The 121,896-nt window shown below is 41.8% G+C and overlaps 1 protein-coding gene across 7 annotated transcripts; it reads left to right on the top strand.

The window, feature by feature from the left end:
- Nucleotides 1–280: 280 nt before the first annotated feature.
- Nucleotides 281–65,027, top strand: SPAG9 (sperm associated antigen 9). 7 transcript variants are annotated; one of them, XM_074922327.1, is made up of 31 exons: nucleotides 281–689; nucleotides 7,056–7,176; nucleotides 18,558–18,628; nucleotides 27,183–27,277; nucleotides 32,007–32,160; nucleotides 36,171–36,381; nucleotides 36,885–36,984; nucleotides 38,057–38,178; nucleotides 40,818–40,832; nucleotides 41,322–41,379; nucleotides 41,927–42,079; nucleotides 42,164–42,215; nucleotides 42,636–42,766; nucleotides 44,011–44,067; nucleotides 44,918–45,091; nucleotides 45,765–45,894; nucleotides 46,147–46,239; nucleotides 46,515–46,682; nucleotides 47,501–47,672; nucleotides 48,767–48,994; nucleotides 49,688–49,883; nucleotides 50,704–50,826; nucleotides 51,358–51,438; nucleotides 51,947–52,014; nucleotides 53,216–53,364; nucleotides 54,515–54,686; nucleotides 55,652–55,765; nucleotides 57,472–57,510; nucleotides 58,378–58,554; nucleotides 59,352–59,489; nucleotides 61,334–65,027. In XM_074922327.1, exons 1-31 carry the CDS (start codon nucleotides 384–386, stop codon nucleotides 61,447–61,449), a joined length of 3,984 nt encoding a protein of 1,327 aa, XP_074778428.1. In that variant the 5' UTR covers nucleotides 281–383; the 3' UTR covers nucleotides 61,450–65,027. The 7 variants fall into 7 exon arrangements, with proteins under 7 accessions (XP_074778428.1, XP_074778429.1, XP_074778431.1 ...); XM_074922328.1 differs by lacking the exon at nucleotides 40,818–40,832; XM_074922330.1 differs by lacking the exons at nucleotides 40,818–40,832; nucleotides 57,472–57,510 and adding an exon at nucleotides 44,202–44,213.
- The last annotated feature ends 56,869 nt before the right edge of the window (nucleotides 65,028–121,896 follow it).

Genomic DNA, 121,896 nt, shown 5'->3' with positions numbered 1-121,896 from the left:
AATGCTGCAATCCCTCGGGGTCGTGGCTCCCCCCGGGTGCCCGGCTCCCCCCGGGGCTCGGCCCGCGGCCCCCGGCTCCCCTTCCGCAGCCCAGCCCGGCCCAGCCCCCCCTCCGCCCCGCCGGGCCCCGCACCCGCCCCCCGCGGCCGCCGCCATCGCGGCCAGGCCCCGCCCCCGCGCCCCGCCCCGCCCGCGTGACGGCGGCCCCGCCCCGGCGCGGCGGGTGAGGTCAGAGCCGTGCGCCAGGGCCGCTCCGCCCGCCCCCCGCCGCCCGCTCGCCCGGCTGCAGGCGAGGCCCCGCCGCAGAGGGAGGAGGCGCCGGGAGCGCCCGGAGCCGCCGCCGCCCCGCCGGGCCCCGAGAGGGAAGGCGCTCGCCGGCAGCCATGGAGCTGGCGGACGGCGTGGTGTACCAGGAGGACCCCGGCGGCCCCGGCCCCGCCATGATGTCGGAGCGGGTGTCGGGGCTGGCGGGCTCCATCTACCGCGAGTTCGAGCGGCTCATCGGGCGCTACGACGAGGAGGTGGTGGCCGAGCTGATGCCGCTGGTGGTGGCCGTCCTGGAGAACCTGGACTCGGTGTGCGCCCACAGCCAGGAGACCAGCGTGGAGCTGGAGCTGCTGCGGGACGACAACGAGCAGCTCCTCACGCAGTACGAGCGGGAGAAGGCGCTGCGCAAGCAGGCCGAGGAGGTGAGGGCGGGCGCCGGGCCCAGGGGCTGAGGCGGGAGCCGAGCCGGTGGAGGGCGGGGGCCCGTTCCCAAGGCGGGCGGCGGCTCCGGGCTTCCTCCGTGGAAGCGGGGTGGGGGGCGCTTCCTGCCCCCGGCGGCGGGGGGCTTGCGGCACCCGGGCCCGGGGTGTCCCGCGGCCCGGCGGTGGCTCCTGCCGGCTCCCACGCAGGGAGGCCGCGGGGCGGGGGGGCTCTTGTCTGCGGGGCCGGGAGCCGCCGGCTGACGAGTTCAGGTCGCGACGTGTTTCGGGGCGGAGGGAAGGCGGGGAGCGCCCCGTCGCTGCCTGCTCCGCTGGTTTGGCCTCCAGCGCCTCGGAGGAGCGGGGACGTGCCGCTCTGGGCAGCGTCGTGTGGTCGCTGGACGCGGCTGATGGCAGAGAGATGTCGCGGGTGTCCGCGAGTCCCGCTCGGCGCGGCGCTGCCTGGAGGCTATTAAATAACTCTGAGAGCGCTCGGGAGCGCTGGTCCTGCAGTCACCAGGTCCTTAGAAGAAAAGCAGCACTGCTCTGCAGAGCAAACATGGAACCATGTACTGACTGCTTTGCTCTTTCACTTTCCCTCTGGGTTTTCTCCGTGGCCGGAGGTGGATTGTCCGTTTCGGATCAGTTGTAGCGGGTATATACCAAAAATAGGAAGAATGCATTGCGAAAAATGTGGAAATACGTGCTGTCTAGACTGAAGTTCTTGAGACTTGGTACATAAAAGCTGCCGTCAGCAACAGGTGGTGCACTGTTCAATGACATAAACTCTGACTTGGGATGTTACTCCAAAAATTTAAATAAAAATATCTAAGAATTACTTCAGTATAAATGAGCTTGTGAAGCACAATTTTCTGCGAGATTGTAAAACAATACAGTAGAAGGCAGCTGTGCAGGAGAACTTCCTCCAGCTCATTGTCTTGCCAAACTCCTGTAGGAAATTGGATTGACAGCATTATCTGTTATAGAGCAAGCCATCTTACAAGCCTATTTCCAGACTTCATGTCCTGTGCTTACCTTCTAAATTTTCCAGAAATTAGAAGCATAACAATACTGAAGGGGAAGACAATATTGACAATGATAACTTGCTTTGAAAAACATTAGACCGTACAAATATTTGTATACATCGTGGTTATACGTGAGTGCGAAATGTTGGCTGCAAATTGTCACAGGACTTTGTTAGTTTGTTACGAAGTAAGGTGGTGTGAATGATGTGCCCCCAACTCTTTGATGAATAGACCATTCATCTTTCTTGCCAAACATGTAGTTGTTTTTACGATGCCTTATGGACTTCAGTCTGGGGACTGTTCTGTAAAGACTTCATCACTAGTTCTGGCACAAGCTGCATGTAAAAGGCTTTTTTAGAAAAGATTTTATTTTTATTAAGAGAGTAAGAGAAGGGGCTGATAAATATTTTCTGAACTAATTCATGAGAAAAATCCATCAGGCTTGAAACACAGGCAGCATTTGCCAGACTGAAAAAAGCAGGCCTTGGGCAGCAGAACAGAAACCATGACAATATGATGAAACAGAATACGTTGTTAATTGTGTTGTTGTGGGGAGCTGTACATATTTCTGTTGGTAGTGTACTTCACTGCCATCTCCATTTCTTTGTGTCATGATAAATTAACTTGAGGAGGCAAGCATTATTCAGTCTAAAAACTAGTACTAGTGCTGTAAGACATCTTACTGATGCTTGCCAAAGTGCAGTTAGACCAAATTTTCAGTTCTAAGCAAAGGTCATATTTTTGTGAAGTGCTGAGGCGAGTTATGCTGTACATATGTGAAATAGTCTGTCATAGATAGATAAAGCATGGTATGTTCCTGTCATGTGTTTTATCCAGACTTGATTGTTGCAACTATTTTTTTTTGAATGCTGAGGCAATCTGATGGGTGCAGTGTGGTTGAAAAGAAAGGAGGGAGCATGATTGTAGCACTATTTTTCATGGACAAGTTACTCCTTTAGTGTGTTTCTTTCATTTAATTGTGGAGGTTGTTTGTGTAATCTGATAGCAAAATGAAGACTTTTGAGCTGCTAAGTTTGATATTCTGTATCATCTGTTCTGACCATCCTGAAGAATTAAGATATCTTCTTTTACTTTCTACTTGTTGTCGTAGGAATTTTTATTTGCAGTAGTATCTTGGTGATTAATAATAGCTTACAGATCTCCTTACACCATTGTCCTAATTTGCCTCCTTTATTTCCTGAACTTAAAAAGTGTTGCTGAAGAAACATCTTGAAAGTTGTTGCCTGTGGATTTCTGTTAAGGGGACTTTAAAAAAACCCCAAGAAATTCTGGATCTACTTCTGAGTCCTCTAGGTAACAGTCATGATCTTTTTAGTTGCTGTGAAGTCACTTGTCTGACTTTTACCATGGTACGTTTTGTGATTATAGCTAAAGAAATAGAGGAACCAGTTATTCTGCTGTTCTGCTTACAGTTCTGCATAATTTATCTTCCCACTTAGTGAATGAATGTTAGGCAGCGTGCCCTGCCACAAAGAAAAGGGAGAGGAAGAAGAATTTGGGGTTCTGCTATTTTATACCCTAATAAGTTTTACTTCTGTAGAAGTATATTGCTCCGTACCTGGGTGTGTGTGGCTAGCAGGTGTTTTGTGTGGGCTTGAAAGCAGGATAAAATCTACTCCTTTTTGCCATGTCAAGATGTCTCATGTATCTTTTAGCTTTAATGTTGTTGTTGGGATTAAGCTGTTCTTGAAATCTGAAGTTCAGTACACTTACTACTTTTGCAACCATGAAAAAGGATTTACCACCATGAAAATTAGTTTAAGTAGTAGTGTGAACTTGATGACTATCTTTTCTTTCTTTTCCCAAAGTTAACTTTATTTCTTAGGATTGTGTGTTAAGTAAACCCTCTGCAGTAAGAGTTTGAAGTATTTTTAATCAGAAAGATCAAAACTGAGATCCATTATACAGAAAGCTTGCTAAAATAGTAGAAGTTACTAAGTTGTTTTCAGTTACATATATTTTTCTCCTTCCTGAATCCAGCTAAGCTGGCTTTGTAGTTAATTTACTCTACCTGCTCCAGGAAGAACATGCCATTGGCTGAAAAACTGGCATCATTGCAATAAAAGTTACTGAAGGACACATCATAGGATGATAAAGACTGCCAAGTAGGTGGAACCCTGACATCAGATATGCTTAGTATTGCACCTGGATCGTGTGATGAGAAAACAAGCTAAAATATAAAGAAACAGAAGATGACATAAATATAGGAAAAAATGTTTCAATCAGCTAGTACTGTGTTACAAAGTGATTAAATGGTTATATGTATGAGAGAGGGCTCCAAATGTGTATGCTGTTCCATTGTGTAGTCTGAGTTCATGTTTATTGCAATGATTACTGCTGTAAACTTTTAGGTAGATTTAAAATTGATTACCTAAAAACTTCTGTATCTTATTTGTGAAGGACTTTTCTATACTTTTTATTTGGAGGCCTTTAAGAACAGGTTAGACCAATGCCTGTCTGAAATGACATAGTTGATACTGCCTGGAAAACACTGGAAGGATTAAATGGGAGTTGCCAAGCATAGTTTATGAAGGTATCACAGGCTTGGATTTCAGCAGTAGGCACATGCAGAAGGAGGCGTGCATCATATCCTGTGCTTACACCTCATTATATCCTAATCAAAATTAGGATCCAGAGACACTAGCACTGAGGATCAGAGCCTTGAATCAAGTTGGCCTTTTAAGGACTGTTCTAACTGTATCTTCTGGTATCTTGTGATATTTGCTTGTTTTAAAGATGTATTGGTGTCCTTCAGCTTGTTCTTTAAAAAAAAAAAGACAAAAAAAAATCTTAGTTCTTGTTGGAGTTGTAAGATAGGGCTTTGTGGCCTAGACAGGCTGTCACTTAAAATGAGGAAAGCTGGATTTTTGTCTGCCTTGGCGTTCTGCGCAACCAATATCTCAGGTTGAAATAAGAGCATGTCTAGTATCCATATATTGAGTGGCTAACATGTTCCTCTGTATGCTGCTGCATTTACATTAAACAATGCAGTAGATGTGCAATATTTGAGTGTATCGTGAATGTAAATTTAAAAAAAGTCATTTAATATGGGTGCTCAGCCTATCCTTGGCTGTTGTGGGGGTTTATCCTTCCAGCAGTCATACAGGCTTAGTCAGGATGAGGTGGTCAATCTCCTGGGGCTTTGCCTGTGTTAATACTGTCACTGGAAGGAGAGATGAAACTAAGAGCATCCAAAGTCTAAAGTACTCAGTTGTTGATTTGATCAGGTATAGTTTTCAGCAGAGGAAAGAAAATCCAGCTCTGATGATAAAAATGCTTTGAAGAGAGATAAATTAAATTTTAACTTTAACAAAATGAAGGTAAACTAGTGGAAGGTAACAAACATTTGATATGAAAGCAGTTTTAATACTTGCAGTTGAAGAACTTGAGAGGAAGTACAAAATTATATCTATCTTTAATTTCATGAATAACAATGACATTGATGGCTTTGAACGGCTGTTTATTCAAAAGTGTAATTGTCACTGGCCTCATGCAAGTTGAGACACATCTGACTTTGGGAAATCATCAGAGAAGCAAGTAAACAAAGATGTTATAGTTTTATAATTCTTCTTTCATGTTTTCCCATGTTTAATGTAACAAACCATGTTGGGTTTTAGCCCCAGTGCCAAATTTGTTGTCAAACTTTGAAGTGCTTTTTTAAAAAAATGAGTCTGCTAAGAATAAGCCAGACATGACTTGAATCTTTAATACAAAAGGGCAAAACTCTTGTGTCATTTACGACAAAGGAGACATGAAACATGTTTTTCAGTATTACATTGAGAAATTAATATTCCCAAACTTTATGTTGGGGGGGGGGGGGGGGTAGAAAGACATCTGTCTTTATGAAGCTGGAGAACTCATTTTAAGTTGCAGAACCCAAAGCAGTGCTACCTGGGCTACTGTCAGCTGTTTCTCAATTGTTTCATGATTTAGCTTGAAGCACAGTCATATGAACACCATGCCTAGTCCTGTGATAGCTGTGGAGAGTTTGTCTGAAAGGATCACTTGTTCCACTTCATAGATTTTGATGCATTTCTACATCTGAAGTAATTCTTAAGCAAAACTTCTTCTGATGACCCTGCTAAACTGAAGCTCTTTTCATAGGGTTATGAGTTTCTCCTTTTATAAAAGCTATAAAGCACATTGGCTAAGACTTAGTAGTAGCTTATTAAAAGTTGGTGTATTTGAAGTATTTTTCCCACTAAGTTTTCCTAGCAATACATATGAAAAAATTATATTCAAATCACCTATAACATTACTGTTTTTAACTTGCTGCCTCCTTTGTGTCTTTGCTTCCATGTGGTCCCCAGCTGCAGCTTGCTTTCTGACCCTTTAACTGTCCTGGATGTTTGGGGTTTTTCTTCTGCAAAAGCTTCTGGTACACTTTTCCTTTCTGTACTTCTGTGTAACTCGTGTCTGTGGCTTTGTCTTCTCTTTGCAATGCAGAATAGAGTGTACTACATGACCCGAGATGTCTTTGGCTGTTAGAAGTATTCTTTGTGCTACCAGTACGTGCTGCATTTCTTAAGTTTTTAGCTAAGAGAAATAGCAAGAGGTAGTTTTTTAAAACCGCTGTAGTGTTGAATTGGCAGCTTTAATGTTATAAAATGTAAACACTGATATATATATATCAGTGAACTCCAGAATATTGTGAGTCATGAAGTTGTAGAAGGTGATGGTAATCAGCACAGTTCCAGAGTGCCTGTAAATAGTTGTCTATGCAGTTCACAGATTGCAGGAGATGTTTAAGTATTTGATGAAGAATGAGCATTTTATAACCTATCACATGGTAGCAGAAATTGGGTAGGAATGAAAAAATACCATGTAATTTTGGTTGGCACTGTTGCTGGCCTGCCCCTACTGCAGTGTCTGTACCTTCATGGCTCACCGTTGGCTTCACCAATGTTTAATCAGATCTAAGGATACCAAGACACTGCTCACATGCAGTATTGGCAGGCAAGCATCTGAAGTTAGGAAAGAATGAAATAATTCATGTTTGTTAGTCCCAAGAGGCTTCTCTGAAGTAGTTGGTATTTCGTTGATGGTGATTACACAGAGCAACCTAGATGGACTGGACTAAAATAGTGTTTAAATGTGGAGTGTAGATCTGTTCTGTTGTTTTGAAAGCCTGCTTGCACCCTTCCTTGCTGTGAAGGGCTGCTGTGTTGTTTCCTACATGCTGCTTGAAGTGAAAGTCTTTTTAAAAACAAATCTAGGAATGACTCGACATCTGCTCTTTCTCTTTGGAGAAAGAACTTTGCTCAGGCTTTTTTTTAAAAAAAATCTGTAATTGTTGAGTGTAACTTTACTTTTATTTGTTTAGAAATTCATCGAGTTTGAAGATTCTCAAGAACAAGAGAAAAAGGACTTACAGACCAGAGTGGAAGCATTAGAATCACAAACTCGTCAGCTTGAACTCAAAGCAAAAAACTATGCTGATCAAAGTAAGTAAAATATATTGCACTCCCTTTAACTGATATTAGTGCATTTTAAATTTCATTCTGTAAAAGGATAATAACTATGCTAAATATCTGTGTTATCCGATCCCTGTATTTTGACAGATAACTAGGTTTAACTCTTGGTGCAAGTTTGTTTTTCTTAGAATTAACATAATCAAATTAGGTATATGCTTGTGACTTGTAATCCAATTCTTCTGGTATCCTTGTTCCATTTTCCTTTTATTCTCATGTTTCCATGCTATTCTTATGTTTAGCAACTTTTTCAGGAGATATTTCAAACTTATTCCCTTGTTAGTGTTGATAAAATAAACTTAATTTTCTTCCCATAAAACTGTTGTTTGTTCTGAAAATAATTGTAATCTTTGAGTTTGGAACTGCTTCTGGGATGAGAATACTATTGATGCTGATTCTCATTAGCTTTTATATAATTTTTCCTGATTTATTTCTATGAGGCATTTAGTTTTTGCAGGAAGAGAGTTAAGGAAGAACACTTCCACTTTTAGAGATGTTCTGTGTAACTTAATGAAAACTGTAAATTCTGGAAAAGGAGAACAGCCATCAGTTTTTGTGAAATACTGAAATGTGAAATAATTTCCATGTGAATATATTGTAGCTTAGACTGCTTCTTATCCAGGTACATAGTCACTGAGTGAAACCCAATCATCAGTTTTTCTGCTTCTAGCTGAGTAAAAAGTAGAGGAAAAGAATACTCAAACCCAGAGAAACCTTCTCTTGTCATTTTTATCTCTCCCACCCTTCAGGCTAAATTGAAAATGAAAGACCTATGCTTCCAATGATGGATTTTAAAAATTTTTTCTTTTGCTGTGAGTCTGTTAAACATGGAATGAAGGGTGTGAGTTTTACTTTCATTTAAGCTTTTTAGCACAGTGTAGAAATAACGATCAATATGAATTAATGTAAGCATTTTGTCAATCTTCTAAGCTAACTTGTATTGACATAAGACTAGCATGTCTCTCAATTACTATACAGCTTTTATTGCTGGACCATGCAGAAATGGAAGGTTAGACTGTATCAAGCCTGATAAGGTTGAGATAAGATCAGTCTCTAAAATCAGAGTGCCAGCTGTAGCCCCTCTTCTCTATTCTTTCTTCCTTTATTTCTACTCAGCCACCTTTCCTGGCCATAATGCAATAAGTTATAGTTCTCTTTTTCAATATAAGGTGTAATAATCTTCCTGTAAAGCTTAATTTTCAGTGGCATGAGTGAGTCTATGGCAGGGTTGAAGTATTATTGTACTAGCGTTAATCTTAATGTAGATGGCATGCAGAGCTGAATCTTTCTGAAATTTAAATGGTTTAGAATGCTGTTGGTAAATCTTAGAGGCATGTTGTACTTCTTCAGGCCCATTGCAGTTAAAATATTCTCTGATTCTGTACAGACAGTGAAAACCAGGGATGGTTGATTTCCAGGAGTGTATCTTTGTGGATCAGGTCAAACTAAAATGGATAACTGTAAAGCATATTGTAGAGACTTGTATCAGAAATGCTATGATTCTTGTGAATGGAAATGTGTGTGTGTGTTTAAAAGCAGCAGAAGAGGGGAAAAGAAAACATTGGAACAAGAGTTGAGTGGTCTGTTTTGGTAACAAAGGACACTGTTTCCAGAACACCCATGCTCTAAGCCCACAGCCCAAACAACTTGTTAATGGGAGACCCTGTACTCTGACAACAGGATTATGGCATCAAGATTGCATCGTGTCATATATGCCATTACTTTTTATGTTAATAAAATAAAAAATACAAATTAGTTGCACAAAAAAGTAATTTTGATTCCTGGCAGTATGTGTGCCAGCATATCTGGAGTTCCTCTCATAGAAGCTGCACTTACCCCATATACTGATGTATATAACACTGTTATATATTATTCTGTGAATCTGTTCATGTAAATTTTTTTTGCCTTGAATATCAAGCCTTCAAATATATGTATGTTTTTAAACTCTTAATTGCATTGTGTGTATATATGTGTGCGTCTTGGTTTTGGTATAGATTGTAATAATGAAAATATTTGCATGAGAAACTCAGCTGTTTCAGTAAAACCACTCAGTGTTGGCTAGAACTACTTTTTATAAGAAACAGTGTTGTTGAAAATAGTTATCATAAAGTTCTGGTGTTAGAGTGTTGACTTTTAAAGAGTTCCAAAAGCTTTTTATTGGAGAAAACCCTTTTGTGATGGCAAAAATGTAGCTTTGGAGGAACAGTAGGGCTGTGATGAACATTGAGTTTTGCTTATGATTTGGGCTGAGAAGTTGTCTGGGAAAACATGAAAGACTGTTAAAAAGAGATGACATGCTGCTGATGCAGAGCAAGATCAAAGGGAACCTAAGCACAATTGTTGAACACCTAATGAATATTATACAAGTGAACTGTTTTTTTTTCTTAGTGCTCTAAATTTCTAGGTTATGAAAAGTATACTAGTGTACATATTCTTGAAGTAATCTAAACTCTACTGCATTACCTTCTTTTCTGTTTTATAGGCAAGGCCATTTTTATGTCCTGCAATACCAACAATACCCAATGTATTGCTTTAATTCACTGGATACAGCTACAAGTCTTCTAGCTATATTTCTTTTTCTCTTCTACTTCCTATACTACTGCCTGTGCATCTAAATTAGTCTGTGGTATTGCCAACTGTTACCACATCAACATTCAAAATAGTGGTAGTGTTATCATTGATAATGGGAATTGCAAATGCCTGGCACAGAGCAAGTAAGCAAATAAAACCTGACTTTGCTTTTTTGTGTCAGAGTACAGAGTCTGAGATAGTTATGTCAGTTTATGACACAATTAGTAGTTTAGAATAGAAAACAGGTAAGACATGTGGTCCTGTGTAGTACTTTAACTACAAGACCTTTTGCTTTTTGTGGACTGCTTATTGTGCTGTATGTTTATCCTTAAATAAGCAAGGCCTATGAGAACATGTTTAGTCCATTAAAAGTTTTGACTTGTTCTCTTGAACGCTGTCCATTCGGAGCATTTGATGAAGACTGATATTCTAAAAGTTAGCCTGGAGAGAGGGCAGCCCTTAAATTACACTGTACGGTTCAGTCTGGTGCGTGCTTAAACGTGCATGCCAATTGAAATTGCTCAAGAAGCCATAGTTTTGTTATGTTCTGAATTGTAAGTGCTTGTTTTCTTAGTGATCGTCACACTAAAGAAAAAAGGAAATATTTCTTTGCACTTAAATTTATTACGTGGGATTAAGCTCATAGCCACATATTCAGCTAGCTAGGTTGGATTAAATCTGCTGTTTGAAATTGAAGAAGTGAAGCAAGAAGCTTATTTTGTGTCAACCAGTTACAAAGTTTCTGTGGTTCACTGACTTTTTTTTTTTTCCTGCATTACAAGTTTAAACAGTTACTGTCAGCTACCTCTTATATGAGTGAACTACCCTACTCTGCTATTTCGTAGGAGGAAATGGCAAGAGGGAGATGTGACAGTGTGACCTGGTGGCACTGCTGGGAGGATTGTGAGCCACAGAACATGATGAAATCCCAAATGGTGGGGGCAGATGCACATGGAGTTACCATTCTTGCATGATGTAGAGCACTCGGTCCATGGTATTTTGTGGGTTGTGGCAGTTGCCTAAGTCAAGTTTGCTACCAAAAAAGTGTGACTTGTTGCATACTGGGATATTTTGGTAAACCTTACAACTGCTTAAAGGAAAGCAGAGGCGTAAGGATTTGCAACTTCTATTTCAGTGCAGGAATGTGCTGCAGTGGTGTGGCTCTTTCTCCTGTGATCTACCTCCTTGTCTCATTTTGCAGTCTTCGCTGCTGCTCTCCCCTGTAACTTTCCCTGGTGTGCCTCTGCCCTCGTGTTGGTGTGTGTCGGCTGTCAGCATCACCTGTGCAGGGAATGGAGGAAAGACAGTGCCTGTGCTTTCAAGGGCCTGTGGCTTGTGGAAGTTAAAACAAGTTAAATATCACAAAGTTCCTGGAGATTTGTCTAGGGAAAATGTTCTTACAGGCAGTTTTTAGAAGCTCTTGTTGTTGGTCTTTAGCAAACTTGTACTGAGTGTGAGCAAATATCTTTTTTTTGGTTTTATTACTTGACTAGACTTTCATGGATTATTTTTTTTCTCAACAGCAGAGGGCACCTCTGAATATTGTGGAGGTGCACTAAGCATGCAAGGGCCAGGTTTAAAAAAAAAAAAAGCCCAAACCAAACCCCAAGTTTAACATTTAAAGTCTTCTCCTTCCTTTCCACTTCCATGATGTGTCTGAGGCAGACACCAGCCTCTGATATAATCTTAAACATTTTTTACAAGAGCTTCAATATATGACTTTCACATTATTTCAAGTCTTTGCTGTGGTGAGACCCCTGGTGCTCTGCTTGTAGTTTGCAGCATTAGAATGTTTCAAATTTCAGCCTTGCATCTGGAAAACTAAGCAGTTAGAACTGTTAAAAACTTGTAATAGTGATATCCAGCTCCCTTGTCCAGCAGTGCTCCATGGGGGCACATGATATTGTTTTGGACACTGTTTGGTCTCCAGTTACCAGAGGGGATAAATGCCTTTCAGTGCTCATGTGATGTGCCACTGACTTCTGTGGGGGCTACAGAGGTTTAATTAATTTCCCTTCCTTGCCTTCCTTTTTGAGAACATCAGTTCTTTTTATGTATTACAGGCTGTAAGTTAAATTATTTGGAGTAAAATATGACTGTAGTGTATTTTGACTTACTACAGGAATGGAACAGCTTTGGAGTATGCTTTCTGGAGGAATCATTCTTAGAGTAACTTATTTACAAGAGAATCTGAAAAACACGATGTCTGCATGGTTGAAGTACTTCCTGATGGAGGTGGTAGGCTGTGGGAGTTGAAAGAGTTGGTTCCTTTTCTGGATCTGCCTAGTGCTAAAGTACAACCAAGGTAACATACTGCATTTGACAGGATAAACAAGACACAGATATGTTCCCATACCTCAGTTTATCAAACCTTAGCTTTGTAATTTATGCTTGTTAGCTTATATTTGAGGAAAACTTTATGTCAAAAAACCCCAACCAACCCAAACAAAAAAAACCCCAAACACAAACAAAAAACCCACCAAAAACCAAACCAAGACACAGCTCTTGGTCTTCAGAGCTGCAAATGTTGTGATGTAACTGTTGGGCTGATTGTATTTCCCACATCAGGTGACACAGTGCAGCAGTTGCTACTGCCTGATGTAGGTTTTATTTGGGATATGAGACAAATGTTTTGGCAGCTGACCTAAAAACATTGAGATTTGATTTCCTCAGAAGCTAAACAGAACTATTGCTCTCACTGGCTTAAAGAGAAAATGCAAGACCAGGTTCTGTTGTGAATCTTGTGCAGATGTGAAGTTATTTGGTATTTTATTTTCATCAGAGCTCTCCAGATACCAGCATTACTGTAATGTGCATCCAGGTAGACAACCTCTTGATGTGTAATCTGAAGGCATCCACTACCCTGTGATATACCTGCACAGAACTGCAGCAGCAGTTTTACACAGACCTGTCTAGTTGACTGTGAGACTCTTAATATGAACTCTGCTGCGAAGCTTGGTTTTGAGTTGAGTTGCATATCTACACGTGATGATGTGAATAATTAAACTGGTATAAAATACATCTGTCAGTAATGTTATTTCTAGGTATGGCTCAAGTGTAGTGTTTAGGGAATACAAGAAAGTTTTTCAATAAATCCTTGAAAGAAGTCGCCAAGTTTTGTTCAGTGGGGGTTTGGATTTTTCCTACATACTTTTCAAAGGCTGAAAATAGCAGAACTCATCTGACTTCCAACAAAGAAGGAACAGAACAGCTTGACTTCTAGTATTTCTTGATTTAACAAATTAGGAGCTTATTGTTTGATGCTTTTCTCAGTGCAGCTGTTTCTCACCTACAGTGGTTTGTTTACAAGGCAGATTCCCCCACTATGCCTCAGGTGTCATTTACTAAACTTGAAGAATCTTTCAATACGAAGAAGTATCAGCATCGAAGTGTAGCAGAAGGGAAGGCTTTGCTTCTGACTAAAACATTTCTCCGTTACTTATCTGGCTGTCTTAAACTGTGAAGTTACAAGAGTTCCTGCTGGTTTTGGTCGGTGGTATGGGAATCCACAGTCCACTAGATGGAGCAGAGGGTGCAGTCAGCTCCCGAGACTGCACCGAGTCCTGCTGCAAGGCTGGAGGCTTAAAAGAAAATGGAGTAGGAAATTAGAGCAGCGATTGGCCTGCTTTAAACTCCTCTATTAATATTCCTGAACAGAAGTGGTGAGAGGAGGCTGAAAACCACTGGCATATAATTAACTACTCGTGTACTTTTTCAAACTAAGGGAGTATTGTGCTAGTGGTTTAGGTGCTGGAGTTTGATTGTTACAATAATTGCTGTAAATGTTGCAGTAATGAAGATGATGTCTTTAAATGTCTTATAGAATTTTACATTCCTGAGTTGTCACCGAGTTGTCGTCTGTCTTTAAAAGCAAATCCAGTTTGCTCTAGCTTCTGTGTTCATGCTGGCTTCATGTTGCATTTTCCCGAGGTTACTCAATAGTCAAATACATAAATGAAGTATCCCACTGTTTTCAAAACAGTCAATCAGTCAAAACTTTTCTCAGTGAAAGGCTATTTTGGCTAGAGACTAGGTGAACAGTTGATACTGGGTAAAATTATTTTTTTTTAAACTTGATTTTGGGTAGAAGTTGACTTGTATATCTCCATTCATTTGAATTTCAACCTTTGTGAGGGATCTCCTGGCGTATGGTTGTCTTCATATTAAATGGTTGTAGCAGAATGTCTAAGGAGACTTTTTTTATGTCAGGTTTTTGGTGATAAATTACTGTGATTATTGTGGGTTTCAGACATAGTAGATACTTGAACAATCCAGAAGTGTCAGGGGTAAGAGCATGCAGTTGTATGTGTGGATATTTACTATCAACAGCATTCTTGACAGCTACATTGTCTTCATAATTGAAAGTGCCCTACTTTTAAAACTGAGAACTAGGCCTGTAGTTCTTGGTGGTAAGAGCTGTTTGAAGATGTTGGTCTTGCCAAGGAGTCAAATTTATCACTTGTTTTACAAATCAGTTTTCTGTGCTGCTTATTTCCAGGTCTTAACACTTTCAAGTTAAATACTTGTTTGATAGCTTCAGTCCCTGTTTCAATCTATGGTTGATGTGTGTGAGGAACTACTTAATAGGTCATAAGGTCCTACTGGATCATGGGATTGATTATGCTTGATCTCTAGCTTAACTTTGGTATGGGAGCTGCTTCTGAGAACAGAACTGGATGGAAGCTGTCCAAGGAGTTTTCAGATAGTCTTAGTGCTAGGAAAGGCTAGCTAGTGAGCTGGATCTCTGACCTGGCTTGTGTAGCAGGAACTTGTAATTCCTCTTGAAGGAATCATACTGGTTGGATTTGGCGTTCTAGCAGGTCTGTTTCTCTTTCTCCCCCTCAGGCTTATCAGCAGTTTGAGGCAGAGGACAACATACAGATGGAGGGTGTTCCAAACTTGGTAAAAGCCATCAGACTTGGGAGGTAAGCTCTGATTTTTGAATAGGAAGGGTGGGCAGCTTTGCTGCCTAATTCTTCATAATGGTGTCAGGAGGCAGAAACTGCAGAGGCTTCTCTCCATTTTGTTGTAATATTTAATCTTCCAGTTTTAGGCTTGGTTGGTTTGATTTGAGAGAACTTTGGTTAGGATTGGTACTTCAGGTCATTGAACGTGTTTGGATATTGACAGTGCTGGAGAAGGTTGCAGGTAGACCTTGAGCATGAGTTTTTGTGGTGGTGTTCTTGTGGGATGCTTTCTCATCAGCTTAAAAATACTAGAATATTTGCATTTTATTCTCATACTTATGATTCTGGAAGATCTTTAAAATTTTTCCATGTGGACTTGCAACCATGGACAGCAAAACTTTTTTGTATATTATATTTTGCACATGTAATGTCTTGCACTGCAATATCTTCAATCATGTAAGTAGGATATAATGGCTTATAAAGATATTACAACAGAGACAATGAATGTTTTGCTTTTAGGATGTACATCATCATCTGCCCATGAAGAATCTGACATGGTGTGTCTTCTTAGTGGAAGAAAAAGTCTCAGACTGAAATACCAGAGGAACTTTTGGTATTGTTACTTAAAAGTCAAGTTGATGGGAACTGTGGTTGCCATTTTGCAGACCCAGTGTGTGTCAGGCAGTGCCAGCGCCCAGCTCTGTTCCTCTTGGGGCGATGTTATCAGGGTGGTGCCAGACTTCCACTCTTTTGTGTGCTGCTGGAGTCAAATGGAACTGGTAACAACTTAGTTTTAAATGTACTTCTGGGTGCCAGCAGGAGACATTTTTTTTCTGCCTCCTTATTTCATTGCTGTTACTTTCCTGTTACTTCTGCTGGGAATGTACCTTTAATAGTGACTTAAGTTTCTCCAAGGTTTTTAGGCCAGAACCTGGTGGTCTTCCTCAGAATCCTTCTGGCTGTTCTTCAGTAAGTTCAGGTACCTTCTGTGTTCCAGTCCATGGTGATCTCTGATAATTGGGGAATATCTGATCTCTTCCACAGTGTTTAATTGGAAAACGTGTTATGTTGGTTGTTTTGTCAAGACTTTTATCTGCGATGGAGGCGTGGTTTGGGTACAGTAGATTTCTAGTGTTGTGTATTGTCCTGCTGGTGTTGGAAAAGTCTGTGCTGAGGACTGTTAATGTGGTGTCTGAGGGTCTGTAAACTTGGTGTATGTTCGCTTATGACTGAAACTTCCAGCTGTAGGACTGTAAGGTGTTACGCAGCTGGAAGTGACTTCCAGAAATGCTGAATGTCATTTACATCATCTTCTAGGGCCTTCACATTTTTAACCTTGGTATGTAATAAAAATATCAGGTTTAGTGGAGATAACCCTCCTTGACTATGCAGTACCTGTATCTATGTACATATGTCTTCTATGACTTGATTTAAGGAACTACTTAAAATTAGGCCATAGAAGGAGAAGATGGTGTGCTTTGTTATGGAACCTTGTTGTGAAAGTGTGTATTATATCCAGAACAGTGGAAACACTTTTGTGAATTTCATGAAGTTTAGCTATGGACAGCTATGAAGAATGATGTTTGTAACACCTAATGTAGTGTTAATCTTCATTAAATGCACCGTCAAGTACTTTTCCCAGAATTCACTGGATAAAATTAATCTCTAGGAGCACATGTTGGCTGCACTGTCCAGACACAAGCATACCGAGCAAGGCTGGGGTGTGTCACCGTGGTTTCTGTGCAGGTTCCTGGTGAGGCCGTATTGAACGATTGGACGACTTCATCCAGCGTGAAGCAGCAGCATTTTGTGAGGAGGCAGGGTGGCTGCGGAGCTGCAGCAGGGCTGCTGGCCTCTCCCCGGGTGCTTGGACACTGTTTCTAGGGGAGGGAGCGAGCTTCACAAAACATGAAGCCAATTAGTCATGCAGTTTGCACTTTCTGATTTCCAGGGTATTTGCCTGTCCTAAAGCAGGTCTAGCACAGAGGAAAGGTGACCAGGCCCTCGGTCTGTGGGGAAGGGAGAGATGCTGGGAACTGGAACTCAAACCTGGAGACGGTGGATTCGCAAGTGAGCACAGCCCTGGCTGGACAGGGTGTCAGCAGCTGAAGCTGCTCAGCTCTACTTAGTAGCTACTGACAGGTTACTGCTAGGATGTCTCTGATGGGCAGCTGTTGTAAAATGTAATTATTCTGACTAGAATATGCATCAGCCTAAGATAGGGGATAAAATTTGGTTTGTCATGTCACACTTCTTTAGCTATAAATTCTGACACGTTTCTGTGAGAGACTTCCATATAACCTCCCTTTAAATGTATGAGGAGGCTTAAAACATCTGTTGCCTAAAATAAAAATAATAAATTCTTCATTAGATACCATTTTTGTCCTGCGTTGCCTTTCAAAAATACCTATTTATATATGTATTGTGCTGTAAAATATATTCTTATATGTTGTTAACACTTGTACACCACTTATTGCTATTTGACCTAAAGAACTCTTGTTCAGCCTGCTAACAGTGTAGAAGAAACGAAAGTGTTCAACCTTGTGTTAGTATAAATATAATTTGATTTAATACTTTGGTCAGATATTTATAGGTGGAGTGCAAAGTGTTGTGTCAAGGAACTTAATGGTCTTTGTAAGAGCCAGACTAGATTAAGAGCTAAGAATGTTTATACAGATTTGAGTGGACAGTTATGTGTTTTGGTTCCAGCATTTGTCTCTGGAAAAGAGTACTTATGATGAAGTACCATGCCAAAATACAGATATATAGAGCAAAAAGAAATGGTATCTTGAGAATTAATTTTCAGAAACCTAGTTGGCAATATGAAAATGTGTAAATGGCAGAGAAGATGCTGGTGTTTGTCTTCAGATAATGTGTGTCTGACAATGAGTCTCTGGAGATGGCTAACTATAAATTTAGTTTCCCAGGGATATTTAAACATGGCAAGTGGAACTGGAAGAGAAGGTTGGTTACAGAACTTGAAACGCATGATTATATCACATAAATATCATGTCCACAAATACCTAAAGGAAAAGATGGAATTCATATTTAAGCAGCAAAAAAAATGTTTTCTGTTTGAATTGAAAGAATTAGTTGTGTAAAGGAAGTTCTGAGTTCTGTTAGTTTTTCTGCAAATTAATTGCATAGGGATACCACAGTTTGTTCCAGCTCATCTCCTCCTAATATGAACTTACTGTCTAAAACTCTACTAAATCTGCTAGACATATTTTCAGTTTCTTGGAATGCCTACAGAAATAATCAAATGTTTTCTTTCCCTGAATCTATTATCTTAATACTCAACGGAATCTGGAGTGAATGCCAGCAGAAGTTTTAATTTCTCTACCACAACATATGACTTGAAGCTATTTTAAAAATACCTTGTTTGTTTGTCCTAGTTGAACATCTCGAGAGATTGTGTGGTTGGTTATGTTACGGGAAACCTATGTAGAGCCTTAACTGGAGCTCACAGCTCTCATCCGAGACTGAGTCTAGCTATGTGACGTGGCTTCTGCCTCTTCCTACGATTTCCATGTGCATGTGTGAAACAATCTGAATTGGTGCAAGCAGTAACTGCTGTCTTTGAACATAAAAATTGCCTCTCATTTGGGCTAGCAATCAGCTAGGGAAAATATTACTTGGGCTTTTTGCAAGGACTGCAGATTGTAAGATTGTAATGCTGTTGGTGTACTTGGGAAGCTCAAGTGATGAGAGTTTTAAAAACACAGGAACTGACACACATTTTATCCTGCTCTTTGCTATTCACAATGAAGAGTACTCTCATCTCTGATCTGGTTGCCTAGTCCTAGGAAAGTCAGTCTCATTTACTAGAACTCTGAATTTAATTTTAATTATTTTTAAAAATTTTTGTTCTTCCAGTTAGCAGACTTGAAGAGAGGGAGGCAGAACTCAAGAAAGAATACAATGCACTTCATTCAAGACATACAGAGGTAGGTCGTTATGCCAAGGTGGATTCACGGTATCTGTAAAAATGTAGATCTGTGGAAGACTTTGTGTTGTGAGCAGTTGGGAAAATTATTGGATGCTTTGGGTTATTCACTGCTGCTTGGGTGTTTGTATTGCTAATATCAGTTGTAACCAGGCTTCATTTGGCTGTGTAGTTTTTCGCATTCACATCTAAGTGTGTATTTGTTCATCTTAGTTTGATTATATGTTTGTGATTTTGTAGCTTTTTCAGATATTCAGAAGTTTTAAAACCCAGGTATTTGCTTTTTCATATTTCAAAGCCTATTTTTCAAAGCACACTAACAAACTTAAACAGAAATGAAATTGCAAACTTGGTACTCTTTCCAGCAGTTTTCTGTACTGGTTTTACTTGTACTGTTGAAGGAACAAATACCTTCAAAAACTGGCTGCCTACTGAGATTTGTGGTTAAGAGTCCCTGCCATACTTACTGATAGCTATAGAAAACAGTATTTGCTAATGAAGATGGGACAAGTTTGACTTTAAGTTAAATAAGAGCCACAGTTTTTAAGTTGGTTTTAGAGTATAAAGGGACTTGTAGTGCTTTGATTTTTACTTGTAGGTCATCTTTCCCATGCAGGGATGCTTACTGCCTAACTAGTATATTTATTTTAGTGAGGAAATCACTAGGTTCCGTGAATAATTCTGATTAATCAGAAGTCCCACTATTGAGCACAGTTCTCCTTTTTACTCTGATTGCTTTGCGTTTGAAAGGTCAGATAGCTGTTTTTAGATCATCACTAACAAAGAGGGGAATGCAATGCAAAGCTAGGCAGTTCCTAGTTTCAAAGATGACACATGTGGGGAAAGGGAAACCAAATTTGGTTACCTTCAATTCTTTAGCAATCTTAAGAAGAGTGTACTATACTGACAGTAACTGAAGGTGTCTTGGAACCCCAACCGGCATGTAGCTCTCAAGTATTGCATGATAAATGAGACTTCTGCAGCTCTTAAATAAAAATATTCATATATTTACTGAAATACTAATTATTTAAGATCACATTTGTTGCTAAATAGTTGCTTTAGAATGCTGCATCTCTTGAGAACTGGAAATTTAGACAAGTAATAAAGCTTAATGCTGCCCACTTAAGCTCTACATCTGTCTGAACTGAAAGTGCTTCAGAGTACTGTGTGCTTGTAAAGTTTTGGTTTATTTTAGTTAGAACCTGTGGGTACTATTACAATAGAAATGGTATGGGTTTTTATTGAATCCTGTTCTGCAGAGTTCAAGATAATTAAATGTATTGGGCATCATTAGTTCAATGAAATGCTAATGAAATGTTCTGAATATCTTTTTACATAGGTTTTGCTCCAAAATGGACAACAGCCTCTGCTGGTTTGATTCCAATTTATTAAATGCCTTTACATCTTAAATTCACTTTCTTTGGTGTAGGGAGAGGTGTTTCCTTGGGCTTTATTATTACTGAGGTGACTATGTCCTTTCTCCGTTAAAAAAAAAAGCTAGTGCAATGTGGTATATTCTTACCTCTGTGCTCTTAAAATCAGGTCTCGTGTTTCCTGTGCCCCTTCCTTTCAGCATGTTTACTTCCTTCCTTCTTTGTTTCCCAGTCTCAGCATTGTTTTTTTCCTTTTGAATGTTTCCCTGTGCTCACTTTGTAACATGGCTTCTAAACCCAAAACCATTTACCTTAAGTTATTTCTAGTTTTGTCTATGAAGGTTTTGGTCTCTGTCTGAGTGACAAGTGTGTGTATGCATACTAGAGGTACCCAGAACTCTCAGACCACCAGCTGGCAGCTGCTGAAATACAAAAGTATATTCAAGATAGGATATGGAGAGTTGATGGGTCATGGGTTTGTGGGTTGAAAAGGCTCAGCTCTTGGCTGAGATGAAGGGCAAAGAATAGTTAACAGGAGTGTGATTGTTTATAAAAGGTTGGGAGCCCTTTTAATAACTGTGTGACAAACATCAGGAAGTTAACTCGATACTCCTTATCTTCACATGCAAAGACATTTGTGAGCACAATTAGAGAAACCATTGTGAATCTTGCAAAGTACAAACTTCCTGATGTACCTCCTTTAGTCCTCTGGAGGTGAGCATTTTAATGCTAGTATCTGGTGTGTCTTTAAGACTCAGAGACTGAAATCCCTGGGGACTGGAAAGGACTGTCTTCCTCCATCCCCTTTGTGTGAAAGGGAAGCAGAAAATCACAAATTACAGTGTTTTAGGTCTGTGTAGTAACTTTTGAAGCAAGGTATTTTGGCAAATATCCAAACTAATTTAAGCATTTAGTTATCAAGTTTATTGGCTTAAATACTTCTATCACAACACTTGTTTCTGAAACCTTTCTTACGGTCATGTTTTTCTATAGGAAGGAATACTTTCTTCCTTCTGGATCAACTTCTCCATTGTCTTTGCAAGTGGTCCATCGTTGGTACTTACTGAAATGGCAATTGTTTTTCTTTCAATTGACCAAATAATGAACAGAGCACTAGAAAGGAAGATTTTTTTTTTCAGCTCTAAGATGTTGTCAGTGATCACTTTGACAGATGTCACATTAAAGATGCAGCTTGACTGCATTTTCCGCAATCTTAATTCTAACAATTTTTCTCTATTCTGCCTGTCTTTGGTATTTGCTTCCCTCTATTCCCCCTCCCCCTTATTCTTGAACTCACAGCTTAGTATTTCAGGCTTGGATGTCTTTCTTTTCCAACTCTTGACTTCACTGAGGCTCTGTAACCGTGTCCTCTTTCAGCACTAACCCTACCTGCCTGTTGCTGCCTTGTTGCTGGAGATCACTGCCCAGCAAGCTCACTGGCTCAGCAGCTCATGGGAATTTCACCTAAACAGTTACAGTCGAAATGGACCAAGACCTACTGAAACTAAGTCATGGGAAGTTACACCAGTGATGTGAACCAGAGAACTGAATCCCTCACCCGCAGTGTGGCTTGTGATGAGTGCTGGGAATGCTCCTTGGAGCTGAGCCTGCCAGAGACGGGGCTCTGCATTGCAGTGTCAGGGCACCTGCCTGCCCTAGCAACAAGGTGTCTTTGCAGCTGCAGAGCCAGCAGGGCTGCCTTGACTTGTTAAAGCTCTGGGAAGAGGCTTTAGCCTTCTTCACCCTTCTGTTAAACTAGCATCTATCTATCTTGTTGCTCTCTGTAGAGTGGGAGATGAGCTAATGGGTGTGAGTGGGATATATTCCCTTAAGCTTCATCCCCTGGTAAGTCTGTGCTTGAGCTAACTGGCTTGATTTTAAATGGATTAGGGTATGATAACCTGAGCAGTTGAGTTGGCAGAGTGGAAGGTGGATTGTAGCTGGGCATTCATTTGTAGCAGGTAGTGAAGAGGATAAACTGTTTAGTCAGAACAGAATGTGTGAATGCAGCCTGAACATGTTCTTACATCCATGTCGTGATCCCTGGTTAGTTAATGTGCTCTGGTCCCTGGTCTTTCCTCTGCTTCTAGCCTGTTTTGACCTTGATCTTCCTCTGCTCCAATGCTCAGAGCAGATGAGCAATAAAGCAGTATGCTGGAGTTCCTGAACTTGAACTTCTGAAATCTAACTATGCAAAGGCTTGTTTCCATCTTTCTCTGGCTATGAAGGACCACATGCGGGAACTAATCATACAGCCCCGAGGGCAGTATGCTAGAAAGTTGAAGGATTGACAGTGGCCTAATCCAAAAATCTGTGGACCTTTGCTCTGTAGACTTGGAAAGGAATTTTTTACTCAGTTATAGCTTTTATCTGTTTAATAGAAAATCAACATGTTATATTGTCTGTATAAAAGTCCTGTTTTCTATGTATACCTGTTGGTGCTTTTTTGCCTTTGTTGCAAAGAGATGATGCACAGCTGCTAGTGACTCTTTAAGAGCAAAGCCCCTGAGTAGGAAGTAAAGGATCTTACTTGCTTTTTCTGCATAGTTAAAGGGGCACACTTTGTAACTGTGACACTGGCTTTTTAAAGGCTTGGCTGAAGGCTTTTTTACATTTATTCAGCTGGGAAACTGAGGGAAAGCAATATACTTCAGCATCTACTTGAGAGTTGACTAACACCTGTGGCACTTACCTGCACAGGTTTCCAAAATACAACTTTTTATTCTATTTAAGGGATTCTTTTTATTGTTTGGGAAACACAAGGTGAAGATGGTTCGATATCTCTTTCCCTGACACACAGAATATGGGCTTAGTTTAATGAAGCATAATTGGGCCATGGAAATTTCTCAGTGTTCTGCACTGATACAATGTGACAGAACAGTAAGCCTGTCGCTGGCATTGGGAATGTACTTTGTCAGGTTCATTTGGATAAACAGATATCCCCAACAAGCCCCTGTATAGGGGAAACAGGAAGAGAAGGCTAAGTGGAGATGTCTAGTCACAATTATGGCTAAGCATGGGTACCAGTCATAGTGGTGTTGAGATTAGATTTTAGATTATCTGTTCAAGCAAATAGTTTTTCTAAAGCCTTATGCTAAGCGTTAACAGCTTGATGTATAAAGCCTGGATTTAATACCTTTACATACTGTTGTACCTGCCAGCAGTATCATCTTATATATAGATAAAGATGCATCGAGCTCATCAGTGGGAATGATGCTTTTACTTTGGTGACAAGCTCACCATGAATCCTTAAAGGTAATTACATGAAAGTACTTTTAGGACTTCTGTACTGAATCAAGGAGATTCTAGAAATGTCTATTAACTTATTAAATCTAGATTATGTGGGACACTAAGATCTATATATACACAGTTGGTGGCACATTCCCAAAGGGAGGAGCTGCTTGTGCCAATCCTGATTGGATCTGCAGGATGAACAGTGAGGGCTGTAGCACTGAGCCTGGTCTGACAGTGAAAGAATTACTAAAACCTGTCCTGGGGGAGTTAAAGCATTGACACAAAAAGGAAGGAGGAGTGAAAGAAAGAGGAAGTTATAAAGGAGATGTTCTCAACCTGGTTAAGGAAAAGGTGCAGGTAACAATAACCACAACATGGTATATACACATTTGTTTGTGACAGTGTCAGGTGTGTGTACATTGGGAGTGGTCATATTTGTAAGGGTAGGAATAAAAACTAGTGACAGAGTATTAAATGTCTTTCACTGAATGCTGAAGTTTAAGATACAGAAAAACCTGTAACGCTTTCTACAGTAGTAGAACTTGTCACATGCCACATGAGGAAACCAATCAGGGTATTTTTTTGAGACGGAAAGCCACTGCATGCTTGTCACTAGCATTTGAAGGGAATGACTTTGATATTCATGCTGTAATGTCTTCAAAAGCTCATTGTAGTCAGTTTGTACATGTTGTGACCTAAAATTTGCTAACAAACAAACAGTGAAATGCTGTTAACATTTAAGGTAATTCTTTCAAGTTCTGAGTTTATCTTTAATCCCCTCAGATAATGGTAATTGAGCAGTGTATTTAATTGGAACAATTGGTCATATTCAAAATACTTGTGGACTTCAGGGGCAGAAGGGTGATCTGTTGGTGGTAAAAGGTTATGGATGATTAAATATTGACTGTCACTTGTATGGAAGAGAAGGGTAGGAGATATATGGTAAAAACTGGGCTGAGTAGAGAGCAATTAAATCCATTAAGTATTTCTAAATTGTCAGTAATATTAAAATTTTCTTCTTTGAATAGCTGAGTAATCTCAAAACACAGCAAAACTTCTGATCAGACTTTAAGCACTGATTAATTCATTAGACTTTTTGTTTTCGATCAGGGTGGCACTTGAAGGATATGCTGTGACTTGGAGTAATTCAGATTGAAGAGATCTCTGGAGGTCATCTGGTTCAAATCCCAGTGGTTTTGGAGGGAGTCTTCAAAATTTTGTTGTAGATGAGCAGTTACAGTGAGCTAACCTCCCAGTAAGCTACAGTAGTTAATTTATTAGTTCAACCTTTTGATTAACTGATTTCTAGAAAAAGTTTTGTGCTATGTCTCATGACTGTACAGCACCAGCTGTGTAGTCCCCGTGTCCCCTGGGTAGGGAGGGAGGGTGAGGAACTGTGCTCCTTGTGGACAGTGTTCCAGTATTGTCAACTTTTATCCTTGGGACCCTGGATTGAGGCAGTGTGTGGAATTTACATGGTGGCACCACTGTTTTTCTGATTTTTGGGATGCCACAGGCATGTAAGGTCTGGATCTGTGGAGAAATTGCCATGCTGCACTGCACGTGCATAAGATGCATGTATTTGGCTTTTCATCTTATTTTTGAGTTCCTATAGCTTATGTGCATCATGCTGAATGTGACCTACAGACTTGCTTATTTTACCATCAACATCATTTTCATCTGCAGAGCAATACTAAACTAAATAGTCCTTTAAACTGACCTGCCCTCTAGCCTCTGTATGTGGGTAATAAATATGATGAGACATTTCATTAAACAAAATTGACTGAGAGGAAGGAAGAAAGTAGGTTAAACCATGTACTTTACAAAACATGAAAGCTGTGTGGGTTTCACTGACCCTACTCTTTTTTTTTTCCCCCCATGTGTTAATTGTTACTAGTACTAGGTACTAGTTACTCAGCTTCTGTTCACTAGCTAAAAATCACAGATGTTCTGTTTAAAATTTTACTTTGAGAAACCAATTGGCATGCTGCAAATTGAAGCGTCTGCAGGTAGGTCAGCTTCTGTTCACTAATATCTCCCTCCCATGATGAGGGACTACATGAACAGGATACAGAATGGTGTCATGTGCATTTCAAAATTATGCACCATTTTTTTCCTGGAATTTCTAAATTAATTTGGATTATAGTAAACTTGTTGTGTAAAACTATGCACAGGAGCCATTGGAACACCTGATTTTGGTTGCTTGGTGGAAACAGAAAAACCAAGAAATGTGGATAGTTGAAGGTGGAGCTTTCAGTTCTTTTGATTGCTTCTTTATATGAGTAAACATGAAAATAATTCAGAAAGCAAATAAGATGGTCCTATTAAAATGCTGTGTTTATGTAATTTTGTTGGAGGATAACTTTTGGAAGCATTTGACAGCAGTTAAAGTATATTATATAATGTTTCTCTAAAAATAACAAGGTTTGGGGTTTTTTTTGTCTGAATTATATTAATTAGTTCAGGTGAATGCTGGGAAAACCAGGATCTGTACGTAACCAGTACTTACCATATAAGTTACTGATTTACAGAACATCCGTCAATCAGGATATCTTAAGCCAGTTCACTCTACCAGAAAAATCTGAGACTAAGAACATATATTCACGTATAGCTAGTGCTGGCAAGCGGTGTTTTTGGAGAAGCTTATACTACTTGAGGTTAGTAGCATCCAAAGGTCAAGCTTACTGGCCTTGGACACATCAACCCTGACTTGAAAGTAACACATAGCTGTACATTTCTGGGTCGTGCTGAATTCAGTCCCAATGTATGCAACTGCCCACAAAATAAAAGGTTATGTAATATTGATTGTACAGATGCCTGCTTATAACATTATTCTAGAAGTGTGTGTATAACCTTTCTAGAAGAGCAGCAGAAATTACAGTTTTACAGAACAGTTTTGTTGTGGGTTTTTTTTCTAGAGGAAGCCTTTGAGATATGACCTGAATATGCCTCAGGAAAAAAGTACACTAAATTATTCTGCAGTACACCTATGACTTCTTTCTTTCTTCTCTTTTTGTTCCAAGAGCCCTATTCATCTGTGAATGTGAGCACAGAAATGCTAAAAATATCAAATGTCATGTAGGCTTCTCTTCAGGCTTTCCCAGTTTTCATTTCAAAGACATTATGTTCAAATTAACCTCTGGGAGTGGTGCAGCGATACCTGTTACTTCTCCCCGTGCTTGTCCCAGATCAGTTACATGCTGAGCAGCATCATCTTTTGGCTGATTAGAATCGGGGTTCATTAAATAAGTTATGACTGCAGGTGTCACCATGTTGGCCTGTGGTTGTCTCTCTTAAAAGAAATAAGCAGAAAGCAAAGTTTCTCTTGAGTGCTAAAAATCCACAGACACATGGTCCTTTTTATGAGATGTCAGTCTAGAAAATTTAAAACCAAACTTCACATCTAGAAAATACAGAAAGCTTAAATTTATTTGAATGTTAGAAGAAAAAAAAGAGATGCTGACTTCATATTTCTGCCTACAGAAATAATCTGATTTTTAGTTTGTGGATTCATTATGTTTAATATTTCAGGTGCCTATTGCCTGACCTTTGCAATTAAACTATAGTGAAATGCATTGTCACATAATAACTTTTAATATCTGCTGGACATGGAGGTCTTAAACAGCCTCCAAAATGAATTTGAGCATGGTATTTCTGTTCAAAATTCTTGTTTGTAGTATCACATGCACTTTGTGTGCCCTTAGGATGTTTCCTGTGCATGGATGCACAAGTAAGGTCTCCAATTTTTATTTATTATGGGCTTCTCTTATGGTTTGTGGTTTTACACACTGTATAATTTTACTTCTTTCTTTATTTCTTTAATGTTTCTGAATGTTTTTGGTATTTTTAGAATTACAGGGGAAGATTATATTGTATTGGCCAAGAATTATGTGGTTGTAGTAAAATATTATTAAATATTTCTTGCTGTTTCTCTGTCATTTTAAACAGATGATTCACAATTATATGGAGCACTTGGAAAGAACCAAACTTCATCAGCTAACAGGGGGTGATCAGCTAGAATCCACAACACACAGTAGAATTAGGTAAGCTATTTATTATGCTCTCACCCTGAAATGAAAGAAAAAAAATCCATTCATTTGTGTTTGCAAGACTTTGTTCTTTAATCCTACAACAACGGTTTGGCTGAATCGGAAAGATTTGTTGTATGATTGGAATGCAGTAAGAGAATAGTGTAGAAATCAGTAGAAAGAGGCTTTTGCTGTTGTACTGCCAAATGTTGAGATATACTTTGTATGTTAGCCTTAAACAGTTTCAGCTTTTTTGAGTGTTTGCATTCAGGTAGGCAGGAAAAATGTCAGCAGCTGTCCCAAAATACTTGATATTTTGCCATGGCTTTGTGTACAGGTTGATGAAGGTGCGTACCGTGGTACCCATTTGTTCTAAGGGCTTGATGTGAATATATTATGCAGATTTTGAAGCTTTCTAGCCTATGAACTCTGTGTAGAAGGAGGGGAGAATAATTCCAGGGCTGGCTGTGTCTCTGCGTTGCTGCATAGATGCTGCGAGGAGCCCGGCGGCTCCCGGCGCGAGGGGGAGGAGAGCGGTGATGTCATTGCTCTGGAGCTGCTGCAGAAGAGTGGAAAGCTGCTGCTGATGGCATTGTTTTTGTGGCAGCGGCTGAATGACAGACTTTGCCTACAAAGATACACCCTCAGCCCCTGTGTAGCCTTCTTGGTTCCGGCGTTTCACCATGCCAGCACAGCGCCATGAATCCTGGATGCATGCTGCTATTTGTGTTTGGCTTCGTTGGCGGGGCGGTGGTCATTAATTCGGCTATCTTGGTATCTCTCTCTGTTTTGCTGCTAGTGCACTTTTCTATTTCTACTGGTGTGCCAGCTCTGACGCAGAACCTACCAAGGATACTCAGGTACTCTGACCTACTGAACCTTGGCTTCGTGTGCTCTTTCTTTTCTGCTTTCCTTTTTCCTTTCACACAGAAAGAGCAAGGATAAATTAGAGATGTAAATCGTACCTAAATTTCAAATTCTTTTGTAAACATAATATTTATGGACTCGGATATGGCAATATATGTTTTTAATACACTCAAATTTCACTGCTTTTTAAGCAAGTACAAGGTCAGTTTATCATCTCTTATTTTAAAGAAAGCTATTACATTGGTTTATTGTAACCTGCAAAAAAAGCTGTGATGATAATGTCATGGATAAAGCTCATGTTCAGTTATCATCAGGTACTTGGCTGATCTTCTGTAGCCATAAATGTATGCAGTCTGAGGCCTTGTACTATCGAATTTCAATTTTTTTAATCAGAAGAATTAGATAAGATCAGGTAATTGGTGATCTCAAACACAGTAATTAGTTGATCACATTATTTAAAAAAAATCTGATTATTGGTTGGTGGGAAAAAAAATCTTTCATTATTTAAGCATTAGAGCTCTTAAAGCCTATTCACCATTGTTCAGCCAAATGTTATCCTCTCCTCCTTTTCTGTACTTGTATGGCAAGCTGCCAGCTCGGTCTGTTCCCCCCTCAAGTTATGTTCTGTTTGTCCTAGTTGCCTGGACCAGTAGCAGAGATCTGTTAGAATATTGTGACCAAAGTAAGCTTGGCAAGTTTTAGTACTACAAATACAAATTGAAAACAGCTGGAAAAGTTCTAAAATGTAGCTTTCTGACCTGAAAACTTGACATACTTCAACTGTGCTTGTTAATTTAATAGTAAACTTTATTTTAAAAGAGAAGAATGCTAGAAAATAGTGTTTTCTGAAAGAGCTGTGTGACTTTTTCTCCTTAATACATGGTGCATGTAGACTTTCTGTGGTAGTATGCTTTTAACTTGGGTCTCTGAGAACAGAAGGGTTGTTCCAAAGCTTTAAAGCCAATCAATAGATTAAAGCAATGCCAGTTATTAATAACGGATGAAAAATGTACATGAATATTTAAATACAAAGAAATAAAATGAATTTTAAGTGTAACTCTCCAGACTGATCTGGTTAGTAAAGCTGTACTTGTTTGAAAGGGGAGGGGGGAGCCAAACACAAAACAAATAACCTCCAACTCTACAAAAAATAAAATAAAAACAAACAAAAAACCCCAAAAGCAAAATACTAACTTCATGATCAGTAACTTCTGAGAGGTATTTTACACTTAAGCAGTCAGATGGTTTAAGAAATAGGTTTTTTGTAATGTGCTTTTTCTCCCCTGGAGAATATTTAATGGATTTGAGGTGTTTGAGGAGGCTATGCTTTTTCCCGCCCCTAGTAATTTGTTCTAGGAGTTACAGGATCTGGAACTCAGTTCCTTAGTCTTTTATTAATTTAAAAGAGATAAAAATATAGGATGAAGGGCTTTAATGGTAGAATTGTTTCTATTTTTTTAACAATAGTCGGATTTTAAAACCAGAGCATCTGGTTGCTTATCCTAAAGGATCCGGTAAATGCTTCAATACATCACTTCAGAATATTAGTTCGGGCTTTTAAAAAATGTGCCTGCCTTCTGCTCACTCATATTTTCAGATATTTCTTGGACATTGGGGGAGTAGAAGGTGTTTATTGCTTTCCGGTCAACAACCTTTGAAATAAGTTGAAATTGCTTCAGTCTAATCAGATAATTTCTTTCAATGCAGATATGCACAAAATAAGCCCCCTTTTCAAACTTGATTTGCTGTGTAGTCTTGCAATGCACCTGAACTGTGTTTTAGCCCCTCAAAATATGTTCATTATAGAATTTATTTAAAACTGTTCTGCAGAAAAGCAGATGTCAGTTGTGAACTTTTTTTTTGGTACCCATTTTGTTTAAATTCTTTCTTCTGACGACTGCAAAGATGATAAGCTTTGTGGCATATCCTGCAAGTAAGCAAATCTGTCTTTCTGCGGGAGGCGTTTTCCAAAGCAAAGGGCCCTTCACAATGCATGCTTTATCGCTGGCTTTCTTTTCCACTGAAGGGCTGCTTTTTTCCTTTTTTTGTTGCTGCACTTCTTAACCAATGAAATGGTTTCATTCTGTCTTTTGACATAATCTAAGCTTATGTGGTGTGTCTTTTGTTCCTCACACACATTAGAGTTGTGGGAAATCTAAAGAAAGGCAGAACCTGTTACAATAGAGGGAATCGTTGGGATCAAATTCTGTTTAGTTCTGTGGCTATTTTTCGTGAAGACTTTTCAGCACAGTTAGTTTGAAGATGCTGGAACAGTATCTGATGCTTTTTATTTAGTAACCCTGTCTCATTTGCTTTACTTTGCTGCCTACTTTGCTCTGTTAAACTACTGAATTAACAACCTGATTTGAAATAATATTTATGAAAGGCCAGGATACATACAATGTGAGAATTCATTGCAAAGATTTTGGTGACAAGAAGCATCTTTGTACAAGCGTACTGGAAAGGTTCATGCCAGTTAAAATTGCTATTTGAACGTTGTTTTTTGTTGATGTAAAATTTACCAAAAGGAGTTTACTGCTTAATTGCTAATCCTTTCTTGACTATCTTTTTTCTCTGTAAACAAAAAAAAAAGTGAAAATGCATGGATTTTGCTTTTAAACATTCCTTTTCATATAAGTTATACGCTGTTACTAATTTTGTAGAGAATTCTGCTTAGGTTATATTTAACCTCTGAAAAGCCTTGCAAAAGAAAGTGTGGTTGTATCTGACTTTTTATAATGCTAAAATGTGAGATCTCTTTTAATATTTTGTCTGGATTATCTCTGCAGGGGTACTTACAGACAGTGCTTTCTCTCGAGAAGCATAATTTTCTGCCATCACTTGTGTATACTTTTACCTTCTGTCTTCAGTATACTTAAACCTGTGATTCTGTCCTTTTTTTCTGTATTTCATTGTTCTGACTGAACAAATACTTTGTTTTATCTCCATTCTATGCCTGGCTGATATTTTTCCTTTTCAGGGCTGGCTGTAGAATCCTATGAATTGCATTCTACACAATGTTTTTGTCTCTTGCTAGCAGGAAGAATTAATCTTTTTGTTCGCTGATCACACTACTGACAGCAAGATTGACTTGGGGATTTTTTTATTGGAGGGTCACTATACGAAGCTTTGGAATGTCCCAACGTTGTTTGCTATAGGGAAGTGATAAAGATAGCAGAGATGGTAAAGAATTAGGATGAAGTAATTTGCCTTACTGGCACAAGCTTTTGTGCAGCTTTAGGGTGAAGTAGGGTGTCGAGCTCATCCTAGTTAGAACTGCACAATTTTTGGCTGGGCTAGTTTTAACATCAGTAATTCCTTAACCCAGTTTTTTTTCAATTACACAAATCCATGTAATTCCTGTGATCTTCAGAAGAAAAATACCATACATTTTGAAAGGTTGGGACTTTAAGCTGATTGTTTACAGCTTTTGCAAATTCTTCAGTTAATGGTTTAGCTGTTGGCTGTTGAAGTTATGTGGTGCTGTATCTTGGGGAAAAAAAAATGTTGCAAACCAGTATTTTTAAGAGTGGCTGTTGAAAACTAATTTAGTCTGAAATAAGGAAACATTTTCATTCTACACCCCTGTTTGTGTTCTATTTCTGTAAAACTCTTGTTTACTATAGATTAGCTGCAGTGCAATCAATAACTGCTGTCTAAAGCTGTGGAATAGACTATTTGCAATCAAATAATGTGAAATGAGGAATTATTAGGTGCTGTTAATACAAACTGTGTATGCTACATTGTATATTTAATAGACCATAGTGTATGGATGTTTGAACCTATAATTTTACCACTTCCCTGCTGATTTCAGAGGTGTATAGGAAAATGTGTCACAGCTAAAATGACTGATGAAACCTCCATCTCTTTCAAACAGAAAGGAGCGTCCGATATCCCTGGGCATCTTCCCATTACCTCCAGGAGATGCACTACTTACACCTGAAGCTCAGAGAGAAGCGGGGGAGACGCCTGGGTCAGAGCACTGGAAATTCCATGAGCTGAGCCAGCCACGGTCCCACACAAGTCTGAAGGTGAGCACTCGGTTTGGCTGCCTTGTGTGTTAGGAGAAACTCATAAACAGATTATAGATCCTTGGTGGGGAGAAAAAGCAAGTTGAAGGGGAGGAGGGAAAACCTTTAATTATCTTTGTGTAAGCCAAGTATGTTGCTTACTCAAATGAGCTTTAGATGAACTTACTGGAAAAAATAGAGTTTAGGTTGCTTTTTCCAAGTGAGCAGTAATACTGGCTAGGTCTTGTCTTACCGGAGTGAGGGTTTTTTTCTTTCTGACTAAGGACCCTTTCCAAAGGTCAGTCACTTGTTCTTTACACAAGATACGTAACTACATAGTGTAAATGGGTCTATTGGTTTCATATTGTTTTAGAAGGAAAGCTTTGATTACTGCACAGGCAATACTCTTAACGCAGCCTCTGCCTACTATGAGGCGTATAGTGTAGGTATACTGCAGAGTTGAGAATGAGCTAACTTTCCTAAATTAGCCTGTTATTTCCCTTACGTGTAGCTTGGCTGTAATTCCTGCAATTGTTCTGTGTTCCAACAGTGAGAGGGTGGCATAGAACAAGCTGCAGAAATGGTAAAATGGGGGAGTGGTGTTGGAGTGTGATGAATCTGGCAGTTGGGACTAGGGTGACCAACAACACAGCAGGAGGGACCTGCAGGGTGAAGAGCTCTGGAATGTGTAAAGCCTCTCTGTGTTTAGGTTCATGAGGTTTTTTGGAAGACTGTGGATGTACTGCTATTTTTGAAAAAGCATATAGCTTAAGGGGAATTTCCTCCTAAGTGAACTTAATACCTAGCAGGGAAGAATTAAGAAGCTGTCCAGAAATAATTGGAACCCAGACTGGTTTGGTTTTTTTGCCTAGAGGTCATATGGAGATAATGGGAAGTGTAAGTAATGGTTAATTATAAACATATCAAAGTGACAACAGGAGTTTGGATCTAAAAATTTGTCACTTAACAAACTCTTGGCTATGACCATTTTTGGTCCTAAATTTGTCCTATTCCCATTGTCCTATGCCATTTAATACCAATAAATTGACAGACTTTAGGGGAGCTGACTGAAATAAAACTTACTTATAACTAAGTGTAGGTGGAGATGAGGTGTGAAGGGAAGTCTCTGATCCCATCCAGTCCCCTCAGAAAATTACAGTGGTTACTGTATATTGTAAAATAGGCTTCTAACTGCTAAAAGAGAATTTACGCAACAGTACAGACGGTAATTTTTCAAACCTAGTCAGAATAAGTGCCTTGGGTCCAAAGCAGCATATTTGGTTCTTAGCTGTGAATGTAAAGTACTTCTGAAGTGAACCTGTTGAATAACAATGTATTGACGTCATGACCAGCATTTGAAACTTTTTTTCTCTTAATACTTTTATTTCCTCTGAATACTTTTAACATCAAGTACAAGGCACAAGCAAGACTTGGCTGCTTTCAGGCATCTGTTTTCCACTCATGCATGAGCATTTCATTAACAGTCAGTGTTTCCTCTAAAAGTATCACAAAGAGTAGGTGTCAGGGAGAAACCCAGACTGAAAAGGCTGGGTATCCTGTAGCTTGTACAGTAGTGACATTGCTGGGGTATCACTGTAAGACAACGTAAAATTATGTACCATTCACTGTCTTCTGCTTTTTTTCTGCAGAGCATTGCAGATGAGCTACTGCTTCAGATTTAATTATCCAGTTTTTTTAACTAATTTTTTTTTTTCCAGGAAGTGTCTTTTGGCAACAGTGCCAAAAAGGTCAATGCAGCATTCACTTTCAAATGCTTAGGCTTTGATATTTTGATTAATTCATTGTCACTTAATGGAATTGCATTTAATTTTCGTTTAGTTCTAGAACAAACATCCATGACAGCTTAATGAGTATAGTTTCCAAAAGTTAGCTAAAAAAATACAGTAGATAATAAAATCAGAAATGTAAAATAGATGGGATTATTTGAAATTCCTTTAAGAAAAGCACTGTTCACTGTTCTCTCTTGCACTGTCAAGCTGTTTTTCTTGAGCTTTGTGTGTGAAAGTCAGTGATCAGTCTGTGCTGCATCAGTTAGGGGATGCTTTCGGAATACAAAGATGTAGAAATATTTGAACAGAGCCAATGGCTCTGAGGTTTTATTCCCTGTTTGTGTGAACTCCAGATTCCCTTGGTAAGGGTTACCATTTCCTCCCTTCTGTATCTGCTTGCTGAAGTATGAATCATTGTCCAGCAGCTGAACTTCACCCACTGAAAAAGCAATTGGGTAAACTGTGTAGCCTTTTCTTTTATGTTTTTTTTTTTAAAGAATGTACACAATGTACATCATAAAACACCTTAATATGTCGTGTTTGTTGAATCCTATTACTACGGGTAAGTGTACATATTTTTCTCCTCTAGAGGTATCGTTAGTTGACTGTATTTCTGAATAGTTTTGTTGTAATATCACATACTAATAATTAGTCATTTTGGAATTTACTACAAAAAGGTTGAAAACTGGAAGTAACTGATAGGCAGGTCTTGAAAGTGCTGAATTTTGTTTTTAAGGCTTGCAAATTCTGTGTGGGGATGTAGCTGTGAGATGCAAAATTTTAATTTATGCTGATAGAGAGAGTAGAATAGAGTAGAATGTGTGTTTTCCTCCCTGACCCCACACATTAGTATCTTATCTTGTCAGGAAGTTCCAGAAGTAAAAATTGAGAAATTACAATTCTTAGTGTTACACTAAGTACAAGTGAGAGGGTCTGTGTCTATATGCAGGTCTGTTTTGTTTTTTAAATAACCTTAAATTTCAGTTTCACTTCCTTCTCAGAAAGGGTTGCTAGCATTACAATGAACTGATAATTCACAACATCTAAACTTGCTTTATTCTTGACAAGTTTTGGTTTCCTGAGCTAAAAGACGTGTTCCCTTTAAATGTCAGAGACTGATCTAGGACACTTACTTTTACCTCTGATTCCCAAACAAAAGCCTAAAAGAATATTTTTTAAAATCAAAATTCACCATCCTGCCTTTATTTTACACATACCAGCTTCAATGTTTTATCTTGATTTTTTTTTTTCCCAACACTGTCTACTAGAAAATATTGGCTTACACAGACCAATTTGTTTTCAAATCTGAGAGATCTTGTTCACTGTTATGTTGCTGTTTAAGTCAGTTAAGACGTCTAGATGCTGGTATGACTCTGGTAATGAATGAGGAGTGAAATGGGATTGCAGGGAGATAAAGTCTAGGAAAGGGCTGATAGTATTATCAGGTAGTAGCCTCTAGTTATATCAAATACAGTCTAGCCTGCACTTGAATACAGAGCCTGATGCAGCCTTGTCTGAGTAATGAGTGTAATCTTGAGTCCAGCAGCTGGATTAATAGCTGTACTTGAGGCTCTTGATAGAGTGTTGCTGTAATGTAAACTGTTGCTAGGAATCAGCCTCACTTACTGATGTTCTGTAGTTGATCTGAAATCTAAGCAGACAAGCAGTCACTGCAGTTCAGTGTCTCATTCCTAAGGTCTTCCAGGGTTTTGCAGTTGAGACTGGAAAGTGCGTAGAAACAGTTTGAGTGAAGTGCTTGCAAATACTGTTGTTTTCACCAGTTAAATCCATGTTTTGCATCAGTGCTTCAATGTCTACTTTTTAAGAGGGTTTTTTAAAGATAATCATGCAATTTTGAACAATTAAAAATTTTCAAAGAGCTTTGGAAAGACTGAATTCTTTGTGCAGTTAGAAGGATTACTTATGTGGGAGTACTGCCTATTGTTTTGAAGACTTAACAGAGAAGCATCTTAAAGGTGTGACTGTATCAACTGAAATGAAATATTAGTATTAAAAATAAGAGGATATTTTATCTAGCTTCTAACCTCAACAGAATTGAAACCATAGCTATAGTCTAAAGATTAATTTGGCAGTACTGGCCTAAATGTATTCCTTCTGTTCCTGCTGATGTGCGTACTCTTCAGTAAAATACAGTGGTTTTGGTGCTTGTCCTTTAGTTTATATGCCTAACTCTTGTAATAATACTTTAATTTGTGATTGAATGGTAATGTTAAATTTTAGGATGAGCTCTCTGATGTTAGCCAAGCAGGCTCAAAATCTACTACGCCAGCATCCACAGCTGCTTCAGATGTACCTGTACTGCCTGCTGAAACTCCTCAAAAGGAAGATGTTGAAGGGCTTGCAAAGGACACAGATATGCCAAATGAGAAGCTGGACGTAAGCAAGAATATTGAAGTACAGGTAGCTCAAGAGACAAGAAATGTGTCTACTGGTGAGCTGCTTTAACTTTTTAGTAATGCTTAGGTATGACCTCATCCCTAATGTTATGAAATTCCTTTAATCGTTGTGCCACAAACGAGAAATGCTTTTGACTCATTTTTAGGAATACAGCATAGTGGTAAGAGATACAAGCCTGTTGCTTCTAAGTGGTTTTAGTCCTTATTTTTCTAGAATCAGAATGAATTACAACATGTCATTGTAAACAGACGTGGGACTTGTCTAGACACAGAGTCACAAGATGAGGTAGACCATCTACTTGGAGAAGTAGAAGCAGTGGGCAGTAACTACTGTTGGATCACTTAAATTCAGGAGAGACTTATAAATTCGGGTGTCTGCACTCGAGTATCAAAATCCATAAATCTTCTCATTGAATTGCCTTGATAAATCTTTGAACAGAAGTCTACTAAGTTGATTGATTAGTAACAACCATGTGTAGGAAGTGTCATATATCACAATGATTTTGTTTATGGAGATGGACTGCTTGCTTTTCCCTAGGTGGAAATGAAAATGAAGAAAAATCTGAAGTTCAGGCAATCATTGAGTCAACTCCAGAGTTGGATATGGATAAAGATCTCAGTGGATATAAGGGTTCCAGGTAAGTTGTGTGTTGTGATTTGACTAGGAGGACCAATTTAGAAGGTACCAGACTTCAGTTTTGAGCTCACAACTTGTTTAGAAACTTTACCAGACTGAGGTCATGCAGTATATAATAAATCTCCTACTTTTGTGACCTTAATTCCCCAAATTCCTCAGCAGGTTGAATTTTCAGGGTACTTCATGTTACAGCAGACTTAATACTTAAATAATATTTGCACACTTCAAGCAAAAGAGCTGTACCGAGAGTCCTTTTCTCCCTAGATCTGAGTTTCAAGGTACTATCATTTTCCAAGCTAGACTTTTGTGTTTTTACTTAAATCTTTAAAATCTGGATTTATGAGTGACTTTGCAAGTGTTACATCATTTATTTATCAGAATCTGATGGTGAAATCCCAGTCTTGGCAGAATGCTTTTGCCTGAGCCTGCTTCCTTGGAGGCTTTTGTTTGTGGAGGATAACATTTCTTTCAAAAGCTCTAAAGCCCCATTAAAAAAAAAAAAAAAAAAAGTGTTTTAGTAGCAGGGGGAGTGCCTGCCCTGAACAATTCAGGGTCTAGCCATAAGTCCTTCAAGTATGTTATGTGTCTGTGTGTTTGTTTCTTATGATGAGATGGAAAAAATTACCTTGTATAATGAATGTTAATGGCACAAGATCTTTGTGTGAAAGGAGCCCCTTTTCTGGCCAGAGGACTATTTTGATCTCTGACCATTGGGTTCTCTTGTGTTCTTGTTATATTAAATGGCTTACAGTTTGGCTGACCTGTCTGTTCTTTAGGCATTTGGGCTGACTAAGTCCTGACAGAGCTGAATTTTTATATGCCAAAATTTGATATGCTTTATTTTATTAAATTCATGACCAGCTCAGTATCATCAGCTACCTCAAGTCTGGGATCTTGATGCCAGAGTAGTATTTGAAAATAGAATCTAGGACTGTAAGCCAACTGAAAGCTGCTGAAAATTTTACTGGTTTTTTGGGGGGTAACGAACTACTGGTAAAAACATGGAGAACACTTTCTTCAATGTGGGAATGTTTTCTTTCTGCTTTTTTGTCTTGTTTTAATTCTTTGAATAGCACTCCTACCAAAGGCATAGAGAACAAAGCATTTGACCGTAATACAGAGTCACTCTTTGAAGAACTGTCATCTGCGGGTTCTGGCCTAATTGGAGATGTGGATGAAGGTGCAGATTTACTGGGTAAGAAAGGTTATTTAAAGAGGAATTTTGCTCGTTAGTGGAGTGCTTAATTATCCTTGCTGGATTTACTGTTAGGATTCATTTGCATTAAAAGCTTTTGAGTGTCATCCTAAGGTGGTTATTGGAATGCAAAAACCAGGAGAAGGTGTTTGTTTTTTCTTTCACTATAACGATATCAGCCTTAATCTTTTGGGGCACTTTTTACACTATTCTCTATTTCAGTTTTCCCTGTATGTTCTCTGACAGAAGGTTTTTTATCTTGAGGAAAGATTTTTATCTTGAGCTAGTTTTAGGCAGTTTAATTCAGATGGTGCCCAATCTGTAATGGCCTGGCTTTATCACCTCTCTGTGGAATTTAAGATGTAAGTGAGAATTGCAGCAGAATGCAATGCTGGTAATTTGAGAATCAAACCATTAATTGAAAGGGGAGGGGGAACCCACATTTCTCCCTAAGCAGCCTGCTGCTGCTTGTGTGCTGACTGAACAAAATGTAGGTTTGGGGAATATGAGTTGATCAGGAGCAAAAAGGTCATTAAAAGAAGTATCTTTTTAAACAAGTGTCTTGTCCAAAAATAGCTTGTTACAATACATATCCAGTGTTCAGGCCTCATTTTGAAATAATGAAAGCTGGTACTATGGAATGCATAAAATGCAGATGCAACTCCTGTGTGTTTTAGGAATGTGTTGTATATAGAAAATCATCAGTTTGTTTCCTTCTTTCATCTGACCTGGCAGAAATACAGGTTGTTAATGGTATTATTTAGAACTGTTGTGCAATCTGGATTTCTTGTTGTTCGGTGTTCCATCAGAAGCTCATTTTATATCAAGTAGATAATATTTTTGCAAAGTATTACTCACTGGGAGTAATGGGCCTATCTCCAGTCTGAGGGATGGCTTTTCTCTGTTGTCACTCTCTGCTGTTTTGAGTCCTGAGCAGTGAGGAGTGCCACATCCTTGCTGGAACATACTTCATCCAAAACTCAGGCACTCAGTTTTCACAGGGACCACTAACGACACATTCTGCATGCAAAAATACAGATACTGGAGAAGAAATATTAACATATAGCAGCTTCCATCCCGTAGCGAATTGATAAATTGTTTAAAGAAATCAAATTACTGTCAGGACTTCCTGATAATAAATTTGTTTTCCGTGGGCAAAAAGAATATATTTTTTAATATAACGTGAAAAGTTTCTCACTGACTTCATTACCATTTACCATAAAACTACGGCTAGAAACACTGGTGTGTACAAAATGAACACGGTGTTATAACTGCATTTGTTATGCAGAATGTGTTGGTCTAAAAGTTTTACTATATATTCATCATTTCACTTTGAGCACAACCATAGTCCAGATTACTCTGTGTTATTTTGAAGTCACATCTACATCCAGGATAGTCAGTGTGTTTCAAGCATTTGGATCTGTTCTAAGTGAGCATTAAACTTTAGTTTGAAGTTCTGTAAAAGTAGTTAATTGGGATTCTCTAATCTGTTTTCTCTTGGGCTGCATACCCAGGGGAATATTCTGGTGTGTATGCTTCTTTTTTAAAAAAAATTCTTTGAAATCTGTTGCTTCTACAGTTAGGCGTTCTTGGCTGCTGTTCTCATAAAATACATTCTCTGCATTTTTTCCCTGCTTGGTAACTTTTTTTTGTCTTTGCACTCTGGCTTTCTAGTTTTTGTTCTTGCATTATAAAGGATCCTGAAACCTGTTGGAAGTGTGATCCTAGGTACTTTTATCTGTGAATACTGAAAATATTTAAAAATCAATAGCCACTTGAATAAAACCTCATGATGGCTGTAGCATAGGGGATTTCCCCAGATATTAATAAAGTAACAATAGCTGATCTAAGTTCCTTCACTATTAAATGTCATTTATTTTGATCCAAAACCCAGAAAGAGAAATTCCAAAAGAGGGAACTTCGACTTACATGTCTATTTTTAGATACCTTTTTTAATTGTTCAAATATCTCTCAAGTCTTCTGTTACCAAAGTTGCTTAGAAGACTGTGTTCACAGAGTATTTTAAAAGGCCTCCTCCATTAAGATACCTTTTTAATTTGTTGTGCTAATCTTTAATTAGCATAATTTCTGCTATTATCAGTGTGGTAATTATTTTGCTGTGCAAGATGTAAAATAATTATTTTCTGCCTGAAAGTTTATCTCTTTAAAATCCTGCAAATTGTTATTTTAGGCATGCCAGCAGTAGGGTGAGAAATTAATTTCCAGAAATTTAAATAATAATGTAGCAGTTTCATGAGGATTTAAGTTCACTTTTTTCCAGACTAGCTATAGTAACTTGAAACTTTTACTGAATGGCTTAGCATTTCTTCCAAGTACTGGCTTCTAAATTATTTCACAGAAAATTGAGATAGACTCTTATTAAGTCACTGATCTTTATAAGAGGTCTAACCAATAAAAATGGTTGTGACAAACATTACTTTTTTATAACATCTGTCTTACGTATAAATCCTGCTTCTAATCACATCACATTCCACTTCAAACTTTTGGTGGTGGCTTTGTTTTAATACACTCTTACTTCGTAAGTCTAAATCTTTTATTGCTCTTCGCTCATACTACACCTTACATGAAATGTTTCTTGTTCTTGTTTTTGCTTTACATGGAATGCATGGGCTTTAAAGACCATAATTTCTTTGGTAAGGTATCATCTGCTCTGGGGAAATCTGCAGGGCTTTCACAATCTGAGTTTAATAATTCAGCATGTCTTATGTCTATAACTGATATACTTTTGTATCTAACATGGTATAAAAGACAGTTGAGCATTTTATACGTAACTTTTTGTGGACTAATACTTCTCCAGGAAGGCTATATTTGTTTTTGACTTAGTAGTACTGTAATCTCTTCAAAATATCCAGAGTAGGTGGAGGTAGCACTAGCCACTAGTCTATGGTTAGCCAGGGTTGCCTTTAAGCTTTAATTGAAGTCAGGACTGGGAAGAAGGTGGAGGGGAGAGCTAATTGTAGAAGGTAGGTCAGTCTTGAAACTTCAGATAGCTCACAGTTTTTTCTGACAAGTTTGTCATATTTAAAATTCTAAAAGCTGGTTGTAGACAATGGCAAAACATAGGTTTTATAAAAAACATCAATTTTATCTGCTGATTTAATGTGTGTGTTTCCTTTGGAAAGGAATGGGTCGCGAGGTTGAAAACCTTATTTTGGAAAACACTCAGCTGTTGGAGACAAAGTAAGTGAAAATGTGTATGTAAAAAATACTGACCTTCTCTGTTTTGTTATATTCTCTATATCTTCACATACAGAAAGCTGAAATTATACAGATATGCTTTCGGTTCTAAGAGTAGTGGTGGTATAAGTATTTTGAATTTGTAGATATATTTGGCTAAATATATAGCATAGTTGGTATTCTTCTAGAAATTAAGGAGCTAAGAAGCAAAAGCTGCTTCTAGCCTTGTAAGGCTACAAGAAATGGAGGGCTATGTTCTAATGAGATCAGCTCCCTGCTGTTAGAGCACAGCTGTAACTGCACTGGAGCACTGTTGAGGAGTTCAACCTCTAAACCAAACTGTTTGGAGTTATCAATACTTTTTTCTAATACAGAGGTGTGAATGTGTTTGAGGATTTGAGATTTGGGGGAAGAGGGTTTGACCTGTTTTAGAAAGTTGTATTTTCTTGCAGCATCTCTGCATAAGAAATTTGTAGGTCTTCAAATTCAAGAATGAAATCAGAGAGACCATAGTCATCCTTGTAATGGTGTATTTTAAATGTTTGTGTAGAAATGCACTGAATGTAGTGAAGAATGATTTGATAGCAAAGGTGGATGAATTGACCTGTGAGAAGGATGTACTACAAGGTGAATTGGAGGCTGTAAAACAAGCAAAACAAAAGCTTGAAGAGAAGAATAAGGAACTGGAGGAAGAGCTGAAAAAGTAAGTTTAATTCCATGGTTGTGAAAAAGAAGGAAAAAACGCCGCTGTGGTATCTAATGTGGCTGGTTTTTATTTTGTATCTAGAGCTCGTGCAGAAGCAGAGGAAGCAAGACAGAAAGCTAAAGAGGATGATGACGTAGGTGTATATGTGTTTTTGTATGTATAATTCACAATGGCACCTGAGTTCGTGTGTGTTTAGTGAGTGCTACTAAACTTCACTGCTTAATAAGTAGTGGTAAACTTCCTCTGTATAGAAATGATCAGAGATCTAAAGAGCACAAGTAACCTTAAACTGACCATGTCTAGTTTTCTTTTTCCTCTCTGCCCATTATTGTGTGTCACGTTGTTTTTGAAGAACTGTTTTTTATTCGGATTATACTGTGTATAAAGGATAGGAGGAGAGGAAGGTAAAATTGAGTTAGTTTTACAAAGCCTCAGATGATTTGGAATCTGGAGTTGTGCCGTAAACTGACCCTTACCGGAAGGCAAAGGCTGACTCTGCAAGGCCCTACTGTGCTCCTTTGTTCGTCCTATGTTTGCTTTTTTGTCTGTTCAGAGTGATGTCCCCACCGCTCAGCGGAAGCGTTTTACTCGTGTTGAAATGGCCCGTGTTCTGATGGAAAGAAATCAGTATAAAGAGAGGTTGATGGAGCTTCAGGAAGCTGTCCGATGGACTGAGATGATAAGGTAAAAGGCTCTTAAAATCTCTGATAGAGCTCCTTGGATTTTACAAGCTTGATTTTTAGCTGCAGCGTGATCTGGTCAATAGGTCAGGGTATGAAGCTTTAACTGTCCTTCTGCTTGTCTTGCTACATGCCCACGAATAACTTCGTTTTTAAATTCTGGACACAAGTTATCTTATCAAAATGGGTTCTCAGTGAGACCTCAGTAGAGATGTGTTACTTTATATGACGCAGAATAAGCATCCCTTGAAACAATGTGTGTGTTCTGGAACAGTTACAAAGCTTGGTGATTGTAAATAACATTCATTTGGTGGGCAGGAAAAATTCCTGTGGGTATGTGCACACATACCTTAAAGCAGTGGGCCCAGTTGTCAGCTGAGATGTCAAAACAAGAATAACACTGTCTTCAGATTGCATGCAGGCCATGTGTAAGGATTTGAGTTGTTCAGGGGAAAGCAGTTTTAAAACTGCAAGGTTTGTTACATATAAGCAATAAAGATGGAGATCTGGTCTAATTTGCATCCTGAATATTGAGTTGTCTGGAAGATATGATTTTAAAAACAAGTCTTCTGCCTCGGACCTTAGTCCTGCTCGTTGTCACATCCCCTGAGCCGTGGCATGTCCAGAGGTAACAGCATCATTTGGTGCCGCCTGCTGGTCAGGTATAACAGTGGCGTTTAATTTTTTTTCTGTTGTCCTCAGTCCCTGTGAGCCATTGCAACCCTGAGCCTGTGAGAGGAGGAATACATGCTGCCAGGCAGACATGGCTTGCTTTCCTATAGCTATTGTCTCCTACAGCAATCCTCTCCTATCTCTGTTAATGCATTTATGGCTTCAAGAAAAATCACTTCATCATTTATTTACTGATGTGTTGAAGAATAACATGTTTTAAAATAAAAATAAATGGTTAAAATATTAAAAAAATAGGAGGCAGAAGAATTTAAAATAGTTTGCTGCTTTGTTCTAGCTGTTTTCATTGCAAAGTGTTATACAGATTTGTCTCTTCTGTCTGAAAAGCACTCACCAGTTGTGTTTGTGATGCAAATAAATGTGGATGATGTTTATTATGTAACTTCAGCTCATCTAGTGAGAATGTCAATACTGTGCTCTGATCAGAAAAGTGGCAACGCAAAGAAACAGGCTTTGATACTTTCGATATGTTATCCTGTTTTTTTAAATAAGAGTTACACACTGTTCCGTTGGTTTTCTTAATGCTTACTCAGTAAACTTGGAACTCATTTCTTGTAGAGCATCAAGAGAAAATCCAGCCATGCAAGAAAAGAAGAGATCAAGCATTTGGCAGTTGTAAGTATTGAAACACGACTCACTGGCACAAATAAATAAAAGACCCTAACCAATTAGCTGGCACATTTTTGTATGTTAGCTAATTATCTTTTGGCAGATGAAGATGTCTTAACTGTTCTCCTCTTGTTACCTAGCATGCCAGCTCGGTAAGACTGTTCTTGAAGACAAAATGTATCGTAAGCTGCATCACGTAGTGAATGGCTGTGCACTTTGTGAAGTTAAATGCCAAAGTGCTGTAATTTTTTTCTAGCTGAATATGCACTAGGACTTTTGTTCTGAACATTTTTCTGGATTCTTTTTTATGATGAAAAATAAAAACCCAAATAGCTCGTGTGGATTGCTTTTATTTCAGCTTCCTTTTCCTGTATGAAGTACAGCTTACTGATTGTTAAATTTTCCTTTCTAACTTCAAGCTCTTTAAATCTAAAACAGTGTTATTCACAACAAGATATTTGTCAGATAATCCTTTTGAAATTGTGGCTTGCTGATAACTGTATCTTCTAGCCTAAAAAGTGGTGAGGGTTTTAAAGTGCTCTGTGCATGAACTAATATGCCTCAAAGCTGTCTTCCAGGTGTGATGTTCACATCGTAATTTTTTGGTTCTCTGTAGATGTTCATTCAAGATAAAGATCCCATTACATTTGATAAATGGGATAATCCTTTGAGAATTTTTCTTACTGACATGAGTTTCTGTGCTTTGGGAGTGTTGCTGAGTGTGGTGGCTGCTGTTGGGCTCCAGTTTCTTAGTCTAACTAGCTTGAGCAGACTAGCATATGCAGTGTTTTGCCTGCATATTCAAATTTGGATGTATCTTACAGATCTTAACTCTCATCTTTTTTTTTTCTTCTAGTTTTAGCAGGCTCTTCAGTTCATCTAGCAATACAGCGAAGAAACCAGAACCTCCTGTCAATGTTAAATATAATGCTCCAACCTCGCATATTACTCCATCAGTCAAGAAAAGAAGCAGCACCTTATCTCAATTACCAAGTGACAAATCTAAAGCCTTTGAATTCCTCAGTGAAGAGTAAGACATTTTGGATTTATAATACTAGATATGCTCTATCAAGTATTTACTCTTTTAATCCTCTGGGATAAATAGCATGCTGCTAAGTGAAGTATAATGTTCTCCTGAAGTGAATGTTGATACATAAAGAAAATCAGCACAATGCAGACTGAAATTCACAGCAGTGGATGAGTACTCTGGGTACCTGGCAGTAGTATTGTATTTGGTAAATTTCCCTGCCTTTCATAAAATCTAGGCACAGGAGGCAGCACTTGGTACGTTTTTATTTGCAAGTGTTGTAGCTAAGCAGTAACTGTACAGATACTTTCACTTTTAAGTTCACTGGAAAAATAGAACCACATGAGTCAGGCTAACAAATATCTGTAATTATGTATTTTATTCTCTTGTGCTCCTTTCTGGCAATATATCCTTTTTGTTTACAACTTTTAAAGCTTCTGTCAGAGGTACGTAGAACCCAACTTAATCTTCTTTAATGGTACTGACAACAGACTTCCTGATTTTACCTGTTTTTTGCAGGTCCCTTAGAAATAGCCAACAGGAAACCTGTTGTGATACGTGAAAAACTAGTGATCTTCACAGAGATCTTGTCTATTGAGTTTAATAGCAATTCCCATTACACAAATAATTCTAAAGAGCATAAATAACAGGTTCTTTAATAATGACTCTTCCCTAGAACTGAAGCCAGTTTAGCCTCACGCAGAGAGCAGAAGAGGGAGCAGTATCGCCAAGTGAAAGCACATGTTCAGAAAGAGGATGGTAGAGTGCAAGCATTTGGCTGGAGTCTACCTCAGAAGTACAAACAGGTATTACGCATATGTTTTCAAATGTAGTGGTAACAATTTCGTGTTTTGTGGAATTTGAACACAGTATAATTTCCTAGCTTGTGTTTGAGTGATTCCAGCTTTACTTTTGTTGAACTTTAGCAGTTAAGAGTCTTTCTAAGGAAAAATACCAAACTCTTAGTCATGTTTAACAAAGTCTGATCAACTGATTTCAAAGACTGTAAACCTCTCTTACAGGAGAAAGCTTTTCTGTTGTTTTTTATTTTTGCCTAGGTGGCAAATGGTGGCCAGGGTGAGAATAAGATGAAGAACTTACCTGTACCTGTTTACCTGAGACCTTTAGATGAGAAGGATACCTCTATGAAGGTAGGATATTTACAGTGATGATAGAAACTTGGACAACCTATAGCTCAAATATTTTTATTTTAGACTCAATTATTTTCTTTTTGAAATAAAGTTGTTTCTTTTTAAAGCATTGGTGAATCAGAATTTAAACTTCAGCAGAAATGTACATGACTTAATCTTAATTCTTTAAAATGTACTGCAGATACATAATTTTGATATTACTTAGCATATTTAACAACAGGCGTGTCTTTTGTTTTAGTTTAACATTTAAGTGAAGTATTTATTTTTCTTTCAAGCTGTGGTGTGCTGTAGGGGTAAACCTATCAGGAGGGAAAACACGAGATGGTGGGTCTGTGGTTGGTGCTAGTGTATTCTACAATGATGTCACTGGTGTGGACGCAGATGGCAACAAGCAGCAAACAGGATCTCAAAGTAGCTTAGATAGACTAGACCAAGAGCTCAAGGTAAGGTCACTGTAAGGCATGTTGAGTAGTTCATAAAGTTAAACACTTTTACCGTATATCTGTAGATTAATAAATTGGTTTGTACTCAGGTTTATTGGTAATGAATAGATTTTTTTTTTTTTTTTTCCTTGGGTAGTCATCAACCCACGATATTTGGGTTATTGAATCTAACTACAAAAACATTGTGGTTCTTGCCTGTGTGCCAGCTTGTTGGCAAATCTGAGGAGCAAATCAATTTTACATCAAGATGATGCACTGCTTATACCAGTGCTGCCTGCTTTAAAAAACATTTGTGACAGAATTCTTCATGTTCTGACTGCCATTTAGAAAAAGGAGTTTTAGGTGTCTGTGCCATTATTTAAATATGTGTTTTTCCTCATGTTTTCATGAAGAAGAAATGAATGGAATTCATAATAAAGGCATAAAAACAAAGGCTTATTTTTGAAGTGCTTTGGGACATCAAATCAATCTGTGGCAATACTGATTATGGCAGCTGGCATGTAAATAGTGTTCTTATGTAGCTTTATACTTGTTTAACTGTGTATAGTATATAACTATATATACTAACTGTTCAGCATAATTATTTTCTATAATTTTGTACACAAGTATGGAATACAAGGCAGTTTTACATTCCAAATACGTAGAGAACAAGTAACTAAATGTAATTTTATAATGGCATTAAAGATATTTAGCTTACTACATTTACATACATTTCTGTAGCTGACAGTATGAGAAGATACAAGATAAAAGGTAACAGTTCTATTCTTGTTCCCCTTCCTGTTGTTGTTGACTTCTGTTCTGCCTTTATTCTCCTTCAGGACCAGCAGAAGGAGCTGAAACATCAGGAAGAATTATCCAGTCTAGTCTGGATCTGTACTAGCACACATTCTGCCACGAAAGTTATCATTATTGACGCTAATCAACCAGGAAATATTCTGGACAGTTTCATTGTTTGCAATTCTCATGTGCTTTGTATCGCTAGTGTACCAGGTAAGGACTTGCAATGTTTTAGCTCCTGCTTTTTAACCGTATCTTACTCAGATCCCCTGATGCAATGAAAAAACAAAGATTTGTTAATTAGTGTGATAAAATGTTACTGTAATACAGCCAAAAAGTGTTGTAGGGAAAACTACTGTTTTTCTACTCTTTCACTCTTCAGTTGGCTCCTGCCCTCAGTTAACTCAAAGGTAGAGAGATGTCAGAAATCAAGACTAAGGTTTTTTTGTCTGCTGTATTATAAATTGTGCAATAGTGCCAATGTTTTATGGAACTATGAATATCACAGAATAAAAATGTTGGCTTTTTAGACATCTTCGGCTTCTTGGAGATAAGTAGCAAGTCTTGGAGCTTCCTGTAGGGGGAATCCTTGTTACTTTGAAGTGTATGGGGATAGTGTACTGAGGGAGGTTCAATATGAGGGTATTACGATTTTTGGAGCAAAACTAATTGTGCTTTTGGATTTCTTGTTTCTTGGCTTACACTTCTAGAAGTCTGCAGTACTAGTTCCAGTGAAGCAGTTTTGTTTAATAAGCTCAGAAGAAATCTCTTTCCAGTGAAGTTTGAGGTTTTGCTCCATTGAAACTGTGTAACTTGTAAAATCAAAACATCAGAAAATATAGTAAAATATGATAAAAATTTTATGAAGCCAAGAAAAATATTTTAAGTCTTAAAACTATTTGAGAAGGTTATACAAGAGAAACCCAGCTTTTCTTCCAGAACAAAGGATCTGTTGCCATTAAATTCTTCATAAAGATGTAGATAGGTATCCCTGCATATATGCACTGTTACGAATTTTAATGGAAAATTTATATGAAATAGAAATAAGCTAGTTGGAAAAATCTGCAGATTGAAATATGGCATATGACATGCAGATGTGCAGCATGTGTCAATACTTCTGCTTTTTGAGCTCTGTGACAGCATCTTTAATGTCTGCTGATCGTGTTAAAATAAGCATGTTGAATCTCAGTTAGCAAGATGCTTTGGCTTACATCTCAAGAATACTTTCAGTTTGAAGCTTAGTTACCAGATGGAAAAGTGACTCACCTTTATCCACACAAGAAACATGTGAGTTTAATTGCTTTCAGGGGCAAGGGAAACAGACTATCCTGCAGGAGAAGAAGGGTCTCAAGAAGCAGACCCCAGTCAAGTGGACAAGTCCTCTCTGTGTGGAAGCATGACTAGCAACAGCTCCGCAGAAACAGACAGCTTGCTAGGAGGAATAACAGTGGTTGGCTGCACTGCGGAGGGTATCACAGGGGCACCCGTAGCTCATGATGCAAACGGTGGCTCACCCATGACAGATAAACAGTCAGGTAGGAAAATCTTACAAGTATGCCAGGGATGGCCAAACACCATGAGGTGTAGCTGAGAAATGAATGTGTTCAATGCAATAGCTTGTCTGTGGGAAGTGGCCTGTAAGTCTGACATATTTGCACTGTATAATCGTAGCTGAAAACTTTGTGGAGCTGATATTAAATGGGTATAGACAATTGCTTCTTTCAAGTACTTTTAAGAGAACACTATCTTGTGCGTGATCTGAAGAGAGCTTTTAAGTTATTCAGTACTTGAAATGTAGATCTTGCCAATGAATGGAGAGAATGTGGATATATGCCTCAAATCTTGTGAAGTCTTACTAGAGGTTTAAGTGAAGCTACTTACTTTATAGGCATACTTAATATTTTCTGTCATCTGCCCTTCAGAGCTGTTTGATATGATTGTTAATGGATGTGTGGTGGTTGGACTTGTTCACTGCTACTCTGGTTAATCACTTAAAGGGCAATCAGTGCCCTCAGTCACTGACTTGATACTTGAAATGCATTTGACACTTGTTGATACAGTGCAGCCTACTAAAATTTGGGTGTTTCTGATCTGATTTTGGTTTTAGATTATAAAATCTGGATTGTGAGTGGTTATTATAGCTGTTCACTTAAGTATCAACCTCTGGCTGTTTTAAGTAATTGAGAATTCTCTTGCGGTTAAGTTTTTTCAAATTTTTTGTTTCATAGATATTGCAACTGAAAGTAATTCAGTAGATGAGAACATTCCAACAGCAGAGGAGGCAACAGAAGCTACAGAAGTCAATGCAGGGACAGGAGAAGACACTGCTGATATTGCACAAACTGGAGTCTACACAGAGCACGTCTTTACAGATCCTCTGGGAGTGCAGAATACAACAGAGGCATCTCCAGTGTACCAGCCTAGGTACAGAGTCTCAATCCTCATACCTCTTAAAATGTATTTAAAAAGAAAATACAATGTGTGGGAACACAACTTGGGGAAGAAACAACTAATTTTTTCCTGTTAAGTGTGTTGAGGTTTATATAAGTAGTCTTAGTACAAGACACTCTGTGCTTTGCTTGCATTAAAGGGTCACCTGTGTACAAAGTCCTTTGTCCATGCACTGGTATCACTTGAGTACAGACACCTCCTGAATGGGAGTAGTGAGTGTCTATCAGTTTGTCACTAAGTCTTCTCCCAGACTCATGTGAATGGTGCTGATCTAGAGGCCTGTTTAAATTCCCTGTTTTGATGACAAAATAAGTAAGAATTACATTCCTTTCTTCCAGTCAACTGGTTGTTCAAATGTATGTTTCTTTTCTCAGAATAGTCACTCTGTGAGTAGTTACATGAGTGGAGAAGAAGCTTGAAAGTAATCAGTATTTCATATCTTCAGGAATCTTCATTCTCCACACACAAGTGCAAAAGTATCATACAGGTTTTTTAAAAGTGTTTCTTTTAACACATGCCCCTAATGTTGTGACTCTCTTCTGCCATTCCCCAGAGATATCAGCAGTACTTCCAGGCTTGAATGGAACCTAAATTTCCTTCTATAAGTAAATGTCCACTTGCAAAAATTGTGATTGTGGTTTTCATATGTATCATTGTAATTTCATGCACTATTACTGTTTTTTTAATACCTTATATACTTTAAAAGCCAGTGTAGAAACTAGGAGCAATGGTAAATATCTAGGCTATAATCTGTGTGCTTTATTCAATGTATTTTAACTGTTTTTTTCTTTAGTACTGAGTCAGAGTTATATAAAGATGTTGCAGTTTTGCCAAATGAGCAAGATCTAGTGAGAGAAGAAGCACAGAAAATGAGTAGCCTTTTACCGACAATGTGGCTTGGAGCACAGAATGGATGGTAAGAAAATGATGATCTTGTTAAATTTATTTGGAAAAATTATTTTAAATTTGTTTCTTGTGCCTACAGGCCTGGCAACTGTCTCAAGCCAAGACTAAGTGCAAGAAGACCTCAAGAGAGCCTGAACTTTGTATGCTTTCTACATTTAGGTGTTAGAAAACTCAAAGTATTGTAGGCGATTAGCAAGCTCTTTTAGGTGGATAATGCTTTTATCTGTGGATTTGGTTGGGCTTTTTTGTAGTGAAAGAAGTTGTTATGGTCTAATTCCATACCTTTCAATAGTTTATGCTAGAAAAATATATTGCCCTTTTTACTGCAGATGTATCTGCAAAGGAGTTGGTAGTGTTAGGCCTCTGAAAAACCATTCTGCTGCTCATGTAGTTCTTACAGTCTATATGTAGTTTTCAGTGGAAGATGAAAACTTTTTTCCCCTTTGGTTATGAATTTCAGTTATAGGGGTTTTGCTTGGTTTTTTTCCTGTCTGGTAGACCTTTCCCAGTGCTTTTAATCCCTCCTGATTTGTCTTTGCAGCCTGTATGTTCATTCGTCAGTGGCCCAGTGGAGGAAATGTGTTCATGCCATTAAACTTAAAGATTCTATTCTCAGTATTGTGTAAGTCCTGAAAGAATATCATGTAAATCATAATGAACTTTTGTTAAAATACTTGCAAAGTAGTTTTATATTTCCTCCTCAGATATTGGGAATATCAGTTGCCATAAATGCATGCATATTCTTTGAGGGGCAGTGGAAAACATTTGGGGAGTAAGGAAAATAAAAAGAATCTTGTATGCGTAGGAAATACTGTAGCTCAAATGATGAGCTGGAGCTGTATACTTGGTATTCTTGGGAGCTGTATGCACGAAACAGTTATAGCTTGTTATCCTTGATGTTTTCTTCAGGCATTGTAGCTAGATATATTTTAAGCTTTCTGAACTGGATTTTGATGCCTTGTTACTGTCCCTTCTCTTGAGCTACGTTGTAGAAATCAAAAGAGTAGGGCTACTGTGAATATCAAAAGTATGCTGAGATATAAAACGTTTATACCTTATTTTAAACTTGCAGTTTGAGAAGGACAGTCTAATTGTGTGTGTTCTTCTGCTTCCTTTTTTTTCCCCCCCAGACATGTAAAAGGAATAGTATTAGTTGCACTAGCTGATGGAACACTAGCAATATTTCACCGAGGAGTTGGTAAGCATTCTATTAAATCTTGAAACCAATGAAGTTGCAACAGTATTTAGGAAAGAAATAAATAGTGCTTTGAAAATGTGTTCCCCAGTGGCTTTTTTACAGGTTGTCTGGAGAAATCTTTCTAGGATTTCAGCTGCAGTTTCAAGTACCCTTTTTACACTGTCATGGTGTGTTACTGGAATTTTTTCTTACTCTGAGGAGGAGGAGGATGGGCTATATCTGAGCTAAATAGCAAAAAAACAGTTGATAAAGTCTGCTTTGATCATAATCTCTTCTGCTTTTTCAGCATGCTCAATAGCCATGTCTTCTTTTGTTTTATTAGTGTTAATAATTGTATGTGACCAAGTCCTTCAGTGAGAGTTTTGTAAACATCCCTTCAGATTTTCTGCCCAAACCACTTCTGGACAAGGTCCATTCTTCAGTCTCCAGAATAAAGAACTGGAGAGGAAGGTCTTACTATGAGTAACTGGAACTTCTCTGTTGGCTTGTTTTCATGGACTCCCTGTTAATTTTTTCTTTTCCTAGTGGAATTTAAACGCTTGTGCTCAGAATTTAGAAGAATTGCAAGGCAGTAATGCAAATATTGGGAAAGATGCATCGGAGATGAAGTTATGTTTTTAGTGTTTTGGTGGTTTTTTTAAATTCAAACTCTACTGGCTTACAATCCTTAAGGATCTCAAATATCAGTGATCTGTGGCTTAGCTCAGTCTATGGAAGAATTTTACTTGCTGTTGAATGACCAAATTTAGTATGCTTTTAGTAGATTTCAGGTGCCTTTCTTAAGAACTTGCAGCATACTTTAAAAAAAAAAAAACCTCTTGATGTACTGGGCAACGTTTCTGTTAGTCAAGCAGCAAGTGCCGAGCACTGTGTGGGTAGTTGCTTGTAATGCATGCTGATGCCTATCCAAGTAAAGCATTTAGCACTAGGTAACTTGCTGTCTTTAAAAATGCTTCTATGTGTTTAGAACGTGAGTCACTGTACAATCTTATTAAATTATAAACAAAGCTTTTGGGGTGTTAGTAGTTTATGTAAGTAGTTGCTGGGTTTTTTAACGAGGAACTTAACCATAAGTTTGTATTGACATATCTAGATTATTACAGTGCTTTTAAAAAAATGAGACTCTTAAGATATTTGCCTGTACTTTGACATTATTTTTAAACTCAAAGGAACTTTTTTCTTTTTCCTTCTGTTTTTAAAGATGGTCAGTGGGATTTGACAAACTATCACCTCTTAGACCTGGGCCGGCCACATCATTCGATACGATGCATGACAGTGGTACATGACAAAGTCTGGTGTGGCTACAGGAACAAAATCTATGTTGTTCAACCAAAGGCCATGAAAATAGAGGCAAGTTAAAATGGTGTTTAAAATAATTATATGTTATATTTTAATGCCATCTCATGCTACAGCTCAAACTCCAAAGTAACTCCAGAGAATGGTTATTTATTCATCAGTACAGAAACAAGCAACCAACCAAACTTGTCTTGGGAAATACTACTACCTTTTCTTAAGATGTTTTTTCATTGTTTTGGAAAATTTTAAGCCATAATGAGACAGTTCTCATTTATTGAAACCAATTTTTTGGGGGTGTTAGTTACCCACTTTTAGCTTGTGCAGAGCTTGTAAGGCTAGCTCCCAGCTTTTTCTCTATGTGCATGCCTCAGTATGTTCTCCACCCACCTGTAACCTTCTCTGTAATCTGTCTTTGCATACTTTAGAGGTTTGTAAGTATTAATCTTGAGTGTACTCTCCCTCCAGTTGCAGAATAGTTTGTTTATATAAGGTGTGTAAACTGGTGTTTCTACAGTGTTGTATGTGTACATGGTACAACGTACATGCCAGGGGCATCACAAGTACAGCAAGTGGCTAAGGTTTCTGAAAGCCATTAGCAGTATTAATACTTCAGCTTCTGCTAATTGGTCTGAGACATGGGCCAGACCTTTTGAGGGTGACTGCTCAGCTTTTCTGTAACTATCAAGCAATTAATAATAATCTGGTTTTGTGAAGGCTATTCTTCATTTCAGTTTTCCCATATTTATATATATGAAGGAATACATGAAATGAAGGAATTCACACAGAGCTGTGAGATTGTTTTGCTGGTGGCTAGTGTCTATTTTGCATGGGTGGGTTTGTATGCAAGAGCAAGGCTTGACAGAACTAGGAACAAAAGCACTTTGGGGGTATCTGTATCTTGTGCTGTGGCAGGAGGACCTCATACCAAAAAGGCTCCGGGTTAAATGGAGAGGGAAGCCAGAGTAGGCTGGGATATGGTATGTAAATGAAGACACGTTAGGAAACTCTGGCTTTGAGATCATGCTTCAGGGAAGGGAATTGCCATTTTTACTATTACTTTATCAGCATCATATGGTAACTGTAACTAAGCTAAACGATGTATCTGCAAGTGATCTTGCAAATTGAAGGGCCAGTATAAGAGTAAGAGAAGTCCTTCTTACCTTCCTTTGTTTCAACGCCTAATTTAAAATCCAATCTTTCACAGAAGTCATTCGATGCACACCCAAGAAGAGAAAGCCAAGTGAGACAGCTGGCCTGGGTGGGTGATGGGGTATGGGTGTCTATTCGTTTGGACTCCACCCTGCGTCTCTATCACGCGCACACGTATCAGCATCTACAAGATGTGGACATTGAACCTTATGTAAGCAAAATGCTAGGTAAGTTGATAAGAAGAACTTGTGTATTCTTACACCTTTTGCTGTCTGGAGCTTTCTTTTCCTCTTATGGATCAGGCAATTCTCATTACAAACTAGGGGGAAAGGTGGGTGGAAGGCTCTCAAATCCTGTTGATGAAAACATGAATGTGGAAGTAGTTAGTCTGTAAAGCATGATGAGGATGATAGGTCTTCTGATGCAGTCTGATCCTACCTGATGTCTAAGGTGTCCCTAAAAACTCAGAACTAATGAGGAATATGGTGCTTGGGTTGCGCAGGCATCAATTAAGACACTAAAATCTCTTTTTTTACTGTACTGATGATTTTTTTAAATCTAAGAGTGGGAAGAATCCATTATTTGCCTGGAAAAATCGTCTCTTTTTCAAGAAGACACAAATGCAAAATATCAGGTTTTTATTGCTGTTGAAGCTAATAAGCTTTCTGATTTTTTTTTTATTAATGTAAGAGCAGTTTGACCACCTACGTAACACAACAAATACTGGTAATTGGACCGTGGAAAATCCTTCACAAGTAACTACTGTGTCATTGTGCTTAGCTGGTCAGCCTTCTGCTTCCCCATTGTGCAAATAGATGAGAACTTAATTTTAATAGATGGGAAACCATTCTCTTACATCTGTAAATTCACTTTTTTGTTTGTTTGAAAAGCTGCTCTGGTGCTGTAAGCCCCAAAGGATTTTACTGTGCAGTATTACATAGCCTTTATACCTTTCATGCTTTCTCACAGTTAATGTTAGTCTCTTTCTGTATAGGTCCACAATTTAATTAACAGTGTTTTAGCCTTTTAGGTTACCTTTACAGCTTAAATGTGCTCCTCTACCTTGTTTCTGTTTGAAGTGGGAGGGAATTACTTGTCTGCGTGGTTTGGGAGTTGAAGTTAAGATTCTGTGTTATGGAACTAAAATTATTCTTGCTCATAATTTTTGATGAAAAGCATCTTTTGTTTTTAGGTACTGGTAAACTGGGATTCTCATTTGTGAGAATCACAGCTCTTATGGTGTCTTGTAATCGTTTATGGGTAGGAACAGGAAATGGTGTCATCATCTCCATTCCATTAACAGAAAGTAAGTAAAATATAAATGAATAGCACTGTGCAATATGCTGTAGACACAAAAAAAAGAATATTAAACGCCGTTCAGATGCTTGCTAATGGATAGAAAGCTTTGCTGCCAGGTCTGAATCTTTCAGGTTTGTAACAGATTGGGCCTGTGTGATGTACGTGGCCACAATTACTCTGAGCAAAAAAGCCCATCTCTAAAATCTCCTGTACTTCAGCTTGAGCAGAGTTGCTGTCGCTTGAATGAAAGAGGCACTTTGAAGCCTTAGAGGTGTTATGAGCATTAGCAGCATTTATAGAAGTTTATTGCTTGTAAGAGATGGCTTTAGTTTTTAAATTAATGTTATTTTTGATTGCCGTATGATCACCAAAGTAGATTTTCGTTTGATTTGAGCAAGTTGGTATTATTGTTGGTACAATTTGCTTTGCTTTTCTTTAGTTCTTGAGAATTCATCACAAAGCTATAAAGGACGTGTTCAAAGTTATAGGAGTTGTAAGCACATTCCACAAATAGGGCACTAACTTCTAGGTAAAATTCCAATAATGTAAATCCAGGTATCTGCTTAATAACAGAACCCAAAGCCTTGTCGTAGGCTGAAACTACTTAAGGGTGGGAGAGGAAGCATTCAGACACGAGCGGTTGAATCTCGGGAGAAGGAAATAGTCCAGTTCAAGGGTAAAACAAATCTTAAATAGATAAAGCTCAGGAAGAATCTATGTGTAAATTGATTGCATTTAAAACTAAAAAACATCAGTGTCTGACACTAATGTTAAAACACATGGACAAAAGTTTCAGAAAATAAAATACAGAACTTTGATAGTCCTAATTATACCATTGTTATATAGAAAGTAGTACAGTCTGACAGGTGAAATTTTAGGGTAATTTAATAGTAAAATCTCTTCATATTGTATCTGCTTTGTTGAACAGCACATACATGCATCGTTTCTCATACTGTTCCATTACATTGTCCATCCGTTCAGTAAATGTCCTTTTTTGCATTGCATGAGTGTATTAAGGAAGGACAGACTTCCTATCATGAATTTTGAAATAGTTTAAATCATGCTTACAAAAATTATAGCTCTTAATTTGCGTCAAGCTTAATTTAATGTTTCCAGAGGAGTTTGTTTTAAAACAGAAGTGAATGTGAAAACAAAAACTATGAAATTAAACTGAATAGCTTTAAGTTTTGTTAGTTGTTCATGAATCAGAACAACTGTTTGTTAGAAGCCTAATAGTGGGTTTGAGAACCCTTGTTACAAATATTCATGGTTTTCAAAAACAGTTGCATCCTTGCATAAGCAGTTGCGTATCTCAGTTCCCTGGGTCTCAGTAGCAGGGCATCTTCCAGATCTTCAGATGATGTTTCGAAAGGGCACTTGAAAACATGAGTTGTTATATATATTTTGGAAGCCTCCTGCCAAGGAAAGAGAGAAAGGGGAAACGTCACTAATCAATAATAAACTTTTATAGCGATAAAGCACGTGAAAGTGGCAGTGCTTTTGTTGTCCATTTTGTACTGAAATTTTTATAACAAGATGCTGTTCTTTATGACTTTTATTGAATCTTCTGTAATGAGATATTTACTGTTTTTAGGAGCTAAAATTTTAAGCTCTACCTTATCAAAAACCAAAATATGAGTGGTGGGTTCTCATTAATCCTTCTCCTCTACTGTCATACCTATCCATTTCCCCTTTCCTCCTTTCTCACTTTAGCTGTAATCCTCCACCAGGGACGTTTACTGGGGCTGAGGGGTAAGTGCAGATCCTGAACAAAAATCTATTTTCAGGCTTCTAATAGCCACTTCGAGGCTGTTTTCCACTCCTTATAGATTTACCCTCTGTATGTTCCTAAATGTTTTTCCACTTGCAGTTACTGCATTGCAGCAGTTTTATGTTTGCTAAATGGCCACCAATCTGCTCAGCAGTTTAGTATATCATCCTGTGTTGCAGCTGAACTTTCATACAGACTTTGTTTTTCTTCCAGCCAGTGTGATACCATATCTTATAACTTTGTCATTAATCCACATCATTTACTGTCTTGTTACAAATCACTGTTTCTTTCACTACTTTGATAGTCTTTGGAATGGAGATGGCTTGTATGTCTAGCATGAGTACTTCACTGTTTTAATGGATTTTAAAACTTCTCAGTAAAAACTAGATGTAGAATTATAATAGGGTAGCTCCTTCATGCCCACAGGTGGCTATTTTTAGAGAATTTTTGCTGGCAAGGGGATACCCTATGATTAGTTGGAATGAAACTGTCTTTAATTATATGTTTAAGTACATTGAATTTGCTCATACTGAAACACATTAGAGGTACTTATTTTCTATGAAAGATACAGTCCTTTCACAAATTATTTTTTTCCAAAAGTAGGATATTAAAATATGGTGTTTATGCTAGACTAATAAGAATCCTGCTCCATTTTCTGATGTACTTAAAATAACGAAGCATGCAATCTTTTTTCTTTCCAGCTCTGTCTTGAATTGGCATTGCTGCCCTCCTGTTTCATTTTTATCTAAGTTGGCTTTAGCTTTTAGATGGTACCATAAGGTTTCTTAACAAATAACCATTTCTGTAATTTGTGTTTTCAAGTAGAAAACAATTCTCTTCTTTTACAGCTAATAAAGCAGCAGCAGGCTCCGGAAACCGTCCGGGGAGTGTAATACGTGTATATGGTGATGAAAACAGCGACAAAGTGACTCCAGGAACATTCATACCATATTGTTCAATGGCACACGCACAGCTTTGCTTCCATGGGCACCGTGATGCTGTTAAATTCTTCGTTGCAGTACCTGGTGAGGCTTTATTACCATTCTTCAGATAAAGTTTCTTTTTTGCCCTTATTTGCTTAGTTAAACATAGTGTTTAGGCAAAGACTGCAAGTGTATGAAATCATACATTCAAAACCAATTTATTGTATTTTATTTACAAGACTGGTTTGATTCCTGAGTGTGGTATTGTTCAATGGGAGGAAAAGGGTTTGGTCACAAAGAAGTAAGTGCTTTGCTTCCATCTGGGAGAAAGGTACTGTGGTGAGTGGGTACTTGCCTGTTAACAAGGCAGTCAACTACTAGTTGATGTAAGGTCCAATTTAAGAGTCTGACATCCTGCAGGAAGAATGAGCTACTAAGGGAGAAGCCCCTGAAGGAAAGAATCTTGAGTTGGAAAAATGAAGTTTCCCAGGAGCTGCAATGCCAGTTGAATAGTCTCAGTGCTTCCATCCACCTTGTGTGTTGGAAGTAAATGACAGAAATTTGCTTAATGGGCTGACACGCACTGAATCATTTCAGTTGTGTGTCTGAAAGTCTTTAAGTCTGTTTCAATGTCATTCTCTAGATCTGCGTGCCTATGCTGTGAAATCTATCCAGAGGCATTTAATTCTCTGATTTCCATTGAACTGACCTGAAACAGATTCTTCGTCTCTTTAGAGAGATGCAATCAGAGCAGAGCTAGCTTTCTGTCCCTTGCTGAAGAGATACTAGGATCCAAAGTTCAGTGTATCATTAGGCATTAAGTATGTCATCCAATGACCAAATACAGGTGGTATTATTCTGTGAGATGTGGCATAAAAATGTATCTGTTTTTAATCCAGGTCAGGTGGTTTGCCCACAGAGTAGTGGTGGAACAGAGCTAACAGCTGATAAACCAGCCCAAGAGTCCTTCAGCCAGAGTCCCTTAAAATCCATGTTGGTGATAAGTGGTGGAGAAGGATATATTGACTTCAGAATGGGTAAGAAATATTAAGCTTAAAACCAGTTGTAACCACTTCATACCTAAAGGTCATGAACCATATAATAACTTTGTGATTTCAGAGTGCATTTGTGGGGTCAGTCAGTGTGTAGTCTTTACTGAGCAGGTGTGAGGATAAAAGTATCTCTGTTCTCCCCAACATACACCATCAGCTTGCTCTTCTCTTCCCAATAAACAGTGACCTCCGAGTTGACTGTGTAAAAAGGTTTATTTGAAATTGTCCTCTGGAGTCAGGTACCTCCTTCCCATTTATGCTTTCAGTCTGACAGGTTAGTCTTCTATCTCAAACTGCTGGAAAATATGTCCTTAGTTACTTAAATATGCAGACTGACTACAAAAAAAGTCATGTATTATGTGAAGAATGTTCAAACTAAAATTTACTCATTTTTGATTGGAAAGGGAAAAAGTAGTTCACTGTTACCTTTGTGTGCTGTTCTTACTTTGATCACTGCTTTTTTTGAATAGTGCTTTTGCATGATCTAGTCCACAAAAGATTTCTTGTGTAAACATATTTTTTTTAATTGAAGCTGTTGGAGAAATATAACAAAATGAGAGTGGTTGTGGTTCTGTGCTTAAAATCTGCAGCTAGAGACCTTGACAAAAAGTGCCTAAAAAGGAGTCACAACTCCTAGACCTGGTTTTGACCCTTTGCCTAAATCTGTCTATAGTGTTTTTCAAAAACAAACAAACAACAAAAAACCCACAAAAACCACTACAAAGAAAAACCCATGAAGGCCAGCCCAAATTCTGTCATCCCACTAGTCAATGAAAAACAAGTTCCTGCTGGTAATGCCGGTGGAGTTACGCAGGAGGCAGGACTTGAGGCAATTCTGTGCCACGCTGCAGCAAGTATTAAAAATGCTGCACTTGTTCCAAGCAAGCTGGTATAGCCACATACTGAAGGTGCATTTTGCTGTCCTTGTGGCGTGATGCAAACCATGAATGTAAGTGTCGGTACTATGGCTGCATTAGCTCAGCCATGACCACACTGGTGTGGCAAACTGGCTCAAGAGCAAGTTTAGGTTCCTCAGACCTCCAGAGTTGTCTAACCAGAAAACCAGCCAAACTGTGACTTGAAACCTTCCTGAAGTTGTAGGTCAGTGTCCGTTTCCTCTGATTAAACTGACCTCCTTCTGTACCACAAGACTGCCTCTGTATTGATGCTTATTACTGTCTACGTGCAGTTTTGTTAGTGGTTAGTCTGTCACCTTTGATCCGAGTCAGCTCATGTCACCAAGAGTTTAGATGCAGTTACAAAACTGCTCTTCTCTTTTGAAGAGCAATAATGGACAACAGGCTTAAGGTGGGTTTTTTGTCAGCATGTGAAGTTGTGGCAAGTGAGGACAACTAGAACAAGAGGAAAGGAGGAGGAAGGTTTATTACAGACATGAATTGTTTCACTTGTGCTCAGTTACTGCTCTTATTTCCAGAGCACTTTATATGGTTTATGTGTTTATGCTCACACACTTTCTCGTAGCATAACCATCTCCACTTCTGCCTGAGAGGTACTGCAAGTTTGCAGATTAGGTGCTTGTTTCTCTGCCTTAAAGAGTTACAAGTAATGTCTAGAATATGGATACTTATGAAACTGCAGTTAATCTTTGGGGCTAGACCTGAAAAATATGACTGACCATCAGAACAGGCTCTGAAACAATTACACAACAGACTATCAGTTTATAATATATATTCACAATCCTGAATATGCTTTTATAAGAGCATGTGGCAACTACTGTCTTTTGTAAACCTAGATGTCACTTGTGTTGTTCCTTTTGGTGTTAATGCTGGGTTTTATTGCCTGCCTGAATCAAAGTTGCTGTTTTTCAGGTGATGAAGGTGGAGAATCTGAACTCCTTGGAGAAGCTCTACAACTTGAACCTTCTGTAGCCAAAGCTGAGAGGAGTCACTTGATAGTGTGGCAAGTAATGTGTGGCAGTGAGTGAGCCTGTAGGATGCAGCTGGAGACCTTAAAAAAGAAAAAGAAAAAAAAAAAAGAAAAAAAGCTTCTGCATGTTTTTTTATTTTGTGAAACCTGTTTCACTACATGATGTTGAAGCATTTCTTTGCTGTTTAACTTTATATTGCAAATCTGTCATACCTTTAACTATACAGGAATTAGCTTGTGCTGTTTTACTGCACCCGTGTTACATGGAACAGTATATTGAAATCAGATCTTTCTCAAAACTGGTGTGCACACCATAGTAAGCAACTGAGACATTAGTTTTACTGTACCACAGCAATCTAATGTAGTTCACTTCTTTGGTAGTCTCACTTGAGTTCAGCTTTATTACAACTGAGCTTCATTTCACTGCATAATGCATTGAGTAAAACAGCAAAGTTATTCCCAGAGTATTATAAAATTGACAAACTATAAGATGATTATTAAGACTCATCCAAATATTCAGTGAGGGCTAAAGCAAACTGTAAATTTCAGCTTTTGTTTTCAAACCTGGAAAATCTTGCTTACGTAGTGTATATGGTTTAATTTGTTACGTTCATCAGAATTTCTGGGGGGAAGAAGGGATTCTATAGGAACTGAGATGACAATATTTAAATAAAATCACATGTTTTCACTATCGAACCTTAAAGTTTGAGAACTGCTGCCCTCAATAATGAGCAATTTTGAGCATAGTGTTTTTCCATTTCCCTGACATGGAACAACTCGGTTTCCAAAGGGTATTCTTAGGATGATTTAAATTTGAAAATAGATGTAAAATTCTTGAACAGGGGATATGTTTTTTTTCTTTTCTTGTCTTAACTCCTTATGTCCTAAGCACTAGAATGATCTTCTCTGCCTAGCTGGTCAAACTCATGAGGCACTACATGTGTGAAGGTTAGAGACCTCGATTAGAGCATGAGAAAAGACTGAGAGTGTACAGGAAAAATGCATTCTGCCCAAGTGAGATTGTAAAGGAACTTTAGTGCCAGATAATTAGGTACAAAATGTATTTTTTTGTAGTTGCATACCCCAATTTAGTAAAAAAAAAAAAAAAAAAGTTGAGCAACGATGTTAGCAGGTAACACTAAGATTGGATAAATTGATGAAAGTCAGGAGACTCTAATATTAGGCTGACATTCTGTCTACTCACCATCTATTTTTTTAACCATAAGTGTGAGTTGAAGATTGTCTTCCTTTTACATTGAATTTCCTACATTAGTATCAGACCTAAGTTAAACACTTCATGATTTCTGTACTTCAGAATATTTTAAAATCCAGATTTGCTCTTTCATTTTGTCTCTGGAAAGTAAAAGTTTTGAGGGGTTTTAATAAACATCCAGCATTTGCCCCCAGAAGGCTGGGACTGTTCTGTTCAGATTAGCAGAGAAATTTAGTAACTTGATTATGTGAGAGAACTGAACAGTTTCAGAGAAGTAAATATAGAAACACTTTTTTAAAACTGCCTAAACATTTTTATGCAATAGGAGCAGTTCTGGTCTATCAGGCAAACATGTGTTTATATATTTTCTTAATTTTTTAAATGAACACATTTAGCTGAGGTCTATTGTGTAAATATATATTTAGGCAGCTTTTTCAAATGCATATCATAGCTGATAAACCAGAAAAACTCCATTCAGGTCTATTGGTTAGATTTATATGTATAAATACTTTTTAAGCGACATATTTTGTACACAGCTGTTCCTCTCGTAAATATGTATTTAGGACATGAACTATGTAGTAAAAATCCTTATTAAAGATGTCTAATATCTTGGTAGTATTTTTCTCTTCAGAATGCCAAAAGTGATGAGAGCATGTTGTTCATAATTTGCTTTCCAAATTCATCTTTAATGTCACTCTTAAAGTACTTTGGCTTAAATATAAAGTCTGGGAGCTTTTTAAAAATTATACAAATACAGGAAGTAAACTGAGTAAACACTCTTAGAAAGACCTGTTTAAAACTTACATAGACATGTATGCTGAACCTGAAGCACATCTGAATTATGAAATTTGACGTCTACAAAAAATGCTGTCTAAACTTTTACTGTTGTGCAGAATCTTCACTGTGAGTGGTGCAGTTTCATTGCTTTTCCTGCCATTTTCTTAATTTTTTTTTTTTCTCTTTGGAAAACACAGTCTCCAAAGCTTTTACTCACTGGTTGATTGTCACATTCTCATGTTCTCAGAAAAAAAGCGCACAATTCTGTTCCTTGGTTCTTGTATAGCATTTTATTTGTAACAAGTGATGAGCCGTTTTCTCTGAACGGCTGTACTGCTATCAAATAGAGCAGTTCAATCTGGCAAGTGTGTACCTGGTCTTTTGCCAAATGTATCTGGTCCACCGTGCCATTTTAGTCACCTCAGTGGGCCAACTCTTGCAAATTTTTCAGAGAATGATTGTTTCTGTCCAAAAGTGGAAGGGTTTTAAAGAAAACACTAGGTTAACTGTGTACCACTGTGGGTGTAGATAAAAGGCATGTGCACTTCTCTGTATTTCTCATTAAAAAACTTTATCCCCTGTCCTAAGGTACAGTAGATTAAATAGGTCCCTGTTGTCATCACAGCGCACTGGGTTTTATAAACTCTGCGTGAGGTCGCTTTGAATGGTGAATAAAGCACGTGAAACCCCAGGCATGGAGATGACAATACACTCCTACGAATCCGTCTCAAGAATGTGTTTATGCATACACTCATGTGATTAAAGCATCATATAAATAGGAGCTAATCTCTTGATAGCTACAGCTTGTTAATAGTTTGGAAACATTTCGAGCACAAGATATGCAGCACATTACTTGCCTGGGTAAGGGTGTTTGCATGGTAAAGGTGAACTGCGTTGTATAAGCTGCTGCATTGTCCATTTCTTGTAAAGGTCTTCCTGCGTTGGATCAGATAGAGCTGGCAGAGCGTAGACACTTTATCATAGGCTGCCTTAGTAACAAACAAATGTTAAATCTGTTTTATTATACTAACTGTTCTAAAGAACGTGTGTCTTTTAAAATGCTGTGTAACTGAATATTTATTTCCATGTGAGTATTATAAAAGTTACCAAAGGATTAAACCTGACTTAGCACTCTTGTAAGTGGCCCTGTTGAGACAGGGTCTTGTGAAGGCCCTGCTCTGTAAAACAAGACACGGTAAACTCAAATACGGTTCTTTAGGGAAATTAAATGTTTTTTCTAACAGGGTTATGCCATATTGTAACAACTTATGTTGCACCTCAAAGCATTTTTCTATACACTAAATGTCTCTCCCGCCCTCTAACAAGATTAAGTTTCCTTTATTAATTTTGTTGATGCACATTTCTCAATCTTTTAAGCATATATTTTAAACATTTTATGGTCTGTAATTTTTGAAAGTTTTGTCTGTTGGACACTTTACGCTGAATTTTACTTGCCTCTGTAATCCGAGATGGATCCTACAGCGTTAAACTTGCTGTCTGTTAAAACTTGAGGCTTCTTTTCTGTGAGCAGAAAAGCTCATATAGCAGTGTAGTTATTTCAGTATTTATTTCTATTATTGAATCCATGGGGTTCAGAATGTAACTTTGTACATGAAATATATATAAATATGTATATGAAACATGCATTGGATTGGTGTGTTCTTTGTAGTCTCACGTTAAGCTCAGAGGTTTTTGATGCTGCCAGAAGGCATGGTAATTGGGTGTTTTACACTAGCAGCCAAATGTTGCCATCATAAATACAGGTAGTAGTGTATTTGAGTCAGCCTACAACTTGTGTAATCCTATCTCATACGGGGCCTAAGCAAAAACTCTGAAGGAAAACTTTGTTCACTGACTGGCTCCCAAACGATGCCATGCTGTCTTTGCCTCTTACGTGGCTCTCAAACCCGCTGATTCATAGGCTGAGAATCTCGAGGAGACCCGCTTAACTGCAGCTCAGATGAAATGGGTGCTGGCACTGGAATTTATTTTTCAAGTTTTCTTCACACCTTATCCAAGATTCATCTAAGCTCATCTGCACGCTGGTTGCTCACTGCACAGCAGAGGAAATACTGTATTTAGAAGGCAGAAGAACAAGGACTCGGTAACAAGAGATACATTTCTACTGCAGAACAGAACACTTGCCTAGAGCCAGGTTTCCATATTTTCCTGGCTCATCTGCCACTTTCTAAAGTAACCACATTTATCCCAACAATTTATCTTGATTAGTATGTAACAAGTGGCCATGCCACTGAAAATATTTGGTTAACCTTGGTTATAATGGATTGAGGAGTCCCCCTCCTCCTGCAGTGAAAACACTGGGTCCTGCTGTGCCTGGGGCTCCGCGCAGGCAGGCCTTGCCTTGCCTCTGCGAGTGTGCAAGCACACCTTACTCTTGCTTCTCTCCGTTTGGAGTGAAGGGCCCACATAAAGTTGTTGCTTTGAATACCTCCAGGATGGAAATGCTTCATACTTGCACATGCAAACATGGGAATCATTCACGGTTCAGAAAATGCAAAGTGGACCGTTACCAGTGTTACATCAACTTTAAATTTTATTGTCTTCATGCTTAAAAAAACCTAATATTTTTTCTCATTTACTGGAGTTTCATTGCAAGATATACTGACAAAACTTCACTCTCCGTAACAGTTTTTATTCTTGAGATGTGTCCATTCACATGCACGTCACGTCATTGCGCTGTGCTAAGACTGTGTGTGTATTAAATAGGAAGAAACATAAATCTTTACTCTGGAAATGTTAAAGCTCTTTTGTCAGCCCCTCAGGTCGGTGGGTAAGTTTTCAGATCCTGTATTGAGAGAGAACTGCTAAGAGAATTGTGAACTAGGTTAAGGTGTTGTAAATGATATTTGGAGACTGAAGTTTTAAGCCATTATAACTAGCCAAGCCTTTCTGCAATGGACATGGTGATAACAGGAGAAGCACTCGCAGGTTCTGTAGATTTTTAAAAAATACCTCAGCTGTATCAGTCTCCTATAAAAAGAGGTATTCAAATCAAAATACCTAGAATATTAATAATCATACAGGAAGTGAAAATGTTTGTGTGGATGTTTTTTATGGGAAAATACTTTTTTGCTGGAAACTAAGCCTAAAACTTAGTGAGATTGAGGCAATTCCCCTTTTTCTACATTGGTATAGCAAACCTAAATGAGGGATTCTTTTTGCTATCACCCTGCTTTTTCAGCACCCCGTAATCTATTTGAAAGCTGTTTGAGCAATACAGTCTGTTTAACATTATGATGATGCTCAAGTGTCCTTAATTCTACTGTAAAACAAGTTTTGAGGGAGCTTTTTAGCCTTGGACCATACTCCGATTCATGGCCTGGCCTTCAGGACTTGCTGCAATTTTGCATGGTTATAGTTAACTTCTTAAAAAGCTACTTAGAGATGACAAACCCAAGTATGCGAATTGTCTTCCTGCTTTTCAAAACACTCTGTAAAGTGGTGGGAAGGGAGCTGCTGAGAATTGATGTGGATTGTTGCTTGCTATTGTCTGTGAGTGTAAACAGGATGGAAACCCCCAGGCCTGGCGCGGTCTGTGGTGTTTAAACACAAGATGGTGCTCTTACAGTTCGGTGACAACATGGACACCTCGAGGGAAAACTCCTGGTGTATTCTCTTCTCCCCGTCTGTCAGCATCCATGTTTCAGGTTTCCTCTAACATCTCGTCAAGGTGAAGATGTTGTGTCGGAGGTTAAAGAAAGTAAAGGAGAATCAGTCTTTGATCATCAGAGGGTTCAGACGATGCCTCTCCCTCGCCTTCACCTCCGTGGCGATGAAGTCGTGTTGTGGGGATTTGTTTGCTGCAGGTACAGCCCTGGCCATGAGGCCGGCCTGGAGCTCCCGAGCTGGGACCTCCTCAGCCCATTGCACCTAGTGCTTAGAAAAAGGAAAGGAAAAAGGTTTCTTGCTTTAAAAACGGTCATGCTGAGCAGCCCCTGTGGCCCAGCCGCGGGAAGGAGCCGGGCAGGGCGGGTGCTGCCTGCAGCGTGCACCGGGGCCAAGCAGGGGTTTTGCAGCATTCCCCTGCCGGCCCTTTCCTCACCTTCAGGCAAGTCCTGCTCCAGTTGGCAGGTGCGACATTAAGGACCCCCCTGAATTCATGCCCTGTCTGCAGAACGGCCGTTTAAAAGCTTTAGCACACACGTGGCAGCTCTGGCTGCAAGGGTGAGGGGGCTGGTGCTCTTCTCCGGCCACAGACCTTCCCCTTCCATCGTCCACCCTGAAACCAAGGGCTTGGGGATGCACAGGGGGTTTCTGCAGTGATGGGGGGGGGCTGCTGCCATCACCTGCTGCTGCTTCCACCCCTGCACAGAATGTCACTGTGCCCAGGGGCTCTGGCTTTGTAGGCTCTCAGGTCTGAAGCTTAACTAAGGAAGGGAAAAAACAACTATACTGGAAACTTCCTAGACTTCACATTTACTTTTCCCTTCCACCTTTCTGCGTGTGGGGCCGACATGGGGAGCACTGTGGCCCGGGGGGCCCTGCCCCAGCTCTGCGCTGGCAGGGAGGGAGCTGCTGCCAGCTGGGTCCCCTGTCCGGACAGCGTGGTGTTGGTGGCAGTGCTTTGTGATCGTGGCATTGTTACACTGCCTCATAGCCAGGATTGCAGGTTCTCAGGGTCTCCCTTTAAAAAAAAAATTAGACTGACATTTGCTTTGAGTTTAAGTAGGAAAAAAAAAAAAGCTGATAGGTGCTGCAGTGGGTCAGACCATGTGTCCTGGTGTCCTGTCTGATGCAAATGCCTGGAGGAGAGAGCAAGAGTGGGGCAGACCTGTAGGTCACCCTGCAGCTTGCTACGCCTTCAGGCTTGAAGTCTCAGTTTCTACCTTGTGGAAACCACTGGATTGATGGAAAATGGGGCAGTTGTCTGCATCCCAGGAGGAATAAAAAGCAGGAATTCAGAGAGCTCATTGGTTCATAAAAGCAGCTAGAATACCACTGGATACTTCTCTGAATGTGGGAAATACTGAGAATGTGATAAAGCTTTACACTTCTACCGTTTATGTTTCTTGAGCTGCTGTGCAGCAGCTCTTGGTAGATGCTGTTGCAGGGTTGAGAGTGCCAGGCATGGCTCGGTCACTACTCGCCTGGGACATTTGGTTTCTACTCGCAGGGACAGCAGAGAGCTGTCTGCGGGGATGAGCAGCATGTGAATCAGGTGTGAAGAGTTTCAGTCTTTCAGGCCAGACCTGGCAGTGGTTTGGGGTTGGTAACTGCGCGGGGAAGTGGTGTTAAAGGCTGATGGGGGAGGCTGAATCCAGGAGAGAAAAGGTGCTGAGTACTTTTTTGGCTGCTAATTGATGTGTTCAGTGACAGAACAGCAGGATGTGTGTGTGGGCAGGGAAAATTGAATTCTTGTCAAAATTGCCCAAAAGGTAATGAAAATGCCTGAGATAAGAGAGAGGTGAATTGTGCGGCATCCACAAAACCATTAGAGTCCGGTTGACTCACTTGCAAATAAACACTGTGTGGGTGCTCACTGGCAGAAAAAACTCTTCTGCCCTTTGCAGATGTGCCTGTATCTCATTCCTCCTAGGAAGGAAGGAAGGGAGGAAGGAAGGAAGGAAGGAAGGACGGACGGACGGATGGACGAACCGGGGTCCCTGTGCCTTAGCCAGGCCTCAGAGGTGCAGGGGGAGCAGGATCAGCCCCCAGCAGCAGCATTGTAACCTTGGAGCACCAGACATGAGGTGCCCATCCTTGCCTTGCTGCAGGGGGCTGTGGTCTTCCACGTGTGGGAAAAGAAAAGCATAAAGGACATCTCAAGAGGGGGAGGTGGCACCAGGAACATCCCTGGCAATGTCTGACCGGCAGTAGCATCACTATAAAACACCAGAATGGAGAGTAAAGACGTCATGCAACAGGGCTTACTCTGAAACAGTTTTGCTGCCTTTTGCATGATGACGTGCTGTTAAACCAAACCGCCATCAGCTCAACACAGCAAGCCAGATGACCAGCTTTTGCAAGAGATTTTAAGAGTCGTTTCTCAGCCATATGTCTGAACTTTTTAGGGTTCTCGGAAGATCTGTCACTGTAGCAACCCACATCTGCAATAAAGCCCAAAATGTCTACTTTGGGCCAAAGCTATGGTTGAACTGCTACAGTGAGCTGTGGACAGAGAGGTGGGTGCGTAGCTCAGGTGCAAGGCGAGGTGGAGCTTGTGCCACGAGCCCTGTGGGGCTGGTCCTCCTGGGAGAAGTTACAGCTCTTCAGACCCTGCCAGTCTGGGCTCTGCTATGGTCCTGGTTTGCAAGAGGCTCAGGGCTCTGATGGTCAAAAGCCATTTATTTGGTATTGGGAAGGCAAAATGCCTACAGCTGGCCTATTCTCATGAAATGGAGTAGTTGTAACTGCTGTGGGGCTTATCAGAGAGGCCAGAGGCATCTGAGCCCCTCTCGCATGACAGCAGCAGAGAGGGCAGGGGAGGTGGTTCCTCACCGTACTGGGCCCCCAGAGGTGATCGGGGCAGCCAGCCTCACGCTGGGTGTGCCCTCACAGTCCTTCAGCCTGGGAATCATACATGTGGGTCAGAAACAGGGCAAAAGAAACCATGGAGGAAACTCTTTTTTTTCACGGAGGAGTGAAGAGACTTTAACAAAGCTTTCCCTGAGCCCACAGCAGTGTTTCGGGCTGACAGCAGCACTTGGGTGTTGAAAGTGTTCCCATTTTGTGAGCTGGGTTTTGCAAGCACTTTAAGGTGTGATCTTAAATGAGACGAAGGACAAGTAAATCAGAGTAGATCTTAAGGAGTGTTTTCAGCTTGTGAAGAAGGAAGGCCAGCAGCACTGGCTGGGCTTACCCTGCCAATGAAACAGTAATTTGTTTCCCTATTCCTCCCATGCTTAAGGCAGACTTCGCTGGGCTCCTTGAGCATGATCTGAAGTGGGACCCTGCTTCTTACTGCTTGCTCAGATGGTGCTGCTTTAGGCTGGCATCTACACGCTATAAATTATAGGTCTGTTCTCAGGGTGATCCCCAAAAGGGAAAATCCAAGTTCAAGAGCTAGTTGAAATGATCGTGGTTCACAGAAACTGCAGATCAGACAGTTTTGAGGTTTTTCAGTGCTGGTGGTCTTTCTGGTCCTCCAGCTGCTCTATACCCAAATATTGGCCTTAAGGCACCGAGCACAGCATGCCCTCCTCCGGGGACGCTTTGGTGTTTGGACAATAGACATGGGTGTTTTTGTTAATCTCTGCAGCTGCCGCAGTTTCCTCTCTTGTTTGTACAAATTCAATTTTTTAAGTATCTCACACCCTGAGTGTGCTGAACTTGGGCAGTTCTTGTCACTTCTCATCAAAAACTAAATAAATCACTGATGCGGGAAATCCTGCCTTCCCCTCCAGCCATGAATCCCTGCACAATGGCAGCAACTTTCTCAAGGGTACTGAGGTTACTCACCAAGCAATTGGGATGAAGACATCCTGGCCTGCAGCTGGCTCAGATGTAGTTGGGACTATTCAAACTTGAGCTGCTTTGGCCCAGAGGTGGGAGCTGCCGTGTGGAGGCAGCCAGGTCCTGGTGCGGGTGCTGATGCTGCCTGCAGAGTTGCAGCAGTTGGAGCCAAACCAGGCTGGAGGATTAATAAACTTTGGGCCTTGCAGATCTGGGGTGTTAATGGCGTAGCCCTGAGAGGAGAGCACTGATTTGTATCGTGGGTACAGTCCAACTGGCTGCACGCCCTGGTTCCGCGGTGCTGCTCGGAGTTCCAGCACAGGGTGGGGAAGGGCGGGGGTAAATCTGGGCAAATTTCAGACAGGCAGAACAACACCCCTTGGGTTGAAGCCACCAGCACTGGCTGTAATCAGGGGGTGTTGCTCCTTAATGGAAGGACGTGTCAGCACTGGACAAGGACCAAATCTGCAGGGAAGCCTCCAAGGTGGTGTTGGCATCGCAGCAGCTTGTGATGGAGAGATACTCGGGGGTCATCCCCACAGCTCCGGCATGGCAGCAGAGAAGCTGCAGAGCCCAGGGTCGCCTCCTCTCCAGGACCAGCTCCTCCTGCAAGCAGAGGCAGATGCAGCCCCTCTTGCTGAATTTACCTCTTTAAAGATTTTGACTTGCTGTCACCTAAAAGGCTGGACGAGGACTAAGAAAGTAATACTCTCACTCTCCCTCCTGGCAAACACCTTGCATCCAGGGCAAACACCAAGGGCCAAGACTGGGCTGTGTTTTTTTCACTCAGCACAGCCATACTCCTCGTGAGAAGCTGAACATGGCTCTGCCCGGCTCTCCCGCGTCTCAGAGCAGACGCCCACCCACCCTCTAAGCCCCCGTCTCTGGACCCTCCAACTGCCTGACATCACTGCGTCTTTAACAGAGCCCAAATAAAGAAATGCTACAAAACGAGCTTAGCAGGTCACTGGAATAGGAGCCCGATCCAAGGCCAGTAGTAAATAAAGTTGCATAAGCCGGTAGGTCATAGCTCTAAGCCTTTTATAGGCCATAAATCCACATTTCCTGGATTTTATAGCTTCTGGTTAAAAATATAAAAAATACTATGTGATTGGAATAAGCCAGCTGATCGTCTCTTAACACAATAGTGTGCTGGGAAAAGCTCCTCATCCTGCAAACAGGTGGGTGCGCTCTGTGGGAAGCCTGGGGATGCTCCTAGAGGGAAGCTGGATGCACGCAAAAACTGAGGCACTGCCCTGTAGCTACCTGCTGTAATCGAGGGACTTGGCCAGCGCCACATCACCATATGTTGACACGATGATGTGTCCTCCCTTTAAATAGTGTCAGCATCCGGCACCTTTATTTCTGCAGGTTTTATGGCTGTGGAGGGTGCAAGAACCTATTGGCTTTTAATAGCTTGGATTTGTTTAGAGATTTTATTTGCCCGACAGCACTGTGCTTTCTGTGATGCTTTAGGAAGTATAGTAATTAAATGTTTTAATCAAATGCATTCACTTGGGGAATGTTAAACATTTTCTATTGGTAACTGCAGTTCAGGGATCGTCCCGGTCTCTTTGGGACTGTGATGAGTGCTGGAGCTGAGCAAAAAGCCAAGAGCTGAGCTGATGGCCCAAGGATGGGCCAGACCGGGCTGTGCATTGAGCTTCCTGGAGTAGGCTTCAAATTCAATATGCCTGCTAGATGAGTGGCTTTGAAACCAAGGTCTCTGTGGGGTGCTTGGGGTGCCAGGGACCCTCCTCCCAAAAATGACCCCTAAGCTCGACTGCTTCAATCCTGCAAACTTCTAAGCACGCATGTAAAGTCGCAGCACATGACTTCAATGGGGCTATTCATGTGCCCACGGGAAGCATCCGTTTCACTTCTTGCGGGATTAAGAATGCTGCAAGCCTTAAATCGAGGGCATGAGAAAGGAGGAGAGAAATCAGATTTGCCCAAACAGTACCATGAGTATTATTACCATGGAGGAAGGACAAGGGTGGCAATGATGACTTTAGACTTCAGGAACTTTGGCAAATGGGCAAAATGTCTTTCTTTCCTCCTCCTCAATGAAACAACTTATTCACAAGCCAGTGCTTTCTCATTTCCCAGCAGATGAACATTAGATTTGCTCTTTCTCACTGGGTCTGAGCATGCTGGCTGGGTCACTGCCCTGCGCAGGAGCAAGGGGCCATTACCCAGCACGATACACCTCTTGGCAAATGCCAAGGTAGTCCACAAGGTTTCTACGCCATCTTTCTTGTCTCTGCTGCCAACTTTGTTATAACCCCAGTTTTCCATCTTCCCCATTTGATGGTGTCTGCACAAACCATGAGACATCCGCTGCTTCCTTTTAGCCTATTTGATGGGCTGATCGATCCCTCTAACATTTGGCTCATTTTTATTTCCCACCTTCCCCACTTTGTTCATGAAGTTTTTGTATTCCCCCAGGCCTGTGCTGTATCATGCACTGCCCCATAGCTCCTGCTACATTAGACCCAGTTACAGTATTCCATGCTCAAATGTCTGGCTCAAGAACGGAGCCTTTAAACGGATCACTCACATGAACATATGTTTCTATAGCTAAGGCTCTGTGCCATAAAGAAGACAATGAATAACTGTGATTGTTAACACAGATAACTTTAATTTGGAAGCTGCAAATGGTTCATCTCCTTCCCAAACCCGTTCCTGCTGAGGGATCAGCGTGAAGCAAATGAGCATTTCTCAGCTTGTTGGTTCCTTTCTTCCTCTGGTTGCTCTCCCCAGAAATCAGGTCCTGGCTTGCCCTCCCTGGGTACCACAGCTGGGCTTTATTTGGGTCAGTTCACCAGAGTACCAGAAGACACGTTAAAGCAGCAGTAGCTGGCTGAAAGGCCTCCACGTCTTTGCTGGAGGAGAATTAAGCTGGAGGAGGGACCGACAGAGGCTCTGGAGGGATCTGTGTTATGCCTGAGGCAGTTCACCTTTTCTCACCACTGACTTGGGAGTCGATTTAAATGTCATAGACAAGGGATCCCTTCATCCGGGGCTTTCCAGGAGGTCACGCAAAGCCAGTCAGGACAGCCTCACTCGTTTCATGTCAGTGTATATGGAAAGCAGTTTTATTCCCTTTGTATTTGCAGCAACTTCTGGAGACTCTTATCGTGTCTCCCTTGGTCTTTCACAGCCTACAGCTGCTTTTCCCTCTCCTCACAGCCCATGTTTTCTGATCCTTTCCATCTCTCTCCAGACTTTGCCTCCTCAGTTGTTCAGCCTGAGCAGAGCACATCTAACCTGTGACGGTCCCCACCAGGTTTCCTGGGCTGTGCAGCATAGGGGACCCTGCTGAGCCTGCGATCCTCCCTGGCTCCCTGGTCTTTTCCTGAGGATCTCCTGCTTGCCTGACTGCTCCTTGGCTGTTATTTTTGCTGAGAGGTTTTATTCTGCATTTGTGCTAACTTTCAGCTCATGCTGCACTTTGACTCATTTTAATATTGTTTCTATCTCAAACCTACTCCTTGTCACATATTTGGAGAGTAGGCAGGAGACATCCAAGAATCTGAAGCCAAAAATAGGGAGAATGAGAGAAAATAAAATTATGACTTTCAGGCTCTTCTGACTCAAACCAGTCTAGCTGTGCAGGCGCAGCAGGTCCGCAGGGCACCCGGCGGGATGCACCCTTGGGCGATGCACCCTTAGCCATGGCCGCACAGCCCATATCAGTGTCCTCGTCCCAGTCCCAGTGCTGGGCTCGTGCTGGTCAGCACTGCACTGGTTCTGCCATGAAATCCGAAGTTCTCCTAAATCTGAGCCCCAGATGGCTGCAATGCCCCTCTGTCTGCTTGTGTACCCTCTATACACCATCCAGAGGCAGCACGGGGACCTGGGGGCAGGGAGAAGGACTTGTGAGAGGGAGATGAGTACTGACTGATCAGAAAGTGTTGGGTTGTTCACACCCAGGATAAATCTGTTGCGTATCCGTCCCCCGGCGCCCTGCGTAGCTCCAGCTGCCCGAGCCCAGCTGTCCGCCCTCTTCCCTTTGGGCTCATGGCTCGCTCCTGCCGCCGGCCCTTCTCGCGAGGCACCGGGCTTCGTCTGGTCTCTGCCATGTAACGTTACTCCGAGGAACGTATGGGATATGTGCATCTGCTGGGCCAGCCACGCGCGAGGTAAGGGAGGCTCCACACAGGGCTGAAAGCAGGTGGGGGTGGGGGGTGGAAGCTGGGGCTCTGTGGGCGCCCGAGTGAGCTGAAATGTGCTTTTGCAAAGATGTCAGCGCTCGCCTCTCCTGCTGACCTCAGTGGTCGCGGGCAGTTTTGGTCCGGCTGGTTCCCATACAGCTCAGTGCAGCTGTGGGGCAGGGGCTGCTCCCAGCACACAGCTTACAGCAGAATTCTTCACAGGTAATAGGAAACACCAAATCCCACCACATTCGTTATGGTTTGTAGCTGCTTTACTTCTCTCAGGACCATGATTGATGAAGTCATGTATTTGTTTTTAAAATCCTTACCTATTTCATTCTGGTTTTAACTACCACTCAGAGCTGAACTGGTTTTAAATATCCTTCTCCCAGTCTGAGCTTTCCTGGTCCCAGAAAGGAAATGGATTAGCCGAGAGCTGTTGTGGTGTTGAATTTCTCCTCTATCACAATGCTGTAATGTTTCAGTCAAATGTTTCCAGAGAATAGCAGCTCAGTTAAATAATTCTGTTTCCAGAGGAATTAAAGAAGAAACTTTCCACTCGGTCTCATGCACAGTACCCCATATTTACAGAAACCAAAGATCAGGCATAAATTGACTTGAGAGGTGCCTTTTAACTGACCGTGATAGTCTGATCTGCCAGATCCACCCCTGTGACTGTTACAACACTCGCCAGGTACGGGCAGTCAGCTGAACCCTGGACCCCGGGGCTTTGGGGGGAGCACAGCAGTGGGGCTGAGCGCCAAACCCTCCCTCTGCGGCAGCGTTATCGCACTCGCTTCTCACAGGCTCCTCCCGCACATCCCCTGGGGAAACTTGTTGGTATAAAACCACTTTTCCCCGGTGAAATGGGGCACCCCGAGGAACGGGCGATCCCTCCCGGCTGGGGGGACCTTGCTGTGCTCTGCGTGACGTGGGCATGTTGGGAGGGCTGGAGCTGGAGGGGGCACAGCCTGAGGGGCTTCGCGGAGGGTTGACAGGACACATCCAGGCCTCTTGCCTTGATCATTTCAATCACTTGAGCACCGAGCAGGGTTTGGACAAAAGCTTGGATTGCAACCAAACCAGCCACCCAGTGCTGGTCCCAGCAAGGGGCAGACGGCTGTGTGGGAGCACTGGGAAGTCTCCACGGAAGGCGCTGCTGCCCAGCATGGGGCAGTTGAGAAGGAACCGTTCATGTTGTCTCTAGGTTCTAAGATGACCCAGAGCTGTGGCCTCCCATTTCCAAACCACCATGAGGGGAATGCTGGTGCACCTGAGGTTTACGCAGGCTGCCTGCGAGCAGCTCCTGCAGCTTGTCCATGCGCCCATCTCCCAGCAGCTCCTGAGAGCTACCGGGAATACAGCAGTGGGCTGGTGCCCAAAGGGGTGACAGTGCCCCAGGGCTGGCACCTACCTGCTCCTCCCTGGCCTTTACAGCCCTGCAGAGGGAGTGGGTCATCCCCTGCCAAACCCTGCACCTCTGTGGCGAGGGGTGAGGGGATCGTGGTGGTCCCCAGTGTGGGGGGAAGGGAGGTAGTGCCCCACCAGTGCCTGGCATCAGCCAGGCTGGGAACCGTCCGTGTATCTCTGGTTTTGGTGGTGGCATGGCAGGAGCCCAGGACAGGCTGTCTCAGCTGTTAAACCCGTATGAGTTTCCTCTTGCTCGAGAGGCACTTGCTTGATGCCCAAAGACACTCAAGTGGTTAATTATGACATATAGCTCTGCTGGATCATATCACTGCTATTTTTAGCTCTCTCACTTCTGGTGTGAGCCCTGTATCTATCTCTTTTTGGCCTTTTATTTTCAGTTTCTTATTACTGTTTCCTAAACTCATCTCAGGCACCAGGTGGGCAGCAGCTGGGGAAGTATTTTTGTCTCAGTGCAGCACAATGAGACAGGTCCGAGGGCGCGGGGGGACGAGCCCTGCTCTGCTCGGCCAGCAGCTGAACTCTGCCGGGGCTGCAGACAGCGTGTGGCAGCTGAGCCTCAAAGCAGAGCCCCGTCCCAGGGCAGCACCCGTGTCCCTCCGGCTGCCCCAGCACGGCTTTGCCACAGCCACCATGGGCATGGGCACGGCCACTCCTGCTGGGAACCGAGACTATGGTGGGTCCATCTTGGCCATTTCCAAATGCAACTGAGGATACAGAAATGGGGTGTTGTGTCAGTTTGGGGATGTTGTTTTGCAGTTTGTATAGCTGAGGTGTGAGCTTGGCGAACTCTTGGCAAGGGAAGGTGCATCCCTGCTGCAAATGCTACACCGGCGTGGTCCTCCTGGCTCGAACGCCGTGGGATCATGCAGAGAGGAGGGAGCAGGGAGGCGACAAGGGCACAAGTCAAAGAAGAGCTCTGAGTCCCTCCCCACTCCAGCCGCAGAGACCAGTGGTGCGTCACCCCTCTCTTGGCACTGGGGCCTCTGGCAGAGACCCAGCCAGCTGGGTGGGATGGGAGGAGGAAACCTGGCCCTGGGGGCAAGAGTGGGGCTGGGAAAGGAATACCCTATCGCTCCTGGCTGCTGACGTGGGTACGGAAATAGCCAGTGCCCAGTTCCCTAGAGAGAGGGCACACAGCATGGACATAGACAGGAAAACCCTCCCCTGAGTGAGCATCCCTCTGGGCTAGCAGGAGGGCGATCTGGGCAGTGTCTGGCTTCCTCCCAGCAGGGCCACTTCTCCCAGCTGTTCCTCGCCATCTCCGGGCTTCCCAGCATGGCTCCATCCCCTCCGCACTACCCCTTCCCTCTCTGCAGGCCAGGAGTTCATCTGAAGGCCGTCAGAGGGATTTAAGGCTTTGGCAGAGGACTGAAAGGTTCTTGCAGAGGGCTAAACCAGCGCTGCTGCTCCGTGCAAAGTGCTGGTCTGTAAATATGTGGCCCTGGCTGGCAGGCTGGAGTGTCCTGCAACGTTTTACAGAATAATAAGGCATTTCTCGTAAAACAGCAATCTAGAAATGCCATTTTCACAGGTTGTCAGTGGATGTCTGTGTTGTAGGCACAGAGCTAATCCTGATTTAGTGCCTGCAGCTCCTGTGACTGCATTGCCCAAGTACAGATGTATTACTGCCCATCCACCACCACGTTACCCAGCAAGCATCCAGAAGTAACTACACAAATTAACGATGTGGATTCAGTGTACGAACACGTAACCACACACATCTGACTGTAATAAATCAAGCACGCAGCCCTGAAGCAAAACAAAGGGAAGTCACAGCTTAAGCATGTATATAGGTGGTCAGGATGTGTACAGGTGATGAGCACCAGAAACTGAGTCCTCTCCAAATCCATGACAGCACTCCAAAACTTTGCAGGATGTGTTCCTGGAGAGGATGCTTCCCTGCATTGGAGAGGGAAGCCCGCCTGCTCTGCGGCAAGGCAGGGGCTGCCCACGGCCCTGCGGCAGTCAGGGCTGCTCAGCCCCAGGCACTGACTTTTCCTCTGCTAATTAAGGTGTGGGAGATACATTCAAGGTGGTGCAAGACATCTGGTTGCCTCAAAATGAATTTTCCAAACTTAATTATGTTGCTCCTCCTGCAACATATGCTCAGGCGAAGATGAGGACGGGACCAATGATAGATGAAACAAGCAGATGCAACAACAACAGGGGTGGGTTGGAGCGGGCGGGAGGCAGAATCTCAAACCTTGCTGGTATTTGTGGAGTGTGTAACTGACAGGAACATTTTAGGGCTATGAATACAAGCTGACGTATGCATGTATGTGCAAGCAGTAATCCTGCTAGGACAGGACATGCTGATCACCTTCAGGAGAGGGAATTTTAGACAAGTCTTTTCCAAATGGAATTCCTCCATGTCAGCTTCTAGGATTTGCTGTTGCCATGCATTTTTCTTTTTTATCGTCCCTGCTTTTTGTGGCTTTTTGTATCAACCCTGGTGCTAAGATTGGGTTTATTTAGTGCACTTTTTATGTTCTATCTCCCCTGCTGCTGGCTGCTGGCTGCTGGCTGCTGTCGCAGCCACTCCAGGCAGGGGGGAGACCAAGCCCAGGGTTTCTGTGCGAGACGTTACCAGCTGGGTGCTTCCATCAGTCTTCATGGACAGAGACTCAAGTTTTAGTAGCAAATAGCGGATGGCTGCGATCCTGGGATGAATATCAGAAAGGACCATGGGAGCTCCTTGATTGACAGGCAGATCACAGCAAATGTAATACCATGGTATTTCTGCTAATTTGTTGGAAAGCGCAGGCTGGTGATGTATAGCACTTACACACACACATCTCTGCCTGCGGATAGCGAGTGACAGAGGAGGGCTCTGAGCACACAGAGTCCCTGTGTGAGAGATTTACATCAAACCAGACGGTGTGGGAGGGCCAGATGCACAGTGAAGTGATGGGGCTAAAACTTAAGGCCTTTGAAATATTCTTTTTCTCCACTAACACTTACGTGAACAGGGCGATTCATCCTTCGGACTGCTAAGTCTGATTTAATGCACATACTGTGTCTTCCCACCCATTAATTTGGGTGACAGTGGCAAGGTCTTTCCATGTGTATCCAGTTAGTACAAGGAGGGTCACCAGACCTCCTCGGCAAGGCACTCTATGAGGATCACTAGTCAGAATGTCCCTGTATCTCTGAATATACAAACTGGGTAAGAAAACCATGTTGAAACAGGCAGCTGAGACAACCTGGAACTGCGCTGCAGAGAGACTGACTCAGTGTTGATCTTCTAAACACAACTTCAACTTTTGTTCATGAGCTGAAAAAAAAAAAAAAGGAGAAAAGCACTCGGTAAGGGTTACATTCGCGATGGGCCTCGTCTGAACTGTGGTTGGAACAGCAGCAAGTTTCTCCTGGCTTGGTCCCTCCTCCTCTCACCCCCCAGACTTTTTCCATTGCACAAAACATTCATAAAACCTTCCAGACTTGGGCTGGTCTCCAACACTCTGAGATGGACACAAAGCCCACCTGACCCTGCACTGCTGAAGCGGATGTGAAAATAAAAGCAAGTTGTCTGTTTTCGGTCAATGAGTAAACTCAAAACGCCCATGTCCTGAAAGGAAGCAGGTTCTGCTGCATGAGCCTGTCACCTAGGATGAAGACAGTGACCGAGGGGACCCGCTGCAGCACCCATCTCCAGAGAAACAGCAGCCAAACTCCCCAACAGCCAGCATAGTGGTGCGTACACGGGGGCCCTCGTGCCTCACTAGGCACTGGGCATTTGGATATGGATATTGCTTCTGTTGCCTCTTGCACGTGTTACTCCTTTTATTTTAGTGTATGGCTAAAACAGATGGAGTAAAATTCCTGAGTACTGGAGAAGAGAGATGGCAGCCTGGACTCATTGATCCTCTAGCCTAATGAGCCCAAATATCATCCTGGTCCTAAGAAAGACAGCAGCAAGTTTGGAAACTGAAGGTGATGTTTTGGCAAGGGCAGGTAAAACCAATACCAGCAGGATCTGGCTTGCTTGCATTTTGATTTTGAAGTAGGTTATAAAGGATCTGTCCTCAGTGCTATAAGCTCCAGCAGCTACCAGGTATTTAGCTGAGAGGTACTTTGGGAGACGGAGGTTCAGCAGAGCATTCAGGCACATGCCCATTGGAATGGCATCTGAAAACACAGCCCAGAAACTTGCTTTCATTTGGGAAACACCCCAGCTCGGTAGGCACGTTTTACTGGAAAGGGGAATTTAAGTGCTGAAGAGTAGGATGGAGTTTTCTGCAATGTAATTATATCTGTGCGAAGGCTTGCAGTCATTTTTCTGTATCTGCCTCCTGGCATTGTGAGACTAAAAGAAAATCTGGGGTTTGGGTTTTTTATTTTTCTTGTATAGTTTCTTACCATTGCTGTAATGAAAACAGTCCTCAAACATTAACATTAAAAGGTCAATGGCAGGAAACTAGTTGTACTTCAGTAGCCTTCAGGCTTCAAAAAATACTGGGGATTTCTGACTCACAACATCTGAATGGTCAGGACAGGGCTGACGGAGAAAAGAAACCCAGTTGCCCTTTTCCTTCAGCTGCAAAGGCCAGTTCGTATTTGTGTCTGTGAAGTGAAATGAGGGATCAGGGAGAGAATTTGGTCTGTGATGGAGGTCGGCTGCTATGTCACTGGAGTAGCATCCAGCCGATGCGCTGGGTAATCTTCTCCTCTGCAAAGCGCCTTTCCCTGCCCTTTTACAGACAGCAGCCTGATGCCTGTCAGGGCTTGCCGGTGGGTCAGCTGTGATTCCTTGGATCAAATAGCACGATTCGCGCCGTCCATATTTCTCTTGCCTCTCTGCAGCGTCCTCAGCAGCTGTGCTGTATGTCACCTACACCAGTGACCGAAGACCTCTGGGATGGATTATGGCCCAGGAAACACTTGCCGCTTTCAGAAAATCCTGGGACGGGTGCTAGTTGCCTCCCCGGGATGGCAGGTACCCAGCAAACCCAGGGTGCAAATCCTGGGGGTGCAGCTCAGTGCTTGAAATATCACCACTCAGGTGCAGTTTTCTTTACCACAGCAGGTCTTACTTCATATATTTATTTTACTGTTAGAAACAGCAATGCTTTTTTCCCCAAACACTTCTGTTCTGCTTCTTCAGAACTGATTTTGCAACTCAGGCCATGGGCTTTTGTAAAGATAAGCTGGAAGCAGACCAGTCCCTGGCCACTGACACCAGGAGGGGTTCAGATCTGGGCTTACTTGGCTTTGCTTGCCTCTTGATCGTCAGCCAAACCAAAGCCTTGGATCCAGCTCCCCATGAATGGTGGTAAACTTTGGATCTGAACTTCTGTAACAAGTAGTTGTTTGCCCTGGCTGGTGGCTTAAGACTCTAGAAAAAGATATTTCTAGGTATTATTTCTAAATGGAGAATGACAGTTGAAAGAAGAACTTTGTCCAGCCAATTCATGTGTCCAACTCTTTGGCTTTCCAGGGGAAATGAGTAACTAGAATGAGACAATGAACGACATAAATAACATTTAACCGGTATGGTAATGAACCTTGAGCAGTCTGCCTCTGTGGATAACCTGCAAATTATCTCCATTGCTATTCTGTGAGTTTTTAAAAGAGGCTGCAAGTTATTTGCCAAATCCCCTGAAACACAATTGAAATTGAGCAACAAATTCCCAGTGGCCTCATTTGAAAAATCCCAGCCCTGTCCCTATAGGGAGGTAGAGCTCCAGGTTAAATACACCATAAAAAGTCTTGGATTTCTTTGTGTGGGATGGCAGCGTAGAGAGGGAGGATAGTTATGTTGTGCGTCATTAACAGACCATCGAGCTCGTGAAGCCATGAGGTTTTGTTACCGGTTCCTGGATAGCTGGGAGGTTAATTTGGCCACAAAAGCAGAGGTGGATTTTGAAATGAGCTCCATGCTGTCTGACTGCTGCTACGAGTACAGGCTGAGAGGGGTGGAAAAAATAAGGTAATGTAAGACATGGCAAAGGATCTTCGTGGTCCTTGGGAGTCAAACTGGGGATGTGCACACTGCAGGCACCCAGGTGTGTGCCCAAAACCCCAAACGAACTTCAAACCCGCCATTTCAGCCAGCAGCCCTGGTGTGGGTGGGTGGGTGGATTAGCCACCCCCTCGTGCTCAGTCAGGTTTTGGAGCCTGTGCTGAGCTCTGCCTTGCTGCAACCTCACCAGCCTCACTGTCAGAACCCTCTGGGCAACGGGGTGCTGCCTGCATTGCAAAAGGCTCAGCCTTGTTCCTGGGATTGAAACAGAAACCACACAGAAGAGCTAACAGCTCTTCCAAAAGTACTGTCGAGTTAACTGTTGGGGGATTTGGCTTAAGTAAATCTTACGTAGAAATTATCTGCATCTTGGTCTCTGTGCAACCTTCTGTTTGCTTGAAATTTTAGGAGAGGAAAGGAGGGAGAGATCTGCAGCCACACTGCTATCTTCCTGCCTTAATTTGGGTATAAAATATCAGGGAAGTCAGTCTTCTGGCTGTACATCTTCTCAAAGTGCAGCCAACGGTGCAGCAAAGGAACAGAGGAGAGCTCTCTTCTCTGGGCAGCGAGCATCTCTGCAGATCCGCTCTTATGTCTGTCCAGCCTCCAGGAAGCAAAAAGCAGAAGATGCTCGATCCCTCCCCTCCAGCTGGTGTGTGCACACCCAGATGTGCACTTGCAACCAAAACAGAAACTGGGCTATGGCAAAGGATATGCAGAAGGCACGTGACTCTGCATATATGTTTGGTTTTGGGAACATCTCTTCATCCTTTCATCATTAAAAAGCAAAGAGCCTTTTACGTCTCACAAGCTCGCGCTTTGCATTTCTCTAGCAACCCTTCTGAGTGTTAATGAGATGATCTTTGCGGTTTCTTTATGAAGTGGGTAAGTGACACAATCCCTGTTTTTTTAGGCAGATGATAAATTCTATCAAAGCAAACCCCTACTCACTGGCATATGTGTCCCTCCCGCCGAGAGCACGTGAGGCTGAGTCTGGCCGTCCGGCGGCCGTGGCGCTGGTGCAGGAGGAGGCGCGGTGGCTCGTCTGAGAAAGCGGCGCACACCTCACTCGTACATCTGCTCCTCTCATTTACACCTCGCTACGTGAGGCCGGGGGGAAGCAGCGGGGATGCATTTTAATAATTTCCTTACAGGCGTTTTCAGAGGCGGGCTGGAATGGAGGGGCTGATTGATGGCCTCCCTCTAACTGACATCCCAATCCCACCCCGGCCCGATGCCCTCGGCGGGTGCGATGCTGAGAAGGACCAGCTGCTGGGCACAGCCACCACTGGTGCCTTTGACTGGCCTAACGTGGGCTGAGAGGAGGAGGGATGAGACGGTGGAGTTGTTGCCGAGGAGTCAAGGAGACATTTCCACGACTTGTAACTGTGTCTGCAAGCTTGTAAAGGGTAGACTGAAACATGTTTGCAAACATTTGGTATTTGTCAGCACACTGCGATTGCTTACCCATTCAGAAGGAAAAAAAAAAAAGGCCACAAAAGTAATAGAAGATGTAGCCAAAACTTTAGTAGGTCTACAAATAGCTTTAAGCTCTGTCAGTGGGGCCACTTTCCTTGCATGAGGAATAACACAATTTTCACCTGTTACATCATGTTCAGATATTGTTTGCCAGGGTTTTGTGAAGATTCATTATGTTTATGCCATGCAGTAGAGTTTTACCAGCTAGCTGTGGATTTCCAGGAAGAGAGGTTATTTCCTAAGGCATCGTCTAGGGCTCAGTACAGTCCAGTAAATAAGATGATGACTCCCATGGCTCTGCTCCTCGGGGCGCTTCTTAAAGTGCAGTCTTGGAGCACACTGTTCTTAAATCAAAGCATAAAAATAACCAAAACAGTATCAAGTGAATTGTAGGACCTGGCAGAATGAAGGTAATAAACAAAGTTAAAACAGCCTGATAACAATATCCTGTTACCGGAGAAGAATAAGCAATACTCTGTAATGGTGAAATATAAACATTTTCTTGTGACAAGGCATTGATTTTCCCAAAAAGGAAAGAGAGAACAAACTGCAGCCGTAATGCAGCATGTGTGAGCACTGAGAGGGTATAACGATGACAACACTCAATAAGTATTTCATCTCCAAAAGCTTGGGCTGTGTGACCTTTAGCAGCGTTCAGGATTGTGGGTCTGTTTAGGATGTCATTAAACAAGACGAGCTTCCTCCAACTGGACAGTGCGTAGAAGTAATTGGAGTGGTTTTGAAGAGCGAGATTCCAGACTAGCTAGTTAACGAACTTGGAAAAGCTACATGGCAGTAAGGAACCCGACACAAAAAATTTGTTTCAGGTAATAGCTCTTTACTCCATGTTCAAGTTAGTAAGCTGGTTTCCATGACATGCCCAGTACAGGGGATGGTCCTGTGCTAGTCCCAGTGGTCCTGGTGCTTGGTGTGCTACAGAACCAAGGGCAGGATATGAATGTCTTTAAGGCAAATTTAGATCAATTGGAATAGTCCTTAGGATCCTGGCAGTTTAGTTCACGGTGAGTAGATGGCTACGTGATCGCTGACAGCTTTGCAGATCTGTTCAGGAGGGAGGTGGGGAGGGAGGGACTGCAGGGAACCGATGGTGCTCAACCCGAGGTTGAGTATGCTAAAGCTGGGGGTGGTGCTATGAGCATGTCTCTCATGGCCAGGTAAGTTATGAGCGACATTTGAAAGCCACTCCATAGAGAAGAATAATGAGAGTGAAGAATTGTAAGGTAGCTTGACGACTGACATTAATTACCCAGTAATTTTCTAGCTGTGATCCATGAAATACTTGTTGCTGATCCCCAGACAGATGGCTAGTCACATAGGACGGGCTTCTCCTCTTTATTTCCATCTGCTATATTTCATTAAGACAGCTAAAAATAAAAATATCCCTAATGTTATTTTTCCATGTAAGTTACTGCTACAGTGATTTGATGAGACTGTGAATAGAAGAGTTTCCAAGCGACAAGATTTTCTTAATTAATTTGTGATCCTTGGCATGAAAAGTGACTGCGAACCCCTACACTAGACTCATCATGAGCGCTACACTTACTTCTAAGTGCTATTTATCTAGAAAAGTCAGTTCAAAACAATTTTTTCTGGTATAAGAGGAGAAAAGAGGCTGCTGTCTCTTCTGAGCAGAAGTAGTTACCATTTTTAGGTTCTAACCAGTTGTAGATGGCGCCTACGAAATGGAGATGTAATCACGGAGATCCTTCAGGCATGAAATGTTCTTTCCCTCTGTGTAGTAGGAATATCTCCAGAAACAGCTTTTCTGCACAGCTCCAAGCCTGTCTTTGGCCAGCACTATGTCCAAAAGCCCCCTTAGGGGGAGTGGGTAATATTTGGGAGGTTGTTTGGTTCTGTCTTTCACAGATTTTTTGGCTCGCTCTTTGTGTGTGGTGGAGCTGGATTCTTGCTCACACAGCTCTACCAATTTCAGCATTTAGTTCCTGATGTATTAAAATGTTCTCCAGGGAACATAATGTCCCCTCTATCCAGACAGCAATTTACTTGTTTCTCAAAAGGGACAAAAGCCTCAAACATGTAAGTGTTGATTATCTTTTCTAGTCCTTCCACACCTTTCCCACAAATCCTTTCAGAGGGACAGAAACTCTCCTTTATTTCATGAAGAAGTTTTAGCATGTTTTAGAACAAGGAACTGAGAGGTGGCCCAAATGTCCCAAAGTAAACGCAGGAACAGGGAGCAGACAGCCCAGCAGAAGCAGTCTGGCATGATGAGGAGCTCCAGGGACTTAGCTAACACTTGGTCTCCAGAACTTAAGAAGAAATCTGGGACTGATATCTTAGACCTGGGCTATTTTTATTCTCGACTACCCAAGCCATTGCCATAGACCTCCTGAATGGCGACCACAGATGCTTTTCAGAGATGAACTCTATTACTTTACCCTACTTTTAAAAGTCTTAAGCAAGCTTGCTATTTTAGACAACACAACTCAAAGCACCACTAGTACAGTCTTAGTGACACTGCCTACAACACAGGCAAGAACCTTTGTTCTCACCCCTCCTTTATTAGTTGCTTCTGCTTAGAAAAGCAAGCAATTTCCTCACCCTCCTGGCAACGTTCCCACGAGGAAATTCCTCCTCCCAAGCCATAGTCACAGAGCCAGTCATACAATCCTTCCTTCTCTCAGATCACGTTGTTTTCCCATTTGCTCAGGCTCTTACTGCTCACCCCAGCCCATCACCCCAGCAGAACCTTTGGCTCAGTTCTTGTGCCCGTTCTTCCTCCTCCAAGATCAGTTATTTGAGTTCCACCCTAAGATCACACTGACTTAGGCCCCAGTTTAGCAAAGAATTTTATCACATGCCTAAGTGTAATTGACTTAGACCTTCAGTCTGTTTTTAGCTTATCAGAAGTGTGGGTGGGTAAAGCCGTCGTCCTCTTACGCACTCTTGGCTCCCATGGAGGTTGGCTGTTGATGAGCAGAGAGTGTATGTGCATAAAATTGAGCAGAAACTCAGATAAGGAGGACTGCTGAACTGGACTCCATCCAGCATGGTGGCACGTCTTTTAAGACCTAATTATCTTCGCACAACACTGCAGAGGTGTCGGCTCCATGGCTGTGACACGCTGCAGGTTATTGAGTACTTCTACCCCAACTCACCACTGCTGCATAGTAATTAAACTTTGGGTAGTCTGTGCCCTGCTCAAACTTTGCCTCAGATATTAGGAACCCTGAATAAGGACTTCAGGATTAATTCTTAAACTTAGAAGCAGAGAATGTGGCTAAGGTTGGCAAAAAGCAATGATTGCCTTGAGCCCAGAAAAAAATAATCCAGTAATACTAGAGTCAGTATTTTATTCTGCTTAAACCACAGTGAAGTTGGACACAGTAGCACCTCATTTTCCTATAGGGCCTCATCGGATCGGTACAAGCCTTAATGACAATAGCTAAAGAAACGGAAAGACACCATGGATATTGCTTAGCCACTTATAACTTGTACCTTCAAAGTCTGGCTTATTTAATACAGATCATATAAAAATTCCAGTGGTGAAGGGTGGAGAAAATTGAATGTTGAATGAAGACTTTTGTTTTCCTGAACAGAGCTGAAATGAAGAAGAAGCTGGGTTGTGACGATCAGATTTCTCCTATAGGTCAGAAGTTCAATGTATCATCGGATTTCATGTCATGGGGCTGTTCTGTTCCTAATTGCAACCAGCCAGGACTCTGCACATCAGTGAGTTTTCACTCTGAGCTCCTTCCATAAGAAATATATTGTAGTTAAAGCAGTAACTAAATAATTTTAAATGTATTTTTAAGAGTGAATCATTACCTTTCAATTCTACAACACAGCAGAAAATGAAATTAGACACTGACTTATGTTCATATAAAATATAAAACCCCATACTCAACAGCATTGTCCCTACTGCAAGTTTATTTTGCACAAATTTAATACAAGCATTAAACTATGAACCTCTGGTAGCTATGATCTCAGATTCAAAGGTGTCTGGAACCCCACGGGGATGGGGGACCCAAACCCCTGGGAAATATGATCCAAGGGCCCAGGCCCTGATGCCAAACATCAGCTGTGGAGGATGGATGAAAGATGGTTGAGCTGAGCTGAGTTTGTGCAGTAGGTGAGAAGGGGATCTGTGCGAGTGGCACTTTGCAGCACAGGTCCTGAGTTATCCCACTACATAACTAAATGAATTAAACATCTCAGGGAGAGGAGCTATAGCCACATCTCAAGCTGAAATAAAAACAAAAACCACAACAAACCATCTTAGCACTTTAGCTGATGACTGACATTTTGAATAATTTAAATTTGTTAGAGACATCCATGATGGACTAGCACGATCTCCTATGGACATCCATTCCTCCGCAGAATTAAACGAGACAGCGTGAGCTGTTTGACCAGCCAAACCACAATATTAAGTTATGACAGAGGAACATGACCCTGTTACACAGGGATGATGTGGGGCAATGACCGAGAATCAAATTGGGGTATCTCATGTTAATCCAACAGCTAATGAAGGTTAACCTACCGATCCTAAAACAACTTCACATTGTGTATGTCTTCTGCAGAGTGCCTTTCAGCACGCCTCTGCTTCAAGAAACCTCTGTCTCATGTGATGATTAACTCTCAGAGAGGTTTTATCCTTCCTGCATTCAGGACAGACCATCTTGTGACCTGCAGCATGTTCTCTCCTTAATAAATCATCTTCTAAACATTTTCATACTGAAAATAGGGCTTTCACAGGTTTCAGTGTACTCTGGTTTCCCATGTTAGGAAGAATGAGGCTTTTGCTGGTGCTATAGGACAGCTTTGAGATGTAGGCATTGCCTCAGGTTGGAGAATAGTGCCAGCCAAGAGGAGTAGGACTGCACAGGAGACACGTCTGTGTTCCTCGGATGCTACGAATCTCTCTTAGAGCCAAGAAACCTGAAACTGCAGTGGCAAGTCAGACTTCCTCTCGAGATGGAGTCGAGGCAGGCTAATTTTAGTCACCATGCACTATGCAAATCATCATTCTGTAGCTGAGTTTATTTTTTAAAGTGCTGACTGCCAAACTCGCTGCAGGGCATAGACTCTTCATATGGATCTTAAAGAGGTTTGAAACCAGCTCTGGTTAGTGGTGCTACATTTCAGTGAAGGGGGAGTGTGCACAAAGGGGCCCCACACACTTTCAATGGGGAAGGTCTAGATGACTGGTTTAGATCATACATTGATTTTCTAGCTGGGCAGAATTATCTGTTAGTGGTTTTTTGGAATATGTTTTGGGTTCTGCATGTAATTTTTCCTTTTCCTTGAAAACTCCCCTGATAAGCTGCGCACTGTGGGCTCACAGGAGATGATGGGAGTGCTGGTATCTGGATCACACCCAATATCTGTAGATAAAGGAAGTAGATCACTATTGGGTTTTAGATTTATTCTCTAAATATTTGGCACATTTGCAGAGTTCACTTTTAACTGGGATCGATCTGACTTCCTAGTAAAGAAGTAATTCTTTAAAAAATTATTATTAGACTGTGATTCATGGCAGATATGGGGAACAGAGAACAGCAGAAGCAAGGCAGAGTATGCTTCCAGGAAGCCCAGGCTTTAGCACGGATAGTAAATTGTTATATTTCCCTTCAATATTAAAAAGATTTAGCATGCAGACTTTCATCTGATAACTTTCATAATGTCTCTATCACGAGTCATACTGTGGCTGAATTGTTCTTTGTATTTAAAAGAAACCATTCTCTATTATTTATCAACCTACCATAGATACCTTCAGAAACTTTCTTAAGAATAACCACTCACAAGTTTGATGTCTTACCCATAACCTTTAAGGCATTTATCAACGCAAGCAGGTCTGCCTGGAGCTGAGTTTGGAAAGGCGCTTTGTATCCTGAGCTCAAAAATGAGGCAGGAGAGTAAAAACAGGAGCTAGTTTTCAGCTGTGAAATTATTTGAAAGGGCACTCCTATGTTCTGTGGCTGATTTTGAATCTTTGACATAAGTGCTTTGGATTTGGGGCTCGAACCCTAGTGAGTGGTCAGAATTTCCCCTTGAAATCTGCTGAGGGCTTTAGGGGGGACTTGGAGAAAAAAATGTGCATAGCAAACTCCAGTTTAGATGTAGAGGCAGTGAAACGTCCGACTGCATTTAGGGCATGGACACGGACTGCCACTGTATTCCTTCCAACGCAGGGAGCTGCTGCATTGTGCATTTATTCCCATTTATGTGATCAATCTGCTATTTTGTAAGTGGCCAGCAACGCTCAAAGACACCACCAAGATTAAAATAAATAACTGTAGGACTGCATATATGATGTGTGGCAGCTCCGCAGCCATTGGAGGGGTGAGACTGAGGAAAAATACCTTTTCCATCGTAAAAGCCTGGCCTGATCCAAGTGGAATCCAGGTCCCCTCCTTCGGGGAAAGGCGAGGGAGCCGGGTGGCCACTGGATGTCACTGGCTGTGCGCGGAGTCCGGCGCAGCCGGTGCCAGGGCTGGGTGTGCTGGCAGGGGGGGGTGAAGGCCACGCGGATGGAAAAGATTCACCTGCTTCATTCCCAGGCTCTTCCTACAAACGTATCTCCCGTGGAAGTGGAGCCATGTCCTAACTCTAAGACCAGGGAGCAATAAAGAGCCTCTGTGGAGCTGAATGGTGTGTTTGTGCTGGCGGGTGTTTCACCCGGGCGAGCAGACACACTTGCTGTTCAGCGTGGCTACGCTCTATTTTTGTACGTTTTCTGTCGTTTCATCGCCCCTCAGCTTCATATTAAATCTGACCTTTCTACTGCACTTGACAGGGAAAAGGTAATCACCTACTTTGATTTCTTCGGGGTTATACATCATTGCATATGGCAGGTAGATAAGTGTATCTGGAAAATATGGTTGCATGTGAGACTAGGCAGGAAAATAAAGCTGCGAGTAGGTCAGGATCCACTTGAAGACCTGTCAGACCTGCCTGAGCATAAGTATATTTTTCAGGCTGGATATTTAACTCCCACTGGCCTCTGTGAAAACTCAACGATTACAGAAAATCTCCTTTTGCTTTGAACAATGGAGAGAAACTTGAGTTCCCCCTTGCACGCTGCTGCAGTAAGGTCCTGAGCAAGCCCGGGGAGCCTTCTGTGATTTATGACGTTACAAAGAGTTGGGAAGTTTCAAAGGAAGAAAAGGAGCATTTCAGGTTTCATACAGTGGCTAGAGATGGACCTAATACGCTGTTGTGCAACTCTTGGACTGGAACTGAGACTGCGTAGTGCACAAAACAAACATGACTCAAAGGAGTTTAATACCTAAGTGCAGCCATAAGCATCAGGGCTTCCCAGGGGATAACAATAACCTCACACAAACAGCTCTGTTAGCGCACCCTTACAGAAACTTCGGGGGCCTCTTCTAATTAATGCAACTATAAATTATATGCATCTAGTGTGGATTTGATCTGCTGGCTACTGATGGTATTAATTGCTGCAACACGGTGACAATTCTGAAATAACGGTAAAGCTAATACAGCGGGAATGGTGTGGGAACACTGTGTGGCTGCTGTTCTGGTCAAGCAATAAACAGCTTTCCTACAGCAGTGTCTATTTTATATGTCCAGGAGCAGAGTGTAAGAGCCTGCACTGTGCTCAGTATCGCTACAACTGCTTATACTTATTGCTCTTTGTAGTATCTTGACATGGTGCCATCCAGAGGTACCTGGATATTCAGGATATAACTTCTAACAAGAGGGGACAAGGGTCAGCTGCAGGAAATGCAAGGGCAGGGTTCCCACTCACTTGGGGTTTGAAACCCCTTAATTAAGGTGAAGAAAATGCCTTGCTGTCACAGCTTGTTCTACTCATTTTGCTCCTGTAGCAACTCTACTTGAAGTGATTAAAGAGTAAGCTAACTTGGTACAGAAGCATCACCCAACGAAAACAAGGGCAGTTTAGCTAATACTGGTTTGAAAATGCTCATTAATTAAGCTAATGTACATTTGCATAGATGTGGGCTTGCTAACACTGTTTTCCCCCTCTTCTTACCTAAATGGGACTAATTATTTCTCTAATTATGATGTAATTGTGTGGCCTTGGGATCACTGATTACAGAAGCACTGCCTTGCCTCCCTGTTTTGTTTGAATCCAAGCAGAAGAGAGGGATGCTCTACTGGGATGTGCTGCTACTCCTTTCAGCTGCAGCCTTAACCTTAAAAAAAAAAAAAAAAAAAATGGAAAAGAAAAAAGTAAGTATGCTGAGCTATTTATAGTTGAGCTAATTATTTTGATGTGATATGACAGCAGAGGAGTCTGTTTTCTCTTCACTCAATTAATGGCAATGGAAAAGGCATTCAATACTCTTTTAACAGTATTTATTGGCTACAATACAAACCTTTGCTTAATGTTTTAAGGTGCAGGATTTTGCAGTATAGCAATGGGGGACACAATCCTGTGTTGTGTTTCTGGCTGATGTAGGAGAAGCTGTGATGTGAGGAGCTGAGAGGGGGTTGTTGTTATTAAAGAATACCACTATTAGGTAGTAAGGTAGCATGCAGCATGGCTGTACAAACCCCCACATAAAACTGTACAGGTCAAAGCTCAGGTATTTTCCAGGACGCTTGGTGGATCCCGAGGAGTTTGAAGGAGCTAAAGCTTTACTATTCACAAGTAGGGAAACTGAGGCAGAAGCAAACTAATGTGGCAAAGGTTGCAAAGCAAGTAAATGTCCAGAGAGTGACAATCTCGGTCTGTGGTCTCTGATCTGAGAAGGTGGATTTACACTTTTCACTGTCTCTTTTCTGTCTTTGTGCTGTTTCTATGCACAGATTCTGGGAGTGAGACCTTCCGGGCAGCAGATAAATGGGGAAAGTGGAGGGGATGGAGGAGGGATGTCTTGGCTGAATTATTTTACCCGTTAATAAAGATTCTGCAATAAAAGCTACCCACTGAGCATAGCGATGTGTTTTCTAGGTCTCAGGGGAAGTTGCTAATAGCAGCAATCTCTGTTTTGGTTGCTCTGTTTTGGTGCTGGACAAGAAGCTATATTTTTATTCTTTAAAATTTTGGGATTAAAAAAAATTGAAGGGATCCTTATCTTTAACCAAGACAAAATTTGAAATCCTAAACTTCTGTGAATTATTTCTGGTGAAAAAGCACTTTAGTGTTGAAACTCAGGTCTTGTTCCCCCTCCCAGGCTTATAAAATAGCTTTTCTTCCTTGCTCCTCACCACCCTCGGGGTGTTCTGCAGCTAGTCCCTCTCCATAACCACAAAATTCCTGCCAGAGGATTTGCTGTGTATTATGGGGCTTTCCTCACTGTTGCAAGAAAGGAAGAAAAAACCCAAAGCTTTTTCCTCCTTTTAAGGCTTTGATCAGGTCCCTGAAATCTGTGTACTTCTCAGGTTGCTTTTGGTGACCTTTCAGGCTTTCAGAAAGCAGGTGCTGTTTGTGAAGCCTTTACGTGACTGTCACTTTGTTTTCCTTTTATTTATCTTTTTTTAAACATGTGGGTCAGGCAGCTGCAGGTACAGTGCAATATTCATGAGAGGCTCTGATTTATGCAGGCACAAGGCTGTGCAGCAGGATTACAGGGTACTGAATGTTATATGCAGTTTTAATTTCTTTTTATGACCAAAGGATACAGCCGGAGTTTCTCAAATATGGAATTTATGAGAGCCTCATTCATGCAAGTTTTAAAGGGCCCCTGTACCTCTGCCTTGCAAAGCCACTGCGCTGAACGATGGGGTGAGCAGCCGGCTCAGACTTTGCCAGATAACAAAAGTATATATAAAAACATTGCTAGGGCAATTAGTTTGACACCCAAATGGCCTCTGCGTGTAGAGTCTATACGCTCCTGCAGTATTTATGCAGCCTCAGCCCTTCTCTGAGTTACAGAGGCACAGAGAAACAAACTCTGTGAAATATTTAGAGTAAAAAATCTTCCGAGCAGGGATTTTCTGTGCAGTACAGTGCTGGGGGTTAACTTTGGGGCTTCATAAGCTGCTACAGTGCAAACTAACAGAGGATATTTGTGGCAAGTCCGGACATCGTTCGGCCCTCCTAACTTCCAGTCCTGTGCTCCACACAGCTTGCTCCTGTTTTGACTTAATTTTGCACTTTGTATCTGACCTGCAAGTCCTTTCTCCCAAGAAGGAGCCTCTCTGTTCACAGGAGAAACAGGGTTTGTGTGCCCAGCAGCTCACCAGGCACTGCCATCCACCTGGAATTTGCATTGTAGATTATGAAACAGCCTGGCATCAAATTCAAGGTATCAAATGCAATAATATGTCCCTGCAACATAACATGCATGTCTGATGCAGTGAATTATCCATCCCTCTCCTGCTTTGAGCATTACATGTTGAATTACATGTACTTGCATCCCACATGACTATTTTGGGAAGAGACTTTGGAAAGTCACTTTCTGTAGTGGAGCTGGAACCATGTGTATATTCAGAAATCTGACAACAGGTTCCTGGTGGGAGATGCCCCCTGACTATTGGTTTAAAACACTGAGTCCGGCAGTCTGTGACTGTCTCCAGCCTCCATAAGCACTGTGGGAATTCATTTCCAAGCCTGACATCTCAGAACAAGACTCATGCCATGCTTGGTGCTCTGGGATGGTCAATGCCTGGTCCTGCCAGTGAGCCCCAAGTCCTCATCTCATGGATGCTGTGGTTGCAAACACCTCTGATTCCAACCTGGACAAGTGGAAAAAGCCTCACCCGTCTCCTGCAACTAGTGTCTTCAGCTTCTATTTCTGCAGAAAGGGAGCTTTCCTTTCCATCTTCCCTCCCTGCCATGCCATCCAGGAAAACAAAAAGGCACTGCTAACATCTGCTCTTTTCTCCTCCTACATGCAGGCTCTTTCTCGGCTCTCTATTAAACCCCTTCCCACACAGAGGCGTAGGCAGGCGTATGCGCATACATCTCAGCGTACAATTTTTCCCATCCCTTGGGAGCAACATTTGCAACGGTGACTGGTGAGGTTTTATTTTTGTTCTCCGCTAAGACTTTGGTTAACGGGCTTCTCAGTCTCCAACTGCACCTACTCCTCTAGCGATCAGCCCATACACCGTGTAATGGCAGGGCTGACATGGAAGCTTATGGAGACACTGTGAGTGGGTGGAAATGGATGCAGCAACGTATGTAGAAATTTCCCATTGCTAAGCTACACTCAGGTGCATTTACTTCTACTGAGAGGGGTTACTAAGGAAACAAGGAGCCAATTTCTGGAAAAAAACCCCAGACTTTTCTAATGAGCAACAAAAGCTATACTTGTCCTTCAACTTTGATGTGACGGGGTCTGTTCTTTGGTCTCCTGTAACTGAAAAGTGCCGGATGTCGAGCCCTGCCATCAGTCTCTTGTCCCAGTCCTGTCCCTGGGCAGAGTGCCGAGCCTTCACCATAAAACGCACGAGTTCTGAGTCACTCCTGCTTTTGGCAAAGGAAACAGGAGAATCCATCTGGGCTCGTTCCATCCTGAAAAACTTGCCATGTTTTGCAATTTGCACATTTTTCTCCTTCGATTGGAACGGGTTGGCTTTTCCTGAAGCTGGCATGGCTTTTTGTTGCAACAAGAAAAATCCCCATCAAAATAAATTTTGCAGAAAAGTTTAATCCGAGAGGTTCAAAGCTAAACAATGCCTGCTGCTGCGTGGAAAGCTCTGCAGAAAGATGTTCAGCTTTTTCCCACAGCCTTCATCAAGCCCAGTTGCCAATTATCAGTTTCTGTGTATGTTGCATCCTCGCTGAGGCTCTTGTGGGGGAAAAAAGCTATGCTGTCATCGTGGCAAGAGTAGAGGATTGCCTGAAGGGCACAAAATAAAGGCAGAGGTTTGAAGGTACTGGAAGAGGTTGGACACTCTGTTCTGGTCTCTTCTTACAAGGCTCGGAGGCAGGTTTTGTGGTGTTGGGCCTTGGATTGTGCAGACAGGAACGGAGAGCAGCCGACCTCCAGCCCCCCCGAGACTTGCCGATCAATGGAAACGAGTGATTTACTATATCAGAAATAGCAATTATCCTTGGAAACGCAGCAAGATGAATAATTGCACCATGAGGTATTAATAGTCATGTCAAGTGTACATGCTTCATAACATCAAAACAGACAGGGTTTTAAGATACAGCATCATTCTATAAGGGAAAAAAAAAACATTTTCCAAGTTAAGAAATTGAATACAAATACCTAAAACAATTCAGAAAAGGCTGTAAAAGAAACATGAATAGAAGCAACATTGTTAAGAAGGAACATTTCAAAATGAATTGTAATCCCCAACTGAAGTTCTCCAGTATAAAGCAAAGAAAAAGATTATTATTTAAAAAAAAAAAAAAAGTATTTCCTGAATAGTGTGTTTAGTTTGGGGGGATGTGACATAATTGTGTATTTTCCCACAATTCAGGGAGTATAATTCTCAAGTTATCACAAGGAACACTTGCTCATTAAAAAAAAATAATCTAAGCTTGCAAACCTGATAGGTTTTGCAGTATAATTAATTTGCTGGCTTCCAGAGTATTTAATTCAAACAAAGAAAAAGTTCAAAGAGAATGGGCCAGTTTATCTTAGTATATAATTTTTTCGCCTGTGAACACAGAAAAATACAAATAACAGTTTAGGTTGGTTTTGATAAATTCACAATACTGTTAGATTACACCCAGACCATCCTGAAGACATACTACTTTCAGATTTTGCTATCAAACAGTTTAAAAGCCCAATGCATTGGAAATTAATTCCAGAAGAAAAGAAAGGAAAAGACTGTTGTTCTTCCACTTTAGCTATTCTTGCTAACATTTGTGTGCAAATGGCAGTGGGGATAGGAAAAAAAAAAAGAGATGCTTGCAGCAATGTATTTATTTTGCGGTAGGAAAGAGCAGCGTGGATTTTTTTTTTTTTTTTAACTGCCTCTAGATGAGAGGATCTATATTATAACTGGCAGTGACAAATATTGCATGTCCAGCTGTGATGGTTTGTATTGATATAAACGGTGTGTATGAAGCAGATCATGGCCCTCTAGAGGGATCAGTGCTTCTCCTATGGGAAATAACAGATTTTACCTGAGCACTGAAATGCTGCTCCCATCAGACCTGGGTATGAAGGACTGATCGAGAGCTGAAGTCTGTGAAAAGTCCCTGGGGCAGCTGCAACTTCATTTGCTCTTGCAGGAGAATAAACTGCCTTACACAACTATATTTATCCAAGGGGTTGCACTACTTCAGGGCTCTGTTTCAAATACAGCGTTTCCAAGGCAGATCCCTGAGGGGTGCGATGTTGTTGCCCGTCCTGGGAAAAGCAGAGGTGCCTGTGTCGCTTTGGCTGCTGGGTTTCTCCTCCCTGTTGGTTTAGGGTAGGTTAAAAGTGCTGGTACTGGGATGAAAGGAAAAATAAAGGAAGTTCTTTGATATGAAGTTTCATATCTTGCTTCAATATCTTACATACTGCTTTTCAGAACCATTTTTAAATTATATACAGTTGCACAGTATTTCCAGCAGCCACAGTCTGACCTGAGATATCAATATTTTGCAGTTTTTAATAAGAATGAAAAATCCCTGAAGTAAGGTTTACAGTGAATAGTGTTGGGCTTTCTGGTTTTTGTTGGGGTTTTTTTGTGTTATGCTGCTGTCTTTAAAAATGTCACAATTGAGCCAGCGAGCATTGTCACAGCTTCCAGTTTAGTAAATCCTTTATTATTTATCTGGGAGGAAAAAAAAGTGGAAATATTTTCCTAAATAACCCTGTGTGATACCTGATCTCTGGGCAGGTACCACTGTGCTGACCTCCACTTTGGCACTAGCACAAAAACCCTGCTGGACCTGCCAGACCTCTGGGTTCACAGGGTGGTCAGGACAAGCAAGCGATGGAAATATTTTTGGGATGAGCTGGGATTCCCTCTGAGATCCCAAATAGCACAAGCTGTCCCACTATTTAAAATGACTCTGAAGCTGCAGAGCACAACACTGGCCCATTCACACCCCGATGGCTGTTCGTTATCCAGCAGCAGCTCAGTGTTACCAAGGTTTTCAATTATAGACAAATTAAGATCCCCATGAAGAAGAGTTTGTGCTTAAAACACAACTGGAGTTTGCCCGGATCCAGCTGATGTTTCTTGCCCGAAACAGGCACGGCCAAAACACAGCACAGCTTCAGTCTCAAATTGATGGTGACGAAGAGTTGCAAAATGCCTGTTTTTGAAACCTACTTGTCCAAATAAATACTGAGTAACCCAGGTTTCACCTGAATGCTCTGGTCTCTTAAATAGGCACAGCCCTAAAGCCCTGGCTGTGAACAAACATCTTCTGAAAAGTACAGTGTGCTTAGAGCATTCAATTAAAAATAAAAATTTAAAAATTGTGCATGTTATTCCTTCAGTAAGGAATTATTGCTTGAATGAGGAATTCAAATGAGGGGAGAAAATTTCTGCCTTTTTTATTTCAACTTTTTAAATTTTTTTTTTTTTTTTCCATTTAAAAAAAGTCCCTGGGCATTGACAGTGCTGAAGGTAGCGTTTTAAAATTAAAGCAAAGCTTTTAAGCCTTCAAGAACTGCTGGCAGGGAGAAAACACTGCCATCTGCTCTTACTCCTGTCTCCAGGGGGAGGGTTGTAACTTCAGCCCTGCCAAACAGCATGTGTGTGCCCACCCTGCCCTGCTCTCGGGTCAGCACCGTGTAACACACGTTACCCCTGCGTGTGCGTCAGCCTGGGTCTGAAGGCACAAACCCTGAAGTCCATGAAGGCCATTTTGAAGGCCATTTTTCTGATATTTCACTTTTCCATGTACTCAAAAGTTTTGTTACCCAGCACTTTTTATTGGGTTTGGATGCTGAAAAGATGAGGGCTGGTGGCTTTACTAGGGACCTGATGTTTAAGCCCATGTCCTGTACAGAAAGGGTCACTGAAAGATGGGTCTTATATGTTAGAATAAGCAGGGCTGTCTTCAGCCAGCACATTTCTCAAATTTTTCCATGAAACACCGGTGAAAACTCAAAGCAGGATTTTTCTGCAGTGGCAAATGCAAAAATGGACTCGAGTGTTCTGCTCTGCCACTCGTAGAGCTGACCAGTACTGCTGGTAGTAACTATGAGTCCTGGGAGCATTTAAGTAAGTGGCAGTACAGGACTCCTTTTCACTTGCCTTCTGCAAAAGCTTGTGCTGCCATGAATTTTAAAGCCAACCCTTGGAAACGCTGGCATCAAGCACATCTTAATGTTTGCATTCTCTCAAGCATTTGCACAGGAAAAAAAAAAAAAAAAATAGTGGATTCATGCCACTGTAGTAATGGGACAGAAATGTACTGTGAGGTTCAGCAATACCAATGATAACTCTGATTTTATTTTTTTTTTTACTTTTTTTTTAAAAAAAAGCCTTTAAATATTTACAACAAATTGCTCAGGAAGGAATTATACGTTATTCATTTTCATTGTTGTTCTGATGAGATTTCAAAATCAAATTTTGACGAAAACGCCTGGTGGTACACACTTTATGGCAGGCAAAAACCCCCAAATTAGCTGTGATAGCACTTGAGATTTATTTGGGCAATTATAGTTAATAGGAAATGCAAGTCTCCTAAAGAAATAACATTTTCTTCTTGAGCTGTTGAGGAACACTGCACAGACCATAAATGATAATAAGGCTGTGCGTGTGCTCAGGCGGGTATTTGGCGGGGGGGTTGGTTTTTTGGGGTGCTCTTTTCCCCTGGGCACCCGGCGTGCTCACGGCGAGCTTGCTCCGAAGCTCAGCAGCATGTTTTAGGTTCAGACCAATGTGGGAACAGCCACGTTTCCTTCTGTTTCGGGTCAGTGAGTTTATGCATCCAAGCTTCAAATCAGCCCAAGTTGACTTGAAATGCTGCCAGCCTGGTCTAGGATTTGAAAGTCTAAGACTAACCAGGAAATCTCCTCTTGATGAAAGTCTGGGGAGGGGGAGAGGGCATGATCTGTGTGTTATGTGCACTTCAGTAGTTTTATCTGCAGTGAGTTCAGCATTCAAAAGACCCATTAAAAAAAAAAAAACAAAACGAAGTTTGAAAAGCACAGCCCCATTTCACGCAAAATCTACCTAAACTTTACTATTTTGTATTAAGACATCTGAGAACGTGCAAACCCCTTTTATCAAACCTTTTTCACACTGGTTAAAGCCCTCCTGTACACCCCATCTCCTGGCAAACCACCCCAATGGCACCCAAGTGGAATTCAACGGAGCTGTGCTCATCTGGGGATGCTGCTGCCACGTGGCTGCTGGGGGGGGGCAGGTTGCCTACTGGGGGGGGGCATCACCATCACACCGTGCTGGGACGGGAGCCCAAAAACCATCGAGACACTTGTCTGGGACGGAGGTATGACTACGCAAAGTTTGGATTTGCATGGAGCTGGTTTGGCAGGGCTCAGAAATGAAGGTCACGAAGTAAGGGGATCTGGGGTTATTTATATGTGGGGCGCTCACCGCTGAGAGCAGCAACATTTGATCGGGGACCTCTCCCGGACGGAACCCCCTGACACCCAGAGGCACGCACACAGCCTGCCCCAGGGGGCATCTGTTACCAGCAGGCTTCCTCCTGCCCTGGTTTGCAAAATAACCTGCTTTTGGGCCAGACTGAAGGGCAAATGTGTGAGGCTGAATCTATGTGACCTGGTGGCAGCAGTTTTGGCATGAGCTGAGGGGGAAAATCCATCTCAAATGAGGTCCCTGGAGCTGAAGCATCTTTCATCTATGTGCAAATGCTGAACTAGCACAAGCCAAAGTTTCTTTTTTTAAAGCGCGCTGCTGGTTTGTGCAGTTTAATGATTTCCTCAGATATTTTTTTAGTTATTTATTTCCATTCTCTAAAGGTTTCTGGCTCTTTAAAATTTTTTTTAAATGGTATTTTCTGAGCATATTTTCAGATTAAATGTTGATGAAAGATGCCTTGCTTAAGAGGATGGGGGTTTGAGGAGCACTTAGGCCTGATTCAGCAAAAGCACTCGATTATCTTCAGTTTAATTTTACAAAGCAGTTAAGCACATGCCTAAAGCTAGGTATGTCCTTAAGTCCACCTCTGCTCAGCAAAGCATTTAAGCACGTGCTTCGCTTTAACCAGAGACAAGGGATTTTTAGCATATGTTTTAATACTCCCCAAACCTGGAACCTGAGCGGTTCTAGCAGATGATTACCCTCTTGCCTTTCTAGAACTGGTGGATCTGTCACACTGCTAAAAACGTTTACAAAATTCCTTAAAATATCCTATTTCTGGTAAAAGCAAGAGCCACTCCTCCCCGGTGGCACAGGCTGTCCCACACCATCCTCCCCAGTTTGGGGCTGGAGGGACTGTTGCCAGGGCAGGGCAGGGAGGGATGCTGTTCAAGGGAGTGAAGCTTTGTGGTTGCACTGACTGTCGTCTTGCTCTATATTTGGATGTTGTTGTACACGCAGAGTGCAGGTCCCTGCCCAAAGACTGTGGGTGCTGCTGAAATACAAATAATAAATGGCTCATGTGATTCAGCCGGAGCTGCTTTGCTGAGTACATCTGAGTGCTGTTCTTTGCTGGATGTGTCTGCTGTAGCGGTAGTTTCTACAACACCCATTCTGTTTTAAGGCTTCATGCGTGTCGGTGTGTTTAAGGCTAGACCTCAATGGAGGAAAAGTCTGAAAAGTTCAGGCTGGATATGTTCTGGGTAGAGTTTGGCGATTTGTCAAAATAGTCGGCAGAGATGGTCTGCAGCTGAGTCCAGCAAAACCAGGAAGGTAGGGATCAGCGGGGCTTCCCCCGAGATCACCTGTTCAGTTCCTGGGCATCTCCTGTGCTGATTTCTCTGAAACGTGTGAGATTGGCAGTGCTTGGACTCTCAAATCAAATTATCCTGGAAAGCAAAAAGGCTCAAAGCCCTGACTGAGCCAGAAACTGGTATTTTCTGGGATTCAGCAACAGCCTTAAATCACAGCTTCCGTAATCCGAATTTGGAAAAGTGTTACTCACATTTTTGATCCCGAGTTGCACCATTATGCAGTCATTTAATAGCTGCCACAAACGGTGCCAGTGGCCAGAAGGGGTGACACCACCCCATGCATTGTTGGCTGGTGCATCAGGCACTGCCACCCATGCGAACAGGCACTCATCAGCCGTGGGTAAATGAAGATTTTCCTTCTGTATTTAAAATAAAAAAATCTGTTTAATAACAGTGCACCCAACACAAATGATGCCAAGCATCGTCCCCACTGTCTGCTTCTGTGCTGCAGCATTGAGACTGCACAGGGCACGGATGAGCATCGTGGGTGCTGGCTCCTCTTCTTCACTTGGAAGCCAAAGGGATGATGAAACACAACAGCTGCAATGGTGCTTTGGGTTAATTTGCTGGCACTTTGGGTAAAGAGCTGCATTTTCCAGTCTCCTCACTCCCTCACATAGAACCAGCTGCTGACCACGTAGTTCTAGCACCAGGTGAAGGGCTGGAACTGGGAAAGAAGAGTAAATGGATAAAAAAAAAAATTAGTGCGAATTTTCAGATGGGGATGATCCAAGCACCACAGGAAAGATGAGATCTCTCCGGCCAAAGCTCATCCGTAGAATGGGACAAAGCAAAAGTCTAGATCCAAAGAGGTCTCAAAGATTTTGGATTCAGGAATCTGCCCTGGTTGTTGAAGACATAGCTCCATCCTCACGTGTCTAGTGCCCTGTTGTTTCCCTTGGCTGTGCAGCTCTATCCGTATAGAGTCCCTACTTTTTTTTGCAAAGCATGAGGGACATTTAACGAATCACACTTTTTTCAGAATGTATTCCTTCTCTGCAAAGCTCTTGGCTATTCCTATCCTTTTAAAAAGTCTTTAAAAAAAAAAAAAAAAAAGTTGTTTGTGGTGTTAACGGTATGGAATGAGCTAAAGCTTTATGCCATTTTTAGCACTCTTGGAACAGAGAGAATTGGAGGAACTGAAAATATATGCTTAATCGCCCCCAGGAAAGACTGCCATAATATTTTGGGTTGCATAAGCAAACTAAATTGGAAATCTGGAATCTATTCAAGACCTTTTGATCAGGGAGCTTTGCAAGTGCAGAAAAGTAAAAACACAGACAGATGGGGATTAGAGTTGAGCATCAGGAGAATAATTTCCTCTTTTAATTTCAGTTCCGCCAACAAAAAGCATTAACAATCCAGTTACGTAACGTGCGTCAGAGCCCAGCTATACAGAGCAGTAATGCTCGGTGTAATTAAGCCATTATACAGCCTATGTTCGCTGCATGGAGGTAGGAGTCGCTTTGCACAAGCAAATGAACCCTCCCCCCCTTCAAAAATCTGGGCAAATGTCCTGGCCAAAATTAGAACCAGTTATCAAGGCTAATAGGAGCTGCAGGGGGTTCAGGGAAAATTGAAGCCTGCTCCGAGGTACTGCTGGGTTTACAAAATCCAATTGACAATCGCTTGCAAACCCCGACCCACCCTATTTTCTCTATCTTTGTTATTAAATCAGCTTCAGTTGGAGAAGAGAGATTAGGCTGAGGAGCAAGCAGAGATATTTTTGCTGATTGTTTGACCCTGGGAACAATAGTCCATAATATACTTTGTGCTACTCTAATAGTAGGATCTCTGAGAGAAGGCACTGCAACATTTGGAGGCTTAAGAGCCCCACAGATCTGAGGCTGCAAAGACTGGCAGAAAGGACTAGAGTTCTGTTCTTGCCTGTTTTCCTCTTCTCAGGGGATATTTTTGCATACAGAGGTTGATGCAGATTGATGCAGAAAAGTACTAAGAGGATGGTCTAAACAGGACCCCTTATGTTTCAGGATCAACTAATAGGACATGGCTTCTGAAGAGCTTTTGAAGAGTCTCTGATAGCCCACAATATCCATAATAAGAACTATTTGCCTACTGTGATCAACTCCCTAGACTGCTGATGTCTGCAGCCTTTAGATAAAAGCCAGTTCTTCCAGGTAGCTGATTTATTATTATTATTATTATTATTATTATTATTATTATTATTATTATTATTTTTGTAAGCAGATTTAACTGCAGTTACTTTAGCTTGCATTTCACTCTTATTACATGAACTTAGGTGGGAGTAGGACTGAGATTTCACAGACTGGTTCTGCTTTTCTTCATTTCAATTAATATCACATATGGGAAGACATCTGTATTTTTGGCATTGCTTTATGATACTCTACATAAGCACAAGCTCAGAGAAGCCTTGAGGAAGTCTCTGCAGTGGAGGCAGAGCTGTCCTGGGTGTTTTCCTCCCTCCCTCCCTGAGAAATCCCAAATTGACCAAGACAAACCCTTGGAGCTCTCCCACCACAGCCCTCACTCCAGCCCCTTGTGGGAGGCATATGGTGAGGAAATCCCAACCTCCTGACAAACCTGAAACACTGTCTGAGGGCAACCAGTAACCTTTGCAATTAGAGATGCTTAAAGGCTGCTGGTTTTGGCGCTGCGCTGGGCTCAGGATTTGGGAGTACGCAGTTGCGTTTCACACTGAATCGTTGAGCGAGCATGGAGCCCAGCCGTTCATTGGACCTGGGGACTGTGGTTATTTTTGGAACACAAGAAGACCACAACAAGAAGAGTTAGTCATGTGTGAACAGTACTATCCAGGCTCATTTGCCACAACAAATAAATAAAAATAAGACAGAAGCATTAAAGAATTAGTTTTACACATGACTGGCGCGTCATTTCCATTCAAATGGGTTATACCGTAGGTGCACATGAGATCATAGGCTGCTATTTAAGGAGGAAACCTCTACTTACATAAATGTCTGATTATGCAACTGTCATGGAAACCAGAGATGACAAAGATGTATTAGATTAGCTTGTCCATCCCCTCAGAGTGCAGGATTGTTCCTTGTGGTTTATTTTTTGCTCAAGATTTTAAGAACTGATCAGTGGCTGCTGGATGCCTAGCTTGAGAAGAAATGATTTATAGTACGAGCTGAGCTGTCACTTTTCTAAAGGTGATTTGCTTTGGAAACTCAAGAATAGAAGCACTTAAAGTCACTGGTCACATCTGACAATCCTTGCACCAGCATTTAGTTCAGCCCTGTGTTTATATGCTCAGAGTACTATTGCTTTTATTACTTAAAATACATGCCAGAGCCTTAAAGGACATTTTTCTAGCATTCTGCCTGACCTTTCTTTAATTTTCATCCCTTAACTCTGTTGTCTTTCCAAATAATACTCCACTTTCTCTGGTTTTGCACCCAGCCAGCATGTCCCTTGTTTGCTGTTGTTGCTTAGCCAAGCTACACAAATTTAGTTGCTCTTAATCTTTTCTCATGGGTCAGTCTTTCTAGCCATGCTCATTTTTGCTGCTGCACAGGGAAATCAGCGGATATTAGTGTTTTAATCTCCTTTCCCTGTTTAAAGAAACCCCAGGATCTGTACACATTGAATGGTTTTCCTGTGACTTTAAATTAAAATGTTTTAAAATAAATGTATTTATACATATTTTTCTCAACTTTCACCTCTAGTTCCTCTCTGTCATTGATTTATCTGCTCTTTCTGCCTTATTAGAAAATGGTCGTTCAGGGTTTTTTTAAAACAGATTAAACTTCAGTTTGGTTTCTTTTCATGAACCAGGTAAAATTGTTATGTCCTGAGGTATATGGTTTAGTCTCACCCATGCTAACTCTGCAGAATTAACCTGAACTGGTTTTAAATCAAACCCTCTGGGTTGTTCAGTTCCACCAGACTTGGGATTTGGGAGGATGTATAGCAGTATGGAGATGAAAAGATTAATGCTGCCAGTGGTATTTACCCTCATTTGTGTAAACTAGTTCCTCTTTAATTGTGTTTTCTGCTTGCTTCCAACTTATTCGGTTGCTGTTATTTTCCTTAAAGGTGATCTTCTTGCTCTCTCTGAATCCCAGTGGTCGCTGAACTCAAGCTTTTTGCTTCCTTCCCGTCCAGTTTAGATAATGATAGACAATTACAATATGCATCTTTGGTTCTTAAGACTGTTTTAGGACCATGTTTAAAGAGTTTCAGACAGTAAATGCTTTTTATCTGTAGCTTGACTTTAGCCAGGATCATAGGGCAACTTAAATTTAGGCTCCATGAGATCCCAGCAAGGAAACAGACTGAAGAGTTGGGGCTTCTCCTCTGACAGGAGATCCCTGCCCCAACACGTACCCGTTCATTAACCACGAGTGCCAACGCGAAAGCTCCCACCACTGCTGCAGAATATGGGGAGAAGCTGATACCTGATGAGCAGGAACTCAAAATACAAAAGAGCTTCACACTGAGTTGTTGCATCAGGCTTATGAGCTAATTCTGGTCTTGCTGAAGTCATTTGAAAAACTCTTTTAGTGTGGGCATGGTTCCCACTGATGGTCCTGCCAAGCACCTCGGCGCTAACCCACACCACCTCTCTTATTGCCCCGTGCAGCTCTGGGGCTATTTCAGCTGAGGCTGTTAGTTGAGCTGAATTGGGCCATTATGTGGTGGCTTTGCAATGTGGAAAAGTGTTCAGGAGGGACCACTCTCTAAATGAGAGGAGAGTTATTGAGTCTCCAGGGCCAATTCAGTCATTGATTTTTATTTTTTTTTAATTTATTATTTTATTTTTTCCTGAGGCAGCTGATACAGGGAGCAATTACAGTGGTGATTTTTCTGTGATATGGATCTCAATTGACCATGCAGTGGAGGGACGTGTGTTTATTTCACATAAAACCCCGCTTCAGGGCAATGCTTTCCAGCCACTACTGAACTGAGACAGATTTGACCCTAGAGATGAAAATTCAGATTGCAATGTCTCACCCTCTATATCCTTCCATCAGTGAGAAGACAGTGAAACGTAGTGCTTGCGGGATGATTTATAAGACCAAAGCACTCCAACTGCTCACCTTAAATCACAGCAATTTGACTATGTATAGACGAACGGACTGGTTTTGGAGCAAGTCAGATGAGTTCTAACCTCCCCGTCAAGTATTTAAGAGAAGCCCTTAAAAGCAAGAACCTGTTTCACTGCACTTCTCAATAGAAGCTACCCCAGGGAGCATTTGCCTGGTCCCTTCCCCATTCCTCCGCAGCAGATGCCCATGTTGCTGCTGTCCCCTCTTCCATGAATAGATGCATTTCCGCAGGAATGATCCCTGAATTTCATCTGCAAGAGCCTTTGAGAGCCTTCGAAATAATTTCAGCATGAGCTATCGTTAGGAAGCTAAAAATCAAAGGCATGAGGACCAGCATATTTAATAAGATGGAAAAGGCTTTCAGCAAAATGAGAACCACATTGAAGGATTTGGGAGTTTCTCCCTGCACAGATTCCAAAAGGGGTCATGGGTTCGCAGTGCACTGGCAAGCACAGAGATGCTGTGTATTCAGCATAGGCAGTAATTACATCTCCTCTTTCTAAATTATGTTATCAGGAAACATCTATATTGTTTGCATGGGTCTAGATTACACTCTGAGAATAGAATGTTCTCTGCATAAAGAGTGCGGCTGGAGTAAATCAATGAGGATGCACTCAGAAACATCAATTAAAGGTAATACAAGTCTTTAGCACAGTATCAGGGAGCTAGCAGAGTTTGAAATTCCTATTTTCCCAACCCTGCCTTCCTCCCTAGGAAAGCGACAAAGCAGAACTACTCAGAAATTCATAAGGTTTAAAAATATAATACTTGTCTCCTCTCATTCTCATCTTTACTCAGGTTTTTACTCGGTGCCGCTTCCCAGCATAGTAGATGAACGTAATGTTTTTTCTTCAAGAGATGTCAAACTTCTGCTGGGTTAAGGGGTTGCCCTTCTGCAAGTGTCACTAGTTGAGTACCTTGGTGTCGGGGTAGCTGCTCTGGGATACCTGCAATGTGATTTCCTGAGATGCCGAGAGCCCACCGCTGCTTCTAGTGGGAGTTAAGGTCTCCCAGCCCTTCTGAATATCAGGTCCCAGGCTCCTTCAGACCAGCACCTTGAAATTTCAGATTTTCAAAGTTAACAGTTACCTCTGAATATATAAAACCAGCAAAACTAGATAGAAGTGGGAACAAAATCCAGACCTTTTGCCTTCCTAGTATGTAATACCCGGTGCTCATTTGCACAAGGGTTAGGGATCTGGCCACCTTTGGACATAATTAGTAAAGGAGATGTACGTAAACGCCGTCAACACATTCTCCGCTGGTCCCAGCAATTTCCTGTTATTGAGGAAAATGGGAAATTAATGTGAATCTTCCTCAGCCTATTAATTCTGTGCCCCCTTTGCAGATGTTAATTCAAATGTGAAATTTGAGCCTGGGATTGAGCCTCCCCTGTGCTCAAAGCAGTTTGTGTGCAGGGTTCCTGTTCAGGCCCATTTGTTACCTACGTGACACTCATCCATCATTGTGATTGTAATGGTGAGAGGTGGAAAATTTTCCCCTAGCTACTCGGAAGAAAAAGGACCTTACGTAGAATTTATAAGCTTCTTCAGCTGAGCTAATTATTCAGGAAAAGGTATTTTTCATTGCAAGAAACACAGGCGAGCAGATTCCATTCATAACTCAAATACCAAACAGCTTTAGCACCTTTGGTTTTAGTGGCTTATTTTATTAATATTAAGATGGGTTGGGTTTTTTTTAGTTTTGGTTGTTTTTTTTTTTAATGCTTTTTCCCTTCGGGCAGAAAGCTGCTCCCTTTTCGTCACAGCCTCGATAATGAATTGCAGTGTACAAAGCCGGTCATACAATACGCAGCAGCGGCAGCGCAGAGCGAGAATCTTTGGGAAGAGTTTCCATAGAAACATTGACGTCCTCCTGGCGAACAGGACACCGAGTTCCTTCAATGGGAGGTATGGGGTTTTAAAGGAGCAGCGAGGTGGCGGGAAGCCAATCCAGCAGAGCTATGACTCTGCATCTCCCAGCAGAATAGGGGGTTTGAGCTGGTGGGAGAGAAAAAAAAAACCAAAAAACAAACAACAAACACTCAATTACCCTCGCATTATCAAAATGTCGGATTTGATGGTTGCTGCTTGAATGGTGCTGTATATAGCCTGGTAAATAATTAAACTGCTGACCACAAAGTGCGTGAGAGCCGACAGCCAAAAATCATAAATACTCAAGGCTGTGAACTAGCGGCTTCTAAAAAATCTTGTCAGATTTTGTCACAAAGTCCATCCCGAGAAGCCTTAAATTCAGCACTATTTGGCATGACGCAGGCATAAACCTCCCAGGGACGAGCAAGGTTGCACCCTGGCGATGTGCACCCTCCCCTTCCCTGCTTGTCTTGGAATGAGACAAGTGTTTTGCTAATGTTCCAGCTCTGTGTTTTAAATAGCCTCATGTCTACCCAGCTAAATAGTGGCAGAGCAGCCCTGTCTGGAAGAGGCTGTTTCTAGAAGGAAAACAGTCAGAGGAAATGTTTTTGCCAGAAATGTTGGAAATCATACAAAACAAAAAGGGAGCGTGCAAAAGAATTCACTGCCGAGCGCTCCCCGGTGTTTTTGTTGAGGCTCACAAAACGCTTTGTTTCGGAGCAATCCCCAGATAAGATTAATGAAGGTGACACATGTCCCTTCTCGGAAAGCATGTGACCCACCCCGAGGCCCCGTCCGACGCCTGGGGACATCAGCCTGAGCCTTTCCACCGGCTGCAGGGGCTTTGGCTCCAGACCCGGGAGCTAACGCGCCTCAGCCTGGAAAAAGGAGCAGCCCTCTGACCCAACCTGGTTGCTCTCGGCCTTGATGGCTTCCTCCAGCTCTTTGATGCCGAGCTGGATATCTCCATCACAATTCAGGCAACTCTGGTGCAGTCTAATTCATCTCAGTTAGGGTCTTATGCATGTCACCCTCCCAAAGCCCCGAGCGTCTTCCCGTGGTGAGTTACACGAGGTGAGGAGTGCCTCTTACAGCCCTTCCTCTATTCCTCTCCAGCGCTGATATTGCAGGGGTGACTCGTCGTTTACCCAGCAAAGCCCTGTGGTATGTGGTTGGCTTTGTGAAGGCAAGCTGGCGGGAGGGTGTGCTCCACTGGAGCTCAGAGGGAGCTTTGCTACCTGCAGGAACGGGTGCTGTGGTCTTGAACCAGCCTTATCTTCTCTGCAAGCAAGCTTCTGCTGTTCAAAAGTATCTTGCAGTTTTGCATATTTCTGGTTTTGTGTGCACAGCTTAAAATCTCTCAGGAGTGATTATCAGAAAATACACAGCATCCACAACTCCATCACAATTTAACGGGAGCCTCAGGTACTCTGCACTTTCATAGTCTGCTCCAGATAGTCTTCAATTAGGTACCAAAGGCAAACTACTCTTGTCTGGATGCTGACCTTAATCGCTTCTCCTTTGCAATGCTCGGGAAACGTGGCTCTTTATGCTGCTGTTATTTCAATACTGAAAACTCTATGCTGAAAGCTAAATTCTTTCAAATCTGTATGGTTATGATGCTACATGAAGTTCTGGTTGATAATTTTCTAGCAAAGATATCCATTTATTCAGTGGGCTCCGGGTAGGATGTTTGATACACGATACGGAATTGATCTGTTTGCAGAATGTTTGCATGGAGGTTATTTTGGTTAAACCTGTTCAGCAAGATTCGCTGTAGACACAGAAAGACAGAAAAGTCATTAAGTCAGAGGATCTGAAAGAAGTGTCTTGAGTTTTAGGGACTTATTCAGATTGTTACAAAGGATGATGGCAAGAATTGCTTTCAAAGGAATGAGAAGAAAGAGTAAAAAAGATCTCCTGAGCAGTACCGAGCTCTTTTCATTTATTACTCTCGAAGTGTTTTGCTACAGAATAAAAAATTTCCTATTTTGTAGATGCAGAAGCCTTAGAAATAAGGACCAGTTTAGAATGAGAGCCATTTTATTTGAGCACTTTGTCCTTACTTAAAACTCAGGCGAATTTGAAGGCTCATTATTCTTTCTTGATTAACATCCCTTTATAAGGTGTTCAGCTAGCACGGCGATGAACTGGATTTAAATACCCAGGTAGGCTGGATTTGCATGCACCAGGAAGGGCAGAAGACACACCCGACCCACACACCCACCACCAGAAGGCAGCTGAGGGCTACGCCGGGTGCTGCTCTGCGGAGCAGCGGGGACCCACAGCACACGAGACTCTCGTTCAGGCACGGACCTATTTGTATGCACACAAGAAGAGAGTGCTTAATTATACCGAAGTAGGAGGAAATACAGTTAAAGCAGGGGGACACGCTGGTTTGAACGCAGTTGTACCCTCCAAGCACTTTGATGTGGTATTTCTGCAAGAGCGAGCAATAAATGAAATTATCTACTTGACTGATATTAAATTGGCGCACTACAGCGGTCCTGAATTTCTTCTAAACCAAGTCTTATTACAGCACCCCGTTTGCCAGAGGTGCTTTCTCTTTCAGATTATCTGCAGAACTGCGGCGCTGGGTGTGCACTCTTTTATTGCTGTGGTGCTTTTCACCGAGGCAAAGGCACTGGCTCCGTTCAAGCTGTTTATGAGGCCCTGGCTGAACAAACCCTCTGCACAGACACTTAATTGAGAAGTTGCACTTAAGTCTTATGAAACCTGACGGACCCTGATCACCCACTTTGGTGCAGTCCCGAACCAGGAGGCAAATTCATCATCGAATAACAAATAATTCCAATTAAGGGCAGATATATCTGCAAGCTGAAAGGGGCAGGGGCTGCAGAGCTGCCAGCAGAAGCATGCACTGTGCTGAGGGGATACGGCGATGCCTCAGTGAATCCACGCAGGCTCACGCTTAGTGGAGAGATGCTACGAATGTTTCTGTATACTGCTTAAAACTTGCATTTGATTTAGAAAGTGGAGAGAGCTGATTCCCTTTCCATGTATCTTGTAGTCAAGTGCTGTCAAACACATTATAGATGTTTATATTCAGGCGGCTCTGTTTAGATGAAGCATTAGTATCCTGCTCGCTAGCTGAATCAGGAAAGTCTTTCTCTGCACCTGAGCCTATCTGGTCGTTCCCTTTAGGTGGAGCTTCTGGAAAACTGCAGCCACGGGGAACCGCAGCCAGCAAACACTGTGCAAATCCACTACGCAGACCCGCTTCTTCTCCTGGACTAGAGCCTATGCAAACAGCCAGGAAATTGTATTCTCTGTGATATATCGTTTGAGCTTTCCTTCCAGCAGATCCTGCTTCTTTTTCACATCAGCTCCTCTACTGAATCTAGGACGCAGGAGATGCTCAATCCTGCCTCTGGGCTCTCGTCCATCAGATTTGCCACATTTTTGTGATCCAACAGTAATCGCAAGCTGCTTGCATTAAATGGCATGCGATCAGAAAAGCCTTTCCGAAGGGCTCAGTCTTTGATCGCTCCTTGTATTAGCAGAAAACAAAGTATTTCTTTCAATAATGAAAAATGAATTCCCACTTTATCCTTCAAAATGGTGGTGGGCTTCTATACCTCAGATGTGACACAAACCCATTGCAGTAGCCATTTTGACCATCTAAATTTTCTATAAACAGCTGAAATCTGCAAAGTGAGGAGCCCATCGCTTCAAATGCCACACTGGAGAAAAAGAACATACACTACAAAATTACAAAAAGGAAGAATAGACTTTGTTAAAGATGGGAATCCATCATTAAAGATGGGAATCCCAAAAATTAAGTGTGGCCATAACGATTACAGCCATCTAGTGGGCAAAAGATTTTTAAAAAATAAAAATAGTATTGATATTCAATTTCAGCAGTAAATACCTGTAAATGAAAGAGGTCTAGTAAATAACCCGGGGGAGGAACTTGCACTGGTTTTTTTAGTATTCTTAAATATTTTCCTTCTTGCACTGTAGTCTGCAAATACTGGGAAAAATAGATCTCACCTGGTGCTAATGAGGGACTTGCTGGGAATATCTGAAGTGTGTTATTGCTCACACTTCAGCTGAAGGGACAGGACTGATTTTTTTAACAGATATTTCCTTTCTCCAAATGGTTCATTAAATTTTAAAGTTAGATATATGACAACACAAGCTTTAAGTTAAGTAGATGGCAACAAATCAACAGGCTTCACAGAGTGATTAAGGATCTCTTTCTTCAGATGCTTTGTACATATTCTTTTGACTCTTGATCTCATCTATCATTTCAGGAGCTCCTCAGGCTTCACAGGGTATTTCATGTTCAGTAGGTTCTCTAGTGAATTTCTACTGAAAAAAGTAAATTGGAAAGTAAGTATTTCATCTAAATCTTTACATATCAAAAGGAAGAAAAAGTACATCCCTTTCTTTATCTTACTTTTATACGGAGCATATGGGCTGAAATGATGAACTTCAGATCTGAATTCCAAAAACTCCAAAGCATTTTGATTTAGCCCATAATAAAATCTGCACTGGGATTTCATAACAATGCTTTTTAATCCACCTCAGAGGAGGGAAAAGAGTCTCTGTGAGAGAGTTTGCTCTGTTAGAAGTTTTTTTTTTTAAAAAAAAACCCTTAGTCATCTGTATTCAAGATTTTAAAAACATATTTACAGAACAAACCAACCTTCTTAGAATAATCTCCGCAGGCTTTTGATTGCATGCCTTGGAGTGGAAGAACAGGCTATAGGATTTTTTAACCCTATGACAAGCAATAACTGGCTGTGAATTTTGGAAATCCTCTTTGGCATGTGTTCAAGCCGGTATTAATGCAAACCGCCCCATGCCAATCTCCTGACTCATCCCAAACGGCAGCTCCTGACACTCATCCCATCCGTCGCTGGCCTTCCCTAGGAAGAAAACAAAGCAGCTCCTCCCTTCCTTCCTGAAAGCTCATGTGCTCAAACTGCTGCCGAGCGGGTGAATCTTTTGTATTTCCAAGTATTTAATTCGGGGTCTGATCTTGTGCCTGCGGCTCTCAAAGGGGAGTTTGTCACTGTATAATTCCTCCCGAGTCCCAGGGCACATTGCAGCTCACGGTGCGTCCTTGTGCCAGCCTTGGTTTCACGTCCAGGGCATGAGAAACCCCTTACAGCAAGCGTGTAAAATTCTCTTTGCACCTCTGGTGCAAATCTCACTGAAGATAGCTATATGTCAAATATAGGATTACGTTGCTTCTAAATCCTATATATATTTATAGGACTTGATGATCTTTATGGGTCTTTTCTAACTTGAGATATTCTATGATTCTATGGTGTATGTAATTAATATATTATTTACACAGTGTATAAATACCCAAGTAACCATTATCCAGAGGCAGGCAATGTTTGCAAAGGAGAATGGTGTTTAAATAAAGCAGTCCTGCAGAATCGTGTGTGTTGGATTAAATCTCGGCCCACACTTGCTTGTGCCAATTGCGGGAGGGCTTTTTCCTCATCACACAGGCAAGAGGTGAGGAGTGAAGGGCAGAGGCTCAGCTGCTGTAACTGTGAATTTCTCGACCCCTGACAGTTTTGGTTTTTTTTAATCACAGCCTTGTCTAAGCATAGGCAGTGCAGTATAACATGCCGTATAAAATCTCTGGTAGATACAGAGCTAGATTTGTGATGCAGTTGCTGGTATTTCATTAACCTTTATCTTGACAAGTGGAAATAACACGCTGTGATTCAGGGTAAATTTTTCACTTGCAGAGAAAAATGGTGCCAAAAGAAAGCAAATGGACTAGAAATTAATAAATACAAATCTCGATAGCAAAAATCAACTTCCAGCTGGACTTGGCACCTTGCGCATGTTTTGGACATGTTGGGCTGTTGTGATGACGCTCTGCGGGGCACAACAGAGCCGTAGCTCTCAGGAGCCCCTGGGCAACCACAGCCAGCACTGGGGACAGGGGTGGCCCCACTCTAGGCTCCCTCCCCTGCTTTTTCCATCCAGATGCAGACACAGACCTCAAGGATTGTCCACCCCACCTTGGGCTGTGGCCCCTCCATGCCACTCTGGGTCTATGGCCCCGTGGTCCCACAGGGCTCAGCTGAAATATGCTTCTGACTCTGCAAGAAGGCTGCTCGCACTCATGGTCCCGATGATGTGGGGACACAACTGCTGACCCACTGAAACCCCAGGGAAACCATTTCCAGGAGGGCCTGAGCTAAATACAGCCTCTGTTAGACTGCAGACTCGCTGGTGGCCGGCAGAGTCCCCCAGAGGAGACGACAGAGCTGGTGAGTAATAAGGGTAACTGATGTTTTTCCAAGTCAAAACTAGCCTGACTCACCACTATTTTGTTTCTTTTATTGTTATTTGTATTGCTCTGATGCCAGACAGCAGATCTCAGTTACTGAGCCCAGGGTTTTATCACCATATAACAGGAGAAAGTGCCCTCTGAAATGCTTCCAAACTAAATCAGTAGGAGAGGAAAAAGAAAAAGCAAAGCCTCTTGCTCACTGCTGCCCTGTAATTCGGGGCTGAAAACCTCCAATGCTCTGCTCCTAACTAAGAACCTTCACGCACCCACAGTGGCATATTTTCCAGCTGGCCATGCCTTGCTCTAGGCTTAGGTTTATCAATAGTCAATAATCTAGTTTTCCAAATAAGAGACGTACTTAGAGCGCGGTTCCTGTACCCCTTGTGCTCTGGGGAGCACTTGTTGTTGGCAGGGGCTCCTCATATCTGCAGCTTTCTATTGAGATACCGATCTGAGGCTGCAGGAGAGCAAAACATGTCATCAGAAGATGAGCAGGAGAAGGTAGCTACACCACGGGTATGGCAGAGGCCACCTCCGCTCCATCGCTCTGGCCATGCCAACCTCCAGCAAGCGGCACAACCCTGTACAACCAGCTCCTGCTCCCCTTCTAGATGAAGTCAGGATCTATTCCTGGGCAGGGCTGCTATGGAAAATGTCTCTCTGGAGCTGCTGCCTGCCAGGGATAACGTGTCTCTTGGGACAGTATCTACCACAGAACAAAATTCCTACTGTTTGTGATACACATCAGCCTCTTGAGGCTTTCGTGACACCCTGCATGTTGCTGGTGCAGGGAGAAGTCATACCCACCACTCTATCTTCAAAGAAGAAGATACACATATATCCCTTGAAAGCCATGATCCTTACCCTGGGAAGTTTAATAAAATATAAAGGCCTGGACCCAGTAACATCAATAGAAGGAAAATTATTCCCAGATCCAGAGAGAAAAGTACAAGCAAAGAGAACCTAGATGTCAAAGAGGCAAAAGCTGGCTGGATGATCAATGCAGAAAAGCTCTGCGAAAGGTCTGGGGTTTAATAAGCGATAAGTAGGATGGAACTTGGCATAGATAAAAGCTATTAAGAACAGCAGAGAAGAACATGAGATGTAGATAGTGAGAGGGCACAAAGAACAGCTGGAGGAGGAGGCTGGGAGGAAAGCAGGTAGAGGTGGGAAAATTTTGGCTTGTGTGCACCAGTGAAACAGCTACAGCCGCTGGAAGGCCTGGTCGGGCACTGGGAAACGCCTGATGGTTACAGAGGAGCCGTGCAGAAAGCAAGGCTATTCGGCTGCTGCAGAGGAACAGAAGTGGTGGCAACCCTCGAGGATGGGCATCCCCACTGCTCCCAGGCTCTGTGCTGGCCCAAGTGTTGGAGGCGGCTTCTCTGGGTTTTGTTTTTTAAAGCGAAGCCCAGATGTGTTCAGCAGCTCTAACTTCTGCCCAAAGCTGACCCAGGAATCTGAGCACCCCATCATCTGCTGAGAATGACCCCAAAACTGAACTAAGTGTGAGCCAAGCGCCGCCTCTGTGACATCCATGGCAGAGGTGTCGGTGAAGCTCTGCTGATCCGCATCCATCAGGGACGGGGTCTCCCAGGCTGGCACAGCACCCACCCCAGACCGGCCTGGCAGGCGGGCAGAGGGGTGAGGGTTTGTTCAAAGTGATCTCAGCTTGCATCTTGGCTTGGGAAGACATGGCTGGCATTTTTGTCAGTGGTGTCTCTTGAAATAAATCATCAGCCGTTCCGGAGAAGCGTGCCTGCGTATTAGGACAATTATTGCTTTCTTCCAGCCTCGGCTGTGTAAAAATGCATTGCTTCTTTTTATGAGAAATTCTCATCTCCTTCTGTCAGTCATCTTGTCTCAGCAGGGAAAAAAATCCCCAAACCCTGTCATATCAGAAAATGAGAAAATTATCAATATCTAAAATGTATGTGAAAAATACGAGCTCTTTCTCAATTTGGGAGAATGGATCTTGGTTGTAAAGTCTTATAAATGTTAGCAGCTTCTCAGACATTCAAAAATGTTAATGATCCTGAGGTACTAAAATAGCTTGCCACGGAGTTCTCCATATTACAAATACTGTCTTGCACTCTGCAGCCATCTAGAAGACTCTATCATAGATGAATGGTCTCATACATCGCTTTATGTATTCAGAAAGCAGAGTCGGGATTAGTATATTCATGCAGACACAACAGGCTCTGATGATTGCCTGCATATCTGGAGTTAGGATCAAGGTTTGGTGCCTGAGATCAGCCTAATAAATACTACCAGCTTCCTCCCACCGAGTGTAGGAATAGAAAAAAAAAATCTGTCAATAGCTGTAGCTTTGAATAGGAATCCTTGAGTAAAGTAATTCTCTCTACTCCAGATTTCCACTGGCCTTGTTACGCTGCCTTGGGGAGAGAGGTGACAGCCCCAAGCCCCACAGCTAGGATGGGGTTGGGGTCCCTGACACCCCCCCTGTCATAGCGGTGTCTGAGCCGGCCCCGGGGTCCTCTTTCCCCCGAAGAGCAGCATCTGACTCTACCCGCTGTCCTTCCAGGGGGAATGTGGGGGTTTGTGTAAGCGGGCTCAGCCTCTGTTCTCCCCTCCCAGAGCCAGGCACAGACCCCTGTGCTGTCTGGGGGCTTGTGCTGTTGGGGCCTTCAGCACAGTTGATTTTGGAATCAGCTTCCCGTGGTTGGAGTCAGCTTTTCCATGGTTCCCTCAGGCTGCCAGCAGGCTCTACAGCCCTCGCCTCCTTTGGTGGCACACAGCTCCTGTCCCAGTGCTCTGGGCTGTGACCCACAAACATGCACCTCCAGAAGCTTCTGCACAGCCTGAAGCAGCCAAGGCTGCCACACGCCACCAGACCAGAGGTCTGAATCACATCCTCAGGCATGCAGAAGAGTAGTTTAATTCAGATCTAAACCTCATTAACGCTACCTGGAATCACAGGTTTGAGCCTTGGCACCTGTGAAGCTGGCTGGCTTGGGGCACAAGCGGAAAAACGCAGAGGGACTCACTGCTTCTACGGCACTCCTGTAGTAGGACTCACAATTAGATTTGAATCTGTTCTGCTCTTTTCCTTTTCAAATAATCCGTCCCTTTTGCTTTTATGAGCCATCAATTGTTTTATTTCCCTATCAGATTAGTTTGTTGCTCTCGCTGTAGCTTTGAGCTTCTGCAGCTGAATGGGACCCAGGAGACCAGAGCGTCAGGACTGAAGGCACAGTACAACACAAAAAGGGCAGCTGGTGCTCAGCAGACACCACAAACCACTTAAAATGTCCTTTGTTTATTAGCTATTGTTCAGTTAAATATAATACCTGTAGCTTGAACAATAGGCAGTGGCAGAGTACGTGCTTTGTGCGCTTACAGGCTATTACCAAGCACCGAGGTGAGGCTTTAGCAGAGTCAGAGTACAGCCAATGTGCCTAGAAAGCCCTTGTAACGCCATTATAACCGGCCCATTAGCAGAGCGACCAAGGAGACTACATAAATGATGTTTATGGCATTTCTGAAAGACCACAGTGGGGAGGTTTATTCAAATGATTTCCTCGGCAGGTCTTTGGGCTCCGGAGCCAAGGGATGGTGGATGGAGCTGTGGGAGTGCTGCTCCAGGAGAGGGGTCCAGGGGCACCCCGGGTGGGTCACCCATGCTGGGCTCCCACACCAAGGTGCTCTGGGCCCTGAGGAGAGGCTTCCTAACCTTTTCTTGAGTCAGGTAGGTTATTTCTGCGATGCTTGAGCTGGAAGCAAGGGTCCCACTGCCCTGCCCGCAGATCGATCCCCCTCTGACCTGCAGGGACCCCGGTCCCACCCCGGCTGGGCCTTGCATTGTGCCCGCTCTGCTCCTCAGCTTCCTGCGGACAAGAAATGGGGCGTTTTCAGACACTTCAGCAAGTGGTTTCTCAAAACTTGTGGTGGGACTCCAAAGGGAGTTACCATTTGCATGAATCTGTCCAGAGCTTTTTGGATGCACCGAGTGAATGAAATGTGAATTATTATTTTTTTCATTCATTTCCTCAGTTCTGAAGCTGAATTGGGTTTTCTGATCTAATTAGCCCTCCTTTCCCAAAAAAATACAATGGCTTTGAAAAATTGCCCATGCTTTTATACAACCGACATCTGGATTTGGTAAAAATTCTGAAACTTTTAAAATGCTGCTTGTGGTCTGGAGGAAGGACGGGTGATATTTGGTAGATGATCTTTGCCCTCATTTTTAAGAAAAAACCTCAAACCATCAATTCTGCTGCTGGCAATTGAAAAAGCAGTTATGTTGAACTCGCTTTTAAGTGAACAAATACTTATGGATCTATTTATACCTGCCCTGAAGCAGACTACTGTAGGTGGAAATGTAATTATTTCCTTTCCCTGCTTTCCACTGTCCTATAAAGATCTCCTGGAGCAGCTTGTTAACAAGTTACTGCTGTACATGGTGAAATTAAAATCATGCCCATATTAACAACCAAACCAATTTGACCAAAAATTACTAAAACTAGCTGTAACAAAGGTGAGACAAGCTTGAGAGCTGCTAAGAGACAGCTTTTGTTACTTAGCCCCATCTATCTAAGAAGGTTGAGAATTACAAATGATGAGCATGGCTGCCAGTTGAGGGGGGACAGGAACCTGACCAGTAGTGATGGGGAAGTGCAAAACCATATTTTTTTCCTGTGTTCCCTTTTCCACTAGCACACGTTTTCCAATTTAATTCCCCTCCCTAAAGAGTCTCTCTCCTTTGTTATCTTCCTACCTTTCTCCCTCCCCCTTCTCCCTTGGTTTATTTCTCAGAGCAGAGGATCTCCTCTCACCAGCCAGGTTAACTCTAGTTTCAGTATCAAAGATCATTTAAACTGAAAATAGCTTTTACCGAGTCCATGTTACAACCCAGGAGTGTCTGGTCACCAGATAGGATCTCCAGCTGCCTCTCAGACGGCGTGTTGGAGGGTTATCTGCGTTCCGGTACTTTCAGTACTATGGCCACAAGCCATTACGCTTCATCGCAATTCAGGAGAGTCGTGGACTCAATTACAGCTGATTATGGACCAGGTGGGAGGAGCTGATGAAACAGGGGAAAAAAATTCATTAGCATTCAGCAGGGCAGCCTGTTCTGTAAAGAGATTTTTAATTTTCATGGAATGGAAAAGGATTATTTTATTTTTAAAGTGACCATAAACTCATATTGCTCTGTGTTGCCACAGATTATTAGGAAATGGCTAGTAGTAATATTTACTACTGCCTTCTGGGTTACAGAGTCCAAATTACTCAGTTATGAAAATAAGCCCTATATTGTCTGGAGGTATGAAATGTTGCCCTTCAGTTCCAAGTATGAAGTAATGATGGTTCTGGAGCAAGAGGATGGATGTGCTATAAATCCTGCTGCTGTGAACTTCTGCCTCCCTTGCAGCAAAGGGAACGGCACCTGTGAATTGTGAGCAGACAGTGTGTCTGCAGCAGCCTGAACACCGTTAGATGTGCTCAGTATTTTAGCGACCCCCTAAATGTATAAGAGCATCTCTACTTTGGGGAGATTATGCATATATGGCAGACTGGTGGAGGGAAGGAACTATGGGGAAGGCTATAACGAGTCCCTAAGGAGAGAGGCCTGGCAGAGAATTCAGAATCCTCACTACACTTAAAAAGTAAATAGATTGTCTTGATAGCAAAAGATGCAAAAAAGGTAGCAATTCAGTGAAGTTTTACTGCAATATATTTTGGAAGATTTGCCAAATGGCTGGCAGCAAGACTTTTAAACTCTGACTTTTTTTCCGAGCCAGTCATATTATCATCCATCAGGCAGTTACTTTGGACTGACATTGCAGAGCGTGGCTGTCTCTTTTATGTTTGCCTTGCTCCTGTTTATTTCTAGCTGATTTATTTATATCTGGAACTGATACAAGTGGCACGATTTCTTTGTTTCATTAAAAGATTCCTTGATCTAAACTTTTAAAAGATTTGTCTTCGGAGAGATCAAAGTCAACCAAGTGTATGTCTGGCATCCCTGAGTTTTTCTGATATCCCAGTCCTCAGGTAAATTTGGAAAAGGCATTTTGTTGCAAAGCAGTAAACTGTGGTGACTAGGTTAGAGCTGGCCGCTGGATTCTGGGGTACTAACACATACCTACTGTCCAGGCTTCTTAACTGTTATTTTCTAAGAGATGAAACAATGTTGATAGAGCTTGCACTGTCAAATGCAAGTCAAGGTAAAACCCAGTGCCAACTGCAAGCATGGAAAATTACATCCCACTGCCCAGCAACTCACAGTCAAGCAAGTAAAATACGATTTGCACAGCTGAGCGGAGGCATTGTCAGGGTGCTAACCTAGGAGCCAAGCACTCCTAAACCCCATCTGTCACAACCTGTTGCTTACTCCTGGGAAAGCTGCATACAGCCAGTTCTCTAAAAGAGGCTGCTAATTCTGAGTACCTTATTTATTAATTTTGGGGTGTGAATCTCCGTGTCCCCTGATTTCTAGTCCAACGGCAGCATGCTGTGACGAGGACAGAGCTGTCTCATTCCTTCCTATGGCTGCAGGGACAATGGAAGCCGTTTCTTCCCAGCTTAGCTCAATTACTCCAAGAATTAGCAGGTCTCGAGTGCACATTTCAAGCCCCACTGCCTGTTACCTGCCAGCACCACTGAAAGGACAGGGTGTTTGTGTGCGCTTTGAAGACGTAAAGCTGTATAGAATTGCTGAGTGTTATTGTGGATGGTTGGAGTGTGTCCTGGATGTGAATCATCTTGCTCTTTCTGACCTACTGTCCTAATTGAGAGTCATTTATTCTTTAGACGCTCGTCACTGTCTGGGCCGTACCTTTTTGCAAAGAAGCTGCAGCCCGGACCTGCAGGTGTTTGCCCCACTCCCTCATTACATGACAAATTAGAGGAGAATTAGTAAACTGACATGCTGAATCATGCATCCTCCCCAAACGTGACCCCCAAATCCCTGCCCCTTTGTTTTGCTGTTTTCTGTGGCAGGGCCAGGCCAGGACATGGCTTTCCCGTTGGCTATGTGAATTTTACTGCTGTGCATGTTCCAGTAAAATCAAAGGCCTTAGAAAAGGGATTCTGTGGAACCTTTTTTTTTTTGTCAGTGCCTTTACACTCATTAGTTATAGTTTAGAGCACAAGCCTCAGGGCAGGACCAGCACAGTTGCTCCTGTTTGATTACGCAG

This window comes from Athene noctua, chromosome 18 (assembly GCF_965140245.1).
Source record: "Athene noctua chromosome 18, bAthNoc1.hap1.1, whole genome shotgun sequence".
Classification (NCBI taxonomy): Eukaryota; Metazoa; Chordata; class Aves; order Strigiformes; family Strigidae; genus Athene; species Athene noctua.
This window is presented reverse-complemented; position numbering and strand designations above follow the sequence as displayed.

What these genes read in the sequence shown, in the direction of transcription:
- SPAG9 (XM_074922327.1), top strand. Translation starts at nt 384, where the DNA reads ATGGAGCTGGCGGACGGCGTGGTGTACCAGGAGGACCCCGGCGGCCCC. An exon ending in CTTGGAGCACAGAATGGATG is followed by an intron (nt 50,827 to 51,357) that starts GTAAGAAAATGA and finishes TTGTCTTTGCAG; the next exon opens with CCTGTATGTTCATTCGTCAG. An exon ending in TTATGTAAGCAAAATGCTAG is followed by an intron (nt 54,687 to 55,651) that starts GTAAGTTGATAA and finishes TTTTGTTTTTAG; the next exon opens with GTACTGGTAAACTGGGATTC.